General features: G+C 39.6%; 5 protein-coding genes across 11 annotated transcripts; all 5 read right to left on the bottom strand.

Annotated features, from left to right (window-relative positions):
* Positions 1-2,822: 2,822 nt before the first annotated feature.
* On the bottom strand, positions 2,823-35,295 carry pdlim2 (PDZ and LIM domain 2 (mystique)). Of its 5 annotated transcripts, none has more exons than XM_084946444.1 (12): positions 34,914-35,292; positions 29,828-29,891; positions 29,328-29,401; positions 28,182-28,313; positions 26,205-26,356; positions 23,356-23,419; positions 22,760-22,911; positions 21,628-21,691; positions 10,959-11,071; positions 5,803-5,951; positions 5,038-5,149; positions 2,823-3,988 (listed from the first exon to the last, which is right to left on the bottom strand). In XM_084946444.1, exons 4-12 carry the CDS (start codon positions 28,272-28,274, stop codon positions 3,796-3,798), a joined length of 1,092 nt encoding a protein of 363 aa, XP_084802570.1. In that variant the 5' UTR covers positions 28,275-28,313; positions 29,328-29,401; positions 29,828-29,891; positions 34,914-35,292; the 3' UTR covers positions 2,823-3,795. The 5 variants fall into 5 exon arrangements, with proteins under 5 accessions (XP_084802570.1, XP_084802572.1, XP_084802569.1 ...); XM_084946446.1 differs by lacking the exon at positions 29,328-29,401 and having other exon boundaries at positions 34,914-34,951; positions 35,190-35,290; XM_084946443.1 differs by lacking the exon at positions 29,328-29,401.
* A 1,480-nt stretch (positions 35,296-36,775) lies between these two features.
* sorbs3 (sorbin and SH3 domain containing 3) lies at positions 36,776-57,024 on the bottom strand. Of its 3 annotated transcripts, none has more exons than XM_084946503.1 (21): positions 56,895-57,024; positions 49,086-49,158; positions 48,193-48,381; positions 47,936-48,008; positions 47,473-47,606; positions 47,297-47,360; positions 46,480-46,518; positions 46,305-46,392; positions 45,156-45,264; positions 43,497-43,550; positions 43,242-43,349; positions 42,587-42,642; positions 41,312-41,382; positions 40,678-40,739; positions 40,493-40,539; positions 40,255-40,369; positions 40,047-40,172; positions 39,799-39,900; positions 39,121-39,215; positions 38,912-39,018; positions 36,776-38,395 (listed from the first exon to the last, which is right to left on the bottom strand). In XM_084946503.1, exons 2-21 carry the CDS (start codon positions 49,095-49,097, stop codon positions 38,334-38,336), a joined length of 1,713 nt encoding a protein of 570 aa, XP_084802629.1. In that variant the 5' UTR covers positions 49,098-49,158; positions 56,895-57,024; the 3' UTR covers positions 36,776-38,333. The 3 variants fall into 3 exon arrangements, with proteins under 3 accessions (XP_084802629.1, XP_084802627.1, XP_084802628.1); XM_084946501.1 differs by having other exon boundaries at positions 39,349-39,900; positions 56,895-57,023; XM_084946502.1 differs by lacking the exon at positions 43,242-43,349 and having other exon boundaries at positions 39,349-39,900; positions 56,895-57,023.
* A 3,259-nt stretch (positions 57,025-60,283) lies between these two features.
* On the bottom strand, positions 60,284-67,566 carry LOC146375929 (E3 ubiquitin-protein ligase NEURL3-like). The gene is made up of 4 exons (XM_084946753.1): positions 67,530-67,566; positions 60,907-61,416; positions 60,594-60,755; positions 60,284-60,462 (listed from the first exon to the last, which is right to left on the bottom strand). The coding sequence occupies exons 1-4, from the start codon at positions 67,558-67,560 to the stop codon at positions 60,284-60,286; spliced, it is 882 nt and encodes a 293-aa protein (XP_084802879.1). The 5' UTR covers positions 67,561-67,566.
* Positions 67,567-75,466: 7,900 nt separating this feature from the next.
* On the bottom strand, positions 75,467-89,919 carry LOC146375928 (inositol polyphosphate-5-phosphatase A-like). The gene is made up of 14 exons (XM_084946751.1): positions 89,758-89,919; positions 86,642-86,683; positions 82,864-82,927; positions 81,596-81,699; positions 81,243-81,362; positions 80,764-81,122; positions 80,479-80,563; positions 80,284-80,379; positions 80,118-80,192; positions 79,007-79,080; positions 78,805-78,916; positions 76,815-76,883; positions 76,663-76,719; positions 75,467-76,005 (listed from the first exon to the last, which is right to left on the bottom strand). Exons 1-13 carry the CDS (start codon positions 89,815-89,817, stop codon positions 76,675-76,677), a joined length of 1,305 nt encoding a protein of 434 aa, XP_084802877.1. The 5' UTR covers positions 89,818-89,919; the 3' UTR covers positions 75,467-76,005; positions 76,663-76,674.
* A 7,607-nt stretch (positions 89,920-97,526) lies between these two features.
* LOC146375927 (E3 ubiquitin-protein ligase NEURL3-like) lies at positions 97,527-100,188 on the bottom strand. Its single transcript, XM_084946887.1, has 4 exons — positions 100,089-100,188; positions 98,531-99,040; positions 98,237-98,395; positions 97,527-98,087 (listed from the first exon to the last, which is right to left on the bottom strand). The coding sequence occupies exons 1-4, from the start codon at positions 100,144-100,146 to the stop codon at positions 97,912-97,914; spliced, it is 903 nt and encodes a 300-aa protein (XP_084803013.1). The 5' UTR covers positions 100,147-100,188; the 3' UTR covers positions 97,527-97,911.
* Positions 100,189-101,716: the final 1,528 nt, after the last annotated feature.

The raw sequence follows: 101,716 nt of genomic DNA, 5'->3' as shown, positions 1-101,716 counted from the left end.
GGAGCAGATCAAAGAGTTTTCATTCCATCGACGGGAAGCAGAGGAAGCAAAGACTTTTACAGATACGCTACGGCAAATGTGATATTGTTGCTGCAGAAAGAGTTATGATTAGAGTTATTGATCTTTAAAATGTAGACGCAGAGAATGGGGTGTCATATTGTAGATGATAACTTCTAGATTAATGGCATGTTTTCTTTTGTTTCCGAGTGGCTTCTCATAAATGCTGAAACTGGAGTGGCTGGCACAAAGAAGCTGTCAGGGCTCCAATACAGATAAGCTTTTTTCAGTCCTATTCTATCAAATTTTCACTGAATGTTCTTCCTCAATTATTCTGAGATAATAAAAACATTAAATATTTTGTTGAAAGAATATATATATATATATATATATATATATATATATATATATATATATATATATATATATATATATATATATTACAGAAACATTAAATTTCTCCCCTAAAAGTAAAAGAATCCTTCCTCTGGCTCTGCTGCTGTTTTTTTCTCCTTGCGTGTATGGAAACTTCCCAAAATACAATATTTCAGTTTTAAAAATACCTTTTGATATACGAGAGGCTCAGGAGGATGGAAACCGTGGCGATTCAAATCTGGAGAGCATTTCAAAATATGAGAAGGTAAAGCAGGAAAGCTTTTGAAACGGGATTTTATGCAATTGGGCTTGACAACTATTCACCGACATATCCAAACTGCAGGCACCTCAGTCATGCAAGCAGCCTGGCAGTATAAAAGCGCACTGTGCTCTGAACCACACAGTGGACCCCTGGTTTGTTATTCCTGTATATGATACTTTACGTCGGGAATGGGCTGAAAAAGCCGGTACAATTATTGAAAGAAAGCACAAGGAGTAGATGGGCGCCTGTTCAGCAATGAAACAGAGGGCTGTTTATCCAAGCCGTTAAATAAGGCTTCAAGTACAACACCCCCGTCCAGCTCCACAAGGCCCAGATCTCTCTCATCTGGAGAGCACAGTTTCCATTTTAAAATGTCACGTCCCAAACTGCACATTACATCAAATTGTACTTAATGGCATCCAGACAAACTTTAATGTCGGTCCAACATTTTCTCTCCATGTACTCCACACTCTCTCCCCCCTGCTCCTTATAGCTTAGCAAGCAAGTCTCTCCTTCTTCCCTGTTCCACATCTGGACTCCATTCCAGGTGGAGTTATTGAGAAAGGGGGAGAACATCACGAAGGTGGAAAACAGAGAAGGTTGGAGGCTAAAAAAGCCCAAAAACGTATAGGGTTGAGATTGTGCCTCAGTGTCGATTTTGGCTGATGTTATACAAGCTTTTTGGGGATGTGTGACGAAGGCTGATAGATGGTTTTGTATGTCGGTCGTCTTCTACAAATCCCACACTGGTAGATAAACATGTAAAACAATGGGGTTTTCAGCACAATTAGAGAAACCAGACCCACTGACTGCTGAGTTTCAGGCAAAAAGTCCGGATTTCTGCCAATGGATAAACAAAAGAAAACTTCCAGCCGGGAAACAGACGTCAGGCGACCTGCTGCCGAGTGTTTCTCGAGGAGCTCGTGACATCTAGTGGTGAGATCCGCAGCGCACTCAGTCACTCCTCCACTTTTGCACATTTCCTGGGTGAATGGTTTTATTTAACACTTTGAGAACATTAAGCTCTTTACTTCTACATTTTTGAGGGGTTATCAAACGATGTGGTGCTGTACTGTCAACACTCGTTTATCAGAAGTCTTTCAAGTAATTTAGAATTTAATCCAATATAATGCTGCAAAAAAGGAGGTTTATCTTTGTAGTCATTGTATAATGATCCACAAATAATGCAGAAATCAATTCTATAATTGCCTAGTAAGCGAAACCATAGTACACTCGTCTATGCTTCCCCCCACTTGTTTATATAAACATACCATCAGATTTCTCCACGAAATGAATCAGCTCATGCCCATATTTTGTTTCTAATCCTGCGCAAAGATTTTATAACGGAGTTTAAAATCTTAATCCATGTGTAATTTGAGTTTTATCGCTTTCATAAGTTCATAAAGAGCACATCTGAAACTGCAGTAATACTGCCGTCTTTTGGTCAGGAACGTGAATTACATAGTTGTTACACACCCTCAAAGGCAACGCACGTCATAACTCTCCCTCCTCATGTGCTGCATAATTATATCAGACGTCTCTTGTCATAGACGTGGGTCTCCCAACAACTTTGTAATGCTCATTCAATTACAAGACCTGGATGGCAGATATGCTTGTGGGAAAATAAACAAAAGCATCCAAACTACCGTTCTAGTTTCCTTTTTGCCTGGTCTGCTATTCACAAAGCATGTTGGCAGATTTTTTAATCTGGATGTCCCTTCTGACACAAACCACCCCAAGGGATTTGTGTCTCCTCCTGGGATGAACTGCAGAGCTTTTACTGGCACTGCACTATGGAGCCACTAGTAAAACAATTAAATATAATGACAAACGTAATCCCTAGATTGTGTGCGATATAATATGTGGAATAATAAATATGCAAAAATGCATTTAAATAAACTATCTACCTATCTGTACAACTTCTACTACAAAGAGATGTGTGCAGTTTGTATGTCACAGACCTTGTTCTACATTCAAAAATGTGCGGTAAAGAACCAGCTTACAGCAGCAGTTAAACTCTTTTCTGTGCTACTTTTGGCAAAACTCTTTCTGGTGTTAATATGGGAAGAATAAATGTTTCAAGTTGGCAGACATAGTTACATTAAAGAAACAATAACACATCAGGAAAACACACACATACACATTTTGGTACACACAACTGCAAAACAGTTATTATCGCTGAGGAAGCTTCAGGTTGTGCGAATTTATTAAGTGCCACATGAAATGTGAACATTATAGTGCATCTCTGAGTACTGCTGTAAGTGTAGCATCATCGATTCTTTTCACACTATATGTCCTGTGCATACATTATGCATTTTAAGTGATCTACATTATAGAATACATTTCAATCACAAACATCAAAAATATTTGCATATTAAATGAAACTCTAGTCCCTCAAAAGGTAACAAAAACAGCCACAAAAAATCCCCTCATTATTTATAAATTCAGATTACAAAAGAAATACAGAAAAACTCAGGGGCTTTTGGCCTGATACTAAATTTGCAACTCCTGTGTTTGTAACAGTGTGAACACCCTTTCCCTTCTTCCTTTCTGCCTCTCACTCTCACATGTGCACACACACCCACACACACACCCACAGATGAAGGGAAGGCCTGAAGAAGCCGCCACACCCCTGCATGAGAAAGTATGCACACATACACACCCACACAGCACTATCTGTGTATATTAAATTTTTTTAAAAAGGCATGCAGTGTAGGTTTGCTTTTGATCCCACTGTGTCAGCAGAAAATTTAAATGAAGATCCTGATCCTCAGAGTCAGCCCTGTTGAGTTTGTCCAAAGCAGTGGTGATTTGTAAATCTGGCCTTAGCATAATGTGATGTGGCTTGAGTCCATGGCAGCTGTGAATCATTAGGCCTAAGAATAACCTAAAGACGGCACGGAGGCTGGTTAATAAAAAAAAAAAAAAAGAAAGACAAAGCCCCATTTCTCATACATTTACAAAGAAGGCAACAAAGTGTATCATATTACTGCAAAGTATGGTTAAATGTGATCAGAAAAGAGCATCCTCGACCATATTGTTGATTCATCTCCACCTCCGTGTATCTTCCCAAGATCTAAAACTCAGTCAGATGAGGTGGATATTTAAGCCAAACAGGCGGCCCTCTGTGTCCACAGTGAGGCAGGGGTGGAGTGTCAGACTCAGTGGTGAGGGGACACGGTGGCTTGGGGGGAGCTGCCCGGGCCCTGGTACCTTTCTTTGGCGTGCTTCTCACAGTACATCACATCTCCAATCCAAAAGTGACCTCGCATACTCAGGTTAAGACCGCAATCTGTGCACGTGTAGCACTCGGGGTGGCGGAATCGATCGTCGTTGATGCGCACGGCCTGTGAGCTGCGGAGAGATGAGCGCAATCAGGCACCAAGAAAACAGACTAGATGATCGAACGGTGAAATGATGAGTTTCAACAATCAGCACAAATAATCACCATGCTAAAACAAAAAGTTTCTTAAATTACGATTTTCAGTGCAACAGTTAATGGACCCGCTTAAACTGTCTACAATTGATGTTTCAGACTCTGAAATTGAAATTTTGTCTATTATTTTTCCCCCACAAATCTTTATACAGCAAACCACAATGGCAGTGTTGTGCACCAGGTAAACCAGAAGCATTCATTCACATATTTCAGTTTCACCAGTTTATTCTGGTCATGTTAAGAGGCTCATGGCCTTCAGAGTATGAATCAAATTGGAGGTCAGATAATTTAAAATCAGTGTTTTGATTTCATGGCAACTCATATCCTGATCTCATATACATCTTTATGATAATCTGATAATGATTAAGTCGTATAATTCTATAAACACGTGGAGCCTCAAATAAATAAAAAAATACAAATAAATAAGAATTCCCTCCAGAAAAGTTTTCCAGTTCCAGATAAATATTACCACAACATGATGCTGCCATCTGCATGTTTGACTGTACTGCATTCCTACACACACACACACACACACACGCACACACGCACACACACACACTTTTTGGATTTGCGGCCAAATACTTAAATCTTTGTTCATTAAGACCCGAGTATTTTGCTTTTGAACTATAAGCACAGTGTCTTCTGTCTTTTGTTAAGGAACCCGTTCTCTTCGGTCACTCTACCATAAAGGGCTGAGTGGTGCGCATAAGAGGGGAGCGGAAGTCTGACTCTCGTCACCAAGGCAAACACCCTTTGTCCATAATAGCTCAATCTGGTTGGGCTGGCAGGTCTAGAAGTCTCATGTACCACAGCTCAAGTGTGAAGGTTTTGTAACTGTGTAGCATCATTTGCAGATTTATAAGTAAAACAAACCAGCATCAAATCTTCTGAGTCTGAGACACAAATACATTCTTATATGTACATGTTATCCAATTAAGCATGTAACTGCAGGCGACCACAGACTTACACAATTTTGGTACCACACCTCTCGCAGGTGTGGTATTTGCTGGTTCCTCCCACTGATGTGGTTGCTTTGGGGGTATTTGGTGAAAGATTTCCTGGAAACCTCAGAGCTGCCTCTGGAGAAAAACACACACAAACAGAGTTGCTCATGATGAAGTTTTGACACGCTGCGTCTCACTGCTCAACACATCAGCACTCTGTTTGTCTTCACTGTCCTCTGTCAGTGCAGCTTGTTTATGTTTCCGGTAACTGTCATCACAAGGTCGTCGCCTATGGGACACGCTATATGAAATTTCCAAATACTGGCCATTATCACGTCATGAAAGAATGTTATCACTATCTGGATTTATTTTCACTGCCAAAGATCAAAGCCAAAGGGGAATCGGACAGATGTATTCCATGATAACATTTTTATGACCCACACACTGCAGAGTTGCGCTCCTCATGACAAACATATGGAAGTGCATATGGTTCTGAATGATGCACATTTGTCAAGGATGGTTTCAAGATGGAGATGTGGGCAGCAAACAGAAACAGGAGAGGAAGTGAATTATAAAGTACTTGATATAGCTGACAGATGCAGAAAATAAGTCTCACAGCAGCCAGTCCACATGGATAAAATCTCTGCAGTCACAAAGCCCTTTTGTGCTCAACTAATACCTACTGCCACTTTCTTGTGTGTTCTAACATACACACACACTTTTATATTTATGAAACAATGTGCACTTTTGTCTATAAAGGATGCTCTTTGGATGAATGAGCGTCTCACCTTTTTCGTCAGCCTCCAGGACCTCTTGCAGCATTTTAAAGGTGTTGGACTGACGAGGTGGATTGCGGGACTCCCTGTTCTCCTGGATCATCTTGTACACCTCTGAGTCTGTGTCGAACCTCTGCATGGCAAAGTCAGAACTGGGACTGCTGTAAAACAAACCAATAATAATCAGTATAGGATCTATTAATTTATATATGATTAAAAATATATAAATGTGTATGATACGGTGATATTAAAGCATTAAAGTTTGTATTATGACTGAATAGATGGACATAAAACCAAGTCACCAATAATAACTTAAAGCAGGCCTCTCCGGCTCTCTTTTGTACATTTGATTTTTGCTGCACTTTGGCGTGTTGCAATTTGCAGAAGTTTGTGTTGAGTGTTTTGGCTGCAGTTTTGCAGGCAGAAGGCAGACTTTATTGGATATCAGTTGGTTCCTCTATGTAGATGTAAAAGTATGTTTTTATAGTAACTGAAACTGAGTGCTGCTCATTATGAATGTTTGCTGTATTACACTCTGACGGAGTGCAGGCAGAGCAGGACGCATGAGCCTGTGAGTATAAGCTCAGGGAAAATCAAAGCTTTGAGTTAAGGGTAACTCTCTCCACACACATATTTGCAACTCATCACATGCATTTGCAGATTCACCAGAAGTGTGTTTGTAAAGAGCCAACTAAGAGGCCCATCTAAGTTTGAACTTCTTTAGCTGTTACTCAGAACAGCGCTTTTATCTAATCTAAAATGGTAAAACAACTTATCTGATTTATGAGATTTCTGCCATATTTGTTCCTAAATCTATATTGGCAGGTACTTCCAACGACTGCTTCAACAGCTCCAACATTGTACAATAGCAGAGACAACACCCAGACCAAACCAGAGAAGTCTCCCCTCTCATCAAAATTTAAAATATGATATTACAGTGGGAACTGTTGAATTTATTGATCAGGGGATTACTGTTATTTCAGGAAGGTTCTTGGGAAATTACTAGTTGATGCCAAGAAAAGCCATACAAGTATGATCTGGTATGATTTCTATATAAAATGGCATGTTTATTTCTACATTAATAGCAACTCTGTACAAGAATTCAAACAATATCAAACTAATGCTCAACCTGCTCCACCAGTAACACCATACTTTGCTGTCTTGCTGTTAACTCAGCAAACAGCTACAAGGAAGAAACAAGGAGGGCAAAAGGCTAACTGAGAGAGCCACATCTCAAATCTAAAATCCTTAAAGAAAAAATAAAATAAAATAAAGAGCTTAACGAAAAGCGGCTTTGTTTTTTTTTTTTTAGAAAACTTCTGATTAGTTAAAACCAGTTAACAAAGTAGTAATAAGAGAGGCTTGTGCATTACATAATCTATAGCACAAAATAACAGCACCAAGTACAAAGTTGATTCAAAAGCCTCTCCAACAGCCAAGAAACATGAGATCCCGCAGTTGCGTGTCTCTTTTTGTGAAGGTGTGACCTTTGGCCATTTCAAAATGAAATGTCATCACATCATTTTATCCCATTAGAAACTTGTGAAATTAGCCCACGAATTCTTGAGTTGTGGTGAAAAACATGTTTCGACAAGCTGCACTGGCCCTGAGGTCAACTTCAAATCTGTGCCAAATTTTTATAAAATCCCTCGAGGTGACCCTGACACATCATGTTCATGAGAACGGGCTGCACGTACATGCAGACTGACAACTCAAACACATGATGCCTCCAGCCACTGTTGTCGCTGGTACACAGGCATAGAAAATTACTTCAAACTCTGCATTTTTGCAATTTCAGCTTCAGGTTAAGGGCAGGAGGGGAGAAGAAGCTTCCATCAAAGGGGATTAGACACTGTGAGCTGAATGATTATTACTTAACAGATAAAAGCTCCGTCTTCCAAGCAACCCGTGCTGAGGAAACCCATGTGCTAAAATGTAGATTGGCAGAACCATTGGTAAGACACAAAATTTTGTTCCTGTATGTGTGTTTGTCTGGAGGGAGTGTTTTCAGTCATGTGGAACCAGTCGGCCAGGTACACACTGTTCAGACTAGGTGTGATTTGATTACTTCAAATAGGAGCCGTTTTGTCAGCTAGAATAACCCAACCTGACTGACTGTCCCACCTGTTGTCACCTACTGCCAAGATATTTATGCTTTAACTGACACCTGTGGTGTGAAGACAAAGCCCTCAACTTCATTCAACACTGTTGTGATTTAACATACAGATGTGAACCTATAAAGCTTTTTTATTTTGTACAACAACATTACAGTTGGCGTGTTGCTGGGTTTTGGCAGATTTGTAACATTTTTTCTCCTTTTAACTTCATGTAGCGTGGCTCTATACATTCAATTATTATGAGTTTAAAGCTGATTCAAGATGAGAAATCTGTGACTGTGTTGCTTTTAAAAAACAAATCAGTTTGCGTGACTGGTAATTCAAATTATGTGACTAGACAACTTTGTTAAACTGGAATTGGGCTGAGGCAAAGAGACAGACATGGCCATTGAAAAAGGAAACAGTCCTGGTTTCTTGGGTTTTAGGTTCACTGTCCAGCTGCAAAGATGAGTAATGGTTTTAAATGAACATGTTCAGAGAATTTTCATAAGATATATTTCTGTGTATGCAAAGCCCATTTCCCACTTAGCGAACATGGCTGCAACAAACAAGGGCAAACAGACATAGCAAAAAGTATGTGAATGAAACAAATGCTCAGACCCTTTCTTCTGCATCAGTGAACATGGTTCAAATTGAAAACAGACCTCTCAGACCTCTCCAAGTTTTCCACATGCTCAGCTCCACCCTAAGCAAGCCATTTCCCCTTTTCCTTTCCCTCACCATCCCTCATGACATGCTATCTCAAAACAAACTCTAGGTAAAAGAATACAAATAACAGGACTTATGGTCAGAGAAAATATGCATGCATCTGAACAAGCAGTCAAGAACACAGATTATTAGTGCAAGCACATTAAAACAACTATCACTTTTAAATCCAATTCCACAAAACTCTTGGGAATTGCGCTTTCCAATGTTCTCACATGTATATATCAGTGGCCAAGACAAATGTGCTGCTGGTTTCTGTATCCAGACTTGGCTCACGCAAGCAACAATGAGACCCAAGGCATAGCTGCATGTAGTCGAAACATCTAAGATCACAAAGCTAAATTCCAGCCATATTTCTGAACTGGTTTCCTTGAAGTACAACATCTAAACCAAAGTCAAAACATATGGAGAGATGGAATTAAAAACAGCAAAACATAAGATGACGAGACTCACCTCAAAAAGAAAAAAAGAGAGAAAGAGAGTGAAAAAAGTGGGGAAGAACAACTCCAGCTGAAGTCCTTATCCTTTTAACAGTGCTAGAGCAACTCAGCAAACATACCAACATACAAAAGAACAAACAATATTGACACACAAGCAGATGAAGAGCACACACCTCTATCTATCTAAACCAGACGGCACAGAAAATGCAAGAGTGACTGAAAGGTGTGCCTTTAGTTGAAACTCATTGGCCATGCATCATGAAGGGGTGGGAAAATGGGTGTTACAGAGTCTGTGATTGGCTGGAAAGAACAGGGAGAGACTTTCTGTGCAAGCTCTAGACTGGGGGCCAATTAGGGGGAGAAGCAAAAATCTATCTTTTTTGGGAAGGGTCTGACTACAGCTGCTGACACGTCACTAGCTATGGTTAGCCCAGCTGGACTTGGGTCTAAAGTCCAAAGTCAACTATCGTGCACTGAGGAGGGGAAAGAAAAAACAGCCACCGGGTTCTCCAGCGGAGCGTGCTGACAGAAAGGATTGTGTGAGAGACTGAAGTGAAAACACCAATTTCTTCTGGGACAACAAATATTCCAAACAATGCTTAGGAGGGCAGCACCTGCACAGTGGGAACAGAATCAAATTACAGCTACATCACCTAATCAGAGAGGGTGAGGCAGGAAACAAGAAACTAAAGTATTGCTGAGGGAGGTGATGAGGTGTTTCCCAAAGGTTCATTTGACTCCAAATGTTTCTGCAAAAAGCAGTAAACATCGAGAACCACCTGGACAATATCAGTAGATTCACAAGCTGACTGTTTTACTCTAAATGAAGGAACTGGTTTGGCAGATTTCTCAGCTAATCTGCATTTTGAAAGAGATTTTAAAAATGAGGAAACAACTGAGAAACTGAAAGAATTTTTCTAGATGAGATCACTGATGCAACCAGATAAAACTATTTTCACTTCTGTAGAGGTAATAATAAGTGTCTTACTACTAACACAGTGTAATGCAAATAGCCTTAATTGTTATTATAATTTGGATGTAATTATTTCTTTGATAAAGTACAAAATTTGAGAAGGATCACAAATGTAAATACAAATCTTTCTATAAAAATCTAATAATAAAGAAGTTCGATGATTACCACCCGTTTTAGTAGTTTTCCAACCTTTCAAAATACGTGTGTGCATGGTCTGTAAGTACCCACTTTAATGCCATGTTTGCAGCTTTACAGTTATAAATGAGGTACCAGGTGATGGTGGAATGTGCAGGTGCAGCCTCTACAGGCCTATAGGTGGCACTAAATTACTGCATTGAAACTGTGTATACTCCAATTAGACAGGAAACAAACTTGCGCTGTAATACATGTTAAAGCTTTAAGTTATGTTGTGCATTGTCCTCTAAGGGGGCCCTAGAGTAGTTGGATATCAAGCTATCATGTGAAAGAAATACCAGAAAATCAAATCAAAGGAAAAGCCATCGTCAACCAACTGCTGTTGTAAAATGTTTTGCCTCCATGTTCCTCCAGAACATCTTGGTTATGGATGTGGTGGAAGCACTGTTTACACAAAACCAGGAGATTCCCAACTGCATTAAAAGTTGGAAACTGTGAAGGCCATAACACATGATTAACATAATTTTCATACTTAAAAACAGAATGTTCCCACAAAGTTGACCAACTTAACTCCCAACTATGGCCACAAAATGCCAACCACGGCTTAACACGGCCACTGTAAACCAAGTCGGGTTTTTCCTTTGAGCGTGCACCTAAAATTTAAGCCTAAAAAAGTGAAAGAGTCCCGGTTTGCTCTCAGAAAAAGAGAACAATCCATTTGGTGTGGTAATCCTGTGTGTATATAGGAGGAGTCAAAAGTAGCTTTTAATTATGTTGGAGTAAAAGTGTAACATTTACCTGCGATGAGGCGACACTGGTACGTCACGCTCAGTGGGACTTTGGGGTGAGAAGCGTCCTTGTGGAGTTGTGTTGGACACAGAGTTGTTTCTGTAGTCTGAAGGCGAGAAGTCCTGTGGAGAAGGAGAGAGCAAAAATGTATGAAATGATGCAATTTAAACATAAGAGACACACCACGTATTTTGCTCCATTCAGAGACAGGAATTCAGTGGGTGAGATTCTGAAGAGCTTCTCCACCAAGGAGTGTTTTGGTATTGAAGGCAGTTCGTCCATATTTCCAGAAACTCTAAATATGAAAACCTGAAATAAAATTATATCTGACTGTTATGAAAGACACATTCAGTCAAGATCAAACCAGGCGAGATCTGATTGAAACCTTCATCGGATTTTAGTCAAATGTTTCAATTTCAAGTACCAAATAAGCTACATGCTTGCATTGTTTAATGTGATTCACTGTGCTGTCAAGGTTTTGACAGCTTGAGTCACACCGACATTCCTTTTACTGGTTGTTCCTGCTGATCAATTTCAATCTCAGCAAGCTAAATGAACATTGTTTCATCTTGATAATCATGCACAGTCTTAGGTGTGCTCCACTCCCACAGCTGATAGAAGACTGATGGTGTAGCAACAGGTGTTTGGTGCTAACTGGAAAACTGGTTTGAAGAGAAACTCAGAGCCAGCTTGTACATTAATAGGTTCCAGATGCTGTACAAACCTGATGATTATTCATCTGTAGTTACTGTAGTTAAACAGCAGCATCACACAAATAAGTCAAAATGAACACTTACAGTACAAATACTGAAATTGAGAAGTCTGACTTTTGACAGAAGAGGGCGCTAAGTACCTACAGGTGATCCAGCAGTTCCACCATTAAGTTAAAGGTTGATTTTTCCATCTTTACTCTAACAGTATGGGTTAAAAAAAAAAAAAAAAAAAAACTCCTGAAATTCATTCCTCAGCATGTTAGTTTAGCTCAGGAAAAACAATATGCAGTACAAAGTTAAGAAAGAATCATCAAAATGCCATATTATATTTCCCAATCCTGAACTTGGAAGCTGAAAGCTTGATTATGATTTAGAGCAGTACATGTGTTACATGTGGTCCGACTATTTCCTGGTGAATATCATTCAACAAGGATAATGGACTAGCCAACCTGTGGCAAAAAGAAACCTGGCAGTTATTTCACTGCTGTCTTTTCAAAAGTGGTATTTTAAGCTTTAAGTCCTCATGACTACTTGGCACAGCTCAGATTAATTGGCAGTGGGGGTGGAGTCATACTTGCTGATCACATATGCTGCAATATTCCTACTGAAGTTTACTTCTGAAACAAAGCTGTTACTTCATTTCATGCCTGTGCACAGTGCAGGACATCTAGTGCTGGAAATCGCGAAGCCCACAGACAACCCAAGAGTACAGCTTTTGCAATAAAGCTCACCGATTTTTTTTTCTCCTCCCTCAAATGTCACCAGCTGGCACAAGTGTTACATGGGCTTCACAGCAAAGTGGCTCCACCCAACCTTTTGAACCAGCACACATCTGAAAGTCAAGCTGGAGCTGATGCAAGAGCTCAGTACTGAACAAATAGCATGGATGGAGTCGAAGATTTGTGTGCCCAATGCCAGCACCCGCTTCCAATTCAGAAACTCTTTGAACAATGTCTCTGTTCTCAATTGAGTCCAATTTTCCTGCTCTTTTTCCTTAGTGAGTGGGTAGATTAGTGGCGGATGCCAGGAAGCCTTTACCAGAAATGATCACTGGGATGGCTCCCCATGATTCCTCCCAGGATAAACCCACCACAAAAGGCAGAGGCTCAGAACATCATATATTTCATATGATCACTATGCACGAATAGAGACATCCATGCTCTCTTTATTTGAGCAAATCTCTAGGGAATGTACTGGAGGGATATGTATAGATTCTTTCTTAAAGACCCAGTGAAGCCAAGCAGTATGTACTGATGAATCTATTCTAATACAAACCAAATATATGTTACATAAGTGTCCAGCTACTGAATGTGGATCTTCATGCATTCCAACATCATAAGAATTTAGGGATAAAAATCACAGCTCGGCTTGGAGACTCAAGAGGAATGCAATGAAGTAAAGAAAAACAAAAGGGATAAAGAAAAAACACATGCGCTCCACTGTGACAGGGAGTATGCAGCTGTGACTGAGCTTGACCTTAGAAAGTTCAAAAAAACTTTGTCTGCACTACCAGAGCAGCTCTCCCATCACCACAATCCATTCTGCGAAATCCAGTGCCAGAATTTTATAGCGGTAACTGCTGCATGACTAGCAAAGCCTTAACCAATGCTTCCTGCATATGCTTTGTTCCAGATCATCACTGTTGCATTTTAAGCCTTTGAACCATTACACACAGTGATCTCAGTTCTACAGTGCATTTGGGGAACTGCATCATGACAGTGCCAACAATGCCCCCATGTTTCATGTACTAGAAAACTCAAGAAGAGACACGGGTGAGCTGAGGAAAGCCTATTTTCTTTCTTGGATGAGAGAATGGTCACAGATGGAAGAGACCAGCGGAGAATATCATCAGCCAATTTTTTTGTGGTTCCTGTGGCTGGCAAGAAGAGGAAGCTCTGATTAAAGCTGCGCTGAACTGTAATCAGGAGTTCATAGTCAACAATCCCAAGATCATTAGGGCAAGTTGCTGGAATGCTGTACTGCATTTAAAATAACATATCAAGCTATTGAGCACTATATATCCTCTTTAGGTACACTGTTTAGCTTATTATGGTGTGTTTGTACATAGAAATGCACAGAGACAAAAATCTGCCTGGAGAACAGATTGGATATCCACGTCCCATTGGTCCAACACAAACAATGTTTTTTGCCAAAGTAACATGCAAGGTTTCAGAATTTGGGTTTTTCTATGTGCTTTTTCCATTTCAATGTTAACCATTTTTCATGCTTGAAGTTCTATGATATTTAATATAATGCCCAAACAGCCAATACTAACACAAAACAAAATAAACTCCAGCATTTAAAATGTCTTGATTTTAAAATCTCTAACTTTATGTATGATGAGGCCCTTTGCAGCAGTAAGACAGAGGGCCACATCTGTCTTACTGTGGAAAACATGGCAGCTTAAGGTTGTGCTGAAACCTGCTGTTTATTTTCATCGTTCATCCATTTTATACACTCACATCTTCCATGGCAGGGGAGAGGGGGCTGGAGCCTATCCCAGCATGCTTGGGGAAAGAAACAGAGAAGACCCTTGTGCGTCAGCAAAAACTGACCCGACATTTATGGGATTCAGCTTGATTTTAACATGTGAAAATACAAACACTGGTGCCCCAGAAACTCACATATTACAAAGTATACATTGTATTAAAACCTATTCATGTAGATGTTACCTTGGCAAGTACCATCCACCTTAATGTTCTTTCACATAAAGCATAACCACACACTATTAAGTGACACAAGTGGTCTCAACCAGAACATGCACAACACAAAAAAGTTCTCCAGCCTTGGTCAGATGGAGATCTGTTGGTCCCCTTCTGACAGGTGCACCTGATCCAACCCAGTCTATGAAGGGCCAAACTGGCAACCTACAAGACCCAAAAGATCTGCTGCCAGCATCCACGACTGTGTTTTTTCAAGACACTTCTGGGTGCATTGGCAAATGTTTATTAGTAATGTTAGTTAGGAATAATCAGCATACATTTATATCTGTGGATTGTACCCATCCAAAGTTGAACCAGCTTAATAGCACTAGCTAAGAGCTTAGGAATCAGTCACACAGGCTTGATGACCCTCATGTCACTACATAGGTTGCTGGCTGTCACCAGGTAAAATAAATGTTGTGGCCGCCTGTAGTTTTTTGCTGTAGTGAAACTACAAGAAGTTTGGTGCAAACCAGAAATGGACACTGTTCTTTCCCTCTTCCCAACCAACACACTTCAAAAGTCGCAACTTTAACTGATCAGTTTTACTGATCAGCAAATAATTTGTGGGTGTTTGTAACATTTGCTAGCAACCTCCCACAATGACTTGCCAACCGGTCAAAGAATACAAAATTCTCTCTAGCCGCTGTCTGATCTCTAGGCCTTTACAAATCCATTTCACAGTAACTACCAATAACCTACAGCAACCCACCAGTTAGAAAATAAATATTTTTCTCTGGCAAGATGGTTGGCAACTGGTATGTTGGCCTTGGCCTGGCCTGTGTGGTGATGTCTGTCTCCAAAAAAAGAAAACAAAAAACAGAAAAAACACAGCAGCAGCCAAAACACTAATTGAAGATTCAGAATGCAGAATCCAAAAACGCCTGAGACACTGCAGTGGCTACATACACCTTTGAAAGACTTTTATATACTCCTAATATGTGATCAGCGTTGCTTTGGCACATAACAGTAATCAACCCACTAGAAGGCAGGTGATTTTACTGTTGTGGCTGATCTCTGCAAAACAAAACTGTGGGCAACTATAAATGTGACGTATTTATATACCAATATTAGAGATAAAGCCTTAGTGCATTATAAAAACTGTTACAAAAGAAAAAAAATCATTCTAAACACAATCAAGAGTTTATCCATTTTAGACACAACAAGCATAAAATGCCAAAATAAAGTGAAGGCAGCTGTTTCAGATAAAGATCCATGGGAAACACTGGGGACAGTGCCAGCAGAGGAGTCTTCAGTCTGGCTCCAACCAAGCCACTGTGCATCATCATTACCACCCTGCAGCTTCAATTACAGGGCACTGGCCAGCAGCACATAGGAGTGATGCCTAGAGGAGCTCATATTTTGGGAAGACAGTTGCTGCAGTAAGAAAGTGCTGTAACTGCTCATTCACTGTCTCCACCTCAGACATGAGTGCTGCACTACAATGAGGCGGGGGACACCAGACATTCTGGGCTTGGTAATAATCAGAGCTGTGTAGGTTTTTTCCTATCCAGCAGTGGGCACTGGTGGAGGTCCTGAGCAAAGGCCTGAGGCAAAGAGTAACCTACTCGTTATCCACTGTTACTGATAGATCCCTGCCTTGTAATTATGTCTGAGCAATGGTGCATCACTGTGTACACATTCTGTTACAAATAAAACACAATACATGGTTAAACACAGGACATCTTTTTGGATTAAAAAAAAAAAAAAAAATCATGTAATTAACATTCTTTACCTTTTTTATTGGCTCATGTCCGACTGCCCCTGCGTTATGAAAGGTCTTACATCTCCGATTACAGTCCTGGTTCCAATAATGATATGACTAAAACAATGTGCTGAGACTATACCTGTGCATATAATCTAAGACAATTAAGACTTAAAGGTAATTTTCTTTTTAATCTAAATGCATGCTAACTTCGTGTTCTGTTTTGTTTTTCCAAAATACTGATGCAAAAGTCTTACGGGACTCCAGTCCATGCAATTCTTTACAAGTCAAGCTCATTTTTCTCAGGGTTTATACATAGACATTTGTAGAATAGGCTTATATAGAGCAGTGACACTGAACAAAGGAATAGATTTTTGTGACTTTGGTCCTAATAGCTCCTCTACTCTCTACTCATTTACCATGGCCACACACAATCAAACTGTACAAGATTAAATGAAGAACATAGAAAACAAGATAAGAGGATGATTCTAAACATACAGTACTGCCAAGAAACATTGGATATCGAATGAGCAGCATTCTGATACACCTCTGAATGGATGAGCATACTGGGTGCTGCAAGACATGCTTGACAGAAACAGATCATGAAACAGTTATTAAGTGCTGCATTTTAGTTTAATAAACAAATGATTCCTGAAGCTAAAAGTAATGAAGTAAGATCTCTAGTGTAGGTGGCCTGAGAGAGAGACTCACTGCTACCAGAACTGAATAGGTCAATAATATGTCTGCATAGTGTTTTATACACAAAGGGTGCTATGAGCAACACATTTTTATCCCTATAAAATTCCCCACAAGGCTCTGACTGAATCAGCATATCAAGCTCATTAGACATCTGGAGTTCATTATGGTTGGACTAAAAATCACTGGACTTCCAATTCATGGTTAGCGAGATGACTCTCTTCACATGCGCCAAAAAAGAAAAAAAATGTGTGGTGGGGTTACAGTAAGAGTCAAGACAAGCTGAATGTAAACAAGACTGCCGATCAAATTTTTATAAATACATTTTTGCAGTTTTTTGGGTTTTTTTTTACAGTTCCTCCCACAAAGATAACAGAGCTCTAACTGTAAGTAGTCTCACAGCATCACAACAATATGTTCCACTCTCACATTTCACACAGATTTAAACCAACTGTACTGAATACTGGAGTACTCTGTATAGCGATGGAAAACTGCCACATATATTTCAACAGGAATGTCCACAAATGACTATAGACCATAAATCTAACATGTCAGCATTTATGGTATGTCAGTGCAGAAGAGTTACTCTCCACATGTCATTTCTGCAGCCTAACAGTTATGATTCACGATCACCCAATCCACCCCTGGTAATCACTACACTAAAATGTGGGTGTTGTACTGTGTAAAACTACAAAAATATATGCTAACATGTCTATTTTTGTTGGCACGAACATATCAAGGGGCAGTTATTCATGTCATTCCCTTGACAACAACTTTAGGAATGTTGACATTATGCTCAACCACCTTCGTAAACACCAACAACTTGTAAAAAGGTCCATCTCTCTCAGCCAACAGTTCTCCATAAAACTTTCAGGGCCATCTATCCCCATGAGTGCACCCGGAGGCCTGCAAAGCTCAGGGAATCAAAAGTGTCCCAGTTTGCTTTTCCATTCCAGGGGAAAGAAAAACAGCTGTGCTGATCAATCAGAGGGGATGACGAGAGGCATGCTGCCCACGGAGAGGCCACAATGGACCCCGAGCTTAACGGCTACGGGTCCACGTGAAAGGGCCTCACACTGCCCAGTCACAGAGCTCACTGTGCAGAGAAGAAAACATCCCTCCACCATGACCGTGCAGCCAGCACTGCTCCCCAGACACTGGCTTGGCTTAGCACAGCACCAGCATGCCAAACCAAACAAGAGGCCCACTCACATCAGATCTGAGAAAGTGCATCATTCCAAGCCATCATCATCATCATCTATATAATATGTATATTTCTATTTAGTAAAAAGGAGTGGCCATTTCTGTTGAGCTGAATTTTCCTTAAGTTCCCAGCCTCTTTGATACTTTAATTACTTCAATTTTCATCCAACTGTGTCTATAAAGGTTTATATTTTGACACCATTAAACATAAACTCCATTCTTGAATGCCAAGTCGTTTTTCCTGCTCCAATTTGATGAGCACAGTTTTGGCCTCAATTTAGAATAACGAAGCACAAGGCCGCCTTCCTTCTGTGACGGCTATCCTCCTGTGAGGAGAACAATGGACAGTAATGCATGAAATAGAGGATGTAGGGATTGACAGCTACTTCTTTAGATAAAGAGCTCCGTGACACGTCATACAGCCAAGGCCACTGCACCAAATTTAGAATCGAGAGGAAAAGTTTGGCCAGCGCTGGCACAAAATGTTGTGTTGCCCGGCTGTAGCTGGAGATCTTACACTACTGAGGATATTTGTAAAGCAACCTCACTGTCCCAGCACAGGATCGGACAGCCCACTAAGGCAACCCTCAGGAACCTCAAAGTGCAGAAACTGCAAACCCAGACACGGAGCCTAGTCTTAATGGTCGAGCGACGGGTCATGTCTCATGAAGAGCAGTTTGGTTTTGGCTCTGCTCAGTGCAACAGAGATCCCATTGTGGTCACTTCATGATGATATAAACAGATGCTCTGAATCATGACAGTGGCCGAGCAGTTCAGAAACAAGCTTATGTCCAGATTCCAGTAATCTAGGATGCACCATGCATTTAGCTCTTTTGTCACGACTGTGACTTCAAAAGCAGTTTGTAACATAGCCAATGATTTGAGAGTTCAATTTCCAGTCCCTCCACGTCCTGACGTATTCTTGATTGATAAATATGAGCCACTGATAAATATGAACTCTATAGTTCATATTCACCACAAGGCAAGTTGGCATAAAATTAGAGGTAGAAACAGCACTACAGTAAATATAAATATACTAAAATGTCTGTTTTTAACCTTATAAAGACTGAAGCATGAAATAATTTGCAGATAATTCTAGTGTATCAGGAAATAAAATATCCCCACTTGTGTAGAGGTCTCAAATACTTCTGTATGATATTCAATTCAATTCAATTTTATTTATATAGCGCCAAATCACAACAAAAGTCGCCTCGAGGCCAATTCATGTGGTAGAATTGGTATTATTGGGTTAAACATACATTTAAATCTTTCGATTCTGTCATACATGTGGTCGGTCTGGTATCACAGGTGGTCTAAACTCCAACCAAAAGACATGGCTGTGTGTTGAGAAGTTTCTCCTTAGAGTGACATGGCTTAAGTACAGTCTGCGAGTGTCAGCAGGCTCTCTGGTGTCCACTGAACTCCACCCCATACCCCAGCCCCCATCCATTTGAGTTTCATCACACAACAGCATGCCTTGTGACACAAGGGAAAAAGCAACACCAGGCCATCACAGCCACTATTGTATACAGGCTTTTTCTCAGGATATCCAACACCCTGGAAAATGGCGGATCCTGTTGCGCACCCCACTCTCTCTGCACTCAGGGAGCCAAATCAGGGGTGGAAAAGCCTTTTAGGAGCTTTTCAGTGAAGTTGATCACCTGATACAGAAGCACTCTGCACCTCTCAGTCAGGACAGAGGCCCTTGGCACAGACGCTCCACATCTCAGCACTCAATGGGATGCTGAGTTCCTGCCAGCGCAAGCAACATAATGCACAATGTACCCATGGCAGAACTCTTCCAAGCCATCTCCCCATCGAGCACTCTGAAAGAACTCCACTCACTAATCTCAGCGCTGCAGTGGGAGGCTCATCACTACTTTAAAACCGGGATAGAAATCTCTTGGGGTCAGCCAAAACCCAAAACTCTCTTTCCTGAGACTGATTTAATTCAAAGATACTCAACAAATGGTTAAAAATAACCAAGAAAAGGCTCCAAGAGGAAGTCAGACAATACAGAGTCCAAATGAAGAAAAATAAGAGGAATTATGATTTTTAAAAATGTTAAGGAGAATGGAAGAACGGGCGACTCCATGAATACCACAAACATGTGAGGCTGTCCCAACAGGCGTGTGTTCATTCCTAAGAGCTTGCCAATGGAGCTTTGAGCCACAATACAGCTCCTAATGTGTTTTGGGCAAGCCAACTTCCAGTTTACTGCACCATGGTTTTCAGGTCACCACAGTGGAACTCCACAGTCAGTTTCAGAACATGGTTGTAAATGCCCCCCCTAAAAATAAAGTGAACTGATATGTCAAAGTGGCCTACAGTGTTTTTAGGAATTAATAAAGCTTTAACCTCATATAAGTTTACTGTAGCAAACTGTGGAATTCAGTTGTCAAAATTAGTTACACTAAATTGATATTAGCTAAATATTAGCTAGAGTGGTTCTCCTGGTGTCTAAACAACCAAGAGTACCCCAACATGAGCCACTGGCCTTCAAGGAAGTGACGAAGAATCTCAAACTTGAAGGAAAACCTTTAAACTGGACTGCCTCACGCAGCTGCCTCTCAGGAGGAATGCTCCAGTGTTTTGAAGTTCAAACCTCTGCATATTTATCTAACGTTATGTAATGTCCAGAGTTATAAAAATGGATGGAATTCCTTGTGGCACTACAAAAGGTCTTGAATGTTTTTTCCTGTTCTGTCATTTCACATGTTTCGTCTTCAGTGGGACCCGTGCATGTAACTAAGTATGGAGGCATAGCTGAAATAGCTTATGATGAACTTTCCCACAACATTTTCTCTCTTTACTTCACGGAAGTCTTTCCAGACGCTCTAGTCCCCCGGTTTTGGTTCTGTTGCTGGAACGGGGAATGGACACAGCATACTTACAGATAAGTCTGTGTTTTACGTCTCTCCATATCTTACAGCCTATTGAGATTAATAAGTCTCCATTTTTGACAACTAAAGGTTATGGCCATTGTTCTGAAGGAAAGCAATAGCTTTTTTTCTTGGCCCAGGCTTTGAATGAAGCAGCTCCAGACGGTTGTTCATCTTAATGCCAGATATTTTGAACGCTGACCTTTGTAGTTTGTACACACCCTGCTATAAAAATGCCAAACCTTATCAGTTTCCTGCCTTTACTGTTAAGTGCACAGTCAGTACACTGTCCGCAAACCTATTCAAGGGCACCTTCTGTGGCATCAGAAACAAACAATTCAAATGGGAAGGCTGAGGCTTCAGATAAGTCATTCTAGCGGACTGGACTAGCCCAGTCAAAATAAATACTCTCCACACAGTAATACACAGTGGACAAAAATCTTCAGCTGTACTGTCTGTGTGAACTGCAGCCTAAAACTGCAGCTACAGATGAACGACGGTCCAGGAAAATCTATGGCTTTCAAGCCTGGACACGCAAATAATGATTCTGACTCACAAATACCGTAAAACAAAAAAGGACACCCACAAACTGTGTTTTGAAGACAGTAATTTTAAGTTACTTAGCAACCACTGTCTCCATCTAATTAAGTGCTCTTTATTACAGAAATTGTGCTTCATTATTTGCAAGGTAGAAAAAAGAATGACTGAACAAAAGTCAATAACTCCTACGTGTAAGGCAGACTGTTGAAAACCTTCAACAAAAACACTTCAACCAACCTGTGACACGAGTCCTGACAGTCTCGTATTTCTCTCCTCTGGTGACCTTGAGTGCAGCTGAAAACTGTAACATATGGACAAGAAAAGAAAAAAGATATCAGTCATAAGCACTTATGCTTTTAGGTTGGCCATAATTCACACAGAGACACGCGTCAGTCGTCAGAGATTCTTCTGTACTGCATATATTTTACTGTAGCACGTGGCACCTTTATTATCTCAGTATGTATTACGCTATTGTGATATTATTGTGGCTTCATAGTTCCCGCTGCCTCAAAAAGGCTAATAATATCATAATAATAACATAAACTCTATGACCAACTCACCCTGGTTATATTGTTTTTTTTTATGACTGTTGTGAATGATCTATGCACTTTATTTCCTTATACACATTACAAGTTACTGTGGCAAAGAGTTTATTGTATTTAATAAATCAATAGGACTGCATTACAAAATACAGATTTAATAGCTTATGAGGCAACCCCCCCCCCAAAACAAACAAAAACAAAAAATTATATTAATACTTAAATCAAGTCCTGGGCAGGAAACTTTACCAGTGCATGCAAGGGAGGAAATCTAGTTTGAAATATTGCCTATTAAAGGTTGTTCAACAAACGTCCGAGTGCAGACAAAACCGCGGTGAATGTTCCACATTCTGCCTTTTGTTAACGTGAATGCAAACGGAGGAATGTGATATCCTGTGCATATCCTTTGTTACTACAGCACAATCCCATGGCTCCACTTTCTGTCTGTTATTCCCATACCTATTGGCTTGCCTGTTGTTGGGTCAAGAGACCACTTGCTGCAGACTTTTTGTCCAGATACAAGCCTATTTAGGAAGTGAACGGTTGGATTTTTTGAAAGAAAAAAGAAAAAGAAACAACAACAAAAAAAAACATACACCTGAAATGTGGAGCTCTAAAAATCTCCTTTTTTAGACCGCTAACGCTTAGGGAAATGCTTTTTTGTGTCTCTAATGTTACAGGAGAAAACTGTAACTCATGTTTCTCTGCAGAGAATTCTACACAACTTTGCATGTCAGAAAGTATTAGATGAAACCTTATGTGCCACAAAATGAAAAGTGGACTTGCTTAAACAAAGTATCACAGTGATTTGAAAAGCATGAGTGCACTACCTCTTGTTGATGGTTGGTGTCACCATCTCCATCCTTGTATCGGGGCTGGCAGGACGATCTGTTGAGTACGGTCCTGGAGATCGTGACACAGGGCTGGAGATGGTGTACTCTCTATAGTTTTGATTCTCATCTTGATTCAGTTTTACTGTTTCCTAAAAAAATACATCACATCAGAGAAATGTTACTACATTAGACTCAGCTGAACATGACTTGATCTTTAATCCTGTGTTTTGGCCATGCAAGCTGTAAAAGGATCAACAGAGGTACTTGTGAGAAATGTCACCACAAAAACATGTCATCTATCACTACATATTGTTTGATGAACTCTTACACCCAGTGTGAGCTCAGTAAAATACAAGTACTAAAAATGATTTAAGGTTTTACGGCTATTTGTGGACAGAAAAACAGACTTGTAAACAGATGTGTGATGCATGTATACTGTCAAGATTCGTTTACATTTTTACAAATAAACCAACAGAATATACAGAAAAAAAGAAAACATGACAATTATGGATATTATTCTGTCCAGATTTATTTATTTGCTTTGATTGCGGGACATCAAATATGTTGAAGTTCTCCGTAGCTTCAGCACTGACCTTGAAACGTCCAATGAGCTGTTCAGGAGTGCCGTTGGTTTGTCCAACGCCGGGAGTTTCAGGTCTTGAAAGAGAGAGAACAGCAGATCAAATGACTTTATAGGTGTATTTTTTTTATTAATCCTTTATTTATCCAGGTAAAAAATCTCATTGAGATTAAAAATCTCATTTCCAAGAGAGACCTGGCATCATGGCAACAAAAGTCACATACCACATAGGTATATAACATTTAAAACAAATACAATATCCCATACAAACATGTGTAAAATATACAATAACAGATCAAATGTATCTGATCAACTTTTGCATTCCTGCATCATAATAATAATACTGGTTTACTGCAAGTGACCAATAACACTGCTGTGATGCCTTAACTTTGTAAAGTGGGGAAAAAAGAAAAGATGTCTTTGTTTACATAAACCCCGTTACAAATTGTAAACTTTTCCAGTGTTTTCTTGATTAATTTATCCAGTATAATAACTATTTTATGATTACTCATGTTTGTAGCATCAGCCAAGAATTACCTGTTAACCGAATGCATTGACATCCACTGTCTGTTGCAATGCTGACCCGGACTAATTTTATTATAATGATACAGGAACAGCATCAACACGGGATATCGTGCAACTTTATATAGGACTGCCGACTTTCATTCTCCAACAAACATGGAGAAAAGAAAAAATCGATTTCCATCGAGAAAGAGCCAAAGCAATGAGAAATAATCAGTTATTAAAAAAAAAAAAAAAAAAAAAAAAAAAAGTGTCAGTGCCCTGCCAAGTGTCCACCATTATGTTGTCATGAATCTTTAAGATTACTGCAGAGCCTTCTTTACAAAATATTCCCTTGATCTCTCTGCAGGTTTTCAACTGTTGTTTTTCTTTCTTGAACAGAAGATACATTATGAGCAAGTCTATCACTGGAGCTGGAGGGGAAAATGTGGGTAGTGGAAGCGCCAATGCAAACACACAATGCCCCCCTGGCTGCAGGGCCAGAAGCTGCCTGCCTCTTGCTTGAGCTTGAGGTAATGAGGCACACAGGAAGGCCTGGATGCCTGTGGTAAATCACCCAGAAACACACCTCTAGTGGCTCTGGCTCCACATACTGTGTGGAGAAGAGATGGCAAGAAGACAAAAACTGATCCAGTCCCTGTAAGACACTTCTTCCCATAGGAAGGATATTAATATTGTAGGCCTGAAAAACTCATTACTTCCACTTTGTAGCATGTATATCAAACATCAGAGGAAGCTGTGGCCTACGGACGGTAAGAAGTCAGATGAGTATTTAGGCTGTAACCAATGCTCTTGGTTAACAGGTCTCATTTACAGAAGAATTATTAGTGGTAACAATGTGTGATTCTGAACCACAGAGATGTAAAACTGACCCAAAATCAGCATCCGAAACCCTGTACTGATAATAGCCTTCACATCTGGAAATTCAAAATGTGAATTTTTGGAATACCACTCTGAGAAAATGAACCAAAAACACTTCATCTACAACTAGATTTGAAAAGGATTGAAACCGGCAATAAACAAGAGCTGATTTTTGTGTGTTGATATCACATTACCCTTTTCCCTATAAAATAAATATATATATAAATCCGGCATACAACCTGGATTTACTTATTTATCATTTTTACTTTAAAAAGGCAGGAAATTAGAAGAAAACTACTGCACAATAAAGCAAAAGGTGCTCTGAAAGCTAGCTCCATGAAGAAAATGGTCAACATCATCCAGCAGGAAAAAAAACAAAAAAAAACAAAACTATAACGTTTTAAGGATCAAATTTGAAATGGGGTAGCTACTCCTTCAGTTGAAAACATATTCAGTTAGCTATGTCTGGGATTAATCTGATGTTGAACTGACCAACAATAAACCACTATCTCAGTTTAAAACATCAGGCACAGCTAAAAACAAAACTTCTGAGTACAGACTGATGCCAGCTTCCTTCAGTGGGCACCCACATCACTGCTGGAAGGAGAGTGCTCTCAGCTAAGAAAAGAACTCATTAAACATTAAAGACTTGTGCCACTCAATTACCATCCTCAAGAGAGCTCATCGGAACATAAGTCAAAGATCTAAAGTGCTAAATGAGTAAAATTAAAAACAGAAGCTTCGGTGTAACCACTGACAGCTAACAGACAGAATGGCACTGTCTTGGGCAGCGAAGGAGAATTACTGTTGTTTCTGGCTTGGCAGGAGACATGAGGTCAGACGGGAAAAATTCACTCACATGGACGTAGGACATCCAGAAAGGAAGTATGTGGTGCAAGAGTGTGTGTGTGTGTGCGTGTGTGTGTGTGCGCGTGTGTGTGTGTGCGCGTGTGTGTGTGCGTGTGTGTGTGCGTGTGTGTGTGTGTGTAATAACAGAAATTAAAAAAAAAAAAATGATTGGAAGGCAACTGTGACAACAAATAATACTTCAGGGAGGATCTTTAATCAAGCCAAGAGCAATTCCGACTGAAGGGAAAGATTTTTCTTAGCTCCCAACTCCCGTCATCCAAACAAGGAAAATCTCAAAGTAAAGTTTATTAAGAAGGACCAGGGAAGGGAGAAGGGTGGCTCTCATACATGCTGGCATTTCCCCTGATTATAATCACTTGTTTTGTTTGTACAGTGCTTAAAAACGGTGTAAAGAAAGATGGAAGCTAGGGAGACTGTGGTCTTGGCACAAACAGAGAAAATTAGAGACGTAAAAGATACTCTATGTGGGACTATGCAGCCTGCATGTTGTTGCATTGCATGGCACTGTATTTGTTTATTTTATGTCTATAAAACATATTCACAAAAAAAAAAAAAAATGACATTGTAGCTCAAATGTTAGTCCTACTTCAGATCTGCATGTCAGCATACCTCTCCACCACCAGCTGCAGAGAGGTCTTGGAGTTCTTGATCTTGGTCTGGGCCTCTGCATTCAGCATATCAGCCGTGTTTTCTCCATTGATCTCCAAAATAATGTCACCGGCTTGCAGGGCTGCCTGCTCTGCCTTGCCGCCCTCATTGACCTGTTGAACAAAGGCACGAGCTCCAGTTTAGTCCTAGCCCCAGGTCTTAAAAACAACACTTTTTAGGAAGCTATCTAACAAGCATAGACATCTCTGACTTATCCCATGAGTGTGTGTATACTCTGACATCGACTGACCTCCAGCACAACAAATAAATGAGAAAAGACACTGAAGAGTTGTTTCATACTTTGTTGCATAATTAACCCAAATGTCTACCCCTAAAAGTCAGCCCTCGGTAAATGCCGACAAACACCACAGGATTTCCCAACAGTGGTCACAAGCAGATGAATTCATGACACCCTTGGGGAGAAGTCATTAGTGTGACTGTACTCGATGGGCTGACTGCTCTGACCTTTGCAACCAGCCTCTCCACGTGTCAGAGTCAGTACCATGCCCCCACATCAGAGGGAATTCCACACTAATGGGCCAAAATATAAGGTCCAAACGATCTCGCTCAGCTTGGTCCCTGTGACCCAGCACACAGGCATACTAAATCTGAAGCTTAAACTTTAGTAGAAAGTATGTCATTTGCTACAAACTGTGTTGCCTCACAATTAAAAACAGAGAGAGGCAATAAAACAAAGAATGCAAAGAAAAATGAATAAAGAGCCCATCACTCTCTGCTGCCTCTTTAGAGGCAAATGTATGTGGAGTAAATGCCAGTCACAGGCCATTTGCCCACTTAGCCAGGCAGAGGTACCATGTCTGTGGGCCAACTTGAGAGGCAATTAAGGGTTGCTGTGGTGACCCACAGTTTTGCATGCCTTCTCTGATCAGGACATGCCTGGTTTCACATAAACTAAGATCAGCTGGGGGATCTTTTCCCAAATCTGTGCTTAAGAAAAACAAGGGCACGTTATCTTTCAGGCCAACAGAAATAAAAAGAGTGCACCCGTGGTATTTCTGTGCCAAGCACAAACCACTACAGAGGGTTAAACCTACATCTCTGTTTGGGGATTTGGGACCAACTGTTTCACACACACTTTACAAACCAATTTCAGTAATTAAGTTGTTGTTTGAGAAGGAATTCTTGTCACTTCACAGGATACGTTTGATATTTGAGACAAGTAAACACTCTGGTGTTGTTTACTGGATAGCACTAACAAAATCAGACCCATTATTCATGAGAAGACTAGTTTTTCTAGCATAAGCTGTTGAGTGGGGCCAAACAAAGTGCTTTTGAAGTTTAAGGAGCTTAAAACTCCAGCTGTTTGAAGCATGGATGCCTCTTCATGGCACTGCCATAACTTATCCTTTATGGACTGCGGGGAGGCTCAGTGAACAGGGCCAAAAAAAAAAAAAAAAGCACACTGAGATGGTGATATAGCACCAGGATGTGCGGGTGAACAGGGTGTCTCTGGCATGTAGTTAGTCTGAGCAAGTTTCCTGGATGTGTTTACTGCAGAATGTCTGCTTACAGTAGTAATGTTTCCACTTCTTCTACTTCATCCAACTGGGAAAATATTGTCAGTAAAAATAAAACACACATGCTAAAGTGCACAGATTCACAGGACAATCCATATTCTCACACATTTACACGTCGCTGTAACTCAGGAACCTCTCACCTCCCACCTCAGCTTCCATTTCTACTGTAATCAGCGATTTCCTTCTAATGCAATCTACTTCCATTCTATTCTAATGGGTTCAGTTGTCAAGGAAATAGGTATGCTGTTGCAGCAGACATAAACAAAGACAAGAAAAGAGGCGTAGCAAGTAGGAAGTTGACTGCATGACATGGCATTCCAGTCTGTGTTTTGAAAAAAACATGGGTATGGTATTATAAGGTGTGACAGGGTTCAGCGTCAGGACTGCTGTCAACGAATACCTTTGATACAGTTATGGCCTTCTTGAAATCTCGTCCTCCATATATTCTGAAGCCCCATGGTGAAGGGCCAATCAGGTTTACTGTTAGTGCCATGGCGAGATCGGATCTTTCTTTTTCACTCTTGTCCAAACTCTGGGAGAAAAAAAAAAAAACACAAATAAAAGAAACAACATCAGGTATAAGAAATGTCAGACCTAAACATGTGCATGCCTTAATGATCTCAAAAAGTCACATGCCTGAGACAGGTTCAAAATACAATCAACAGGAGAGGACAGCGATCATTTGCACAAGATGGCCTTTATCTCCAGCACAGCTTCTTTCACTGGCCTAAGTCCTCTCTGACATAGATTATCCAACCACATCAAATAAGAATGGAAAGAATCTGAGACCAAATTCACATGACCAACATTTCTAAAGCGTTTGTTAAGTTAAACAGTTTCATTAAATCCAAGTGCTCTTTGAAGACTAAGGAAACACAGTGTACAGAGCAATGTGCTAAGAGTACATAGTTAACTGTTACTGACTACTTTCTAGAGTACAGTATGATTTCATATTTAGTATGGGTGCCCTTTAAGACCTGTATGAGAACACCGTGTGTGTGTGTGTGTGTGTGTGTGTGTGTGTGTGTGTGTATGTGTGTATGTGTGTATGTATATATATATATATATATATATATATATATATATATAAATCTTGTATAACGGACTCTAATGCAGAAGTAATTTTGGTTTTGTGATATTATGTATTCAAACAAAAGAAACCCATTAGCATGATTAAATAGTGTCTGCTGACACTAAGAACATCTTAAAAAATGCTTTTACTGCTTTACTTTTCCAATAAACACATTATCAAAAATTCTTCTCATTGTATCTCTGTGTACTTTGACACAAAGAGACAAGACGATAACAGCAAAGTATTAAAGGGTAACTAATAGCAACTATTGGTTATTGCAGGTAAAACCAACAGTTTTTATATGTGAATATGTATCTCAGTAAACACTGGGGTAGATTCCACTAGTGTAATTAAAACCTGGCACTAACTAATCATCAGTTGCACAACTTCTGAAATATTCATGAGCATAAACCCAGAATACCTTTTAAAGCATTAAAATACTTGTGCTGATGTTACTGGTAAGACGTGATTCACCTGCAGGTTTTCTCAGGCTCTGCTAATGGACTGAAGCCTGTCTGTAGTATGACTTCACCTGGAGACAAAGAGCTCTGCAGTGTGATAATGTGATGAAAAGATAAGCCCTTACAGTCATATACGCATCAACACCCGTACTGCTAAAACACACACACAGCTGCAGCTTCTCATTGAAACTCATCTCACGGAGAAAAAGTGGTGAAGACATTAGCGCAACAAGTAATATATAGTTCTACACGCAGCTCATGACATAAGCTATTTTAAGTATAGACCGCTGCTATCAAACAGAAAAAATAAACACCAAGTAGCATCTCTTTTCTATTCTCTGTTACTCAACTCATAACACAAGGCTCGGTCTAAGAGAAAGCTTCTGGAAATAAACACAGAAATTACACTTTATTGTTGACTGTCATTTTTCTATAATAACATTATGGATGTTTTTATGACAACTCTTTAACCACAGTAATTCTTTTCAGTGACAGAGTGTGAAGTATGCTGACCTGCACAGTCTTTAGCACCTCTGATTGCACACTGTGACTGTATCAGCAAATCTTCTGATAAGGTCTAAAAAAAAAAAAAAAAAAAAAAGACACAGATATGAGCCAACTATAGTACGTTATACACTGTACACCCTGTAACGTACATTTTCCAACTACATCAATTTTCATCTTAAGCGATGTTACTCAAGGTCCCCATAAAAAAAAAAGTAAACAAATACTGCTAGTGATTGCATAATGCACTTATCACAGATCGTGAAAATATGACAAACAGGCAGGACAATGAGAAATCATAGACCAAGTACAGTGGATCTAGGACAGCAGCCATGCTACTCCCCTGAATCCCTCCAAACACTGGCCCACTTCATGGTCCGCACATTCCACAAGAGTTTGGAACAAGCAATGCAGACCCAGTTACTCATTAACAGTCTGGGCCAATTAGCGGGCTCTCCATCATTAGTATCTCTTAATTGCTGTGGCCAGAAATAAATGCAGTAGTGATAATGACAGAGAGCTGCTGTCCAAAACTTTCCCAGCCTCCGGGGGTGTCAATTAGTTCCATAAGTCTCTACAGCTACTCCTATAGAGAGGCCATTATCGTCCGAGAAACCTGCTAATTCTCTGTGTAAACATTCACTGTTTGCATCATAAAAATGCTTGTGGTGGAAAGGGAAAGTATGGTGAAAGTCTGGGGGCAGTGGAGATGGACGACAACACATTGTGGTGGTGAAGATAAGTGGCACGCTCGTCATGTGCTGCGTTTAATTGGTCACTGATGAGCTTTAAAGAGGCTGTGTTGCTGAACACAGTTTAATGAAATGTCTCTAGTCCATGAAATTACTGCTGGGAAGGTGCCAGCACACATAAAGGTAAATTCTCTTCTGGTGACATCTCACTGCTATTGCTGCCAGGCCAGTTTTTGCAGCACAATTCAATACGCCCAACACAATGAAAAGAATTCTAGTTATGAAGCTATTTCTATAGCTTGTAGTTCAGCACCGGCCACAAAGAGCTGGAAGTGTGCATGAGAATAGAAAGCGATCCCTTTCACCTCCAATTAATACAACAGACGGGTTTACAACTTAACTGCGTACGGCCTGTTGCTACAACAAGCAGTGAGATGTCAAGTCAGATTACTTTTTACTACAGGCTACATAATTTTCTGAACAAATTCAAACTGCATAGCATACACCCAGCAAGAATTACTGTATTCCAGTACAACACTACTGTATCAAATGTCACAGTCAATGAGACATGTTGGTAAAAATTATGTTTTAAGAAGGGCCACTTCAAAGTCTGCAACAATACAACTAATTTTCATTCTAACAACTGATTAGTTTCATGAAATTACTGGCCATTTATACCAATTTGCCAATTAGCATTATAGGCTCCATATGGAGCACACCAGCATCATCGAGTGGACCAGGGGTATTCAGAGCAGTTTAAAATGTTCATCACAGCTTTTTTGTTAAACAGGTGTTTGACAAATTGATGCCTGTTACTGATGGGATTCTGTCCCACTCGTAGATAACAAGCATAGTCATCAACATAAACTACAACCCAAAGTTTTATTAATCACATTCTGTCACTGCAAACAGGTAGCAACACAAAGTAATGTCCATATCCTACTGAATGCTTCACATTCCTTTTCTTTTTCCCTCACATTAACAAACCACATGGTGTGGTCACATAATTCTTTCTGCCTCACATTCCTAAATGCAGCCGTCATCGTTTCTGCTACTTTTTTTAGCACTTAAATGATTTGTTCATTAACTTAAGTTTTGATTAAGATTATTACATGAAAAGAAAAAGAATTTGAAAGTGTGTAGAGGATCAGTTCTTACCCCCAAGAAGTACTTTAAAGTTTGTCTAACAACTGCTACTAAACATTGCTGCACTATCCAGCAATAAACCAGACATCTTGAGGTTTTACATTGTTGTTTAAGACAAAACAAGAAAACTGGCTATCATCAGGTAGCACTTTAGGAAACTGATGTTATGATTTATATGTTAAAGGCTTCTGGGTACTTGCAATCTCTATGAGTGGTGCTCTCTACAGGCAAAAACGGTTACAAGCAGTACAAAGGGGCAGAATAGGCCTTTCATTATGTCAGAGTCAAGATTCATTGGCTGTACCTGTACAATGCCTTCAGGGTTTAATGTAAAGTAGTTTTAAAATGTATCATTTGTATAAAACATTTCTGATATTACCAATAGATACTGCTGCTTTTCAAATTCTAAAAATAAAATATTAGTTACTGTATGACATACATCATGAAACTAATCTGTTACACGTAGCTTATGTTTGCCACACTGAGCTTATGTTCTGAGAGCAAAGTCTTGCAGGACTGTAGCTGTCTTTATCAGTGTCTGATGATAAATCAGACACATGCAGGTTTCAGTGTAAAGACAATAACACCAATTGATATGCAATCTATTTAGTAAGCAACAAGTCGCTATGGGCAGTTAGGCTGAATGAAACCTGCTGACACAGGCCTGAAATCATGTGTCTTAGTGTGGTATTACAATGACTCATCAAGGGTGAGTCATTAACTTTGATCACCATTTTGACACTGGCATGGGAACCAGTAGTCATATTTACAGATGCATTCATATTCATTAAATCAAAGCAGACAGAGCAAACAGTGAACACCAAAACAAGAAACCTTTACCATCATTATGCATAACAAAGCTGAGAACTAACACCTCATTTATTTCAAGGAATGAATATTTTGGAAAATCAAGTTGTTACCATATGTACAGCACTGGAAATCGAGTATTCATGTAAACTATATGCCATTAGGTGATCCAACTTAAAAGCCCTGCACAGTAAAATGTCTGACAGCCAAAACTGAGCACCTACTTTGGCTCTATAACTTTCTTTTATCACTAGAGTGCTTAAGTGAGACAGTTTTTCTTCTGTGAAAGCTGTGCCAAAATCCACTGGAGCGAAATGAACAATGGCTGATGAACATAGCAGACACACACATTCAACTGAAAGCTCTTTAATGTGAAGGAACGCTTTCTCTTAAAAGAACTTCTGTGGCTTCAGGGAAATATTCCTGGTATGAATCACACACACTTGTCAAAACTCTCACAGGTCACCGTGCACCAATGTGAACTTTCCACAATCTCATGTCAGCGATGCAGTCTGCAACCTGTGTCACAAAGTACACTGACAGGTTGGCACCTACCTGGACACACACACCCACTGAATAAAAAGGAAAAGAATGCAGTGGCAAGCCTCTCCCTCCAATAAGTCGAAAGCAGTAGCATTCAGCACATTCTGCACATCACACCAGATATATAGCAGCAATCACTAAGGAGATGAAGAGAATATCAAACAATAACATGTGATGTCAAATGGGGTGTTGGTTGGTGAATTTCTGCATTGTTGCATATGGCTACGATGTGTCACCAAAATAGTTGTGGACTGAAACACACCTGAAAAATGCCTTACTCCCTTTTCAATAAGAAAACTTTCAAGGGTGGATGCTGCTTTCAAGGGTGGATGCTGCTAGTGGATTTGATCTCACATTATTATGGTCTTAAAAGTGTTGCTTAATGCAATGTAGCATCTAATAACATCCACCACTTACTGAAGTGCATTCATTACTTTGTGGCAGCACTGACACAGCTGACAGAATTGAAACGAATACTGTGGCACTGGCTGTACTTGTCCCTTTTCATTATTGCTCTTTGCATTTTTACATTTTCACTTGCAGATTTTCAGCAATCAAACGGGTTCACCACATCCTTTGCTTTCACCTTCTGGCTCCTCACACCAACAACTGTGGTGCTCTTTGCATGCCAAAGGTACCGAGGCAACTGAGAACCTTTGAGAAAGCTGAACATCCTACGGCTCATAAATCTTGGTGTAAAGTGAAATAAATAACAGTCTAAACCACTACTCTGGCTCTGGCTCAGTTAAAACTGAAAAACAAACTTCTGCAACAAAAAACAAGCCACACTTATCTTTCAGACCAAAGATAAAAACGACTTCCTGCATGCATGTTCATCTGAGTTGAACAAAAATCAAAGTTACAGCAAGGCAGGAGGATTAAAACTCAGAAAGTAGGCGAAAAAAGAAAAAGAAAACGTTACTTCGGCTCAGTTAAAACCTCAGTGCGATCGTAAAAACAAACAACATATCTTTCCGAGTTAGAAGTAATGACCTGGCCCTTTCTGTGTGTTTTCTTAAAAAGCTGCTGCTTTGGTACAAAATTACAGTGGACCGTTTCTGGGTTTCTGGATGGCTTTATCCTGTCAGAGAGTTCTCTCAAATAAAGCAAAACCATCGGGAAACAAACAGTGAGAGGAAAAGTATAAAGAGCAGGCACATGAAAGGCAAGCAGACACAATCAGAAAGGTTAAAGTATACAGACAGCAGGCAATGGAGATTTGAAAACACGATTGTTTCACTGTGACTGTTCTGGATTGCACTCCTCAGCAGTTTCACCCTCTCATCCGCTCACACAGCCAGGTCATTTTAAAACCACTTTAAGTGAAGTGAGAGGGAAGATAATAGCACCAGCAGCCGGCTAATGTGACATAAATACTGACTTAGAGCTTCCTGAGGTTGCACCTGGTTCAGCCTCTCCACAAATCAGCATGACTGCTTAATGTGCGAAAGAGAAAAAAAAGAAAAGAAAAAAAAAAATCTGCTTCTCTGAACTCAGGAAGGATGGAAAATCTACAGTAGGTGCTGGAAACATGCACATTGTGGCTTTAGGCTCATCTATTGTGTTAGACTGATTTCCACTTTCCACTTGGATCATGCATCATTACTTACAACAGCTCACATTGGTACCGTGCACTTTTAACTTTAATATACTTTTGCATATAAACCCTGTGTGTTGCTCTACCTCATATTTTCTAAGATTTCCATACGACAGATACCTACTGACAAATTTAAACTCATAATGAGTCACGTTTTATAAATCAAACACTGCAACAGAAGGGGAAAAACTGCACCACCACCCCCGAAAAATAGGAGTATTGCGAGTCACAATTAAGCTGCGTGAATGAAATTAATTAGCTACAAGGCTTTAGAGCCGTTTAAATTGTTCAGGTCGCTGTAGCCACTTACCAAACTGAATGTAGTGGGCTTTAAGGTTCTTTTCCCACCTGTTTGGAAAAAAAAATACAAGACAGGTCACAGCTCACTCCAGTCACCAAATCGCAAACATGAAACAGAAAAGCTCCACTGCTACTCCCGCCGAGTCTGTGTCTCTGGAGTGTTGAGTCAGATGAGAGGATGGCACGCGTGAACACCACTTGTGACGACGCGCGTAGTTGTAACAGTGATGGTATGAGCTCGAGAAGCCATGTGCAGTTCCCAAAATAAAAACGATGGCATGGTTACCGGCCTAGGGCGTGTCGCATCAAGGAGGAGCAGGCGAGAGGAGTGCAGAGGAGTGTACCGCAATGATAATTGAATCATTTGTTTTAAAAAAACGAAACAAAACACGGTGGTTGCGCTGTGTGTGTTCACGCGCCACCTGTTGACGGAGCAGAGCACAACGGCACGCGCCCCCACTCGAAGCAGCTAGTTGAGTGTCATGGCTTTACCTGAGACTGAACAGGTCGCTGGTTCACGTTAGCGGTGAGTCTGTCGCTTCGGTTAAACTTAGAATCACAAGCAGCTTCTTTGGACTGCTTTAATGTTGAGGGACACGCTGTGCAAAAGTCGCGAGCCATCCTTTTTCCCCCCTAATACATTGTTTCTAAGCAGCCAGACTTTGACTAGTTCTCCAGGCTTTCTGAGAGTTTTTCAATTTGGACATTGGGTGTTTTTTTTCTTTCTTTTTTTTTTTTAAACGTTTTTAAGTCCATACCTTGTATCTGACCACTTTAAAAAAAAATGTTGTTGTTTTTAATTTAATTATCTAAGGCACTTAAAACGGACCTATGATTTACCCAAGGATTAAAAAAAATCCCACCTACCTTAAGGGATGAGTGTTGCGTTTTTCACATAACAGACAAGTTAGCAAAGAACAGGTTTAAACTGTATGTTTTACTTTACTGGCAACTTGTTGCAATAACACATCGTTCCTATTTCTTTAGCTGAATCTTTGAAAACTGCCAAACATAACACAGTTTGACAGGCATAAAGTTGTACTTTTGCACTAATAGGTCAATTCTGAAAGGGCTAATAGCCAAAAACCTAGCAAATCTGAGCATGGTGTGCAATGTCCTTAATAAAATATGAGGAAACTGGACAGGTGGCAGCCTAAAAACAACTACAGCAGATGAACAGTATCTGAAAGTCATGTCTTTAGAAATAAGGAAAAAATCAAGTGAAGATCTGACACGGTGAGATGTATTTGGCACTTCAGTTGATCCATCTGCTGTGCACTGAAGACTCATCAGAAATAGTCTCAGTGGATAAGTGGCTGTCAAGAAGCTATTCTTAATGGAAACCGGGGGGAAATGGAGGACTGATTACACAAGAACTGGACTGAAAATCATTTGCAACAGGTGTTATGGAGTTATGAATCCAAATTGGAAGTTTCTGGTTCTACGGCCATCTGTAAAACATAGTGGAGGTTCTGTCATAGTTCATGACTGCATTCCAGCCAGTTGTGTTGGAAATCTTGTTAAAATTAATACAATGATGTATTTGGAAATATGCAGACAGATTTTGATCCACCATGCACTAGCATATGGAAAGCGTCTGATTGGCAGCAGCTTCATGTTTTAGCATGACATTGATGCCAAACACAGCTCATTGCAGTGAACCTATTTCTGATTTTCCTAGCAAAATATAAAGAAATGAGGGCTGGATAAAGACTTTTGCACAACACTTTATGGTACCAACAAAGAACTACTGTACCCAGTCTACAACTCAGACATCGTTAAAAAGGATATAATATTTTTTGACAAACACAATTCAAACATGCCTGCAGAAATATAGCAGGTGAAACACAAGAGAAACAACACAACTACCAATCAATTTGTCAGTAGGATATCATTCCATTTATTTAGCTTATTTAATACATTTAATATGTTTAATACCTGTTCATTTCACGTGGGCTTGTTCACTTCCTGCTGCACATATGGAGAAAGAAATAAACATGTATGTGTTTGTGTTATTGTGAAATTTTCTCTCATTGGTGCATTAAAACCTGCATAAACATTTAAAAACACAGTCCTGGTCACCTTATATGTAATCTAGTTTAGCTATTCTAATAATATCTAATAATATTACTGTTCCACAAAATTAACACATGAACAAAAGCTTCTTTCATTATCTCTCTGTAATGTTTAATAGATTTATTTAAAAAATTGAGTACCATACATATGCAATATATTTTTTAAAAACAAATATATATTATGCTTTCCATTTGATAACAGGTTACAGTCTGTACAATCATCTTTTGTGTGTGCTAAATATACATTTTTTTACAGTGAAATCATGAATGTATCTTATAAAATTGCAAAATAACTTTAGAATAAAGATGCTTTAGTTAGGATTACAAACTCTCAGAGGTTGGGCACAAATATATGTGATTTTCTGAATACTGTTATCAAAATGTGAATTTTTACCCCATAAGCTGGGAAAACACTGTAGAAGCAGTAGTAGAACAATGTAGCAAGAATAAAGTGAGCTGGGAATGTGCAGGTTAACACAGGCGTGTGAATAAAGGTTAGCTTTGGCACATTCAGAATAAATTCAGATACCTTAAAAGATCGTTCAGCCAATCGCTGTGAAGCCATCGTCTAGTCTTGACTTACAGACACAGCTCATCTTGTACATTCAATTTCAAAGCAAATACTTCTCTTACAGCATCAAACACATTCCATCTCTTTACTTTCAAATTTTCCGTTTAACTTTGTTTCTTATAAATGAGAAATACCATCCATTATACAATCAATAACTTGCTTAGGCGACCAATACATGCATTTTATACTTTTCAGCATTCATAGGTTGATATGTCTGAGCCCTCACTGCACTTTACTTTAAGCACCATTTACAGATTATCATGTTGTTTCCTCAAAACTGCACCGGGTCTGTTCAGAGATCTGAAAGAAAATCTGGGGAAAATATTTGAAGGAAATATTAATATTCCATGAAAGCTAGAAAAGGTTCTTGTCTTTACTGAAACTTCAGTTGTTTGTGACGGCACTGTGGTGATGAAAAGCTGAATGCAGTATCGTACTGTGAGGACCTCTGGAGAAACAGTGCTGTTCAGTGGGGAGAAATGCAAATTTCCTGCAGCTGCAAAGAGTCGCGGAACAATAGAATCCATTCTTTCAGTCTGAAACAGTGTCATCTGCATTCATTCAATCTTCTGAAGTGATGTGCTTGAAAATATACTCATTGAATCTCTGTGCAACACACATGGAAACATGCAGGGAGGTGAGGTGAGAAATCACATCATTTCCCTTTCACATCATGAACATGCAGGCTGTACTAATCAACACTTGGGGAGTGTGGTGGATATTGGCATTATTAGTTGGCCTCTAATGACCCCTGATGGATGTGGGCAAGCAGTAAGTGAGGAAGTCAAACCGGTGCCACGTAATTCCCAGGAAAAGTCCCAAAAGCACGAGTCCGTTCTGACGTACCTAGAAAGGGGGCAGAACATATGGTGTGGTCATGAAACAGAAACTGTGAATCTGTGGGATCTTCTGCTGTTTAACTGTGCCTGTTACATATGCAATACATCATTTTGTCCACTAGATGGGGCACTGACACTGCAGAATGTTTTGAAATTGCTAACAAAAAAGGATTGTCGTGTCTGCTTATGTAAATTTAACACTGTAGACATATCTGTAGTGATTCCCAGACAATCTAAATAAGGGTGACACGTCAAATGGCAAACTTGAATTAAAAGAATGTGTTTTTGTTTCCTGGTGACAAAAACTATTGTAGACGCTTGACTAGTTTGACAAGTATTACATTGTGAATACATGAATAAAGATATGCATTCAAGTTGTCGCCCAAAGCCAAAACATTCCTTTTCTTTCTTTTTTTTATTCCATCCATTTTTATATAAAGCCTTGCTTCAGTGTCTTGTTTCTACAATACACAGTATGATACACTTAAAATAGCACTTATATATAAAGATTTAAACCACATACCTACAAACCAGCCATCATCACATTTCTCCACCACTTGTACAATGTCTCCTTCTCTGAGCTCCAACTCATCTGAATTTTGTGGTTTGTAGTTGTAAACAGCTTTATACCTAAAATTGAGAGCAAGCAGCCTTAACCACAAAGTCACCAAAGCTGCAACACTTGTTCTGTACTGTAACAATGTGAACAAACAAAAACATCTGATGACGTACGGTTGGTGTTGCACCATCAGTGAACCGGGGCTGTTTGGTGCTTGCTTTTGCGGCAGGGAGTTGGCATGTGGAGCAGCCTGATTAGGTATTGCACCCTAGGAAAAAACAAAAAACCTCATGTCATCATTATGAAATGGCAAATAATGAACAACATTCCTGTCAGCACAAACAATAACACTGTGGGTGTGTACAATGTGTCACTTTATCAGAAAGGCAGTGAGAGCAGACCTGCGAGTGGTCAGAGTATCGGGGAGTGTTCGCTGTGGGAGCTCCCGCTCTGTGTGCTGACGTTGATGAATGAGTGGAGGGTGAAATGGTTTTAACGGTGGCACTCTGGTTAGCTGAGGGTGTCCCAGCCCAGTGATTGTTGTGGTTGGTGGGTGAAACCGGTTTGGAAGTGATGAGGTGCAAGCGATTAGCCATTTCTTTGGGCACGGGTGTCTGAGTGGGAGAGCGTGACTGTGAAGCTGGGCTGCCGAGCAGTGAAGGTGAAGACGGTTTCAGGGGGGAGTGGTCAGGTTTGGGGCTTAGGGAAGTGTAGGTGAAAGGGGACAGCGGTGACCGTGGGGAAGGTGAGTGCAGTGGACGTCCTGGACTCTGGGGTCCAGGAGAGACGGGTGACATGGGTCCCGGTGAGTAGTCATCCATGGAGTATTTGGTGCGGGGCATCTTGTTGACCTGAACGTAATTGGCTGGGAAGATGCCGCTGCGACTTGTTCCTGGAATCCTGCCCTCCAACCACTGATCATCAACTCGCCTGGTTATGCTGATCACCTCACCCTAAAATAGAGAATAGAGGTTAAAAAGTTTTAAATGGTGACATAAACAGTGAGAACTGATTCGGAAAACCTAAATGTAAATATGTTTTTGCTCTGTTTCTGCTCTAACCTTTAGTTCAAACAAGCGATGCATTATGAACCACTTACTTTACGGAAAGAAAGTTCAACAGGTAGGTCCGCATTGAAGTTAAATAGAGCCACAGCTTCCCCATACTCCAGCACCTGCAGAGTGGGAGACTTTATAGGTGTCGGTTTTTCTGTAGGAGGCAAAACCTGTGAAAGACATTGGAGTTTTTAGCCAAATTCATGCCATTATACATAATATCAGCACATCACAGAAGAAGAAGAAGATTACCTCCACATAAGTTGTGGGGAAAATACCAGCTCTTCCATGATGCTCTCCTTCAAACCAGTTGGCATCTACCTTCCTGTGGATGTAAACAATGTCACCTTTCTGCAGTGGGAGCTCCCTGAAGGAAGAAAAAAAGATAGTGAGAAACACAAAAGGAGCATCTCAGTTTCTGATACACCTATAACTTTACATTCAGAGAAGAAATGACAACTTTATTGTATCAGTTCCTTCTGTAACTTACTTGGGTGACTGAGCCTGGAAATCAAACTTGGCTCGTGCTGCTTTCATCTGGAGAAACGAATAAAGTGTTTTAGGAAAAATGCAGTTGTCACATGCAAACAATCCAGCCTTCAAAATAAAATCAAAATGCAAATGTATTTATTACGGTCTTCTTTTGTAAGTAGCAATAAAGTGGTAGAAACATACCCTTTTCTCCTCTTTTTTAGGTGGGACCTCCATGGTTTCATTTGCAGGCGAAAGACGTTCTACTGTGGAGCAAAGTAGGGAAAGCAAGTGAAGTCTGATACATGCACTCCTTTGTTCCCTTGTTGTTTTTGAATGTGTTGCTGTGTAAAAGCAATTATAATCATAACAGCTACATGGGGTTAAAAGGGATTTTGAATTTCCAGGAAAAACAATTGGATAGCGCTAATCTTTAATCAGGTCTTCCGGGTTTCACTTCCTACTTTTAAGGGCTTCCTCCCCACCCATCCACAGCTGTTTCTTTATGAGGAAAAAAAACTACAAAGACTTTCCGTGGTAACTTGTTAGCTTCAGCTAACAAGTAAAATAGCAGGAGACAACGTTAGCAATGAAAGACAGCCATGAGACTAACAGCAAATATTAGATTACTCAGGGCTTTCATCAACTACATGCGGATTGATTAAATGAGCGGCCTGTTCTCTAAAAGCACATGTGTCTTTGAGTGAGAGTGGATTAACGAATGAGGAAAAGCTGATTGTTATCAACTTAAGGAGAGTTTTGTAATAAATCACTATCGACAACATTGCAGAGATGCCGGGAAGGCCTCAGTGTGCATTGTGTGTTGCTGCGTGTTTACCATATGTGGGCACAGTGGGTGATGATGGGCCAACAAAGTGATGGACAGGCTGCTTTGATGCTGATGAATTGCTGAAAAAGTGGAGAACATAGTGACCATGATTGAAATCTGAAAAGTTTATGTCTCTTTTCAGTTCTGATGTCAAATATTTAGAAAAGGCACAAAGTTAAAGCTCGGAGTGTGTGTGTATGAGTGTGAGAGAGTGTGTGAGTTTCCTGCACATTTCCTGTATATAACTGAAAGGCTGGAAGGGCTTGCAGACTCCTTGACTTGAAAATCTGCTTCCAGTGAAGTATGAGGCTTTAGTTGTCTTTACAGCCCCGATACACCATTCATTAATCACAATCCTGAGTGTTTGCATTTGAGTTTGCGTTTGGGTTGGGAATGAATCCGAAACCCGAAAGATTCCAGCTTGGATTCCTCATGAGCTGATTTGCATATGCAGACAGCACAGTTCTTGTATCTTAGTGGTTGCAGCTGGACTCGCACAGCTAAACAAAGTGTCCAGATAACAGGAAGCAGTGAGGAGCTGACAGAGTTTCCCTGCTGTGTGTTTTAAATTTCCTATGTCCTAAGCCAAATCCCCTGAGACTGAAAAAGTTCACAACCAATGAACTCAACTTAGCAAACAACAGAGAGAATCCTCCAAGAATGCATTACACACATGGGAAGAAATGTGGAATGTTGTCAGCTGTTTAAGGTAAATACTGTACTTGGACTTGTTCAATTAACAGAAAGTCACCTGAAAAACCAGCAGGTTCCATGCAAAGTATTAATGGTTTTTCTGTCAAATCACAGTGCTGGTTTTCTTAATACAGCAGGAAGAAAGGAGCTGTTACTACTAAGAGATGACGCAATATTAAAGTGGATTAAGAGGCAGGGAGTTGCTCTCAGAGGAGGTCTGTTATGTAGTGACCCTGGATTTTCTATTAACCTGTCCTGCATATGCCACTATGATACAATGTGCACAGGAGATGAAAATCACTTTGAAAACTTTTAAACATTGCCACAAAATAAGAATTCCTCAAACAACCTGAAATGCTACAGACAGAGGTAGAAATGATCTAAATGACTTAAAAACTACCGATAATAATACGTGGTTATGCCAGTTAATATGGGTACATATAAAGTAAGGAAAAATAGAGAATCGCTCGTAAGAGTGTAGCAAAAAAGATATAAATGCAATTAAATCCAGCTGCATATCATACAGAGTAATCATTATTACATCCCTTATTCTGTCTACATATTATAAGTGTAACAATGCCAGTGACTGACCTGTAACTAGTAGCGCCACTCTTTGGAGCAGTTACTGGATCCCTCCCTCTAGCCTCCTGCAAGCAGAGTGAACAGTAAACACAGTTATTTTTCCCTGAAGCCTTCTGTATCTCACAGCTCAGAGGAAATCTCACAACAACTCAGACAAAGTCGAGGTGCTGACCACTCCCAAAGGAGCAAGAAATCCCCTGGGTCCTATCCTCCTCAGGCTACAAGCAGCACCTCTCATGATCTGTCTGAGCCGCCTGTGATTTCAGTTAAATTGCAGACTATGAGGCTGATTCAATCACACAGGAATCAGGAAAAAGCATGACAATTTTTGGCTGTGATACTGCAAGGAGAGTTCAGAAGAAAATAATCAAAAAGTACTAAAGAATTTGATTTTGTAATTCTTTTTCAGCAGGCAGGTCTACATTCGCTGTGGAGGAACTTGCAAGCAGGCGATTTACAAAGCAGACTGATCCGAATGCAAAGGCAGACAGGCAGACTATATCATCCAGGTCGCATAGGAAAACATGTCAAAGATAAGGAAGCAGAGGGATCTCACTGGCGCACAGCCTTCATTGGAAGTGTAGGGAAGTGGCAATTCTACTAAATTGGTGGTGGAGGGGGGTGGGATGCTTCAGCAGAGAGAGTCAGGAGGGGGGCTCAGTACCTCACCCCAGCCTCGATGCTGCTTCTTCTGGGAAAGTCTCCGCTCCAGGCCTTGAATATCCGAGTCCAGCTCAGCCTCAAATCGACTCAGCTCAGACACCAGACTGGCCTGAGTCCGAACAGTTGTGGAGGTGGAATGGCAGGATTAAAACACTAATACAGAGTCTGAAGTTTGGAGCTGATGATGTCCCCTTTTAAGCATTTTAAACAGATGACATTTTAGAACAGAGAAATAAATACTGTAAAAGAAGCTCACCTCTATTGAAGGAGACTTGGGTTTCTCTTGTAGCTTCTGTGCATATAGATGTGTCTATGGACAAAAAAACAAAAAAGAAAACAATTGAAATGAAATGATATTAATGAATAGAGCCTTACTGATACTGGAATACCAATATTGATATTTGGTGATTTAAAAATCCAATATTCCAATATCAGTTATTTTTTTCTGTCACACACACCAAGCATAAACAGATTTCCCTATAATATGTAATTATTTATTTAGTCGTTCCGCTCTGCCAGGATCAGCTTGTCGGTGTTTGTGGCGTTAGAACAAGTAGGAGCGCCCTCCAGTGGACAAACTATGCAACATCAACACCTATAAAGTGGCTGACGGGCGTTTCACCCAGCATTTCTTTACTTTTTAAATGTTCATTTACAGGCTGTTATAAATGCCAACACCAATAAACTGACAAACCACTAAGCTGATAATATCGGCCCCAGATAAATCGATTGGGCTCTAGCTATATAGGCAACCCATGTAATTCCCAGAGATGTCTCAGTTCTGTGGTTGCTTAGTTGTAAAATATTTCACTAATTTATATTGTTCTTTATTGGATTTTGAGGCCCAGGTTGTGTACAATCTAACATTTGTAGCTTCTTCAGAAATAGGCTGGCTGCCAAGAGACATAAATCTGCATTTTTGGTTTAACTAGCACAGAAATTCCTCTTTTAATGCCTCTTTGCCTTCATCCCTGATTCTATGAAACATTACTTTAAAAGGCTCTGCTGGTATGAAACACAGACTAATGCTCTATTTTTTGTAGCACCTTGGCTTAATATGTCCTTCTGAATGCCAAGTCCTTCCCTCCCTTTGGGGGGGCGGTCATCCAAACTACAGTCACAAACTGTAATGTCACTGTGAAGCAGCACAACACCTGATATGGTCTGTGAGCTGGTTTTGTAAATACTATCCAGGGGATTCAACATTGGCCAGTGTCATAAAGAGGAAATGAAATAAGTCTCCATGCTGTGAGCCATTATACACCACAAGAGGTTAGGACCATAATACGCATCACAAGACCCCACAGCTCCGGTGGGGGAGTGGAAACAAAGATTTCTTTTCTTCACAAGTGTAGACACAAGGCACAATATGCACCAGATCTGGGACATTGTTGCAAGACGCATTCAAAATAGAAACTCTAAAGAGACACTGGTCTAGTACTCACTGCACACTCAGTTACAATGGCTCTTAGTTCAGAGCGTCAGCCTCACCAGCCTGTAAATCACTGACTTAAGGTGTAAAAGCCCTCAAGGCTCAACATAAATACATAGGTAGTGTCTTTTTTTGACTGAAAAGATAAATGAATGAATGCTGGGAGCCTACTGGATCCTCTGAATAAAAGGAGTGAGTACATCTGGTGGTAAGTAGTAGGTACCGTACACTGACCACACTCTCAAGTTATTAAACACCTCGCGTGAGAAGATGGAATACAAAGACTTAGACTGTAATCCTTACAGAAAAGGTAACCAACCTCTTCTTGAGCTCCGCACTGGGAAAACAGTGCAAGACTGTAGAAAGAATGCAATGTGTAAGAACAAACAACAACCTGGAGCTTAGAGAAGGAACATGAAGGAACATTTTTTAATGCAGGAATCAGAGCCTGCTTTTAAACTATGAGAGCATGTGAGTTTGTACCTGACTGTGGCTTTCTGAGGTGGTGCTCTTTCCAGGCTCAAAGTCGAATATGCTCTTTGGTTGAGCGTGCTGCTTTCCTGGGTCTGACAGTCTATCTACATCCTCGCTCCTGAAATATAACACCCACACACACACACACACAGACACACACCATGGACAGCAGTTTAATGTTGACTTCATTGTAAGTGCCTGTAACAACAAATCCAAACTTGTCCGTCCCGCACATTTTTTCCCATACGCTCTTGGCTTTGTAGTTTTTGATGGTACAGCTATTCACATAAGACATCAGCAGCAGTCTGTATCTCATGTGAAAATTGCTGTAAATGAGTATTTATTAATTAAGATATAAACAAATACTAATTTATAAATAAGTATATGGAACTTAGATGTGCTTCATGCAATAAAAATATGTTAAAACTGATCTGATCTAAAACTTTAACCTGTTATAGATCTGGATGTGGTGCAGAAGCACAGTAACATTAATCTCAATCATAAGTTCAAAATGAGAATTTGACTTTTTTTATACACATTTTTTCCATTTCCTGTCAGCATAATGTGAAGCCCCTCTGTGGAAGCTCTTTTCTGCCACTTAAAAACATTTTTTTTTTTGCTATCCATAAGTCTCACAAATTTGAAAAGTTTTTCATCTCTATAATTTCTTTCCAACTTCATAGGTAGGAATGAGCACTTTTAGTGGATTTGCTGCTTTCAGAAAAAGGTGGATGGAAATAAGCCATCTACTGCTCATCATTACTCGGACGGTTTGAGTCAGTTTACTTGACCTCTTGACCTGTTTGCAGTGTTTGTGCCTTTTTAGAACATTTTAAGTGAACGCATCTGGCATAATGTGACTTTCTGTGTGGCTAATTGTAGCAATGTTGAGTTCTGGAAATGAGTGCATTTCTAGTATTATTGTATTTAATTGTTAACACTAATCAGCAAGCACCTGTGTTGGATATCCTGCTTTCTACCCTCTTCTGTCTAAGTTCATACTCTTAGGTCTAAAACATCCATCTTACACTGAATATAAAAGCTTGATTAAATTTCTCAAAGTTGCAAACGTTTGTTATTCTCAGTGCTCCTGTCTTTTTTCATGTTGGGATATGAAAAGTCATCCCGTGACCACAAAGGAGTTATCTCAAATCTCACCAGTCTGGTAGAGCTCCATGAGGTGTTAGTCTGAAGAGGTTCTTGTCTGCTTCATTACTTTCTTCTGTGTTGGCAGACAACTGCATCCCTGCAGATCAGTGCACATCAGCCTTAAGTAAAAACTGATTACATAACCGAACAAGTCAACAATGTGGAATTTGGGGAATTTCCTTACTTTCAGCTGACCACTTCTCTGAAGGCTCCAGCTCAGGTTCTGGTGAACAAGGAAATTATTTCTTAGACTAAGTGATTAGGAATGTCACACCAACATATTTCTTTTATGTGCTTGTTTAAGAATTACTTGCAGCTCACTTGCAGTGTTTTGTTGTTCTTTACTAATTTAAGACTTATAAATAAATGTATCACACATAAAAAGTAGATCTCATTTAAATTAAAGCAACTAAACATTGTACTAGTGTACTAAAGAGTCCATTATGTGCTGTATATGTTCTGTACATAAAGCTTTAATCTACACAAGCAGCTGTCCAATTACAGAAGTTGAAGGCTTTAATAGAAAAGAGTCAATAAGCATAAAGTAAAGGATGCAGATGTTCCAGTGTTTTCATTCTTAAACTATATCTCAGGCGTTGAGATAAGGATGAGATACTGATAGCTGGGACTCAGTGGTTTCATTTCTAATACTGTTAGATAAAGCAAAGCACCTGCTTGTCTAAACCAAAATACTTGCAAGGATCCATTCGAGTGCTGTGAGGGAACTTTTTACTGTGCGCACAGGGAATGTTTTTCTATTATGAAACCTCTAATAGACTGCAAATAACCAGCCTGATCTAGGAGGGGCTGAGATAAGAAGCTGGATTATTGTCAAAGCTAATAAACAGAACAGACATAAGACCTTAGGGCTCTTTCATCATGCCTTTTTCTGCCCCCGCAGTAATCTGTTTGCTGGATCACCTCAGCAGTACCTGACACGGACACCGAGAGGAATTCACACTGGAGCTGGGTATGTGAGGGAGAGGGGGGAGTGTCCTTACCTTCTGGCTTCTTGTGAATCTGCCTGAACATGCTCTTGTACCAGTCTTTGGGTTTGTTCACACTCTGGTATTGAAAGAAAGAGGAGGCGCAGAAAGTCAAAGGATTTGGCTAAAAACAACAGCACTTCTTATGTAACTAGCATTGTAGAATTAAAGCAGTGCTAGCTCTGGCTTACTGATCTTGAAGCAATGGGCATCCCAGTCTCATCCACTGGGCCAATTCCTGAGAACTTGATGAGCCTTTCCTCCCTGGTAGGGCCCGTGCTGCGTGGTAACGTGGCAGAGCCCCGAAGGCCGTTGGACAGTCCGCCTAAGTTGTCACAGTAACAACATTTCCTTTATTGTGCTGTTTCACTTAATTACACAGGCATTTGTCTGCTTATAAATCCTCCTACATCATATGAAACCCATAGATCAAGTTAAGGGTATTACACACCGGCTGATTTTTCAACCAAATTTAACATTTTATTCTTCACCTGCTTTCATTTATTACCCTATAAATCACAGTGACTTGATTCATCTTTGTTTTCAGCACATGTGGTAACTCTTTTTCTTGTTATTCACATTTTAAATCCTTCCAGGTTACAAATTCTTCCCTTTTCAAACTACAACTTCTTTACTTTAATTTTGTAATCTTACTATTTGACTGCGAGGGTCCATAGTATGATCCAAAGCTGAGAGTTGCTGGGCTCCCCCCATTCAGTTCTGACACCTTGAAAAGGACAGAGATGTAGAAATCAGCCCTGTGCCAAACGTCAGAGCGTTATGTAGCTCAAACCTGCAGGAGTGATGATTTCGAAACATTGATATATATAGCGTGTGATGCTTTGTTTTTCCACAAGGAGGAGCACTTGCATCCTGAATACCGCTCGCTCAGCCTCAGCATTGTTAGATACCTTCATTTCTCCAGACGGCAGCCTTGCAGAATGGAAGGGGCTCAGGGGAGGAGTGGGTAGTCCAGGAGAGATGATCACATTGAGGGTCAGATCCGGAGAAGTTATTAGTTGCTGACCTGAAGAAACTCCAGGTTTCCCGGAGTAGATTATCTGGGTGCCATCTGGATCAGCAACCACTTCCACGCTTTGCTAAAACAGAGAGGAAATTAAAAATATGGATGAACGAAAACAGTGTGTGAACTTTGCTCCTGTCATGTTCTCCTATTGAGGCTGAGTAAACAGCACTCTCTTATATAAGGTCATGTGAACTTGTTGGCGGTCAAGCTATTCTCTAGAGAATAACTGGCCTGAGCAGAAGAGCTTCTGATGAAAAGACCCCAAATTTATTTAAAGCACCAGCAGCGGAAAAGTCGTATTGCACCCACTTTGTCGTCTCTCTTGCTCCAGCTGCAGAAAGGCAGCACTGAAACAGAAGAGGGTCATTGTGAGCCCATTAACTCCCCATTCACCAGGTCTCCCTGTTCTTGAGCCGGGGGTGGAGTCAGGGTAGAGAGGTTGGGAAGGGGTCAAGGATGTCAACCAAAACTCCAGCAGTGGTAGCAATTGTCTTACGGTCTCCATAGTGATACCCCAGACCATGCTGGATCCTCTGTTCCAACCCTGTTTATCAGGTGCTTTGGTCCTTCATCCTAGGGGTCATGGGAAATCCCCTTTGCCTCATGGTTGAACTCTTATCTGCACCAATGGCATGGCCACTGTGACACTACACTGGACTGATCTGCGTCACACTAATGAGTGTTTCTCCTGCCTGTTCATATTTGCTTATTCAAGAAAGCTGCATTTGTTAAACAGTTGAAAATGTCAATATTTAGCATAGCTGCAATTGACTTTACCTGCGACTGCATTAGATCTGTTGTGGTTCTTGTGTGACAGATATCAAGTTCTTGTGCACGGCATCAAAAGCATCTGCAGAGACACAAATTCATAAAAAAATCAATAAGAAAGTAAAGCTTTAAAATTCTATGGAGTACAAAGTATAGTAATTGTATCCGGATTAAAATGGAATAAAAGGAGAAAATAGCATAACACAGGAATACTTAAAGTACAAGTACATTAAACCTGTACTTTCGTAAAGTAATTCATAAATTGTGTTCCTACTTATCCTATCCATGCTCTCAACACATCCTTGTGTTGTAAGAGTAACAGTATTCTTGTCCAATGACAAATGCCCCCTCCTGACACGCCCCTGACAGCACCTATCCAGCTGCCTTCTCTTATTCAAATGTGACTTTTAATGTTTCTGTGTAAGGTAAAGTGTTAAATAAGAAGTAACGTTAAATTCTGATTCATCTTCACAGAAATGGCTCATAACAACAGTTCTAATGTATGCCAAAAATTGTGATTTCATATCCTTCATGGATCATATTTCTGTTTTTGCTAGAAGTGTCCCATCAGTGTATCTGTGAGAATCCATAGATCGAAGGATATTATTGTTTACTTTTTTATATCAGATGATGTCCCTCAATTATCTCCTTGTTGGTCATGTCTTGTGTGGTGTAGCACAAAGCTCCCCAGTCATAAGTTCATATTTTACATCTAGGCAGACTGTCCAGCTGTTCCATTATCCCATCCCACTAGCTTTCCAAAAAGGGAAAATGAACGTCACCCACTTTTTCCCACTACTAAGGAAAAACCCACCCAAACACAATGAGTGTGACTCACACGTCTGCCTCACTCTTCCCAGTGTCGTAATAAGCTGGACTTGAAGCAGCTAGATGATGGGAAAGGGCCAGCTACTGAAAGCAGACACCAGTTTCAAATCAGCTGCACCTCAGACTAACAGATTGTGCCCGCTGTTTCAACATCAGAGGCAGGCTGAGAATAAGAGGAAGGCTATTTCTGCTCCTGAATGAGACAGACTCCTATAGAGATTAAATGGTCCGCATCATGTACGTATGCATACCACACCTTCTCTTCAGCACTAAATTCCTGAAACCCAAACTATTACAAAGGCAGTTTGAAAACAGCCCCCTACACCCATGAAAACACAGAAAATAGTAGTAACTTTTGAAGGAAACAATAAGGCTAATTTAAGGATAGTTTGCAGTCCAAAGCTATGTCTTTGAAGCATGCCAAGAAAGTCGTGACCAAGCACAAACCAGGCTACTACAGGCTGAAAGCTGCCCAACACAATTTGCACTAATGAGTTTTCCATGTGGCGTTTGCAGCTGAACATTAGTCTATAATCATTGTGGTAAAGACCAAGAAATATAAGCACTCTGCGTCTCTGTGCACAAGGGAAAGAGACAGCACAGAGTCCGTGCTCTGATATAGCAAATGTTCCAGTTTCCAGACAACAATGTCACTCATCTGAGTCATCATCCCCCAATTACCCCAGTTACATAACGCAAAATAGATGGGAACCGGAGGTTTGTGCCTTCAACAATACCATTAATGCTCAAGCATGACCGATGACCTATCATTGCCCAAAGCAATCACAACAAAATTATTATCCATCCTACGGCAGGAAACACTGCAAACAAGCTCCGTGCATGAAGTCTCATTTACAGCGTGTTTGACACGCTGCTCTGTGTTTACATCTGGTCTCCCTGGCTCTATAAAGCCTCTCACTGTAAGGGGCTGTGCCACTGATGAATAATAGATGAGTAATTTTCAGCAGAACTTGGGAAGAGGAAACAGTTTTCCTGTCACTGCTGCCATTTCAGTTTCCGCATAAAGTAGTCAGTGACAGCTGCATTTTGTCATATGTCTTTGTAGTCTCCTTAAGATAGCTCAGCATTATCTCTTATTTCTAGCCTCCAAATATCTGCAAACATCAAAGAATTCCCCGAAGACGTTACACTCTTACAGTTGTAACTCATTTTAAAGAGTACTTGTTGGTGCCAAATTTTCAAATAATTGGGCCAGTGTAGCTACTTTTGGCTGCTTCCTTATTCACAAGGGGTCACAACAGCAGGCAACTCTGCATGTTTTATTTGGTAGGGCTTTACTCTGGATACCCTTGCTGACACAGCCCCTAAAGGCGTTTGTGTCTCCTGAGCTGGTATCAAACCAGCTCAGTGTATGTACCTATCCCTGTTAGCCAAAGGCTCAGGCTTCAGACTGCATTTTCTCATTCACACTTTCATGTGAACGAGAGTGGTTATCTTTAACATGGTCTTGAGGCATACAGCTCTGGCTGTCAGTATAGCAGCAAATCTGTTTCAAGGGTGGCCTCAAAGGGAGGGTGGCTCTGAACCGCTGGGTGGGTACACTTAAATGGCCAGTATAACACAAATATGGAATATTCTGAACTGAATCAAGCAGTGCTATACTAGTAGAGACCTACTAGTATAGTAGGGGCATAATAAGGTCTCCCTCTGTTCAGAAGCCTAAGAGCTAAAATATCCTACTTCAGCGAAGTAGCTTCCTGATGAGTAAGCTCATGTCATAATAGTGACTCTCATTCCTCTGGAGAGCAAAATCCAACCCAGAAATTCTCCAGCACTGCATGCATTCCCTGTTTGACAGCACCAAACACAATCCTACCTAATAAGGAAAACTCTGAGTTGATATGTAGCAAGAAAACCGCTGTTCAGATGTCTGGCTGTTCTTACATTTAATCTGAACGCCCAGTTCATTCTTATGTAATTACTGAGACACAACATAGGAGGCTGCTACAAGCTTTCAAAGGCAGACCTGTGATGCTGTCATGGTGAAATTGCATCAGTGCCATAGCAGACGTATTTACAAGTAAAGCCCCCTGCTAGGTGAGAGGTCCTTTATCACCCCTAGATCAGGTTGGGGGTGGAAGAAAAACAGAGCCATAAAAGGCCCATGTGCACTTGAGATGAAAGGAGGATGCCCCGCTCTAGACATGATTTCACAACACCAGAATTTTATACTTCCAGCTTGCTGAAAATACTTCTTATTTTCTCTTGCTTTCCATTCAGTAAAGAAGAGGGTAACTGAGGACAGGCTGAATTAGAATCGGGGGATTTTCATATGAAATTCTCTGAATTGATCCCAAGGACACTCATCCGGTGTCTCAAAGAATTGAGCCAAATATTCGATTGAAAAAACTGACGTCGACTTAGTTATCGGCACTATCAAATTAAACATTTGTGTCACAATTAACTTTAAAAAGTGACTTTAGTGAAGCTGTAAGATTACTTCTCCTTTTAGTCCAAAGGGAGTTGATGACAAACCAAGCTATTATCAGAAGTTGTTGAGGCAGAGCAGAACCAGTCAGCAGCTACGAGGTCACTGAACTTCACCACACCCCTGTGATTCCTCTGAGTCACAAAAGGAGGTTTCCACAGCTGTTAATAACATTTCTAATATAGTAGCAGTTTCGCAGACTACAAAAAAATGTCAAATGTTTGTAAAGATAAACCCATTTCACAGATCACATAGCTCTCACTCATCACACCAGCTGATGGCAAGAAGTCAACCTTTTCCTAAATCTCTCTATCTTCCATAGAGAGCTGCAGCCAGGTCTTTTTGCGAACACCCTGACCTATGATGACCTCCATCTCCACTGCACAAAGAGAGAGCACGTCCTATATTGTTCTCAGTGGGAGCAAGGCTGTCAAGGTGGCCGCACATACTCTGATGAATAACTGCGGCAGTGCTGACCCATGAACTTGTGCGATTGCTACTGGGAAAGTCGTGATTTGATGGTTGTTTTGTTTTTTTGCAAATTAGGAAAGATGGTCTTAAAAAAAAGCAAAACAGTCCCACGTGAATTGATCACCATTTATGAGCCCCCAAGTCTTTTGTGCAGCACGGTAAGCAGAAGCAAAACAGTTAATCATTTACTCCTTAAGAGTGAACTGCTGCAAAGAGTCTGATTAAAAGTTCTAAAAGCTGTGTAAGAAAGCCGGCTACAACGTGTCGACTTAAACACTCTTAGAATGCAATAAAATCCTTAAAATGTGCAAAAAGATTCTAATCATGTATAGGAGTGTGGATATTGTTTTAACCTGCTCTGAAGGGTAAAGTCTTATCACCTCATCTGCACGTACACAGTGTAACTGCTGCCCAGTAAGTTACATAAGAGCGCCGTTAAAAACCAACAGAATCCTGCCTTAAAAAGTGGTGAGATGGTAATTACAAGCACATTTGTCGAGTAAATAAAACAGGCTTTTATTTCCAAACACATAAAGTGAGTCACTCTGCAGCTATGTGAGAGGTCAGCTCTGCGAGGTCGATGGCACAACATTGCTTCCCGTGTGCAGCATCGCAGATGTGCCGACGCAGCCCATACAAGGTCCTGCAGCCGCAAGTTTATGATATGCAGTTATTGAGGGGATACACAGATTTATCAGGAGGGAAGTATTTCACCTCCTTGTATGGTGCTCCTCCAGTCTGAGCAGCAGGAGGAGTCTCTGTACTTCTTGTCAATGGAGAGGCGATGCGTTCCCAGGAGAAGCCCAAAGGCAGTAAATCACAGCCAGAGTAGGTTCCGTTTTATCAGATTTGCTCTTACAAAAAAAAAGCATGCTTCACATCATTTAAAGTGATTCCTTATTTGAGCTTGTGTTCGATACACCAGACAAAGCATGAGAAAATACAAAGCTCAGAGCAGAGTAACTGCAGAAAAATGTCACAAATCCTCATGCCTGTCATCTTGCATCTTCAAAGATGAGTGCAGCCAGTGGTTATGAGTGCTGGCAGCTAGACCCTCAGTAATATTACAAAGGGAGTCAAAGCCAACTGTGGAAATTACCCCGACAGTGATGCCTGGACGGTCCTGGGGCCATTAGGCCTGATATCTGCTGCAAGATGGGAAAGTAATCCTGACAGAACTAATTATTTCCTCTCAGCTCACCTGACAGTTGCCAGTGTACACTTACCCACTGGGCAAAGCAACAAGGGATGACATGTTGGGAAACACTATCCCCAATGCCAGGTCTCTCTCTCTCTGCTATACTCACAGCCAGAGCTCTCTCTTACTCTCACTCTCTCCCTCAGTGCTCCAGCTGTGACTCCAGCTGCTCTCATGTCCGCTTGCCCAGATGCAAGTGGAGCCCACTCCTGTTGTCTGTATCAACACTAACTACATGAGTTAACATGCTTTAAGACACTGTAAACCTCAGCATTAATCCTGTAGAGCAGTATGTAATCCCTGAGCAGTCAGACAGGTTACTCAACCTTAAACAAAACACGGTTTTAAAACTTACACGTTTCCAGACAGCCACAATGCTTAAGGTCAATCCCTGCATTTGGTTTTCATATATTTGTGCTCCCATTTGGTGTACTTACCCACTCACACCTCTTTCTGTCTGCATGAGCTGTGCATGAAAACCACACTTGCAGACCTTCCCTCCACTTTCTCTGACTCATGAAACTAGCCAGGACACACAATCTCTCTCTCTCTCTCTCTCGACCTCCCTTTTCCAGTCCTCTCTCTCCCTGCCTCCACGGAAGACTTCTCCTGTTGACAGGCATTGCCATAGCAACCCATTTTGACCCCCCCATATTCAAAAAGTGCCCCCCTCGTACTTGACTTGTCAGTTTGGGGCACCTCCTTCAGTGAAGCAGCTCTATTGTTGTCATATGGTGATATTTCACAGCACAGGGTTAACCAAAGGAGAACCAAAATAGTTCATCACCTCCACCTCCCAGACACTACCCAGTGACTCCATCATGTCCCCTCCTAACTTTATCTATCCCATGGCTTCCTCTCCTTTTGTGTGTCTGTGTGTGTGTCTTACGTGAATGTGTGTGTGTACACAGTCCAGGTCTTTGGCTAGCCAAAGGCATGAAGGGAGAATAAGAGCTCTTTCTGTTCCTGTAGCTCTGGAAGTGTTTCAGAGTCATTACTCTACGCCACATAGGCAACCACTGACAGCACAAGTCCTGCTGACTTTTCTCCCATGATCGCACACAATAGCGATACTTTATTGGATGTGAAGATAAAAATGAAACGACAAGAGACTGAAATATGTTTTGCCCTTTTAAAGGCAAATTAGAAGGAGATCAGTCAAACAGGAACAAACACATTCTTAAATTCTGCTGTCTTTCACACCCACACACACACACATATAAACACACAGTTCTTGCCCAAATGAAACCAGGATTTCCAGTTTGCCCACAGTTCTTGCCAAAAAAGACAAATGGTGTAAAACCTGAAATCCAGTGTGCTGACAGGCTTGCTTTGGCACATATTATGCAGCAGGAAGACTTATTTACAATGTCCGTGTTGCAGGTGAGTGATCCGATCACCTGCTGACAGATGCAATCCCTCCTTTTACATCCATGTTTTATTCCAGCAATAAACTGAAAGCCAGCAGGACAAAGAAGGAAATTTATCAGGGCCTACCCAACGGTCTGCCCATTTGTTTAAAAGTGTATGTTTTTGTGCATGTGCTCGCCAGTTTCAACTTGAAATCGAAGCACTCAGCTCTTTCAATAATTCAGCGGTCTGGCTTGGTACACCAAAGCTCGGTGCAGATATCCACTTACTGAGCATGTACGCTTCACAGGGTTGTTTTCGCCAACCAGTTGAGCTGCTGAACCTAAATGGACAGTACAGGGCGATCTAGAGGAGCCTTCCTTCATAATCTGTGTCCTGCTGGCACAGACTTTAACCCTGCTGTGACCAAATCTGGTACTTTGTCACTCTGCCCCTAAATGAGGTAATCACGCAAGAGGCAATAGCAGGTTTGGCGCGGTGGTGCACAGCACGTCTCTGAGTTAAAATCCTTGCTCAGTTTGTCTTACTCTCTTATTGCCAAGCAAACACGAAGGTTTACTCATTGTCAGCTCCATGTTTTTGTTTTTGTTTTATTTTTTTTTTAACCAGATAATCACCATAGGAAGGATCACAGATGATCTTGTACTTCAGCCCTTCATTGTTACTGATGAATTCAAGCAGACTTTTACCACACAAGCTAATTAAAACAATGACAGCTAAAGATCTCAGGAAGTTAATCATCTAAAAACCTTAAAATACTTGGTGGCTACGGCCCAAGCCTTTTTTTTTAAGCATCAACTTCTCTGTCCTCTGAGGAGACAGGAGACAGCAGATACTGTTGTAATCAAATGAAAGATGCTTAGAAAAACATTGCCACCATGATAGACAACTGATAAGGGACGACGGCCATACAACAGGTTATGCGCTGAGGTAGCCCATGTGGAATGTCACTGAGAACAAACAAAAATGCATCAGAGTTTATTTTAGCAGTAAACAACATTTTTTTCTGAGCTGTACATGTCCCAGGACTCTGGATCACACTCTAAACATGTCTTGTATAGAAATAAATCCTTGCAGGTCTTAATGCCTGTTTCCAAAAGAGTGATAGATTGCACTTCAAGCATGAAAACACTGAAATATCCACACATGTAAAGCCACCATAGTAGTCGGTGTGTGGATAAAGGTCAGATGATAACCATCTTTTGAACCACAGACAGCTGCTTAAGGTCACTTAAACACATTGTGAAAATAAACCCACAGCAGTAACAGACCAGTGAAAAAAATAATGCCTTATGTTGTTTGTCAGTGCCAGTGATGAACTGAGTAGTGACGAGAAGAAGCAAATATCACATCTGTGCTAGAGTCTCAAATGAAAATTGAAGTCAAAACTGACAGAGACTAAAAAAACGTAAGTCTTCTTTCTGAGCGTTTAAATCCTTGTAGCTCTAACCTTTGCGCTCGTCACTGTGAGAAGCCGAGGCACAAGTTGTACAGTACTTACAGGCTGTAGAGTGCAGGCTGAGCGGTGAAGTCTCTGCAGCACACAAGGAGAGAGAGGAAGTGAATGAAAAAGAAGGAGGGCACTACTGCTGCTGCTCTTTCTCTCAAACTCTCCCTCCCTCTTTCTCTTTGTAAAGCCAACAGGGTGTCTTTTATCTTCTGTGAATGATTCAGAGTCTGAATGTTTGACTGGGTGTCCATAGGCGTGCGCATGTAATGTGTGTGTGTGCATGTTTCTTGTGTTTGTGTGAGCATGCTCTTTAACGCTCATCAGGGGAAAAGGGGCTTGGTAATAGTTTCCATCCACAGCTGGAAATAATAGAAATTCCCATACAGGCGCAGCAGAACCACCTTCCGGTGTTTGACAGCACATGCCAAGAAAGAGGATTTCTATAGCAATCTCAATAATAGGCCTTAGTGTTATAATGGCATTGGTCTATTCACTGTCTTAAGCCTTTAGTGTGTGTCACATTCATATCAATCTAAAAAAGGGAAAAAGGACAGTCTTTAGCACTTTCTATGACATCCAGATAGCAGATAGGATCCAGGAAAGTGTATTTCTTTTTTTCTTTCACATGAACTCATATCCGCTAACAACCCCAAATATGCAAACACTTGCCCCAGACTAGGACACAAAGACTAATCCCAAAATAAGTGTCAGTTTTTCCATCCTCGGTATCAGGCCCTATGCAGCCACCCAGTATGAGAAAACCTTTGTATTCAAGCTGTATTCTTGTAAAATCCACAGTGTAATCATGAAGATCGGCTGCATTTCTGGACAAATGTTAAGCTTCTGTTAAGTTCTTGAGGGTTTTATCTGTTAGATTCTTTCACCCTGAGTCCAGAAGCAGCGCAGCCCTGCCATCCAAGATAAATATTTAACAGTCTGGCTGTGAGACCAGGAATCAAAGGTCGCACCTCTGTGAGTCTGCCCTTGTGTTAGAGACAAAAGACAAGCATGTTACCAAACAGCTGCACAGGGACCATTAATTATTCTTCTTGAACCAAGTTTCCAGGTTATTATTCACAGAGGAAAAACTCATTTTTGATTAATAAAGTTCATCTCTGGAACACCAGACACACAAGTATAAGTTTGCAAGCTATTTTTTCCATCAGTGGTCAAATGATGTATGCCCTCTTCTCTGTTGGATCCTCTTTGCAGTCCAAAAAGCAACACCCAAAAATTTCACTGTGACAGACTTTGCATTGGAAAGCACCTTAACATGAAAGATAGTACCACACTGTCCCTCTGTGGCTCTGAGGGGAACTGTTGGGTCTATTACAGGATCCGTTGCATGACATCAGGTTGCACAGACAGATGTCGCCAGAGACAAGGAGCTGTAGTAATTTAGGCAGTCCTATGTATTCCCTCCAATTTAAACACCTGCAAACGTCCACTTCAAATAGTAGGCAGGTTAAATATTTAATAATAAAAATGATGTTTCACCATAACATGTATTTTCCTCCAGTTATAAAAGATGCTGTGACATATAAATTCACTTGCAAATCTTATATATTGATATGTATTTGTTTCATTGACTAGTTAGACACCTTTAATATGTCGAATATTGTGATCCATGATGCATTGTTATTTCCCAGCTAGCGTTTGCTTAATGTTTTTTACTTACTCAGTTTTTAGCATTTACACAGATGAAGTGTATAACATTTAAGTCTTTTCACAGTGCATTAGTATTTTTTTTTTTTTTTTGCCTGTCCCGTTTGGTTCTTTTGCTATCAGAATTATTGTCTAAAGGCAAAGAAAGATGCCCATGCAATGACGTGCCCATGAGCTCCGCCGGCAGCCAGCTGTGCCAGAGTGACCGAGCCCCAGGCCGAGAGGCCGAGGGCACCCCACTGCATTAGTATAGTTTACTTGAGTTTAATATTTAAAATAATACTTTGATCTCTTAAAATAAATTAAATCATAACTTATTACTAAAACTGATTATGTTGTTCTCCACCTGCTTAACCAGACCAGAGTCTTGTACTGCAGGATTAACCTGAGTGTACCAGTCCTGGACCGTTTTTTTAACCAGGAGGATCCCAGGCTTGATTTTTGGCTAAGCAGGAAGTCTATGGCAGTGTTGCTAAATCTCCTGGATGCCACAATTGAGACCCTGATGTTTCTTTTCTGGTTGGCAAGAGGAGCATCCTACAGGTGGTCTCAAGAGTGTTGGGGATGCCTCATTCTACTGTTCACTACATTGTTGATAGACTCACAGAGGGGGTGGTGGCCATTCGCCACTAGATCATGTTGCTTCCAAAGACCCTCAAGGACCTGGAGGTATTGTCCTGTGGGTTTGCATGGCTGGCACGCCATAGAGACTTTCTGAGAGCCGTGGGTGCAATCGACAGCAGCCACATCTGCATCAAGTCTCCAAGCAGCCCTGATGGTCAGTGCTACAGAAACAGGAAACTGATCCCATCAGTCATCTTCCAGGCAGTTTGTGACCATCGGGGCCGCTTCATCAACACATACGTGGGCTGGCCTGGGTCGGCAATACAGTCTGTTCTTACCTGATCTCCTGCTTTGATTTTTCACTTAATGTCTCCATAATCAGTAAATACCTGATTATGAGACATCTTTAATCAAACATGGTCTCGACAGGTTCCCTTTCATCACAGTCCATTTAATATCACTCTTATTTACAGTAAGTTTCATAAAAACACATACAGTTAAATAACAGAAAAGCGCTTATTATGACATATTACAGATTATTTATACTGGCACAGTTGAATTTTGTATTTTTAAAAAATCCAACATTGCTTTACAATTTACAATAACAATGAAAAATAAACCATACAGCACATTTTGTGTTTAAGTGTTTAAGTCACACAATGACTTAAAAATTACAAAAATACATTTTGTTTATAAAACAAAAAGAGATGTACTACTTCAATGATTTCAATTTAGAAATATTTCAGTTCAGTGTCATCAACCTTTTAGTAAAGTGTCTTTCTTCCTCTTCTTCTTCTTCTGGTTGTTCCCTTTCAGGGTCGGCACAGTGGATCATCCTATCATCCTTTTCTGTCTTGCTTTCTTCCTCCTGTCTAACAGCTCCATCTTCAACATCCTTTGTCCAGTTTATTCACCATCACTCTTCTGCATAAGTACAAACCATCTTAGCCTTGCTTTTTTAACTTTGTCTCCAAACCGCTCAATCTGAGCTGTCCTCTAAATGTACTCATTTCTAGTCCTGTCCTGTATGGTCACTAACAGAGACATTCTTAGCATGTTCAACACTGCCAACACTTGGCCTCCTGTCTGTTTGTCTGTGCCACCATCTCCACATCATACATCCCAGCAGACCTTCACTACCATCTTGTAAACGTTCCTTTTCACTCTTGCTGCTATTCTTCTGTCACAATTCCGGGCTGTTGTCTCAGAGATCAGCAGACCTCTATAAACCACCTCTCCCCCACTGATGGAGCGCTGATCGTGTGTCGACACAGCGGACAGGTGCCAAACTGCTCACAGACTCTGAAGTTGCAGTCTTTACATAAACATCGGTGGCCACAAGGCAGTGTGATTCTGGCCCCCTTCTCCATGCACACCACACAGACGTTATCTGTTGTAAAAAGAGAGAGATCCCAATTACAAATGTGACTTCAGACATATTACAGCTAATTTCACTTTTATCTTCTCTGGTCAGAAATGTGCAACTGAAATTAGCCAAAAATGTTTGAAATGACTCTTTACCTTCTGCCATTTTTGTGTCAAGACAGGAGATGCAGTCCTCACGTCTGAAGTCTGAAACATCAGGAACTGAACGAAAGTGACTGTCAGGATCAGGTGAGGCGAGCGGTTCAGGTGCAGGACAGGATCTTCTACGGTAAAGCAGCTTTTTGTTTTTCTTGGAGTCTTCAGCAAAGAGAAAGGAGTATTTGAATAGTCATTCAGTCTATGAATCAGACAACATTTATAACTCTCAGAGCATGTGAATTGCTCTGCATTCACAGAACAGGAAAAACATTCTGTAGGTCAAATATAACCGTGGTTCTTGTGAACTTACCCAGGAGCAAAATGGAGCGCGTCTGTCCATAGATGTCTATCATGGCCCACAGCGGCCGTTTAGTGTCCACTCCTGTTGGTCGCTCGTACTCCTCGTTGTTGACACCTATGTATATGCTGCCATGAGAAGAAACCCAAAACTCCAGCTCTGAACCTGCTTGGCAGACAGATTCATCCAATGGAACAACCCAGTGTCCGGGCTTGTCAGTGAGGTTGGGGATGGACATGCAGGGCAGAGGCAGAGATCTGGTTGAGGGTGGCACAGTGGTAAAGCCCACACGCAGAGCCCCGTAACAGATGGATGAATCCTTCTCTATTCTCAGACAAATCTTCTCCTGGATCTTCACTGGACGGCTGCTGAACACCAGCCCATTCTTGAAGGTGTTATCAGTCTTCTCTGCGAGTCGACCTCCATGACTCAGACGTATCTTTTCTCCCACAGCCTGACTGTCGAAGGTCAGAGGACTGACACAGCGTGAGCTGCATCTGTGTGACACCTCTGACTTGCCAACTACACAGAATTAAATAAAACTTATTAGTGCTGATATAAAAATATTTCTTTGCATGTGATCAGATGCTTAAATATCATGCATACATTTAATGGTTTTAATGAAAATTAGTAGTCTGACTTACTATTAATAAAAGATAACTGAAAATAATGTGACAAGGTTTTCTGTCATGAGCTTATTTTACACCTTTAAGATGTTTCTGAAAAAGATTTTAGTGCAATAATAAAAGCTAATAAACTTTGGACTTCATCCTGATCATTAAATAAAGTGAACTAAGTTGCATTTAATGTCCACTAGGTGGCCTGTGATTATTCATCGTTTATGTGTGACTCTCACACAGTTATTGTGTTTGCACTTTATCTTTGGCAATAAGCATTTCCTCTAAAATATAAACTTTATCTTTAAAGATTTTTACATTTAATTCACAGCTTATAATTAAGATTTTTTTTTGCAGTCGTTTGCTAATCCTTACAGTACTTTGCCATTTTTTATATATTCTTTTTAGTTTTCACTCAGTTTTCATGGATTTATTTCAATAGATAACAGCAGATTTTACATTCTTCAAAGTTGCAAGTGAAAAACATCTGTTTCTCATATTTATGCACTATAATTTCCAAAGTCAATTGTGTTGCTTGTTTTCATAAAATATAAATAACTGTTTAGTCTAGTAACAATATAGAAACAGCTGATATTTGTTGATTTGGTATAATAATTATTGATTTACCAAACTGATATATAAAGCAGCTCTGTAACTTACATTTAAAAATCCCCGTAGAGCGTGACCATGGCATTTTGAAGTTGTAAATAATACTTGTCAGCTGAGTCCTAATGGATGATAGTGTGTGTGCTCCTTTATAGTTTCCACATGTGGGTTGAAAACACTCCCAGCATAACCAGGAAAGGAAAAGAGGAGGGGCTGGGGAAGTGACTGTACTTTCTGATGATGTCATTAACCTCCATTCACAGTTCAATGTCTGAGCTGAGTGAGGACATCAGGAAACTCACAGTAACAGTCTTATTGAGCTTTAATCTTCTGTGCACCGATTCTATACTATGTACTATTGTTAGGCTTTGTTTATACATGTGAAATATCAGCCCAAAATACTTTGTCAGGAATTAAATCCAAACCAACCTGCATGCTTCAAAAAAGCCAGACAGTCTTCCAGGGACATAATAAAGACTTTCTGTTTGAATAACAAAACAAAGAAAAAACAAAAGAACTGGATGATGGTGTCAATTAAAAATATTTGCTGTTTTTTGGTTTGCTTTGGAGCATCTTTGTCAGTCCTCTACTTTGATTTTAGTTTTTATTTTGATGGATATTTTACGGCTATAAAACCGAAACACATTGAACTGTAGAAGAGTGATGCACTTTTCATGCACAATCTAAAATATATATTAGAACATTAACAGTAGTGTAATAGTTAATGATGCTGACGGTTTAGGAGATGGCTTCTTTGTTGTTTTGCTGTCAGTTTAATCTTTGTTAACCTGACCTTTTCTGGGAGTGACTTTTATCGGTTGTAAATCTCTGCATCTCTCTGCATTTCTGAGAACTTTGTTTACACTCGTTCATGCATTAGGAAATCCTTTACACATTAACAAAGGAAAAACAGCGCAGCTTTTTTATACTATAAAGTGACTCAGATAAAGCTTTTAAGTTAACCTGTACACAAGTCATAATGAAAGTACCAAACTCTTTTGCTTTTACTTTTGCAGACCAGGTTAAAGTTTGGCCTTAGTCAGATGAGTTGCCGACAGAAACAGTTCACTAGATGGGCCTTGATTTAAAATTCAGGGTTAGTTTTCTTTCTTTTGTCATTGCTGCAGTGGGTGGGATGAAAAAAATTTATGTTTAGATTTCTGTTGATGTAATTTAATTTTGGGCATGTGCTGCAGTAAACATCAGCTGAGTGAAAACAAAAATCATAAACATAATCATAAACTTAAGGAGAAGAAGTGAATTTGGAAAGAGTTTATGACTGTAAGGCAGGATTGTCCAACTCCAGGCCTCGAGGGCCGGTGTCCTGCAGGTGTTAGACGTGTCCTTGATCCACAACACAGCTGATTTAAATGGCTAAATGACCTCCTCAACAGTTAATGAACTCATCATTTGATTTAGGTGTGTGGACATAAGGTGATATCTAAAACCTGCAGGACAACGGCCCCCGAGGCCTGGAAGGTTGGACACTCTGGCTGTAAGGCTTTTGTCATATATAATCCAAAATGAGAAGAACAACACAAGAAACAAAAAACCTTTAGGATCTGAAAAATATCCAATAAATGAATCACACCTCTTTATAAATACAAATAGTTACTCACAGAACAAGGCTAAGTTTAAAACCTGCTGATTTGTTGTTGCATGTTGTTTGTTCACTGAACTCTAAGTTAAAGAATAAGTTTTTTTTATACAAATATGGGGTAACATTGCATACTAAAGAAAAGGTGCTACACCTGTCAGGAAGATCAAACCACGAGAGCCGAATACAAAAGTTAGCCTTGATGTTCATTAATTTTCATGTCACAGCCAATCAGTCTTCCAGCTCTTTAATAAACTATTTGAAATAACAAACAAACAAACAATAGGAAAGCTCCGTGGGGCTGAGGATGGAAATTTGGACCTTCAAAATCAAACTACAAACTATTTTTGTTTTATTTTGACCACCAGTGTTATTAATTTGTCACAGTCTGACAATAGAGAATAAGGTTTTTAATTTCACTGAGATTTTACTGTCATGGTTCTGGGTCCTTTTAGCCCAGCATTTTGTGTTTTCTTGTATTCCTGTGGTAGTTTGTATTGTTGGATTATGTTCTGGTTCATTAGTGGTCTTTAGTTTTCTATTGTGAGTTATATTCCCTGTTTAGTATTTTCCCCTTGTGTCTGTGATGTCTCTCTCTGTGTCTGTGTTGTCTTGTTTCCTCCTCGTGTTTCATTCTGTTTTCACCTGCCTGCCATGTTTATCCATGTTTCCCCAGTCAGTCACGTCTCTATGTCTGTCTGCACCTCTGTGCGTGTGTTCCCGTTACTTCCTGTTTTATTTTGGTAGTTTCCTATCTGTGTGCGCCATGTTTTGCTTTGCTTTTGCTATTGTGAAGGTACTTTGTCTGATCTGTTATATTTAGCTTTATTTTCTTCTGTCCACCGTCACGGTCTCCCTCAGTCCACACTGTGTGTTCTGTCTGCTAAAACTGCTAGTTTATTTTGTAAAGTTAGTTTTTCCTTGTTCAGCAATAAAGCTGTTTTTTGAGTTTATGTTTCACATCCTGGAGTCTGCATTAATGCACCCAAATGCATTTGGATCCTCCCTTCCTGCCTGCTGCATGCAGTTTATGACATTTACAACTGCAAACAATACAACAATGTAAATAAATAATAATAAAACTAAATGGACTGAATTGGACATTTGAAGAAGCATCAAACATCTTTTTTTTGGTAACCCAAACCTGAATTGATGATTTGTACCAGTACAGTTTACTTTAGTTACACATTAACAAAAAAAAACTGCTTAGGGTTGTTTTTTTTTAACATAAATGATAAAGTCTTTCAGATAAAGCTTTCAATATAACTATAGATGTAGATAAAGTTTTAAACAAGTCATATTGAAACTCTTCTTTTACTTTTGAGGACTATGTGAAGGTTCAACCACATTCTACCATTAATATTTAACTGCTGCACACTTGCATCTGCTGCAGGTTTTCTATCAGAGTTTCAGTCTTCTGCAAGCGTCTGTTTTCTTTTCTTTAGCATGATCCATTTAATAATAGTGTTATTTGCAGTAAGTTTCATAATATTAAGAGCAACAAATTACAGTTCACTAATGTTGCCATAGTTTAACCATCAAACAATTTGACAATTGTCCGACATAGTGATTTCACAGAAAGTTGCTTTAAACGGAGCACATTTTGCACTCAATGTTTTAAGTCATACACTTTTAATGTTAATCAGACAAAAAAAAAGGTTGAGTATATTTTAATCATATAGAAATACAGTTCAGTAAATTTACATCAACTTCTGATCTCAAAGACTCTGCAGATTTACATGTTTAACAAACAGAAAATAACTCATATACAAAGTTTTACATCAGGTTCTATTCACTGTGTTTGTGTGTTAGTCACTCAGCAGTTTTTATTTGGTGATAATTCCTGGCTGATGTCTTGGAGGTTAGATGGTCCCTGAAACAGTTATATGTTAGTGACATACATCGATTTGGTAAAACAATGTAATTCAATGCAATTCTAACGCTAAAACATTGTTTTCACATTGAATAAAAATTGATTGTCACAATACATTCAAAGTTCTCTTCATGTTAACAGTAAAAAAATCAGATAACAAAAGTCAGAAAGTTTTCTTACTGGATTTCAAATGTGCTTTTTCACCATAAAGCTGTTGAAGTTTTATTAACCACTTATAGACTATTTACTTTACCTGTAGTTAACAAAGACACCAGTAAACCCTGATAAATTTGTAAACAAGTCATAATATAATCAGCAAACTCTAAAGCTTACTTATGAGAAACAATACTTTTGAGATGGTTTGCACTACATCCTGATGAGTAAATAAAGCAAACTGTTGGGTCACAAATTTTGATGCCATCATGATAACCTTATTCCACCAATGATGTGGAGATCCAGCTTTTTTAGATCTAGATTTAGATTAAAGTTAAATGTACTCAAAAAGATCCTCTGGAAAAGAGTAGAATACTTGAAACAGAGTTTATTAAACAGCAAACCAGTACTTTTACAGCAAAACAACACATAGAAAGCAAGAAAATTGAACCAATGTGAAGCAACGCAAACCCCGGGGTGTAGAGCTTCTGAGTACACACAGCAGTCCCGAACCCCTCCTCCAGCTGTTGGGTACCCTTTCATCCTTTGTTCTTTCTTGGTAAGTCTTAAGTTTTTATTTTATTGTTTCAACTGTACAAATGTCATATTACCCCAATCATTATATGTTTATCAATATTTTCCCCCAATCAGTTTTTAATCATACATGTTTCTTTTGTTTAATCTTAAACTTGGTTACACAACTTTCTGGCACCATAACTTTTCGAGTGCCAGTCCTGGCATCCATCATTTATAATTGGGTCACTTTGTCAGTTTAATGGCCAAAGTGAGTTCGAAGGTTTGCAAAAAGGCAGATAACAGTTAATCATTTTGGCAATTTTGTCGGGTTCGCTTGTCAGAAGTACACGACTATCCATGATAAGAAAGGGTACGTTTCACCTATGGTGGCTGAGGCGAGAAAACAGAATCCTAGGTGCATCCTAGGCAGGGCCAGGTTTGTTTACCATATAGGCTGTGGAAGGGCTGGATACAGAATGAAGACGAGCAGAGAGTCACAGGTGCACATTTAGCAGTGCCAAGTTGAAATAACTCTATGTTTGGACTTGTCACCATTGGCCATAACACAATCAATCCTAATTATTACATTTTCAAACAGCATTGATCAACATGTGTTCATATAAGAAGTGGCACAAACTTCATTAATATAACTATAGATAATATTTGACCTAAATATGTTGGTCTTGTGATTTGAACATGTATGTTAGATGATTATCATAATGATTACATTATATAAAACACTCCAGTGTAGGTATATATAGTATATATGCGAGTATATGTCCAGTGTATACGGGTATATATGTCAAATATCATAAACAATCCGCAACAAAACTCTCTAGATCAATGTCCACTAGGTGGCTTGTGATGACTCATTGTTTAGGTGTGACTCTCACACAATATGTGTGCACTTTATCTTATAGGAAGCTGAGCATTTCCTCTAAAACATAAACGTTATCGTGGCGGTCATTCGCTAATCCTTAAAGTACTTCCTCTGTTTAATTTATTTTATTTTATTTATCATCAGTGATGTTTTACTTAATAACAACAGATCACTCTGAAATTCTTAATACAGCTGTCTCATAATGATATGCTATAAATTCCTTAAAAATAATCAATATTGTTGTCTACATGTACAAAATCTAAATTACTGTTTATTCTTGTAAAAAGACTGAAAAAGCTGTTATGTGTTGATTTTAGCATAATAAATGATTTACCAGACTGATAGATAAAGCAGTATTTTAACTTATATATCAAGTTCTCTGTTAAGATTTACCAGAGCTCTTCTCCTTAGTTTGCGTTGCCATCTTAAAGACGTAAATAATACTTGTTGAATGAGTTCCACGTTTGAGTGTGACATGGGAACTGCTGGGTGCTTGAAGACATGGAGTGCATATGGTTTGAAAACACTTCCAGAATCACAGGAAAAATGAAAGGGCAGGGACGGAGGAACGAACCCAATGTAGGAGATTTCCCAGAATTATTTTGAGATTTTGGTTGTGACCAGTTTCCTTATTTACTGTGTAACCCCTGTTTCTTTGAGAGCAGACAAACAATTTTGATAATTAAAGTAGATTAATGCACGTAATCCTTTTTTTTTTTGGGGGGGGGGGGTGATTAACTGGCATTTTAATCTTTTTTAGTGCCGCGTGGCCTTATTGAAAGAATTTAGTTTTATCTGTTGTAGATCTAAAGTGTTCTGCATGTTTACATCTCTGGTAACATCATGTAATGTTGGAAACCATCAGGACAATCACGGTTAATTTTTTTTTCATCTGAGAATAAAACTTTCTTCCACCTTTCAATGTTCTGTGGCATTCAAGGAGACAAGGCCTTTGAAGCCCTTTTTTTTTTGAAGCCCTTGAGTATGCCGCTTGATGGTTATGGGGCTGCAGTTCGCACCAGTAACAGCCTTAATTTGGATCGTCCAGTGTCTTAAAGGACAGCCAATTGGTTCATCCGGCTCAGTGCTGGTGAAATTATTTTGCTGGTGAAACTTTTTTGTTCCATAACCCTCAGCATCATTTAAGAAATTCCAAATGACTGTTTTACTGAGTTAAGAACAATGCAATTACAGTAAAAAAATAAAAAAAATCAAGAAATTAAAATGTTAAAGAGAAGAACATCACAATGCTGTTATCACATTTTAACTGTCTGACGGACTCAGTAAGCTCCTTATGATAGGAAAGAACTTAATCATTTACAATCAACTCCACTCGTAATAGTAACAATACGCTCATGTATTTTTAGAGGTTATTTGATAGAAGAATGGGATACTGCACACACACATATATATATATATAGAACAGTGCGACTACAACTTCCAGCAAATTTATGCACTCTCATAAACTTTTAATTAATGTATTACATGTGTTGTATTGTTTTGTTTTTGTCTCTTTATCCTCAACCTTTGACATGTAGGTATTGTAGATAAAGTTCATGAAAAAACCTTAAAACCATATCAAACTTCAAAGCAACTCAGATGTGTTAGTGCTTTGTGATGATATTAATAATTACATTTATGGTTTCATATCCCTGTTGATCCCCAACTCCCTTCACTTCTCTTTTCTTTCTGTCTTTTTTTTTTAACTAAATAAAGAAGTGTACACGACATCTAAGGAGCTTGAAAAGAAAGGCGTCTGGACTTCTTTAAGTCGCTTGAAGACGTTTCACCTCTCATCCGAGAAGCTTCTTCAGTTCTAGGGCTAAATGGTGGAGAGTCCCAGATTTAAGCCCTGTAGGAGTGTCCCCCCAAGAGGGACATGGACACCCTAATGATCCTCTACCTAATCACACGAGCCAAGGTGTGAAAACAGGTGTATGTCAAAATCAGCCAAGGTTTCGGGTGAGCTCATTGTGAAACCTAGCCCTACCTTGTATGTAAGTACAGGGTACTTCCACCTTGTTGCCTGCGATTTGCATGCAAGTAAAGGGTACTTGCGTCTTGTTGCCCTCAAATTGCATACAAGTAGAGGGTACTTATAGTGTACTTGTTTAATTATTTCTTGCAAAAACCTGAATTGTTTCTTGCAAATTGTATGTAAGTACACATTGCTTCCACCTTGTTGCCTGCGATTTGTATGCAAGTAAAGGGTACTTGCGTCTTGTTGCCTGCAAATTGCATGCAAGTGCAGGGTACTTAAAGTGTACTTGTTTCATTGTTTCTGGCAAAAACCTGACTTGTTGGCTGCAAAACACACGTAAGTACAGTGTACTCGTCCCTTACTTGCGTCGTGTTATAAGGTGCTACAGAAATGCCATTGATTTATATAGTTGAAGAAATGTGGCTTTATAGTTGACTGGGAGATTAAAGTGATAGAGCCCCTCTGTCCACTATTGAAAAGTCACTGATTTATAGTAGAGATGGACCGATCTGATATTACGTATCGGTATCGGTCCGATACTGACCCAAAATACTGGATCGGATATCGGCGAGAAATAAAAAATGTAATCCGATCCATTAAATATCAAAAAAGCACCTCACAAAACTTTCTACACGGCGTAACTCGGCTCATAACCTAGCACGTTGCAGCAGTATGCATCACGTGATAGAGCAGCTGTGTGTATTTGTAGCTTCGCTACCAAACCAGCATTTCATCTCCGAGGAAGTTATCCCAGAGAGAAGTAAAGCAAGTGTGTAAGTTCATCTCTGAATGTTTGTAAAGCATTTTAGCGTTAAGCTTAACAACCGATATATGGAGGGACTGCCTCTCTCTCTCTCTCTCTCTCTCCTGCTGCTACTTCAATCGTGAAACTGCTTAATGATCAGCTGATCGGCTTTTCTGTCGCGAGTCCGTCTCTCTTCTTAGTTTTTGGCCCACTTCTCACCAGAAAGAGGAAACCAGCGGTTGAACAACAGCAGCACTATTAAGCTTGATAAGCTGTTGTTAGAATTTATTTAATATTACTTTCTACACCAGGATCTTTTTCTACGTAGCCTGTAACTGTGCAGGGGCGGATCTAGCAAAGTTTAGCCAGGGGGGCCGATAGGGCATGAACAGGGAAAAGGGGGCACAAAGACATACTTTTCTTTCTTATTCTCATTTAAAATGTCTAGCTTTTAATAAATAATTATCTGAATCTTACACCCAAAGTTTTAATCTGATGTAAAATATATAGTAGTCCATTACTGTATATAGTAACTGTTAAGTCTAATATACCCTAGTAAGCTATACTACTTTGGGAAGATACCATCTGTGCAGTCTGCAATTCTGTTGAAGAAAGATGTTGAATCTATTTAATTATTCTTGAAAAATAATTTATTTCTGTGCATTTTTCCCCCTGCATCAAATTAAATTTGATTACATCAATTAAGCATCATGAGGTGGAGGCTGGTTCCCTATTTTTTTTTGCTGGGAGTTTGCAACCCTATAAGTTAGGTTGCTTAATATTTCTGCTAAGTACTCTTTAAAATACCAGAATAGGGAGGATGGAGTAGGTTTAAGTTTATTAGATTGATTGGTTTTGCTGAATTATGAAATATTTTGGGCGCAGTGTATTTTTTACATACAGAATAGCTTTAGTGTTGTTATTTATTTAAAGTTGAGTATAAACTTATACAAAATGCAGCAAGATATTAAAAAAACGTTTTATTGATTAAAAAACACACTATATCGGATTCATATCGGTATCGGCAGATATCCAAATTTATGATATCGGTATCGGACATAAAAAAATGGTATCGTGCCATCTCTAATTTATAGCTGACTGGGAGATGATATCTAAAAATCATGCATGGATGTATGGTTGACTGGGAGACAATCCTGTATTAGTCAACATTAAATGTTGTCCTTTGAGATTTAAACATAAGACTGGGAATAATATTAAACTAAAGATTTAAACCTTTAGTTCCAATTTGTTCTTTTCATTTAACAACACCACCCAGAGTCAAAATTATCATCAACAGACACATTCATCCTGGGGAAAAATGAGTGAGGGAGACCATCAGAATTAAGCTGGGTTTGCTGGCTGCAGAGGTTTGGAGAGACTCTCTCCCTCTCATCAAATGATTTACTTTAGTTACACATTAACAATGGAAAAAAAGGCATAGGGTTGTTTTTTTTTAATATAAATGATAACGTCTTTCAGATAAATATTTCAATATAACTATAAATGTAGATAAAGTTGTAAACAAGTCATATTGAAACCAGCAAACTCTTCTTTCACTTTTGAGAACCACGTGAAGGTTTGACCTTCATCTACAATTAATATTTAACTCATACACATTACAACAGAGTGAATCTTTTATTTTTATGAAACAAAAACAGGTTGAGTATATTTTAATAATATAGAAATGCAGTTCAGTAAATTTACATCAACTTTTCATCTCAAAGACTCTGCAGATTTACAAGTTTAACAAAAAGAAAATAATTCATATACAAAATTTTACATCAGGTTCTATTCACTGTGTTTGTCTGTTATTTTTTTTTAATATTAATGACAAAGTATTTCAGATAAAGTGTTCAATATAACTATAAATGTAGATAAAGTTGTAAACAAGTCATATCGAATCCAGCAAACTTTGCTTTCACTTTTGAGAATCACGTGAAGGTTTGACCTTCATCTACGATTAATATTTAACTGCTGCACATTTGCAGCTGCTGACAGTTTTATCATTTTCAGTCTTCTGCAAGTGTCTGTTTTCAGCTACACAATCTTTTTATATTTGAAGGTCACGTATTTCTTTTCTTTACCATTATCGATTTAATGATAGTGCTATTTGCAGTAAGTTTCATAATATTAAGAGCAACAAAATACATTTTATTAATGTTGCCATAGTTTAACCATCAAACACTTTGACAATGGTCAGACATAATGATTTCACAGAAAACTGCTTTAAACAGCACATTTTGCACTCAGTGTTTTAAGTCATACACATTACAATAGAGTGAACCTTTTATTTTTATCAAATCAGTAAATTTACATCAACCTTTGATGTCAAAGACTCTGCACATTTACATGTTTAACAAAAAGAAAATAATACAAAATTTTTACATCAGGTTCTATTCATTGTGTTTGTCTGTTAGTCAGCCAGCAGTTTTTATTTGGTGATAATTCCTGATGTCTTGGAGCTTAGATGATCCCTGAAATAGTTATATATGAGTATTTATCCTGATACATGCTTAACCATCCGGGTAAGAAAATCCCAAAAGGTTGATTCTGTTCATCTGGACGTAACGTTTTCAGTTTCGTCTTGTCCATGTTGTCAAGTTTGCGTTGTCATGTCTGCGTTCCATGCTGTTTCCCGTTTTATTGTGAAAGTCCTGTCCTATGTGCAGTGCGTCTAGTTTTGTTTGCCCATGTCTCGTTAGGTCTGATTTGTCTCATCTGTGTTCCCACCTGTTCCCCATTCATGGCGTTATTTTTGTGTCACTATTCTGAGCGCACGTAAAAAAAATAAAAAATAAAATAAATAAAAATGCAGGTGCAAGTGTTGCATTTTGAGGAGAAATTTATTTTGAGCAAAGAAAAGCTGGCGATGGTGAGAATTGGTAAGCACACCACCTCATCACTCATCCTAAACACAGGAACGCCACAGGCTTGTGTGCTTAGCCCCCTCCTTTATTCCCTGTTTACACACGACTGCGTTGCTAAGCATAAGTCCAACACCATTATCAAGTTTTCAGATGACACAACCATCATAGGCCTCATCACAGACAATGATGAGAGAAGAGGTGATGGCACTATATGAGTGGTGCCTGGAAAATAACCTGTCTCTCAACATCAGCAAAACTAGAGAAATGATAGTGGACTACCAGAAATGACCAGTCAGCGAACACCAGCTCATCCACATCTTCTTTCTTCTTCAAAGTTTGTTTCTTAGTTATTATTCTGATACATAATCATTTCTAGTATGATTGGACGAACATGGTGCCTTCATTTCTGAAGGCTGTTTGAGTCTGAGTGTTGGACCTTGTGTATCTTGTGTTCTCTGGGCTTTGCTGATCTCAGTCTTTTTGCAGGAACAGAAGTCAAGTCAAGTTGCTTTATTGTCATTTCAATCATGTGGAGTGGTACAGTACACTGTGAAGTGAGACAACATTCTTCCAAGACCATGGTGCTACATAAAACAGACAATCAACACAGGACTACATAAAGTGCAAGTGTGCAGTTCTGGCACACCTTCATACAACTTGATTTATGAAGGTGTGCATGTGTGTCAGACTCCTGAACACTCAGTGACTGGACTGACGGCTTGGTGGAAGAAAGTATTTTGCAGTCTGGCAATGAGGGTCCTAATCCTCCAGTACCTCTTGTCAAAACACAGCAGGGTGACGAGAGTGTGTGGGACGGGTGCGTGGGGTTATCCCTAACGCTGGTTACTTTGCGGATGCAGCAGGTGCAATACAAAACCAGGTTTAGTGTAAATTTTTCGTCTTTCAGGTGGCTGATACCTCTTCCAAACTCTTCCTGGCAAATGGCTTTGATTTTGTGAGGGAGCAATGCTGAGGAAGTGTGACTGAATCGTTATATGTGTACTGTTGAGAAGGATGTACAGGGATACCTGCAGCCAAAACCAAGCATCCTCAGGTTAGTCATAGTTGCAGAATGCTACAGAGGGACTGAGACAGCTCAGGCATACAATATTTGATAAAATGGATGAAAAAGAAGTTTCTTCCCTGTAAGTATCACTTACAAATCTTTAAGTCTGCCAGCATGCTGACGTCACAAAAACAAGAAAAGAAGCTTGACTTCAGTGTTTGGACCTTTCTGTCATCATGAATTCCCCTGAAGTTTGTCACTATTAGCCAGGCAGTAATAGAATAGAGAATAGAATGCCTTTTGTTGTCACTATACACATGTACAATGAGATACAGAGAATCTCCTACTCAGTGCAAACATGTGGGAAAAGAAAGGAGGTGAGGTGCACAGTTTCTACAGCACTTTATACACATGAAGAGTATTTAGAAAAAATATAAAATGTACAAATATACAAATCCAGAAAAAATAGTTTATATATTATTAATAGTTTTATATATTTACAGTGTGGGGTATTTTTGTTAAGGGAAAAGGAAAAAATATGTAGTTTTGATAAATTACTTTGACACCTGAATTGCAAGTGATACCTTACTGTATTCATTCAGAATTAAGAGATGCTCTATCATGCAACAATTCATTGGCCATAATTGTGAAATATAATGCCAAGCTGTCCACTAATCTCCTGTCTGTTCAATGGATTGTTAAAATTAAGAGCTAGTGTGGCATATTTAGAGCTAAACTATCCAAACTTGAGCTCTAATAGTAGTAATGGTTTTCACTTCTGTGATTTTTCTACATGCTGGCAGAGCAGCAGTTTGTGCTCACAGATGGTGAAGGTGTGGCAAGATGTGTGTCCTCAGAAGAACTACCAGAGTCACAAAGGGCACGAGTCCATCTCACCACCTTGACTGATGCTCTTCCGCACTGCACAGAGGAAATGGGGTGGCTGTAGCTCAGGTGGTAGAGCAGGTCACCTACTAACTGGAAGGTCCAGTCTGCATGCCAAATCCCATGTTGCTCTCCAGTGCATTCAGGAGAGTATGACTGTATGTGAATGTTAGATAAAAAGCATAGAAAAAGGTGCTTAAGCAAATAAGTGAATGTATAAGTTGTGTAAAGCACTTTGAGTGCTCAGAGTATAAAAGCGCTACATAGAAACCAGTCCATTTTGTCACTTCATGACATTCATACCAACAAACAGACGCAAGCATATCTTCTATCCAGTTGCATATGAGAAGTATTACTTATTTCTTCAAGATGGTGAAGCAGAGCAACAACAAGAACTCTGGTAAGTCCTTATAGAGAATTTGATGCATAAAAAGCAACAAGAAAAAGTTGTTTTGTTTTGTTTTTTTGCAGTTGATTTTACTAAATGAAATGGCTATACAAATTAAATTTCACATTTTAGAAGCATTTGGGGTTTTTTTTTCTCTTTGTGTGTGTCGGGGGAAAGATTTTCTAAACGGTTCATTAAGAAATATTTTATGGCTGTGGCACCACTGGAGATAAGAGAGGGAGAATAGAAAGCTTATGTTTCACAGCAAATGAGCTGCTTGTTACTGATGAAGAGCATACACAATAACTGTGTGAGTCACACCTGCAAGATAAGTGTAGAAGCTGCTTAGCAAACAAAGCTGACTGCAACTCTCTGACAAATAGATGAGGCAACTTGGAGAGTTCACTTTAAGCTTAAGTTTATTAAGCATGGATCAAACTTCATGTACTTCTCAAAAGTGAGTTTTAGTTTTTTATTCCTTCATTTCACCAACTATTTTAGTTACATTAACATTGTTTATAGTATATTTATTAATACACAGATTAAATATCAAGAAAATAATTTTTAATAAGATTATTTTGTTAAATGTTTATTTTCTGCTAGTTTAAATCTCGGTTTGGTTCAGATTGACATTTAAGTTTAAGGAAAGCTAAGGCCAATATTACAAACACAACATCCCTAAAAAGAAATTAAAAGTTAACTTGCTTAATTCCAAATAAAACAAAATATAGACCCTACAAAAATAACCTACCTAATCACCACATAAACAGGAGAAAATTAGGGATAACAAATTAAAGGCAGCTCTACCCTACAAAGACAGTCTAAACAAAATCACATGCGGCTAAAAATACAACTCAAAGGCATTTAAGCCTCCAAAACCCAATGAGTGAGTATGAGCAGTCAAAATGGCCAGAAGTACAGCTCCCCAGACATGCAGGGCTTTGCTGATTGACTTGATTTAGGCAGCAGCACCCAATCAGGACGGAGGCAGCGAAGCCTAGACAAGACACAAGGCATTACTTCACAAAAAAACAACGGTTACATAAACAACATGTTTATGAACACACCTTGCAAGAGCTAAAATGTAGCCTAAAAATACTAGCAGTAGGCTAAACCTTTCATATGCCTTGAAATGTCAAAAACACAAAAGAAGATAGTTGTAGCCTCTTCAAGCACTCCCATTGTGAAGAAGGACAATCATGAAAAGGCAGTACTTCCTTAAAAAAATTAATTGAAATGGCAGCAAAACAAAATCATGGCCATAAAAATGGCCGTAAAAATGCCCCGCACAATGAATGTGTCTCCGGCCAGCCATCCATGTGGTAATTAATGAAAAGCAGGCCAGCATTAAACCTAATGTGTAGCCACAGTGACAGTGAGGAGGATTCAATAGACATAGATCAGCAAAGGTGCAGATCGCCTGCACTCCAACTACGATGTGCACAAAGGATCTCTTATGTCCCGCACGCATTACTCTTAGTTCATATCCCGACTCCACTGGGCCAGTAGGGTTATGGCTCTCCAGGGACCAGAGAAAGATTACTGTGCTCACTCTCTCACACTGAATCCATTCACTGGAATTACCACATCGACTCAGCTGCACTTGCACATGCAGTACAGAACACACACACACACACTCAGTGAAACTTCTTACCATTTAGAAGTATCAGAGGTGGTCATTTGTCTTCAGTGAGAAGGACAAGAACACAGGCTACAGAAGAAAAACAAAACACATCAGAGTCAGTCCACATGGCTGATTTGTGACCTACACAACGTGCACAACACACTGCTTATGTAATCTGTTACCTTATGATCTCCCAAACAGACATTAGGACCCATTGTGTTGTAAACGACACTCTTCTCACCATCGTCTCTCTGAAAAGAAGAATGAACTATAAGATCATTTATATGTAGACATAACCAACAGATTCTTCTTAAATCATGTTAAGTTAAATGTTGAGTATCACATTTGCCTGGGCTGGATTATTTTCATAGTGGATTTACATCACATTACATATTAAAGGTTATACAGTATGTGTGCATGTAAAACCGTGCTCAGGTATTTAATACTTTTTTTTAAATTGGCAAAGTGTCATGTAGCAGGGCTATAGACTAACTTTTTGCCACGGTTGCACTGGTGCACCTAAGACACTTAAGGTGAAACAGCACAAAATTTAGGTGCACCCAAATTTTTCAACTGCATTGCTTAACACCGCAGTTTTACGTTGTTTATGTTCACTTTTTCTTTTAAATTGCTGTCCATACAGACAATATTGATTTGTAAATGATTAACTAACTAACTTCTTCTTTGGCAATATTGTAGACAATGTTACACTTATTGTTAACTCATCATCTCGGCCTCCTCTGATGACCTGTCTTTCTACAGTTTACTATATAGCCAAGTGGCTAACAAAGCTAAACAGAAGTTTTCCCAATCTCTACTAATGAATGTTATCTTGTTTCAGGATACACGTCGTACATAATACCTCCCATTATCCAAACACACATCAGCTTACATTTATCTTTTGCTTGTTTCTCTTCCTCTTCTTTTCTCTTTCTCTTTCATGTCTCCCGTATCAAAAACTGCCACTGCACCACAGTAAATAGTGCGTGATGTTGCCAGCTTGACTGTATCTTAGCCAGGGAAACTGTTTAAGCCACTCTCTTCAAACTGTATACACCTTCCCTCTTTTACTTTCAGTGGGCTCTGGCTTGGAGTCGATCATATGTGGCTCATTATCTTATGCCGTCTCCAAACCAGTGTTAAACATAAACTGAGAGGTTGATGGTATGTCAGAGCACTGGCTATGAATTTCAGACGGATCAAGCCTTAACTTAACGAAAAAGTTATCAATCGTTCTTTTCATCTTTTCTCATTACCCACAGCTACATCCACTTCTATAGGGCCTAGGCTACACACCCTTCTCTATCCGCCTGCACTTTCAAAAGTACTAACACGTAGGGCTATAGGAATATCTGGACCACGGCCAATCAGAGAGGTCCTGCCCTTGACTATCTCTGATTGGTTTAGACCACGATATGGGCATAATGTGTGTCTGTTGTTGACATGGAGACTTTCAAAGTTGCGGAGACTTTATTTTCTTTACTTGAACAGCTGGTCGCACTGGTATGTGAAGCTTGTTCATTGTCTAATGACTTGTGATTGACAATTTGTTAGCCAATGAGCATGCAGTTTCAAACTACAAATAATTCTCAAATTCAAAACGGTATGACCAAGGTTTACAAATCAGACTTAAATTTTATATGATCCAGAATAATCCCCAAAACTCAGCAGGACGTTTACAGACTTCGACTCACAGTGTTTTACAGTAAAAGAAGTCTTTTTGCAACCACAGCTATCACCATCTGGTGGCTTTCAGGTAGAATGCAGGTTTAAGGCACTTCCACACTTGACTCGTGATAGCAACACTGGTTATTGTTCACTAACATTAGCTTTCCTGCAAACATAGGCAGCAAGCCACATATTTCAGCGAAACACTATTCCAAATAGATTGTTTTAGCTAATTTATTTAAACCCCTAGAGCTTAACCCATTAACCCAAATTAACCCATCACTATCAGCAAAGGTTTACAAACTAACCAGAGTCAGAGTCATGCAGCATAGTTGGTTAACCTTAAAATGTTGCTAACTAATGCTACTGCTAAAACACTGACTAGAAATGTTGGGTGGCTAGCTTGCCAAAGTGCTTCCTTAACACGTCATGCTAACTCACATATTATATCAAATTGTGTTCATGTTTGTCATCAAGAAATTATGTGATTGTACAAAGACTCACCCTGTGGATTAAATCTTGGGCTGTATGTGACATAAGGATGCGATCACACCAGGCAGGACAGCGAGTGTTCATGTACTGGGTTGGTTTAGCATGCTCTTCACTGTATGGGTAGCTGAGCACAAGACGAGAGGGGAACAAATTCTTAAAGCATGAAAAGTAAATGGCAGAAATTTGCAGCAAGTAGCAGAGTTACAGGTCGTACCTTGGTGGAAACATGATGTCCTCTTCCCTAATAACATCATGGAAGGCTGTGACTTCTTTGTCATACTTCAAAAGCTGAGGGACAGAAGCCATTATGGTTACAAATGACTACAAACGTCAACACATGAAAAACAAGCATGATGTGAGTGAGTGCAGATTTAACATGGGGGATAATATGAGTTACTGCTACTAATGTTTCTCCCTTTTTGTGTTTACTGCGCTGTCATTTCTATGAAGCATTCCTGCTGATCTCCAAAAGTTGATTCTGTTCATCTGGACGTAGCGTTTTGTGGGAGAAACATTTCGTCACTCATCCAAGTGACTTCTTCAGTCTCAGTTCTCAGACTGAAGAAGTCACTTGGATGAGTGACGAAATGTTTCTCCCACAAAACGCTACGTCCAGATGAACAGAATCAACTCTTGGAGATTTACTCTCCTGGATGATTGAGAATGCATCAAGACATTCCTGCTGATGGAATCTAATGTGAAATCTGTGAAGAGAGGTCAAACTAATGCTATGTCCACACTAATGTGTTTTCATTTAAAAACACATTGTTTTCTCTCCGTTTTGGCCTCCCGTCCACACTGAGATGGCGTTTTCCCCAAGGAAAAACGCAGTGTTTTGAAAACGCTCTCGAAAACGCATACATTTTGAAACGGAGCTGTCCCGTTGCAGTGTGGACACTCGAAAACACAGACTTTCTAAAACGATGATGCATTTTAGTCATGTGATGCAGTCATATGACCAATTAAACAAAGATAGCGGAGGGCATTATACAGCAGTTGTTTGATTGCTCTCAATTTTGACAGCCCTAAAAAAGATTAATATCAGTTTGTACATGCTCCAGATAGCTTTTCTTCAAATTCTTTAATTCTCACTCGCTTTTGCCCATGTGCAGGACTGGAACATAAGCATTTTCGGCCATTTCAATGTGGACGCACAGCTCTGTGAACTCTGTGAAATCGACTGAAAAGTGTAGAGCGTTTTCAGACGAAAACACTGTTCTCAAATCTATCCGGGCTAGTGTGGATGTAGCTTAAGTTTCCCCTGAGTTTCTCAGTAGTGCAACTGATGATATCTTTATGGGTGAAAGGTGAGATTGTGTTCTTACTGCTCTGCCATTGTCCTCTCTGAAAACCGCCTGGTGCAGGTAGGCGAAAAGCTTCTCCTCAGTTCGAAGCAGAACCTAGAGGTGAAAAGGAGGCAGAGAAAGTAACTTTTGAAGCAGATAATTCTGCCTTTTCTTTTTTAAAACAAGATTCTCTCGTTTCAATCACCTGGTGGTCGTTATCCTTTTCTTCATATATGATTCTCTGCACTTCGTTACTGCTGTCCTTCTTCACCGTCTGCACATCGGCAGCAGTGGACAAATCCTGGTCAAAAAACACAAATGAGAGGGTTTATGTCAAAATTACAGACTGGTACACGATTGCAACACTTGAACTTTGGGAAAAATGAATGCTCTTGCATACCTGGACCAGACTAAGTGTATCCAGACGGAAGTTCAAATCTCCAAACACAAAGAAAGGCAGCATGGTTTGCCGATTGTCTGATATTCTGGAAAAATAAAAATACTACCTTAAGTCATAACACAGGGTTTTAATTCTTAATCCCAATGTACTTTGTATGTGTGGAAATTCTCATACATGTTTCTGTTGATTTTGTTAAAATGCTAATTCGCTGGATAAGAGGAGCTACATGATAGCAGATTTTGAATATTATGTTTTCATACAGTAGCGTGCAGCTGCTAATCTCACCTGCTGATGACATATCTGAGAGCGTTATTGCGGTTGGCTGAGTAAATGGAAGGACTGGAGTTGCAGGCAATGAGGTTAGAGGCATCATGGAACAGGTGGACATTTACCAGGTCTAGACCTCTGTGAAAACACCCCCCGACACACACAGGCAAAAGAAGGTGAGTTGTGGCAGATGGAGGGGAAAAAAACAGGAAACAATCCGATAACTCCAACCTTGACAACAGGCACCATTCACTGGAAACACAGACTGATGCAGCAGCACTGTGAGATTTATCAAAGTTCATTGTAGGAATATCTAATTTACAATTTAGGGTTTTGAAAACATCTTTGCTAATGAAATTAAAACCCTGCCCACCATCCTATAACATGCCGAGTCTAAGCTCGCAACAGAGCACCACATTACATTAATTATTTATATACTGTGAGTTTAACCAGTGAAGTAAAGAGGAGAATTGTATTTTCCAAAAACGTCACCAAACAGCCACACATGAAAGTGTGTTCAACCCTGCTGGTGCATCACAGTGAAGGTGAATGTTTGTTACGTAATGGTTGTGTATAATCCAGCGGATCCTCATGAAGCCCTTTCTGGACCACTTGAACTGCAACAGAGGAAAAACTGGAGTGAGTCACTAAACAGCAGTGAGCTGTGTCTTTAAAGGGCTAAATTGATAATTATTGATTCTTGCACATAATTTGTCTCATCACCCTGTCAGAGCAGGCAGACGGCCCCCCGAAAGCCCCAGTAGACTCATTTGTCCCAACATCTCCTTTGGCCCATGTTTGCCCCTCCCGACAGGCATACCCAGATGCACAGTCATGCATACATACTCACATCAGGCCAGAAATTCTTTGGGAATTTTTCTTTCTCCACGGTGGTGACCCTGTCCAGAGAGCCCATATACCTGTTCTTCTCCAGCACTGCTTTAAAATTCTTAACTGTGAGAGGCAGAGCCAAGGAGGTGACATGTAAAAGAGTGAGAAAACATGCAAACAGCAATCAATAAACTGGTGTTAACCTCATCAGAGGGGCATACATGATGAGCAAATCTATAAGCGGGCCATTAGACTGTGTTCGGCGAGCAACAATTGGTTCAAGCTGCTTCGTGACCGAGCTTCGTGGCAGCTTCGGGATGGTTTTGGTCCTTCCATAAGCTTTTCTGAGGAGCTTTTTCACGCCTAACGTGACTGGACTATGCAACAACAAAACAGCAGCTCCACTTTAAATTTGAGTTCTTTGTAAATAGGAGTAGTAGCCTTGTAACTGTCAGCACAGTTTGCCAGAGAAATGTCTAACGATTAAGCACTGACAAGGATTTTGCAACAGCCAGTGTTGGGGAGGAATACATGTACCGGCATAACATATTTAAAATACAAAATATGAGTAACTGTATTCCATTACAGTTACCATTTAAAAAGGTGATATTCAGAATACAGTTACTTTGTTGAAATAAATGGATTACATTTTCCTGTTTCTCTATTTTTGGTAATTCCATGCTGGTGGAAACCCAAACAAAACAGGCATTAAGAGGCTCTAATGCCTGTGTCTCAATCTCGTGGCCCATGTCACCTCTACTTGCAGCCCGCATAATGAGGAAGATTTTTTTTTTTAAATATTATTATTTTAAAAAATTATTATTCAAAACATTATTTAACAGGAAGGCAATAGGCAGAGTGTTACAGGCATAGCCCTAAAGAATGTAGCCCTATTGTTACTAATTATATATCAAGATCTAAAAGTCTAGTTGGTATTGGTATGGCGAGTAACCTTCAGTAATAGTAATAAATCACACAGCAATAGTGAATTCATGTAGCTGTAAAAAGCATGATAATATATTAAGTAATCCAAAGTATTCAGAATATACGTTACTCAATGAGAATAAGGTTATTCTCATTGAGTAACGGAAGTGGAATACATTTTAAAAGTAACCTTCCCAACACTGGCAACAGCACAACCGACTGCACCAAAGGCGGTTTGGTTTTTATCAAAGCAGTGCATTGAGTAATAACCATTGGTGCAGTGGTGGGTTTTCTGTTTGGAAAACAAGCACAACATGATGAATGATGAAATAAAAAATGTATGTGAGCGTTGTGGTTTTTTACCATGAAAGTCATACTGTTGTATATTGTTCAGTGTCTTGTGGATGAAGTATATGTTCCCCAAAGCCTGTGGATAGAAAAGATATAGCAGTTACACTCAGTTTCAGGTAAACCACTTAAAAAAAATCATAGTAAAACTGGACTTGTAATCGTTCTGCAGAGGCTTTTGGTTTCATTGATCCTCTTCAAAGAAAGTAAGAACATTTGGTATGCTTTGTAGTTTGAATGTATGACACAGTGCATTGTTACTCTCCGAACACACAAACTTTAAATAATAGTCTTTCCTGGGGCCGGTGCCCCAGGAGGGGCGGGAGGGGCTGTGCTGACACCTACTGCTTTCTGGCAGGAAGCACCATGCCACTCCTGTGTTTTAAATGCACTTTAGAACATTACACATCAACAAGACATATGAGCGGGCTGAGTAAGGTGTGGGGTCTTCACACCCCCATTCTCTGTACACGATCGGGGCAGAGGGTTGGGAGGAGTTGGCAGTCTGGTCGGGGTCTGGGACGCTGGGCCATCCCTGCGGCTGCCGGGCCGGGGGCAGTCCGTCCCTCCACCCCAGGGAAAAGGGTAACATCTCCTGGCTCTGGGGGCTCATTGCCCCCCTGGGGGCGGTGGTACCTGTACCTCGGAGTGTAGAGTATGTTTGGGAAGTGTGAAAGGGTGTATAGTGTTCATTTCTGTTTGTCTCCATGTTGCGCGAGTGCTGAGTATTTGTATTTATGTGCATGAGGGTGGGAATGTATGCTTGTGTCTGTGTGTGCCAGTTTGTCTATGTCAAACTGATGCCCTCAGAACCTTTGGTGGTTCTCAGTGTCCGGGGCTGGGCGCTCAGGTATGTACCCCGCATACTCTCGCTGGCTGCTTGGCGAGGCCTGGCGCCCCTGGCCAGGTCAGACCCTATCTGGGGGGTGGGGTTCCCTCTGACCTCAGGGACTGGGGCTCGATCCGCTCTGGTATGACTGTCTGCCAGCATGGCCTGCGGGCTCATCACCGCAGCCACCTGTGGCATCTGCACCGTGGCTGCTGGGTGACCCCACATCTGGTGCTCTCCTCAGCTCTTTCTGGGAATGTGGTGCACTTGCCTCTCCAGTGGTCCTCCTTGGGCTTTCGCACTCTGGAGGGCCTCTGGATGTCTGGGGCCTGGGTCTTCTCTGCTTCATGCTCTGGGGCCAGGGCTATGGCTTCCCACACCCTCTAGCAGATTGTTACATGGAGAAACCTTTTGAACTCAAGCACGCTCATGCACACAGGTGTACACATGGGTGCTCACAGACACAAACTATATCTTCCTTGTATGCTATCTTAAAGCATATTGTGCGCTGTTGGCCTTGCGTGCTGCTCAATAACATTCAATATTTAGTATTTACTGATACTTATACAGTTGTTGCTTTGATCTCTGTATTGTGTTGTTCTCTTTGTTTTCTTTTTTCTTGTTTTAACAGGTGATCCAGCGGATTCTCTCAATGTCTTCTCTTACTGTCCCCCGTTCCCCTGTTTTTCTTGGCTGGCCTTAAGACAACAATTCTGATTGCTAAAGTGACAAATGGCACAGGCAAATAACAACAACAACAACAACAACAATAATAATACTAAAATATTTCCAAAAGGACCCTGAAGTGTGCGTGTCTGAGAAACAGACACGCACACTTCAGTACCCAATCATCCCTGACGTGGGGCTGACAATTTTAAATGTACTAACTCCCTGCTCCTCTTATCTGATTAATCGTGCAATGTAAAATCAATAAAGACAGAAAATTAAAACCATTTAAAAGGTATTAACCGCTTGTGCCCCAGCACACCTGGTACCAGGGGCAAAGGAGGAAGAGTCTGTTTCATTGGCTGCAACACAAGGTTGTTGTGCAAGGACGTGTTGTGCCAAGGCAGGTATCCCCGACAGAATTTGCTTCCCTTGCATGGGGAGTACGCGCTGGGAAGGGGGAGTGGATCCATTTTACTCCACCTCCATTAAAACCAACTAGACGTGGAAGTGGTGATGTTTTACTTTTGTGAAAGTGAAAGATGGATATCGTTACATTACCGTTCAGTTTATGGGTTACAACAGAACGTGAACACACTAGTCCACTATCTCTGAAATGTGATTCTGTACTGTTCCCTGTTAATAAGGTCCGGTCAGAGACGGGGAATTATGTCACAGTGCTGAAGAACTTTATTTAAAACTGGCCCACATCGAACACACACTCTAGCTGGTAAGGATGTGGTTCTTAAATTAGTACAATAACACAAACATCTCTTTCACTGGTTCAGCATCTCTCACATTAAGTACTACAGAGAACACCATTTAAGCGTGGACAGAAACAGACACCATGAAAAGATTATCATAAAGACATGACAGGATGGCTCATAGCCAATTTAGATTAAATCAACACCACCCTCTAGTGGACACAATTGCTCAATCAAATGCCGCTATGTTTACACAGGGGTTATTAGCAAGAACAGGTTCGTATGTTAGCACAGTAACTGCATCAGGTAAAACCTTTTCTGAACAATTACTCTCCACAACAACAGAAAACAACTTAGAAATACCCTGTGAAGCCAGGCTACTATCTACTTTACTTCTACAGCATAGCTGTCACACAGGCAGTAGTAATGGGGGTCTACATGGGTAAATTAACTGCAACAGAAATAAAAATAGGTTCCCAACGTGACTTACTGGTTCTATGAGCGCACACTTGCTAACATCAGCCCAAAGTATTGTTTATTCCTGTGCCTCTTTTCTGATCGCACGTTAAAAGAAATGCATGCGCAAATGTTGCATTTTGAGAAGAAGGTTATTTTGCGCGAAGAAAAGTTTCATTTGAGGGGACAAAATTCATTTCTGCATGCAAGAAATGTATTTCAGTGTTTGCTATTATTTGTTATTATTGCACACACAATAACAGCCCCTCTCGCTCAGTTGTTGGCATTTGCTCTTGCTCAGATCTCTGCTGTGTGCTGACAGATACCTGCGGACCTGCCCTAGGTCTTCGTGCTCACATCTCTGCTTCGTGCGCGCTCAACTCTATACAGTGGTCCCTCGTTTATCGCGGGAGTTATGAAATAGATGAAATCCTCGAAGTAGCCAACTTAATTTTTTACAGTTATTATAGATGTTTTAAGGCTGTAAAACACCGTACTACACACTTTATACATTTTTCTCAGACAGGCATGAACATTTTCACACTTTTCTCTCTTGTTTAAACACTCTCAAAGTTCAAACCTTCGTAGAAAAATAAGTCCAGTATCACAGAATGAAACCAAAGGTACCCGCAGGTGCCTTCGACGACGGTGCAAAACGTTTCGTTGACATTGTGGTGTTAAGGTATAAAAAAGGTAATCACATGTCATTCCTGTTGATAAATAAAAACAGCAACATTGTAGTTAGCTTTGCTTACTGGTTATTTGATAAAATAAAGGAAATCATCCTGCCTTTTTATCCTCACTAGTAAAGAACACCATTTATACAAAAAGAGGCCACTTTCTCTCAATTTTAAAGTGGAATGTTTTCTTGTATGTTGAAGTATGTCCACATCTTAAATATTTGACCTTTCAGCTTGTCTCGATTGGTCTTTTTAAAAAGCATATGCTTTAGTGATGTTTGAATGCAGATATGCTATCAGTAATTACAACTGTATAATAGAACAGTGGCCAGAACCAAAACAGGTTTCGCTTCCTAGAAGTGGCCATACTCTCCACAAAACAAAACAAAACAAAACAGAAATATCACATTCTGAAAACTGTAATATTATTATTGCAACATGCAGAGGCTCAAGCTTACCTTGTACAGTTGTTTTAACCATTCACTTTGAATTTCACCGACCTATGAAATGTAAAAACAAACAAACATATATATATAATTTGGGCTCAGATCAACACATTTTTTTCAGTACATGTGGAAATCAGAATTTTTTTCATAGGTTTTTTATTTGTAGGTGTCAAAAATGGACAATATTTACTTTCCCGTTTTAATCTATGATAACATGATGTCCCTATTTAAATTTCACAGATCGTGAGGCTAAAGGCAGCAGAGGTTAACCAATTTGCAGCGAAGAAAAAGAAACTCATAACACTGACATCACAATAGATATTTAATTCATGTTTTTTCCTTTTAAATGCTATTTTCTCCTTCACTTGCACAGATATAATCATATATCACTGCTATTGCAATGTCTCAATTATCACAGAATCACAGTGCCATGATAGCAGTATTATTGTGGACAATGTATTTTGATATCACAATTTTTTTTACATTGCTCCATGATTTCCATGCCCACTTATTAATACATTTTAAAGTTATAAAATCTCGCTTTATATCATAACTACACCAAATTAAAGAAAAAAGGTTAGCCAATCTTCAACTATTTAAAATGTTCAAAGCTAAAGGACTAAAAATATTGCAGTCATGGTAAAATAAATAACACCCTCTCTCAGTTTTAAGCTTTTACTTACTAGGACATAATATAAAATAGTTTATCTTGCCCCTAGCAGGTTCAAAAATGATTAAATACCGTCCCACATACACAACTGCACATTACATATTACACTGTGGAATTATTTATTTAACAAAAACTAAAGCAAAATGCAGATCTAGTGTGTGGTAAACTAAGTAGACTAAATGATCTGATGTCTTGTAGGAGTATGTTAGCAGGACTAACTTAGGAGTAGTCATTATCTATATGACTTCATCACTCTCTCAAATCAATGTGGAGCTGCTTTGCTTGGGGTCATTGCCCTGCAGCACGACACAATCTGGGCTGTCAGACAGATGGCCTTATATTTGACTGTATAATACTTTTGCATACAGTAGAGTTCATGGCTCAATCACTGCAAGGCCCCCACGACCTCTGGCTGCTGTGCTGTGCTTGACGGCTTGTATGAGGTCTTTGCTGATACGCTGTGTTTGGTTATTGTCAAATGTGCTACTGTGGATTATGGTGAAACATCTTCATCTTGGTCTGGTCTTTCTTAAGGACATTGGTTGAGAAATCTTGTGATTTGATGAGATGCAAATTTGCAAACCAAAGCTGTGCGGCCAAGTTAAATTAAATAAAATTAAATACAGATAAGAGGCTTGTTATATACTTATGTGGTATGTGTATTTTGACTTTTTTGCCATGATGCCAGGTCTCTCTTGAAAATGAGATTTTTAATCTCAATGAGATTTTTTACCTGGATAAATAAAGGACTAATAATAATAATAATAAACCCTGGTTATAGTGTGAATCTGTTGATAAAATGGGGTGGGAGACTCTGTCTATCAGAGATGTTATTTTGGCCAGAGTCCTTCTGGCCAAAATACTGTCATGAGTTGTAACATTTAACATTCTAACTGAGACTTGTAGAATCTGATGTGTAGTTCTTAGGTTTTTATTTGCAATTTCATTGCATTTCATTTCAAGATCATGGCTGGTGTCTTCCTGTCTTTGTTAACATATGCTAGAAAAACGTATTTTTCATAAAGGTGCTCACACTTGCTGATGATCAGTTAATCACGCCCACTTAATTGGCAGCTGGCAGCTACTTACCTGGTATGGAAGCAATATGGGTGTACTTAATTTTAGATACACTGTTTATACATTTTCCCATATAATAATAACATGTTGTTTTACATGTTATATCTCAGTACATTAAACCTTAGAACTGAAAGAGAATGCATTTTCTTTTTCACAAGACTATATCTGTGTGTGTGGGTTCTGTTAGAAGGAATTAATTTATTTTATAAAATAATTATAAATTATAAAATTATAATTATGAAATTATTTTTATAAAATAATTTTATAATATAATATTAATATGTGTTTTTGCTGCACTGTGTTGCTGTTCCTGTGTTTTCATGCTTGTATGTAAAGGCAGGTGTGTGTGTGTGTGTGTGTGTGTGTGTGTGTGTGTGTGTGTGTGTGTGTGTGTGTGTGTGTGTAGCTGTATCTGACAGGTCGGGTGACAGGCACCTTCAGGCCTGACAGGTGTGGCCCTGTCACGTGGCTGGCCACACCTGAAGATATTGCCACGCACCTTCAGCTGATCAGCCTTGTCAGGGGAGCTATTAAAGAGTGTGATTGAGCTCTCACCGACGCTGGATCGTTGCGTGAGACTCCAAGTCAATTTTCCTAGTGAGCCGCGGTTAGTGAGTGTATGCTTTCTGTAGTTGAGTGTCCTGACAGCTGCCTCTGTTATTTCCCCCAGAAGGAGCGTGGGAAAACAAGAAGACAGCGAGTGCGGGGTGTGAGGACACATGGGAGCAGAGAACACGGAGCACCACACCCTCGTGACCATCAGTTGAACAGTACTGCACTGCAGAATGTAGTGTGTGGAAGAGAGACAGACCATCATAACATTCTAAACCTACAGAAAAATTACAAAGAAAGTCAAGGTGTCAGTGAGTACAGTTTCCTTCACCATCAAAAGGCACTCAGAAACAAACTCTAACAGGTCTGGCAGATCAAAAGCCACAGCTTAATCAGAGGATGTTTCTGAGAGTTACCAGCTTGCGTGATAGGCAGTTCACAGGACAACAGCTTCAAGCGCAGCTTAATAGCGGTCGTAGTAAGCAAGTCTTAGTTTCAACTGTGAATAGAAGACTTCGAGTTGAAGGTTTGACTGGAAGAGTTGCAGCAAGAAAGGCATTGCTAAGATTTCAGAATAAGACAACGAGAAGACTTTTTCAGGATTCTAAACTTTTTCCTCGGAATTCTGGAAAAACAAACAAAAAGACGTCCAGTGGCCTTAATCCTCTTCCGTGCAATGGAGCCCATTCAATGTTAAAAAACCCCAGCTTTCCTCATACCCTATACCCTGCCTTACTTATTTATGCATGAGCCTATTAGAGTTTTTACATAATCCTGTGACTATACCATCATTATATTGTGACTTTAATTGTGATGCCATTCTACTTACATTATTAAAGAGTGAGCCGACGTTTGCAGTGACAAGAAGCACATCCGTGTCTGTTTCCATGTTAACAACGCAAGCAGTTTCAAGGAAACTTCGTAGTAGCAGCAGCAGCGTCACCACTGACGTTCATGCAGCCCTGCGATACGAAACTCTGCAGGAGCTTATCAAGGTGTGTGTCTGAGAAAGAGAGAGCTTTATAAGCAGCCAGGACTGGGCATCTGCTGCTGACAAACCCTGGGAAAACCTTCTGCAAGTGGGCGGTGTTCTAATGGGCTGACCATATGGTCTTCTATCCATTTGGTCAGATCGCAGCTTCTTTTCTTTCTATTTCCATAGAATATGTTTATCAGTGATAAACCAACCATCACTAAATAATAAGATAATTTGGAGATAATCTCAAAACATTTGAGCGTCCCAGGAACTTTTATATTTGCCTTAATGTACATGTCAAAACAGCTATCTTTTACTAACTGCAACCCCTCCATAACCACACTGAACATTATATTTTTACAACAATGATTTGGGAGGTGTTAGAAGCAGCATGTAATTTATGCACCACAAAAAGTTGCTTTTTGTTTTGTTTTTGTTTTATTTTGTTTTTTAAAAACCTGAAAGGATCTTGAACTCGCAAATCACAAAGACACAAAAGAGGAACTTAATCATCTTCTCCCTGTGTAGCACTTCTTTTCACTTGGGGCAGGTTGCTTTTCTTCAGGGTGTATTAAAATTATATAACAGGTATATCTTGCCTTAATCTCACTTCCCCTTAGCTGTATGATCAGTGATTATACCCTGCTGCTATCACCATTAACTACACTGTAATGTGCAGTCCTGTGCCAACAGACGCCTGACTTCCACTTTAGTCATTTTTCTTTAGAAAACCCGCCTTCTCCAGTATCTTTTCATCACCACAGCAGCATAACAACATTTCCCCATCCTTAGTTTCCAGTGGAGCCAGAAGCTATAAAAGACTTATTTGGAGTCGATGGATGTTCCTTGAAGTCACTGTTGTTGTGATTTGGCGTTATATAAATAAAATTGAGCTGTCAAGTTTTCCACATTTTTTTCAATAGGTTTCAATAATCTCAAAACTAATTCTGTTTGATTGTTTTTCCATCAGTTGACACACCAACGAGATCAAGATGTTTTGATATTTTTATGCGTTCAAAATTCTTATTCAAACTACTTTAAAACAGGTCTGTCTTTTGTTTTCCCCCCTATACACTATAAAAATTATCAACACTTTTAAGAATAAATGCTTTAGTCATTTGGACGCATATCATGAGCCGGTATCAGACTAAAAGTGAGCTTATGACATCTGACTCTACTGTGTGCTGAAACTCAGCAAATATTTGCCCCCTTCCTGTTTTATTCTTTGCATAATTGTCACACTTACATGTGTCAGATTGTCAAAAAATATTTAATATTGGACAAAGATAACGACAAAACACACAATGCAGTTTTAAAATGGTGATTTAATAAATGATGGGATAAAAGCTACCCAAACCTATCTGTCTCTGTGTGACAAAGTGATTGCTTACTAAACGTAATAACTGGTTGTGCCACTCTTCAGAGCATAAATTGCATGTTTGTGATTAGTAGTCTCTTTCAAATCACTGTGAAGGAATTTTGGCTCACTCCCCTTTGCATATTTGTTTTAATTAAACCACAGTGGAGGGTGTGAAAGCATGAAAGGTCACGCAAAAGATTCTCAGGTATTCACATCACCAATCATTCAAATCATTCTTTAGCTTTAGAACAATTTAGTTTTCATCTACAATATCTCTCTGATACATCCTGCAATCAAGTCTGAAACATAACATAAAAACATGACTATAAAATCTTAAAAACAAAAGATGAAACTATCAAACAAAATGTGAGGGTCTCTGATGGCAAAGGCAAAAACATGGCAGAAAGAAGACGTGGAAAACCAACTGAACTTCAATCAAGAGAACATCTCAGATTATCTACAACACAAGTCATTAATATGCTGCTGTGTGGTTTGGATGAATTTCTGATCCTAATCTTCATCTCCCCACTGAAATCTTAGTCAGCCTGAGAGTTATTCTTTTCCGATGGGTTAAAATGTTTGGTGCCTGGCAAACCTTGAGCCCATAGGTGGTAGATATATGATAAGGTTTTAAAAACTGATCTTAGAGGCATTCTGCACATGAACAATGCTAATAAAGAAAAAGAAGTCTGACAACAACCACTGGTTATTCTTAGTGGCTTGTTTATGTTAAATAAAACAGATACAAAATAATACGACACTTTAAAAAGACAAGAGTCTCAATGAACACCATAGGAGCTTGGGCATGGAAGCAGGAGGTCCATCATCATGTAACAAGCAGATGGGCTGCCATCTTAACTGCTTTTTAAAAAGCTATAGCAAATATATATACCAAAGGAAAATTGGATTTTTCATCTCAGGACAACAGTGTTATGAGGTTTCATCGGTTTGCTCAATTCATCGCATAGAAACTTTAATGGATGTTGTTGAAACTCAGTAAACAAAATCTCACTCAAAGAGATCACGCACTGGGAATTATTTGCGTGTTGTCATTTGTTCACTGTAAATAAAAGCACTGTATTCTACATAATGTCTCAGGTTGGCCTTTACCATTTTCACATAGACACTCAATGTGTCAGGTTGGTAGAGTGTTATCTTACCTCAAGCGATCGCCTATGGTTGCGATTGGGAAACTGTACTGCAAAGACAACCTCAACGTCACCGGATTGAGGACCGACTGAACAGGGAAAGGCCCGATGAAGCAGGGACACAGCTTTTTGGACTCAGTCCGAAGGGGAATGTACCTGGTCGAGAGCTATACCCTCTGGCCAACCTGGTAAGCGGGCGCCGGGGTGCGGCGGCGGTCCGCCAAACGCTTGTTCTGCTCCGCAGTCCTAAGCAAGGCTGCCCTAGTTGCCTTCCAGGCGCGCCGACATCGACGAATATGATGTTGGACAGATGGCACGGCAAGCTCACCCTCCATGATAGACAGGAGCGGAGGTAGATAACCCAGGGAGGCTTCAAAAGGTGACACTCCTGTTGCGGGTGACGTACTGGCGTTGTGGGCATATTCAATCCAGGCCAACTGCTCGCTCCAAGTGGACTGGTTAGATGAGACGACACAGCGGAGCATGGCTTCCAGTTCCTGATTTGCCCTCTCAGCTCGACCATTTGTCTGCGGGTGAAAGCCAGAAGACAAACTGACCTGGGCCCCCAGTTCCGCACAAAACTCCTTCCACACCCGGGAAGTAAACTGGGGCCCTCGGTCCGACACAATGTCTTGGGGAATGCCATGTAAACGGAAAACATGCTGGACGAGGAGTTTAGCAGTTTCCAAAGCAGACGGGAGTTTAGCCAGGGCCACAAAATGGGCTGCCTTGGAAAAGCGGTCAACAGTGGTAAGTATGACAGTATTACCAGAAGATGGTGGCAAGCCGGTGACAAAGTCCACCGCTATGTGAGACCATGGACGGCTGGCGACAGCAAGTGGCCGTAACTGACCCGAGGGTAGGCCACGAGAACAAGCGTTGTAAGAACTTCATGGTACGGTTCTTACCCGGATGGCAGGAGAACTTAGCTGTGTGTGCCCAATGAATGACCTTGCCACGGACAGCTGTGGGAACAAACTGTTAAATTAAGCATTATTTAACCACTATATTTAATGGTTTTAAAGAAAATTTTGAATAGTTTATATACACTACCAGTCAAACGTTTGGAAACACCTTCTCATTTAATGGTTTTTCTTTATTTTTATGACTATTTACATTGTAGTTTCTTACTGAAGGCATTAAAACTATGAATGAACACGTATGGAAATATGTAGTAAACAAAAACATCTAACTCAAACATACTCAATTCAAACTCAACATAACTCAAAACAAGTTTATATTATAGATTCTTGTAAACAGCCACCCCTTGCTTTCATTACTGCTTTACACACTCTTGCATTCTCGCGATGAGCTTCATGAGGTAGTCACCTGAAATGTTTTCCAACACTCTTGAAGGACTTCCCAGAGATGTTGATCACTTGCTTGTCCCTTTGCCTTCACTCTGCGGTCCATCTCATCCCAACCCATCTCTATTGGGTTTAGGTCAGGTGACTGTGGATGCCAGGCCATCTGGCGCAGTACTCCATTACTTTCCTTCATGGTGAAATAGCCCTTACACAGCCTAGAGGTGTGTTTGGCTCATTGTCCTGTTGAAAAATAAATGATGGTCCAACTAAAAGCAAACAGGATGGGATTGCGTGTGGATGCAGGATTCATACTTAATTCCATATATCTTGATTCATATATCTGATGTCTTCAGTTTGTATCTACAATGTAGAAAGTAGTACAAATGAAAAAAAAATCACTGAATGAGAAGCTGTGTCCAAACTTTTGGCTGGTAGTGTAGATTACACACTCATTTGATAAAACAATCAAATTCAGTCATTTTTTTTAGATTTCATAAAATTAAATTGTGACAATATATCTAAAGTTTTCTTCATGGTAACAGTATAAAACCAGATAACAAAAGTCAGAAACATGTGACAACATTTTCTGATTGGATTATTAACCACTTATATTTTCATTTTTGCTTTTTATACTTTTCAGGAAATATTAACTTACTCAAAATAAGCCAGCAGACCAGTAATGATGGCAAGTAATTAAAGTAGATTAATGCACTTAATCCTTTTTTGGTTGATTCACTGGTATTTTAATCTTTTCAATACCGGGTGACCTTATTTAAGAATTTAGTTTAATCTGTTGTAAATCTGAATGTAACAGGACTGTATGCAGTCAAAAATAAGCACATCCTTACTGCTTCCATTGGAATTAACCAGCAAGTGTGACCACTCCAATAAAAGCAGAATTTTTCAGCAGTTTAATCTAATGTATAGTGGCTGGGAAAAAAAATCAACAACACAAGACTTAGATTTCAAACTCTAAATGCGTCGGTTGATATGTTGCCATTGTTACATGTTAAAACAGTTCAATTAGAAAATGGAATGAAGAGGTATGGCTGATTTGAAAGGGCTAACAGGAGAATGTGTATTAAACATGGCAGCATGCATGACTGCAGAGAATCCTGTAAAAGTTTTCCTTGTCACATGACTGAAATTTTAACAAAAAGGAAGGTAACTATGTAACAAGTTTTCGGATTTGGATGTCACAGTAAGATGCTGGTAAGTCTTAGAGTCATATACTGTTTTATACTTCTGAAAATGATTTTAGTGTGATTATAAAAATAAAAGAAATCATAAACAAGCAATAATGAAACTAGGAAGTTCCTGTGTTTTTACTTTAAAGAGGCACACAAAGGTCTGGACTTTATCTTAAGTCAGCACTTAAAGAGAAAACTGGAAACTGCTGCATTTGATTGTAAGAGGATGAGCCGCAGTCTAAAAGAGTCCACTAGATGGCCCTGAATTTCTAGTTCAGGAACTTGGATTTCACATGTGTCTGATGTCCTGGGTCTTTTTCCTTTTGAATGTTAAGATTGACCTGTTCAGAACCACAATTTTGCACAGAGATTTTGGAGAGCAGGTGCTTGAGCCAGCAAAGGGCACATAGGATTTTACAAGATAAATAAGCTGAGCTCATTAGCAGACCTTTTACATGCTTATGAATTTATTTATTATAACACTGATACACTGATGCAGATGTCTATCACATCAAAATTCAAAACCAGCAGACTCCTACAGAATTTTAAGTTCGCACGGAGACAATGGTATTTGTATTCATTATTTTTACATAGAGTTTTCAGGTGATAATAAATCTCCCTTACCCTCCTTACTGTTATATGGCTTGATGCACAACAGAAGAGAGCTGTTACCCTCTGCTGCCTGCTGTAGTTGCCCTTTTTTTCTAGTTTCTTTTAATGCATTTTTTGGGGAAATGTCTGCAAATTAAAGGTGGGACCAGTTATAAAAAATAGTTATTGGGCATTACTTTTTAAAATTATGAATTGATACAATGGGTCAAATTTAAAATCAAAAATATGAAATCATAAAATAGAAGTAATTGTTTTTAAAATTCTTGGAAAAAGAGCATTCATCAAAGAAGAGGCCTCGACCACCACCTGTATGGAGCCAAAGGAGTCACACACATCAAATAATTAAGTGTACAATAAAATATTGTTTGTTTTTCAAATATGAACACATATTTTCATTATGGTTGAAAATCACCTTCATGCCTACAAATATAATTCACTAATGTTTCCTGGGCTTCATCGAATTTACTGAGCATCTGTGCATGGAGAGACTTATCTCAGAGAAAACACAGGAATGATCAGTGAGAGGATTATCAGACATCTGCGTCAGAGCAAATTAATAATAGATATTGGCAGGGGTTGTAATGTTTCTACAGTTCCCTCTGCCAGCACCTTTTAACAAAAAGGAAGGTAAAAGCGTAACGTTTTCATGTTTGGATGTCACAGTGAGATGCTGGTTAGTCATATAGTCATATAGTTTTATACTTTTTTATACTTTTTTTATACTTCTGAAATGATTTTAGTGTGATTATAAAAAAGACTAAATCATAAACAAGTAATAAAGAAACCAGGAAGTTACCATGTTTTACTATAAAGAGGCAGATGAAGGTCTGGACTGAAATAAAAGCTGGAAGCTGCTGCACTTGATTGTCAGAGGGTGAGCTGCAGTCTAAAACAGTCCACTAGATGGCCCTGAATTTCTGGTTCAGGAACTTGAACTTCACACGTGTCTGATGTTCTGGGTCCTTTTCTTTTGTTAAGAGCTGTTGAAAATCAATCTGCCATTGTTCTGTGTCCAGTCTGTGTCTTCATGTCTGCCCTGGTCCCACGTCTCTGTGTTCCCACTGTTGCAGTGTCTGTGTCTGCTTCTGAGTCTGTCTATAAGTTCAGTCGGTGTTTCCTGTTTTACTCTGAAGGTCTGTGTCTTATGTTAATGTGTTTTGCTTCCCTTGTCACGTTAGGCCTGATCTGTCCCAGCCGTGTTTCCCTGCTGTCCCCCATTCCCTGATTGCTCCTCTGTGTGTTTAAGCCCTGTGTTTTCCTTTGTCTGTGCTGTGGTCTCCATCTTATTATACTGTGTTCTGCCGGTTAGCCTGTTTTTCTTTTGTTAATATTTGAAGTTTAGTTAGTTTTCTGTTCTTTTGCTGTGTAGCATTAAAGCTGAGTTTTGAGTTCACATTTGTCTCTGTGAGTCTGCACATTGGGTCCTCTATTCCTGCCTGCACACAGCCTTCATTTGACATAAATCCCTTTTATATATGAAATGTTTATAAATAGTAGTTTATTTAGGAATATTTATTTATAATTCTTGTATTGTTCATTAATTTATTCATGAAAATAAAAAATAATTGTTTTGAACTAATGAATTTCTTATTGCGTGCTTTATTGTACAATTAATTATTCAAACACAAAATGCGAGATTGTTTGTAATCTTTGCTAACCACAACGTGACCTGATCGCTGGATTGAAAGTTTCGTTTGTTGCTTTAGCATCATTATTCCTGCGATGTGTTGACACAACTAAGTGTTTGAAAATGCTCTTGTGTTTCAAGCAAGCTTTTCTTTTCAAGCTACTCTGTCTCTTCAGTCATGACTGCAATTTGGCTCTCTTGTTAATCTTTAAGGTATGTTTAACCGCTGTTCACACGTGTGGTGTGGACAAGTATTTCTTTATCCCCCAACATGTTCTATTTAATATGCACTGCTATTGATTTATTTCTTATAGCAACATCCTTATAAACACATTAGAGAAGAAAATATGATGATTGAAACAATGGTTATTTATTTTTTATTTCCATTGTCTAAGCACCAACACTATAACAATTTTAAGACAAGAGATTATAAAAATCAAACATTGCTTTAAGATTTACACCAAACTATAAAATATACTGTACAGAAATTTTTTGTTATAATACTATTTTACATATTCACATACATACATATTTTGCACTTAGTGCAATATTTTGTCTCATCACATACTGACTTAATTGCAATATTTACATAAAAATAGTCCAGTTTGACATCTTTACATGAATTTGAGGACATTTCATCACTCTGAAATTTTTAAATGTTTAACCAAACAGAAAAACCAAACATGACAAAGCGTCATAATAAGTGCCATTCACTGTGTGTCGGTAGTTTATATTTGGTGATTCTTGGCTGGTGTGTCAGAGCTTAGACGTCTATAAACCGCCTCTCCTTTACTGATGGAGCTCTGATCTTGTGTCGACACAGCGGGCAGGTGCCAAACTCTTGACAGACTCTGGAGTCACAGTGTTTACATAAACACCGGTGGCCACAAGGCAGTGTGATTCTGGCCTCCTTCACCATGCACACCACACAGACATTATCTATAACCAGAAGAGAGAGACTCTAATTACAAATGCGACATCAGGCATATGTGAGACCACACTATGACAACTGATTTCACTGATCACACTCTGTGGTCAGAAATGTGCAACGGAAATCAGACATTAATGTTTGGAGGGACTGTTTTTACCTGCTGGGATTTCCATGTCAAGACAGGACATGCAGTCATCAGGTCTGAAGTCTGAAACATCAGGAACTGAACCAAAGTGACTGTAAGAATCAGGTGAGATGAGCGGTTTGGGTGCAGGACAGGATTTTCTAGTGCAAAGGAGCTTTGTTTTTTTGGAGCCTGCAGCAAAGACAAAAGCATATTTCAACAGTTACTCATTGTTTATCGCTGTCAGAGCATATGAAATGCTCTGCCTTCACAGAACAGGAAAAACCTGCTGTAAGGCAGATAAAACTGTGGTTCTAGTGAACTTGCCTAGGAGTAAAATGGAGCGCGTCTTCCCGTAAATGTCTATCATGGCCCACAGAGGCTGGCTGAGGTCCACTCCTGTTAGCTTCTTACACGGCCTGTTGTTGACAGCTACGTATATGCTGCCACCATGAGAAACCCAAAACTCCAGCTCTGAACCTGCTTGGCAGTAGGATTCATTTACAGGCACAGCCCAGTGTCCAGGTTTGTCAGTGAGGTTGGGGATGGCCAAGCAGGGCAGGGGCAGAGATCTGGCTGAGGGTGGCACTGTGGTAAAGCCTACACGCAGAGCTCCCTGCCAGTTGATCGAATCCCTCTCCACTCTCAGACGAATCCTCTCCTGGACTCTCACTGGACGGTTGCTGAACACCAGCCCATTCTTGAAGGTGTTCTCAGTCTTCTCTGCGAGTCGACCTCCATGACTCAAGCGGACCTTTTCTCCCACAGCCTGACGGTGGAAGTTCAGACGACCAAGACAAAGCAGACTGCATCTGTGTGACACCTTTGACTGAAGAACTACAAAGAATAAAAACACACAGTTATGAATGTTGATGTGAAATCATGTTATTTCCAGAGAATTACTTAGTAGCAACAATCACAATAACAATAAGTGTCCCTCAAAACTTTTTTTTTTTTTAACTGAAATTAGGGGTTTTTTTGCCTGTCCCGTTTGGTTCTTTTGCCATCAGAATTATTGCCTTAAGGCGAGGAAAGATGCCCAACGGATTTACTTTACCAAATTGACCATCACAGCCTTGCCGTAATGGTCTATTTGATTCACCTTTTGTTGTTTATTTTATTTTATTTTATTTTTATTTTCACTTGCTAGATACAGGACAGACTTGAATTGAAATGAGGTTTAAAATTTAAAAAAGTTCAACAAAGATTTTTTTCAGTTTAAAGGTCAATTGGTCATGTCGCAAATTTTTATAATTTTCATTCTTATAAAATAATAATAATGATAATAATACTAATAAAAATAAAAATAATGCAAGCTGTGTTAATAAGTGAATTGCCATATTAATTGGATTAAAGACGCTACGTATGTCAAGCTGTTTTTAATATTTCATATTAAAGTTAAATTGTGCAAACTGTAGCCAAAATTTCATTTTCATTTTAACAGTACAAAAGCAGACATATAAATAAATCAGAATAAAACTAGCAAACTCCCGCATTCTCGTTTTTTCAAAGCATGTGGAAATCTGGACGTCTTCCAAGCTGACAAGCTAAAGTCGTTGCACAAAGTTGCATTTGTTTGGTACAAGTTGTCTGAGTGGTAAACTTAGTTCATTATTTGGCACTTTGCTTTGTATTGTGTTGTCTTAACAGGGATACTACTTCTTAAATGACAAAACTAGTGCTGCACTGGAGCACATGCTAGATTTGGGGAAATTTGCAAAATCTTTTGAGTTAAAAGATGAGCTGCAGCATTCTGCACCCTCTTACTGTGTATTACAATAAAAGTACATAAACAGCTGTTATGTGTTAATTTATGCAACTAAGTATCAGCTTGATAATGATTTGTTTATCAAACTGAGAAATATAGTTCTCTGTAAAGACTTACCAGAGTTCTTGTTTTTATTTTCTCTTGCCATCTTGGAGATGTAGAAAAAACTTGTCATACAAGTCTTGATGCATGATGAGGTCGAGTGTCCTCAAGTCAGGTGTGTTGACTACCTTTTAATCATGGAGTACGTGAGGTTTGAAAACAGAAACACACCCAGAGAAAGGGGAGGGACAGAGGGAGGCGCCAAAGTTTGGAAATTTACCTGAAGTGTACAATAACAGAACTTAGTGATCTGGGCTTTTATTGTGGATTCCCAGTTTCTTTTCCACCCCTGTTAGTTTAGTATCTTCTCTTTGTGCATTTTCCTCCAGTAGTTTGTTGTTGTTTTAATCAGCTGATTGCCATTCAGTGTGTACATGTAACATCTCTATGGCTCTTCCAGTTTGAAATGTCACATGAGTCTAATCTTGCAATCACTCATCACAATAGCAAATGCAATAGAAAAAATCTAAAACATGAAAATTGAAACACTTCTTCTATTTTTTTATAGTTACATTTAATGTTTTATAATAATAATACAAATTTGTTTTTGAGTTGGTGATATACTTCATATATCTTTAGCTGGATAAAACAAACTACGTATTCAAAATCTTTTCTTCATATTTATTTAATAAATGTAAATTGTGGAAAATATATCCAAAGTTACCTCTTAGCAGTGTAGACATAGTTAAACATGTAATAAGTCATAATGAAACTAGCAAACTCTTGTGCTTTCACTTTAGAGAAGAATGTGAAGATCTGGACTTCATCCAAGATGAGAAATTAAAGTCAATGCTGGAAACTGCAGCGTTTCTTTGGTAAAGTCTGAGTTGCAGTCTTAGTCACTAGATGGCCTGTCTTGATTTGTTTTGCAGATGTGACACACCCGCACACAGGTACCTTGTCAGTGTTTTATTGTCAGTGACAAGATTTTTATTTCCACAGAAACATAAAGTTTGTAGTTTCTTTTTCTTATCGCCATCATTTAACACTTCAGTGTACAGCTCATTATTAGCACTCTTTCTTTGAACTCTAATTGCTTTACGGCACTTTTTTTAATGCTTATGTTTTGCATTGTCTTGTTTTTGTGTTACTTAATCAGAGTTTTAACAGTCGTCTATTTCTTTCCTTTTTTTTAAACAAACCATACCAAGAACAATATATCACATGAAAGGGTATGGAGTGAGCTGTACAACACACTTTTTGGGGGTTTTTAACAACGCCACCTCAGTGGTTTCCCCCATTTGCCATGTTGTTCTTTCCATGTTTTTTCTTTTGATTTCAAGTTTGAGCATGTTTGTTTTATCCCTCACGTTCATGCTTTCCTTCTCTAGTCTCATTTCTTTCCTCTTTCTTTTTTTTTCACTCTCTCCATGTTTTAGATTTTTTTGCCTGTTTTTTGGTTTTCAGGCTTCATCTGCTCCTCCTGAATGGTTTGATTCCACAAAATGACTAAACGGACCATCGCCTGGATTTAAAGTTTTTGAATTTTCCGAGAGTTTGGAGTCCTGAATTTGGGGCTTTTATGGATCCTTTTTCCAAGTGGGCATACCGACATTTCTGATGACTTCAATCCAAATCCAAACATTCACATTTAAATAATTATATAGTTCAAGTTTGAGTTCAAGTTTATTTATATAGCACTT

This window comes from Perissodus microlepis, chromosome 12, assembly GCF_051167445.1.
Source record: "Perissodus microlepis isolate ML-2025 ecotype Zambia chromosome 12, ASM5116744v1, whole genome shotgun sequence".
NCBI classification, from domain to species: Eukaryota; Metazoa; Chordata; class Actinopteri; order Cichliformes; family Cichlidae; genus Perissodus; species Perissodus microlepis.
The sequence above is the reverse complement of the archived record's forward strand: the minus strand, read 5'-3'. Positions and strand labels throughout refer to the sequence as shown.

Excerpts from the sequence above, each read along its gene's own strand:
- LOC146375929 (XM_084946753.1), bottom strand. The coding sequence starts at position 67,560 with ATGGCAACGCAAACTAAGGAGAAGAGCTCTG. Across the intron at positions 60,756-60,906 it reads GCGCTCCATTTTGCTCCTGG|ACTCCAAGAAAAACAAAAAG; the intron begins GTAAGTTCACAA and ends TCTTTGCTGAAG. Across the intron at positions 60,463-60,593 it reads TGACACAAAAATGGCAGAAG|ATAACGTCTGTGTGGTGTGC; the intron begins GTAAAGAGTCAT and ends TTTTTACAACAG.
- LOC146375927 (XM_084946887.1), bottom strand. The coding sequence starts at position 100,146 with ATGACAAGTTTTTTCTACATCTCCAAGATGGCAAGAGAAAATAAAAAC. Across the intron at positions 99,041-100,088 it reads AAATAAAAACAAGAACTCTG|TTCTTCAGTCAAAGGTGTCA; the intron begins GTAAGTCTTTAC and ends TATTCTTTGTAG. Across the intron at positions 98,088-98,236 it reads TGACATGGAAATCCCAGCAG|ATAATGTCTGTGTGGTGTGC; the intron begins GTAAAAACAGTC and ends TTCTGGTTATAG.
- pdlim2 (XM_084946444.1), bottom strand. The coding sequence starts at position 28,274 with ATGGCACTAACAGTAAACCTGATTGGCCCTTCACCATGGGGCTTCAGA. Across the intron at positions 26,357-28,181 it reads AGGCCATAACTGTATCAAAG|GTCAATGAGGGCGGCAAGGC; the intron begins GTATTCGTTGAC and ends TTTGTTCAACAG. Across the intron at positions 21,692-22,759 it reads ACACCAACCATCAACAAGAG|TTTTCAGCTGCACTCAAGGT; the intron begins GTAGTGCACTCA and ends CATATGTTACAG.
- LOC146375928 (XM_084946751.1), bottom strand. The coding sequence starts at position 89,817 with ATGGAAACAGACACGGATGTGCTTCTTGTCACTGCAAACGTCGGCTCA. Across the intron at positions 78,917-79,006 it reads GACATCATGTTTCCACCAAG|CTACCCATACAGTGAAGAGC; the intron begins GTACGACCTGTA and ends TCTTGTGCTCAG. Across the intron at positions 76,884-78,804 it reads CCCAAGATTTAATCCACAGG|AGAGACGATGGTGAGAAGAG; the intron begins GTGAGTCTTTGT and ends TCTTCTTTTCAG.
- sorbs3 (XM_084946501.1), bottom strand. Across the intron at positions 47,607-47,935 it reads TGGACCCTCGCAGTCAAATA|GCGGACTGTCCAACGGCCTT; the intron begins GTAAGATTACAA and ends GTGACAACTTAG. Across the intron at positions 40,540-40,677 it reads CTAAAAAAGAGGAGAAAAGG|ATGAAAGCAGCACGAGCCAA; the intron begins GTATGTTTCTAC and ends TCGTTTCTCCAG.